Source organism: Pecten maximus, chromosome 14 (assembly GCF_902652985.1).
Source record: "Pecten maximus chromosome 14, xPecMax1.1, whole genome shotgun sequence".
NCBI classification, from domain to species: domain Eukaryota; kingdom Metazoa; phylum Mollusca; class Bivalvia; order Pectinida; family Pectinidae; genus Pecten; species Pecten maximus.
The window spans coordinates 36296181-36426193 of record NC_047028.1 but is presented as its reverse complement, the minus strand read 5'-3'; the positions used below and the strand labels follow the sequence as shown (position 1 = coordinate 36426193).

The 130013-nt window shown below is 37.0% G+C and overlaps 5 protein-coding genes and 1 long non-coding RNA gene across 6 annotated transcripts; 1 reads left to right on the top strand and 5 right to left on the bottom strand.

The window, feature by feature from the left end:
* Window positions 1-19553: 19553 nt before the first annotated feature.
* On the bottom strand, window positions 19554-28732 carry LOC117342508. Its single transcript, XM_033904684.1, has 4 exons — window positions 28614-28732; window positions 25425-25504; window positions 22530-22629; window positions 19554-21708 (listed from the first exon to the last, which is right to left on the bottom strand). The coding sequence occupies exon 4, from the start codon at window positions 21351-21353 to the stop codon at window positions 20634-20636; it is 720 nt and encodes a 239-aa protein (XP_033760575.1). The 5' UTR covers window positions 21354-21708; window positions 22530-22629; window positions 25425-25504; window positions 28614-28732; the 3' UTR covers window positions 19554-20633.
* Window positions 28733-32515: 3783 nt separating this feature from the next.
* On the top strand, window positions 32516-87650 carry LOC117342506 (sodium/hydrogen exchanger 7-like). Its single transcript, XM_033904682.1, is given in 20 exon segments — window positions 32516-32802; window positions 34269-34492; window positions 35312-35389; window positions 38440-38516; window positions 39424-39518; window positions 40757-40862; window positions 42761-42896; window positions 44090-44195; window positions 45215-45303; window positions 45411-45524; window positions 46517-46628; window positions 47100-47253; window positions 47669-47720; window positions 48337-48411; window positions 57314-57370; window positions 69074-69162; window positions 71642-71711; window positions 71713-71751; window positions 72453-72584; window positions 79353-87650. Coding segments are annotated over 20 exon segments (2079 nt in total). The 5' UTR covers window positions 32516-32633; the 3' UTR covers window positions 79458-87650.
* Window positions 62480-64936, bottom strand: LOC117342507. The gene has a single exon (XM_033904683.1). The coding sequence runs from the start codon at window positions 64496-64498 to the stop codon at window positions 63059-63061; it is 1440 nt and encodes a 479-aa protein (XP_033760574.1). The 5' UTR covers window positions 64499-64936; the 3' UTR covers window positions 62480-63058.
* A 3122-nt stretch (window positions 87651-90772) lies between the features above and the next one.
* Window positions 90773-94991, bottom strand: LOC117342913. Its single transcript, XR_004535925.1, has 2 exons — window positions 94806-94991; window positions 90773-92737 (listed from the first exon to the last, which is right to left on the bottom strand). It is a non-coding gene; the product is annotated as an uncharacterized LOC117342913 (long non-coding RNA).
* Window positions 94992-97329: 2338 nt separating this feature from the next.
* LOC117342869 lies at window positions 97330-99406 on the bottom strand. Its single transcript, XM_033905156.1, has 5 exons — window positions 98893-99406; window positions 98633-98729; window positions 98233-98368; window positions 97781-98073; window positions 97330-97656 (listed from the first exon to the last, which is right to left on the bottom strand). The coding sequence occupies exons 1-4, from the start codon at window positions 98973-98975 to the stop codon at window positions 97781-97783; spliced, it is 609 nt and encodes a 202-aa protein (XP_033761047.1). The 5' UTR covers window positions 98976-99406; the 3' UTR covers window positions 97330-97656.
* Window positions 99407-105276: 5870 nt separating this feature from the next.
* On the bottom strand, window positions 105277-113555 carry LOC117342502 (trimethyllysine dioxygenase, mitochondrial-like). The gene is made up of 6 exons (XM_033904676.1): window positions 113327-113555; window positions 112214-112653; window positions 111210-111430; window positions 110083-110261; window positions 107793-108017; window positions 105277-105575 (listed from the first exon to the last, which is right to left on the bottom strand). The coding sequence occupies exons 2-6, from the start codon at window positions 112638-112640 to the stop codon at window positions 105302-105304; spliced, it is 1326 nt and encodes a 441-aa protein (XP_033760567.1). The 5' UTR covers window positions 112641-112653; window positions 113327-113555; the 3' UTR covers window positions 105277-105301.
* Window positions 113556-130013: the final 16458 nt, after the last annotated feature.

Genomic DNA, 130013 nt, shown 5'->3' with positions numbered 1-130013 from the left:
TCAGTTGATGATGTGAAGGTTTCTGATCAGCTAGATCAGACACAACGACGTCAGATAAGAGACATTCTTAGTAACTACTCTGATGTACTAACTGATGTTCCGGGGAAAACAACATTAGTCGAGCATGAAATCAGGCTTACCACTGACGATCCAGTTAGAGTGAAAGGTCGAGTTCTTCCTTTCCATATGAAAGAAACCATTCGCAGGGAGATGGATCAGATGTTAACTATGGGGGTAATCGAACCTTCGGAATCTCCATATGCGGCTCCAGTAGTCATCGTCAAAAAGAAGGATGGATCGAATCGCTTCTGCATCGATTATCGTCAAATCAACAGAGTCACCGTATTCGATGCTGAACCTATGCCTAATGCCGATGACATCTTTTCACGATTGGCTGGTCATAGGTATTTTTCGCGTTTGGATCTGAGCAAGGGGTATTGGCAGGTGCCAATGGCGAAGACATCCAAGCCAAAGACAGCCTTCACTACACCAGTTGGATTGTTCCAATTCACTGTGATGCCTTTCGGCTTGGTAAATGCCCCTGCAACTTTCTGTCGCCTGATGAGAAAGCTTCTCTATGGAATGTCAAATATAGAGAGTTTCATTGACGATATCCTCATATATACACAAACTTGGGAGCACCACGAGCAAATTCTTCGCGAACTGTTCGACCGTCTACGGAAATCTGGCATCACTGCAAAGCCGTCAAAGTGTGCACTTGGATATCAAAGCCTGGGTTGTCTGGGTCACGTGGTCGGAGACCAGCGGTTGTTACCGAATCCAGACAAGGTTAAGGCGATTCTCGAAGCACCACGACCAGAAACCAAATCACAAGTTCGATCATTCATCGGGTTATCTGGATTCTATCGCAAGTTCATCGCAAACTTTGCTGCTATCTCGGTTCCGTTAACAGACCTTACAAAGAAAGGCCAACCCAACAAGGTGATCTGGAAAGAGCCCCAAGAAGAAGCCTTCACGACTTTGAAAAAGATGCTGTCTTCAAGCCCAATCCTTAAGCTTGCTGATCTCGAAGCCGATTTCACTCTTAGAACAGACGCTTCGGATACGGGAATCGGTGCCGTCCTTCTACAGGAGGAATCTGGTGTCCTACTTCCTGTTGCGTATGCAAGCAGAAAGCTAAAGGGAGCAGAGAAAGCTTATTCTGTTGTCGAGAAGGAATGCTTGGCGGTCATCTGGGGAATTTCAAAATTCGAGCGATATCTTTACGGACGCGAATTCATCATCGAAACTGACCACCAGCCGTTGGTTTATTTGAATAAACTGAAAGGAACTAACTCACGGCTGATGCGGTGGGCATTGCTTATGCAGCCATATAGGTTTCGGATACGCGCTATTCGCGGGAAGGACAATGTTGGTGCAGACTGTCTCAGTCGTTTGTAAGAAACCTAAGATTTCGCATGTGTGCTCAAGTGACATATGTAATTTCGTCAAGCGTGGACAAAGACTCTAGCCATCAAACTGACTATGCTATGTATGTGTTGAAATGAAATTCTCAAAATGTCATTCTTCTAGTGGGGGCGTGTGTTACATATCATGGTACTTTACTTTGTTTGTATTTCGCGCTCAAAGACTTGTACGTGAACCGGATGTGTGACCGGATATAGGAAAAAGGACATTCCAGAACGTGCGGTGTAAACACGTCAACATGCAGATGTAGCGGCACAACACCGCGGCTACTTACTCATTTATTGGACATAAATACGCAAACTACAGCTTGCGGTGAGTACCGTACATACAAACCCAATTGTATATATTGTTTATAACTGTTGTTGACATGCTGTGTAGATAAACAGCAAGGTATTATAGTTGTCTATTTATAGATACCCACCCGGTATGTTGCACGGGTGTATACAGGTGTGCTTAGCGTATTGTATATTTATTAATAGGGTATTATACGACATGTACAGTTATATAGATGATATTTTAGAGATATACCAAGCATATACCATTATATACATATTAGTTAATGTCTACATAGTCTGAATTACGGGTGGTCATTGTTATATGCACACGTGTAACGTGAGTGCATGTCAGTGTAGTAAATATTAAGGCGTCGTGTGTCATACTTTCAGTAATTTAGGGTGTAGTCATTTTATTGCATATATGTATTATATCAGTCAATATAACGGTTGTTAATAGGTTAGGTTAGTTGGGCCATAATTATTTAGTAGTATATTTGTATTATATTTTAGTTTAACCCATTGGTGAGGATAGACCATAATGTGGTGTGGATGATCCTGGAAGGATCATGGTCAGAACAGAGTCCTGACAGGGACATATGCCAGACTGATGTGTGGTGGAGCGAGGTGGCCTGGGTACTGTGGTTGCGACTCACAGCCAGAACCTTGATAGACAGCCATGAGTGGTATTCTTTTCTGGCAATATAACAATTGTTCGTGATGAGGCTTGATGGTGCCGTCTTGTGGAGAGAACTGGGTTCTTGTTGACACTCCATGGTGGAAATCTGCCCACCAGTGTAGACTATTTAGGTGACCTCATAGACAGTGATGGAAATCTGCCCATTCCTTGAGTGAACCATTTATTTGTGATATATGTTCTTATTAAATGTGTGAAAGTGAGTGTGGATGTGCAGTTGTTCATAGTGTATATTGTAATTAAATGTTGTAAATAATGTTAATACAGTGTGTTGTGTTTCTATCTCTGCACCAGATTGGACAATATGCTCATCCCGTTACAATTTTGGTGGCAGCGGTGGGATAGTGTGATTGTTTAATTCCGTGAAGGGTTTGTAATGCACACATTTGTTTACATTGTTGGTTGTATATTTTTCATAATTATTGTAACAAATATGTCTGCCTTTAGAGACCTGATATCATTAGGTAAGGAAATGGGTTTGTCAGGTTTACCGCTCGTTGAGTTTGTACGCGGGGAACAAGACAGAGAACGCGATGAACGTCAACTTCAACGTGAATCGACTAAACAAGAGGAAGATAGACGACGGCACGAGCGTGAACTCTAATCAGAGAAGGAAAAGATAGTTCTCCAACGAGAACTCGAGAAGGAGCGTGAAGAAAGGGCCGTAGAGGAACATCGTAGGAGAATTGAAATTCTCACTTTAGAAGGGAAGTTTAACACTAAGTCTGAGGGAGACAGTCATATTTCATCGATGCGTGGTCCTAAGCTTACTCCGTTTGATGAAGATAAGGACAACATGGACTCTTATCTACAACGGTATGAACGGTACGCGACAACGCAACGTTGGGACAAATCGCTTCATTGGGCTACTAACCTCAGTGTTCTTCTCAAGGGACGCGCCTTGGACGTGTTTTCGCGTTTACCGAGGGAACAATCGTTAGACTACGATATACTCAAAGCGGCGCTCCTCAAGCGATTTGATATGACTGAGGACGGTTTTAGGAAACGGTTCAGGACAGGTAGGCCAGAGTCTGGAGAGACATTTACATAGTTTGCAGTAAGACTGGAGAGTTATTTTGTTAGATGGCTTGAGATGGGTCATACTGATAAGAGCTTTGATGCACTTAAAGACTTGATGGTTAGGGATCAGTTTCTACAGGCTTGTGGTAACGAACTGACGCTTTTCTTAAAAGAGCGTATCCCTTCGTCGATTCAGGAAATGTCGAGATTGGCCGACCAATATGCCGAGGCCAGAGGTAACCCTACTAACTTAGTTCGTCCTAAGATTGGGAAAAGTTCATCGCAAGGAAATCCAAAGCGCGATCATTCGGATACTGCGAAAGAAACATCTAGTGCTAACTCAAGGGACAGTGTGAGGCAGTGCTACGTGTGCAAAAGTACTGAACATCTCGCGAACAAGTGTCCGAAAAAGGGGTCTAAGAATCGCGTGATGTCTGTTACGGGTAAACCAACCAAGAATGTATCTGTAGGTAGGAAACAGAGGAGGAAGGAGATCAAGCAGGAGGTTTCTGTTGATGTGGAGGTAGATGACGGGGAAAGTCGTTTACAAGATGGGACTCACATGAATGTATCTTGTAACGTCCCGGCTCCGACACCTTGTAAGATGCCAGTTGTGGAAGGCGTAGTTGGGAGTCAACGAGTTTCCGTCCTGAGAGACACTGGTTGTTCAGGTGTGGTGGTTAAAAGAAGTCTCGTGACTGAGGATCAGATGACTGGCGAGGTTCGTGCATGCACTCTTGCAGATGGCAGTTCTTTGAAAGTACCTACTGCCACAGTAGTTGTGGATACACCATATTATGTTGGACCTGTAGTTGCCTGGTGCATGGAAACCCCAGTCTACGACCTTATCCTTGGTAACATAGACGGTGCTAGAGCCCCAGATGAACCAGATTCAAGTTGGAATCAGAGGATGGCTGATATAGCAGTTGTTGAGACCAGAGCTCAGAGGACACTTAACGAACGACCTTATCGTACCCTCAAGGTACCAGCGGCTTTGAAGGAGGTTCAACCATCTGATATAGAAACAGCTCAACAGGAAGATGATAGTCTTGTCAAGATTAGAGACATGGTTTCACGTGATGAGGTAAAGGAAAGACGTGATGGTGGAAAATCGAGATTCTTCAAGCATCGCGGTCTGATATACAGAGAGTACCAAAGCCCAGCAGTAGCAAACGGGAGAACGTTTAAGCAACTCGTAGTTCCTACAAAGTATCGCGAGAATGTACTTCGCTTGGCTCATGAGTCAATGATGTCGGGTCATCTAGGAGCAAAACGGACTAGCGACCGAATCATGATGGAGTTCTTCTGGCCAGGGGTTAACGCCGACGTAACCAGGTTTTGTCGGTCTTGCGACGTCTGCCAGAGGACGTTCCCGAAAGGACGCGTATCGAAAGTTCCTCTAGGAACGATGCCCCTTATCGACATACCGTTTCAACGTGTCGCCATTGACATCATAGGACCTCTTCAACCAGCCACTGATCGCGGTAATAGATACATCTTAACCATTGTTGATTATGCGACGCGATATCCAGAGGCTATAGCTCTGAGGGGAATAGAGACTGAGCGAGTGGCTGAAGCGTTGGTTGATGTGTACAGTAGAGTGGGCATTCCGCGGGAAGTATTGACCGACCAGGGTAGCCAATTCACATCGGAACTTATGCGTGAAGTGAGTCGTCTTTTATCCATTCGACAGTTAACAACAACTCCGTATCACCCAATGTGCAACGGCCTTGTAGAACGTTTCAATGGTACCCTGAAACAGATGCTCAAAAGAATGTGTTCAGAAAGACCCAAAGACTGGGATAAGTACCTCAATGCTTTACTATTTTCCTACCGAGAGGTACCGCAAGAAAGTCTTGGATTTTCGCCTTTTGAACTGTTGTTTGGTAGAACTGTGCGCGGGCCGATGATGATTTTGCGCGAGCTTTGGACCAAGGACGTTCCTGATACCGATGTCAAGACTACATACCAGTATGTCGTCGATTTGAAAGAGAGACTTGAGGAAACTTGTAAACTAGCGCAAGAGCAGTTGAAATCTGCTAAGTCCCGACAGGCCAAGTATTACAACCGGAAGGCAAAGGATGTGATCATGGAACCAGGACAGAAGGTACTAATTCTTTTACCTACCAAACGCAACAAATTACTGATGCAATGGAGAGGGCCCTACACCATTGAGGAGAGAAGGGGAACAATGGATTATAGGGTGAATGTCGACGGGAAGGTCAAGACCTTACATGCGAACTTACTTCGTCGTTATGTGGAACGCGTGAACACGCAATCGTCAGCCGTGGTAACAGAACCTGGTGTTCTATCTGTAGTGTGCGCGTCAATCGTCACAGATGACACGGGAAGCGACAACGAGGATGTCTCTGAAAGACAGTTAGAGACGACACCCAGTCCAATCAGAAAGGAATCAGTTGATGATGTGAAGGTTTCTGATCAGCTAGATCAGACACAACGACGTCAGATAAGAGACATTCTTAGTAACTACTCTGATGTACTAACTGATGTTCCGGGGAAAACAACATTAGTCGAGCATGAAATCAGGCTTACCACTGACGATCCAGTTAGAGTGAAAGGTCGAGTTCTTCCTTTCCATATGAAAGAAACCATTCGCAGGGAGATGGATCAGATGTTAACTATGGGGGTAATCGAACCTTCGGAATCTCCATATGCGGCTCCAGTAGTCATCGTCAAAAAGAAGGATGGATCGAATCGCTTCTGCATCGATTATCGTCAAATCAACAGAGTCACCGTATTCGATGCTGAACCTATGCCTAATGCCGATGACATCTTTTCACGATTGGCTGGTCATAGGTATTTTTCGCGTTTGGATCTGAGCAAGGGGTATTGGCAGGTGCCAATGGCGAAGACATCCAAGCCAAAGACAGCCTTCACTACACCAGTTGGATTGTTCCAATTCACTGTGATGCCTTTCGGCTTGGTAAATGCCCCTGCAACTTTCTGTCGCCTGATGAGAAAGCTTCTCTATGGAATGTCAAATATAGAGAGTTTCATTGACGATATCCTCATATATACACAAACTTGGGAGCACCACGAGCAAATTCTTCGCGAACTGTTCGACCGTCTACGGAAATCTGGCATCACTGCAAAGCCGTCAAAGTGTGCACTTGGATATCAAAGCCTGGGTTGTCTGGGTCACGTGGTCGGAGACCAGCGGTTGTTACCGAATCCAGACAAGGTTAAGGCGATTCTCGAAGCACCACGACCAGAAACCAAATCACAAGTTCGATCATTCATCGGGTTATCTGGATTCTATCGCAAGTTCATCGCAAACTTTGCTGCTATCTCGGTTCCGTTAACAGACCTTACAAAGAAAGGCCAACCCAACAAGGTGATCTGGAAAGAGCCCCAAGAAGAAGCCTTCACGACTTTGAAAAAGATGCTGTCTTCAAGCCCAATCCTTAAGCTTGCTGATCTCGAAGCCGATTTCACTCTTAGAACAGACGCTTCGGATACGGGAATCGGTGCCGTCCTTCTACAGGAGGAATCTGGTGTCCTACTTCCTGTTGCGTATGCAAGCAGAAAGCTAAAGGGAGCAGAGAAAGCTTATTCTGTTGTCGAGAAGGAATGCTTGGCGGTCATCTGGGGAATTTCAAAATTCGAGCGATATCTTTACGGACGCGAATTCATCATCGAAACTGACCACCAGCCGTTGGTTTATTTGAATAAACTGAAAGGAACTAACTCACGGCTGATGCGGTGGGCATTGCTTATGCAGCCATATAGGTTTCGGATACGCGCTATTCGCGGGAAGGACAATGTTGGTGCAGACTGTCTCAGTCGTTTGTAAGAAACCTAAGATTTCGCATGTGTGCTCAAGTGACATATGTAATTTCGTCAAGCGTGGACAAAGACTCTAGCCATCAAACTGACTATGCTATGTATGTGTTGAAATGAAATTCTCAAAATGTCATTCTTCTAGTGGGGGCGTGTGTTACATATCATGGTACTTTACTTTGTTTGTATTTCGCGCTCAAAGACTTGTACGTGAACCGGATGTGTGACCGGATATAGGAAAAAGGACATTCCAGAACGTGCGGTGTAAACACGTCAACATGCAGATGTAGCGGCACAACACCGCGGCTACTTACTCATTTATTGGACATAAATACGCAAACTACAGCTTGCGGTGAGTACCGTACATACAAACCCAATTGTATATATTGTTTATAACTGTTGTTGACATGCTGTGTAGATAAACAGCAAGGTATTATAGTTGTCTATTTATAGATACCCACCCGGTATGTTGCACGGGTGTATACAGGTGTGCTTAGCGTATTGTATATTTATTAATAGGGTATTATACGACATGTACAGTTATATAGATGATATTTTAGAGATATACCAAGCATATACCATTATATACATATTAGTTAATGTCTACATAGTCTGAATTACGGGTGGTCATTGTTATATGCACACGTGTAACGTGAGTGCATGTCAGTGTAGTAAATATTAAGGCGTCGTGTGTCATACTTTCAGTAATTTAGGGTGTAGTCATTTTATTGCATATATGTATTATATCAGTCAATATAACGGTTGTTAATAGGTTAGGTTAGTTGGGCCATAATTATTTAGTAGTATATTTGTATTATATTTTAGTTTAACCCATTGGTGAGGATAGACCATAATGTGGTGTGGATGATCCTGGAAGGATCATGGTCAGAACAGAGTCCTGACAGGGACATATGCCAGACTGATGTGTGGTGGAGCGAGGTGGCCTGGGTACTGTGGTTGCGACTCACAGCCAGAACCTTGATAGACAGCCATGAGTGGTATTCTTTTCTGGCAATATAACAATTGTTCGTGATGAGGCTTGATGGTGCCGTCTTGTGGAGAGAACTGGGTTCTTGTTGACACTCCATGGTGGAAATCTGCCCACCAGTGTAGACTATTTAGGTGACCTCATAGACAGTGATGGAAATCTGCCCATTCCTTGAGTGAACCATTTATTTGTGATATATGTTCTTATTAAATGTGTGAAAGTGAGTGTGGATGTGCAGTTGTTCATAGTGTATATTGTAATTAAATGTTGTAAATAATGTTAATACAGTGTGTTGTGTTTCTATCTCTGCACCAGATTGGACAATATGCTCATCCCGTTACAATTTTGGTGGCAGCGGTGGGATAGTGTGATTGTTTAATTCCGTGAAGGGTTTGTAATGCACACATTTGTTTACATTGTTGGTTGTATATTTTTCATAATTATTGTAACAAATATGTCTGCCTTTAGAGACCTGATATCATTAGGTAAGGAAATGGGTTTGTCAGGTTTACCGCTCGTTGAGTTTGTACGCGGGGAACAAGACAGAGAACGCGATGAACGTCAACTTCAACGTGAATCGACTAAACAAGAGGAAGATAGACGACGGCACGAGCGTGAACTCTAATCAGAGAAGGAAAAGATAGTTCTCCAACGAGAACTCGAGAAGGAGCGTGAAGAAAGGGCCGTAGAGGAACATCGTAGGAGAATTGAAATTCTCACTTTAGAAGGGAAGTTTAACACTAAGTCTGAGGGAGACAGTCATATTTCATCGATGCGTGGTCCTAAGCTTACTCCGTTTGATGAAGATAAGGACAACATGGACTCTTATCTACAACGGTATGAACGGTACGCGACAACGCAACGTTGGGACAAATCGCTTCATTGGGCTACTAACCTCAGTGTTCTTCTCAAGGGACGCGCCTTGGACGTGTTTTCGCGTTTACCGAGGGAACAATCGTTAGACTACGATATACTCAAAGCGGCGCTCCTCAAGCGATTTGATATGACTGAGGACGGTTTTAGGAAACGGTTCAGGACAGGTAGGCCAGAGTCTGGAGAGACATTTACATAGTTTGCAGTAAGACTGGAGAGTTATTTTGTTAGATGGCTTGAGATGGGTCATACTGATAAGAGCTTTGATGCACTTAAAGACTTGATGGTTAGGGATCAGTTTCTACAGGCTTGTGGTAACGAACTGACGCTTTTCTTAAAAGAGCGTATCCCTTCGTCGATTCAGGAAATGTCGAGATTGGCCGACCAATATGCCGAGGCCAGAGGTAACCCTACTAACTTAGTTCGTCCTAAGATTGGGAAAAGTTCATCGCAAGGAAATCCAAAGCGCGATCATTCGGATACTGCGAAAGAAACATCTAGTGCTAACTCAAGGGACAGTGTGAGGCAGTGCTACGTGTGCAAAAGTACTGAACATCTCGCGAACAAGTGTCCGAAAAAGGGGTCTAAGAATCGCGTGATGTCTGTTACGGGTAAACCAACCAAGAATGTATCTGTAGGTAGGAAACAGAGGAGGAAGGAGATCAAGCAGGAGGTTTCTGTTGATGTGGAGGTAGATGACGGGGAAAGTCGTTTACAAGATGGGACTCACATGAATGTATCTTGTAACGTCCCGGCTCCGACACCTTGTAAGATGCCAGTTGTGGAAGGCGTAGTTGGGAGTCAACGAGTTTCCGTCCTGAGAGACACTGGTTGTTCAGGTGTGGTGGTTAAAAGAAGTCTCGTGACTGAGGATCAGATGACTGGCGAGGTTCGTGCATGCACTCTTGCAGATGGCAGTTCTTTGAAAGTACCTACTGCCACAGTAGTTGTGGATACACCATATTATGTTGGACCTGTAGTTGCCTGGTGCATGGAAACCCCAGTCTACGACCTTATCCTTGGTAACATAGACGGTGCTAGAGCCCCAGATGAACCAGATTCAAGTTGGAATCAGAGGATGGCTGATATAGCAGTTGTTGAGACCAGAGCTCAGAGGACACTTAACGAACGACCTTATCGTACCCTCAAGGTACCAGCGGCTTTGAAGGAGGTTCAACCATCTGATATAGAAACAGCTCAACAGGAAGATGATAGTCTTGTCAAGATTAGAGACATGGTTTCACGTGATGAGGTAAAGGAAAGACGTGATGGTGGAAAATCGAGATTCTTCAAGCATCGCGGTCTGATATACAGAGAGTACCAAAGCCCAGCAGTAGCAAACGGGAGAACGTTTAAGCAACTCGTAGTTCCTACAAAGTATCGCGAGAATGTACTTCGCTTGGCTCATGAGTCAATGATGTCGGGTCATCTAGGAGCAAAACGGACTAGCGACCGAATCATGATGGAGTTCTTCTGGCCAGGGGTTAACGCCGACGTAACCAGGTTTTGTCGGTCTTGCGACGTCTGCCAGAGGACGTTCCCGAAAGGACGCGTATCGAAAGTTCCTCTAGGAACGATGCCCCTTATCGACATACCGTTTCAACGTGTCGCCATTGACATCATAGGACCTCTTCAACCAGCCACTGATCGCGGTAATAGATACATCTTAACCATTGTTGATTATGCGACGCGATATCCAGAGGCTATAGCTCTGAGGGGAATAGAGACTGAGCGAGTGGCTGAAGCGTTGGTTGATGTGTACAGTAGAGTGGGCATTCCGCGGGAAGTATTGACCGACCAGGGTAGCCAATTCACATCGGAACTTATGCGTGAAGTGAGTCGTCTTTTATCCATTCGACAGTTAACAACAACTCCGTATCACCCAATGTGCAACGGCCTTGTAGAACGTTTCAATGGTACCCTGAAACAGATGCTCAAAAGAATGTGTTCAGAAAGACCCAAAGACTGGGATAAGTACCTCAATGCTTTACTATTTTCCTACCGAGAGGTACCGCAAGAAAGTCTTGGATTTTCGCCTTTTGAACTGTTGTTTGGTAGAACTGTGCGCGGGCCGATGATGATTTTGCGCGAGCTTTGGACCAAGGACGTTCCTGATACCGATGTCAAGACTACATACCAGTATGTCGTCGATTTGAAAGAGAGACTTGAGGAAACTTGTAAACTAGCGCAAGAGCAGTTGAAATCTGCTAAGTCCCGACAGGCCAAGTATTACAACCGGAAGGCAAAGGATGTGATCATGGAACCAGGACAGAAGGTACTAATTCTTTTACCTACCAAACGCAACAAATTACTGATGCAATGGAGAGGGCCCTACACCATTGAGGAGAGAAGGGGAACAATGGATTATAGGGTGAATGTCGACGGGAAGGTCAAGACCTTACATGCGAACTTACTTCGTCGTTATGTGGAACGCGTGAACACGCAATCGTCAGCCGTGGTAACAGAACCTGGTGTTCTATCTGTAGTGTGCGCGTCAATCGTCACAGATGACACGGGAAGCGACAACGAGGATGTCTCTGAAAGACAGTTAGAGACGACACCCAGTCCAATCAGAAAGGAATCAGTTGATGATGTGAAGGTTTCTGATCAGCTAGATCAGACACAACGACGTCAGATAAGAGACATTCTTAGTAACTACTCTGATGTACTAACTGATGTTCCGGGGAAAACAACATTAGTCGAGCATGAAATCAGGCTTACCACTGACGATCCAGTTAGAGTGAAAGGTCGAGTTCTTCCTTTCCATATGAAAGAAACCATTCGCAGGGAGATGGATCAGATGTTAACTATGGGGGTAATCGAACCTTCGGAATCTCCATATGCGGCTCCAGTAGTCATCGTCAAAAAGAAGGATGGATCGAATCGCTTCTGCATCGATTATCGTCAAATCAACAGAGTCACCGTATTCGATGCTGAACCTATGCCTAATGCCGATGACATCTTTTCACGATTGGCTGGTCATAGGTATTTTTCGCGTTTGGATCTGAGCAAGGGGTATTGGCAGGTGCCAATGGCGAAGACATCCAAGCCAAAGACAGCCTTCACTACACCAGTTGGATTGTTCCAATTCACTGTGATGCCTTTCGGCTTGGTAAATGCCCCTGCAACTTTCTGTCGCCTGATGAGAAAGCTTCTCTATGGAATGTCAAATATAGAGAGTTTCATTGACGATATCCTCATATATACACAAACTTGGGAGCACCACGAGCAAATTCTTCGCGAACTGTTCGACCGTCTACGGAAATCTGGCATCACTGCAAAGCCGTCAAAGTGTGCACTTGGATATCAAAGCCTGGGTTGTCTGGGTCACGTGGTCGGAGACCAGCGGTTGTTACCGAATCCAGACAAGGTTAAGGCGATTCTCGAAGCACCACGACCAGAAACCAAATCACAAGTTCGATCATTCATCGGGTTATCTGGATTCTATCGCAAGTTCATCGCAAACTTTGCTGCTATCTCGGTTCCGTTAACAGACCTTACAAAGAAAGGCCAACCCAACAAGGTGATCTGGAAAGAGCCCCAAGAAGAAGCCTTCACGACTTTGAAAAAGATGCTGTCTTCAAGCCCAATCCTTAAGCTTGCTGATCTCGAAGCCGATTTCACTCTTAGAACAGACGCTTCGGATACGGGAATCGGTGCCGTCCTTCTACAGGAGGAATCTGGTGTCCTACTTCCTGTTGCGTATGCAAGCAGAAAGCTAAAGGGAGCAGAGAAAGCTTATTCTGTTGTCGAGAAGGAATGCTTGGCGGTCATCTGGGGAATTTCAAAATTCGAGCGATATCTTTACGGACGCGAATTCATCATCGAAACTGACCACCAGCCGTTGGTTTATTTGAATAAACTGAAAGGAACTAACTCACGGCTGATGCGGTGGGCATTGCTTATGCAGCCATATAGGTTTCGGATACGCGCTATTCGCGGGAAGGACAATGTTGGTGCAGACTGTCTCAGTCGTTTGTAAGAAACCTAAGATTTCGCATGTGTGCTCAAGTGACATATGTAATATCGTCAAGCGTGGACAAAGACTCTAGCTATCAAACTGACTATGCTATGTATGTGTTGAAATGAAATTCTCAAAATTTCATTCTTCTAGTGGGGGCGTGTGTTACATACCATGGTACTTTACTTTGTTTGTATTTCGCGCTCAAAGACTTGTACGTGAACCGGATGTGTGACCGGATATAGGAAAAAGGACATTCCAGAACGTGCGGTGTAAACACGTCAACATGCAGATGTAGCGGCACAACACCGGGGCTACTTACTCATTTATGGGACATAAATACGCAAACTACAGCTTGCGGTGAGTACCGTACATACAAACCCAACTGTATATATTGTTTATAACTGTTGTTGACATGCTGTGTAGATAAACAGCAAGGTATTATAGTTGTCTATTTATAGATACCCACCCGGTATGTTGCACGGGTGTATACAGGTGTGCTTAGCGTATTGTATATTTATTAATAGGGTATTATACGACATGTACAGTTATATAGATGATATTTTAGAGATATACCAAGCATATACCATTATATACATATTAGTTAATGTCTACATAGTCTGAATTACGGGTGGTCATTGTTATATGCACACGTGTAACGTGAGTGCATGTCAGTGTAGTAAATATTAAGGCGTCGTGTGTCATACTTTCAGTAATTTAGGGTGTAGTCATTTTATTGCATATATGTATTATATCAGTCAATATAACGGTTGTTAATAGGTTAGGTTAGTTGGGCCATAATTATTTAGTAGTATATTTGTATTATATTTTAGTTTAACCCATTGGTGAGGATAGACCATAATGTGGTGTGGATGATCCTGGAAGGATCATGGTCAGAACAGAGTCCTGACAGGGACATATGCCAGACTGATGTGTGGTGGAGCGAGGTGGCCTGGGTACTGTGGTTGCGACTCACAGCCAGAACCTTGATAGACAGCCATGAGTGGTATTCTTTTCTGGCAATATAACAATTGTTCGTGATGAGGCTTGATGGTGCCGTCTTGTGGAGAGAACTGGGTTCTTGTTGACACTCCATGGTGGAAATCTGCCCACCAGTGTAGACTATTTAGGTGACCTCATAGACAGTGATGGAAATCTGCCCATTCCTTGAGTGAACCATTTATTTGTGATATATGTTCTTATTAAATGTGTGAAAGTGAGTGTGGATGTGCAGTTGTTCATAGTGTATATTGTAATTAAATGTTGTAAATAATGTTAATACAGTGTGTTGTGTTTCTATCTCTGCACCAGATTGGACAATATGCTCATCCCGTTACAGTGATAGATATTTGGTTGAGTCTCAATACACCGATATTCAACAGCAATGGGATCAGATATTTGGGTTAAGCACGAACATACGAATAGTCTATAGGGGTGGGACAGATATCTGTGTTCATAACGAATATACGGACAATCCGCACGAGTGGGGTCAGATATCGGAGCTAATCATGACCACATGAGAGTTCACAGGGCTAGAACAGACATCTGGGCTAGTCAAGAACATACGAACAGTCCACAGGGGTGGAGTAGATATCGGGGCTAGTCAAGAACATACCAACAGTCCACAGGGGTGGAGTAGATATCGGGGCTAGTCAAGAACATACGAACAGTCCACGGGGGTGGAGTAGATATCGGGGCTAGTGACGAACATACAAACAATCCACGGGGGTGGAGTAGATATCGGGGCTAGTCAAGAACATACGAACAGTTCACAGGGGTGGAGTAGATATCGGGGCTAGTGACGAACATACAAACAATCCACGGGGGTGGAGTAGATATCGGGGCTAGTCAAGAACATACGAACAGTTCACAGGGGTGGAGTAGATATCGGAGCTAGTCAAGGACATGCGGACAGTTCACAGGGGTGGAGTAGATATCGGGGCTAGTCAAGAACATACGAACAGTCCACAGGGGTGGAGTAGATATCGGGGCTAGTCAAGAACATACCAACAGTCCACAGGGGTGGGGTAGATATCGGGGCTAGTCAAGAACATACCAACAGTCCACAGGGGTGGAGTAGATATCGGGGCTAGTCAAGAACATACCAACAGTCCACAGGGGTGGGGTAGATATCGGGGCTAGTCAAGAACATACAAACAATCCACAGGGGTGGAGTAGATATGGGGGCTAGTCAAGAACATACGAACAGTCCACAGGGTTGGAGTAGATATCGGGGCTAGTCAAGGACATACCAACAGTCCACAGGGGTGGAGTAGATATCGGGGCTAGTCAAGAACATACCAACAGTCCACAGGGGTGGAGTAGATATCGGGGCTAGTCAAGAACATACCAACAGTCCACAGGGGTGGAGTAGATATCGGGTCTAGTCAAGAACATACGAACAGTCCACAGGGGTGGAGTAGATATCGGGGCTAGTCAAGAACATACGAACAGTCCACAGGGGTGGAGTAGATATCGGGGCTAGTCAAGAACATACGAACAGTCCACAGGGGTGGAGTAGATATCGGGGCTAGTCAAGAACATACCAACAGTCCACAGGGGTGGAGTAGATATCGGGGCTAGATACCTCGTTTAATCACGAACATACCGACAGTCCACATTGGTTAGGTCAGAATTTAGGGCTAGTCACAACATATGGACAATCCACCCGGGTGTGGCAGATATCTGGAATAGTCTCGAACATACAGGTAGTCCAAAGGGGCGAGGTAGATATTTTTGCTAGTCATGAACATACAGGCACTCCAAACTGGGAGGTCAGATAATATGGCTAAACTCGACAAGAGAAGTTATTCTGTGGAATTTTAAGAGCAGTTCATAATCCTTATGTAATTTTCACACTATTTCATACCGCGGAATATCTTATTACTGACAAACCAACAAGCCTCGTCTGAGATTAATCGACATCTTCCACCTGTAGGTAACAAATTAAGGTTTAATGAAGACTTAATGACGGATCAACAATTAAACCATCATTAACTGTGGGGATTTCCTCTTCCCATAATGCAACATGCGTAAACATCCCGGAGACAAGTAAACATCCAAGATTGCAAAGATGGCAAGAGGGGAAAAAATACTAAGACATCTTGCGACCATATATATATATGTTCGTGATTTTTTTCTGTAAATCAATGATAATATGTTCGTGTGATGTTTTAATGATACAAGCTTAAATAGACATAAAAATAGCTTATGTAAGCTTTAGTTATTTTACAAACATAACAAACAGGTTATATAACATTTATATTAAGCACCCTTGTTGGTCCGGATGAAATCAGGGAGGTGTCTTATGTGGGAGGAGACCGGAGTATACGGGGGAAAGTACGTAGTCGGGAAGGGCAAGTAGCCCTATCTACCTTTTCATGTCCGATCGGGGAATCGAACACTGGTCGGCCTAGTAGAAACACGAGTGCGATATCCACTATGTTACCCGACCACCCTAGAATACGATTATTCTGTTTAGATATAATTTAGTATCTTAATGATTTCCATTTTTACAAAATGATATCGTAAGCTTGACTCTTTGACAGGATTTTTTTTTTTTTTTAAATTGTTGCGTTCAGTGTTACGAGAGATTATGTTTGGTCTGTATATACCTTCATTGTCACATATTGCCTGAACGTAACTGATGGAATGGTATCCTTTCCGATTGACAAAAGTCGGCTCGTTCTGAGTCGGAGCCTGAATACGAATCTGTGTTCCAGAAAAAAAAGTACATGGATATACTAGCTCGTGGTTGTAGTTTCTAAATGCCATAATCTTAATTATCCTGCTAAATGTGAAAACTGCATGGGAAGATATTCGAAAGAGCGCATGTCCTAACGTGATGATACATTCGCTATTGTGTTGCTACACTTTGTAAATGTACCTTTCTGTTTTGGATTGATTTTAATATATTTTTATTGCCATTAACCAAAGCAAAAAGGACTGGGCACAAGTCATAACAACAGAATTAAAGCCCTTTCCCAAATAATTAAGAAGGTTCAACATTTGGCAAAAAAAGAGTGTGAAAGTCATCAATTAAATAGTTTTTGTAACATTGTTTTCCGAAGATTTAAAAGGTAAGGAAGTACAGGAAAATTTGTGTTTATACATTATCGAGAATGTTTTCGTAGATCCCAGATATAAATTCACATAATTATTACAATTTTTAGAAATGTATGTGAATTGTGACAACGTTACAAATCAACACGGCTGTTTTTCATTTGTAGTACATCATGGTCTTGTTCAATGTCTGGAGAAACGTATTGAATGTTTTATCCGCAGAGAGAATGACATTTCACATATTCATACAGGTTTTCACGTTTACAATATTAAAACAGTGTCATAATGACTTAAAATTAATAATACGTTTTTTTATCGGGAGGCGTCTATACCATGCACGTATAATTCCATGCGTCACATAAATGTATCTTATTTTTAAGTATATATGTACGTGTATATGTATTTGTTTTCTTCAAATTATCAAACATTCCATGTATGCATATAACAATTTATTTGTTTTAATGTCTAATGGAAATGTTCATGGTGGGGCCATGTAGCTATTATAACTAGTTATAGCAAGGACGGAAGAGAGGCGGTTTTGCACTTTGAAATATGCGGGGTATAATTGTTGAAACGATACCCATGACGTTTTGATGATCCATACCTGTCCTATAAAGACGAAAACCAAATAACACACGAAACAGTATTCTGTTATACCTATTCACCATACTGAAGTACCAAAGCTAATTCATATTCGTGTCTCTTACATCTACATCGATCTGCATCAATGTCACATCATAATTATTTTCCATTAAATAAAAGTAATGAAAGGAAACACATATATTCCCTTACTATATAAGTAAAACAGAGTGACCACTTTGGTGATGTTACTTATATTTTACTCCTATTTATAGCTCTCTCCTGTAACTTCATAAGTCAGGCATAGCTCTCTACAGTTAATCTCTTACTACATATATGTAAATCTATGGTTAAAAACGATCTTTTCTGGACAAAACCGGTATCTCGCTCAGACTTGGTTTTCGGTATAATCATCTGATATGGGGGAAATATTTATGGGATAGCTGACTGTGCCGTCTTCTAAGTACATCAAACATAATATTCATCGCCATTTTCGGTAATGATGGTTTAATGATGCCCCCAAGCATCTTTAAATATCGGTGATTTAATCAAGCTTTAATGAACCGCTAATCATTGAATAGCGTTAATGAAAGTTTGTGCAGCGTCATATGTTTGCAAATGACGTCATGCCATTTACTAAAGGTTTAATGAAGGTTTAATTCATCATTATCTTTTAATGAACGTTCGAACAACTGGCCCCAGAAGTTAATAGAATTTTTAAACCATAGCTCTGAGATTGATATTTCGTCAAAATACCGTATTGTAGTAGACTTACGTTGTCGTCGGATGTCAAGGAGATGAAAGAATATTACAGTAGCGATGAGACGTTTTTTGGTTTAGTATTTCAAAAATATTTTTTGGAGCATTTCTACGTAAGTTGCTGCATTAGTAGCCCGAGTTTCCTCTGGCCCTGGCACCATGTCTGGTGTAGGCCATGGTGTCAGGGCCAGATGAAGCTCGGGCTACTACATTAGTAACATGCTATTCGGGATTTTTGCTTGAAGAACGTTTTTAAGTGATAACGCCGAATTTTTAAAAAACCAAACCGAAGGTATAAGCTTAAATATCTTGGTTAATATTTTATATTCCTATGACACAGACATACCAGGTATGACATCAAAGAAGGTTTTAAATGTTTTAAAACGACTAGTACTGTCACACTCATCACTCAATAACTGATATCAGTACAACATGTAGTATTTGTTGGCCCACCGCTTTGTTATGTTAGATATTTAAGATTTCCATAATTAAGGGAAAGTCTTTATTGATAGGATATATGTTGGAAGAATATTACGCCTAATATATTGTCGTCAGTCTGACATGGCGTTTGAGTTATAGTCGCTTTAATGTCGGAATGTTATGATACATATTACACGTCATATCAGAGACCTATATACTATATTAGTAAATAGGTCTCTGGTCATATATAACCCCTACATGAATTCATGTATCTCATATACTGTCAACTCGGGCTACCGAATTCCTGTATCTCATATACTGTCAACTCGGGCTACCGAATTCCTGTATCTCATATACTGTCAGTTCGGGCTACCGAATTCCTGTATCTCATATACTGTCAACTCGGGCTACCGAATTCCTGTATCTCATATACTGTCAACTCAGACTACCGAATTCCTGTATCTTATATACTGTCAACTCGGACTACCGAATTCCTGTATCTAATATACAAAAAAATGTACTGTCAGCTCGGTCTACAGAATTCCTTAATCTAATATACTGTCAACTCGGGCTACCGAAACCCTGTATCTCATACTGTCAACTCAGGCTACCGAATTCCTTTTATCTCATATAGTGTCGATTCTCGCTGACTTTTCTGTATATTAACTGAAATAATATAAAACAACTATTCGGTATCAATTCAAGAAACATTTATTACATAAACACCGTAAAAACCATACATTGGACACACGTTACATACAGTGGAAATGGTGATACTATGATGACGTCACGTGACGTGTATGTTCAATTTTTAAAAAACTTTTTCTCTTTGGCAATTAAATTAAACTCGAAGTATTTGTATGTAATGAAATGGGACGAGTCATTTGAGAAGGTAGGGGGAGTCAGGCTATACACATAAAACAGATGCAGGGATGTTGATTTCAGATTTCGTTACAGTAGTTGAAATGTATCACAGTGACGTGGTTATAATCCAGCGGTCTGTGTGTATTGATAAAATTATATTTACAGTACATTTAACGGTAAATAACATTAATTACATGCCTTACATAATGTGTACATACATGTTGAGAAATATATAATGATATAACAATGTAAAGTTCATGTTGTTTAAGTCCACTGATATAAACTGTCTGTATCCTCACTCAAGGTTGAGTCACTCAGTCACTATAATACTTGAGGAGTTTGAGTCCCCGCCCTCCTGTATCTAACACTAAGTATGACCACAACACATCACCCTTCTGTATACCTACTGGTCCCTGGTATCCTTTGTTTGTGTGAAGTGTTTTTATGTACTTCCCTGCTCCACTTATCAGTTCTATTGTTTTCCTTGTCATGTCAGCAATAACAATATTACCCTTACTGTCATATACAACTGTACGAGGACCAAACTTGTCTGGTGTGACCGACCCCTGTACCTGTATCCCCTCCCCCCGGGCCTGTATCCCTTCCCCCCGGTAGTTGACCAGGGGCTGGAGTGTTGAGTTGTACACAATGATACGTTTATAATCCACTACTACAGCTATATTACCTGTAACACCACATTGTGTTATTTTTGACGGTACTACCCCCTCCACAATGTCTGTATGTAACACCTGACCGTCCACTGTATACACCCTCACCTTGTACCCCTGTCTACCCCATGTACCCACCACTACCCGACCCTCCCTGGTCGCACACAGACTGTATGGGGCATCCTCTGTAGTGAATCTTGTGACTGGTGTAGATGGTGTAGTTACTTCACAGATAGTGTTATCACCATAACAACAGAACCACAGACGACCTGTGGTAGGGGTCCAGACTGATGTCCTGTATGTTACTGCTGTGTTGTATCGTCTGTATGACCTGACCTTGGTTGTCGATGAGATTTACTGTGTTGGACCAGTCACACAGCCACGCACGTCCATCAGATGTAGGACAGACCGATGTGATGTTACCCGGGTATGGGAACTGGGACATGACGGTTGGACGGTCACGAAGTTTGTACCGGACTTCTCCAGTGGACGCTTGACCAGCCTCTGTAGACTGTTTTGGTCGGACTACTGGACGTTGGTCGGAGTGACCACTAGTTGCCGATCCTGCCTGGAGATGGTCAGTAGTAAGTTTTAGGTTCCCAAGGGCCTGTTTTAGGTGACTTAGTCTGTCTATACCCGGAGTAAACTGTGCCATGTCTATGTTAGGTGTCGGTGGGATGTCTGGATCCATTTCCCGGATTTCTGTTACCGAGTCGTACACGAGTACACTGGTTCCTGTCTGGAGAGTCTGTTTATACTCTGATGAGAGTTCCCTCAAAGTTTTCAGTCTACTCTCCAGGTCTGTGATGTGGGTCTGTATCAGGTCCATGGCCGCCACCTCCATATTGTCACAAAGTGTGATATAATCCTCAGTGATTTTGTCTAACTCTAACTTACATTTTTCATTATTGTCAATGATATTTTTGCGAAGTTTATCGTACAAAGGTTTACATGCAGTCATTTTTGTTCGAGATGAAATGATTTCTTGGTTTAGTTTTGGAATATTTACATTTTCTGTCTCATTGACAAAGTCCTGGAGTATTTGATTGTGTCGTGTTTTGATGTCAGATATCTCCAGAAAACTGTCTATATGTTGTTTGTGGAGGGAATAGAACACTTTGTACAGATTAACATTTTACAGTCCTGACATAAAAATACGACATCATTTTGTTTGTGGACCTCACACTTTTGCTGTCCTTTTGGTCTAAAATGATACTGTGCTTTGATAATTGATTGGCCGGATTTTGAAGCCATGACTGTTAGTAATTTAACGTGACAAGATGGAGGTCGGCGACACTCTGGATCCTCGTGTGTATCTGTATAACAATTAAAATGATGCAATAATTAACACACATCTACATTGATATAGGTATATTTATATATAGGATTCCTAAAAAGTTCAAAACGTCAGCAGATAGTTCACACACACACATTTGGCGGGGAAAATATTGTCAGTTCTGAAGTAAGTCAGACGTAGTTAAGGTATTAACACCGTCATGATTTAAACCGATACAGGCCCAAAGTACCCTTTGTATCTGTTATTGAACTTAATAGTCACAGTCCAGTTTTTCATGCTTAAGTTTGTTTCAAACATCCCGGACAAGATTCCATTCATATTACATGAAATGGATGTTAATGAAATACATTTGTATACATATATATTGCCCAATATTTTGGCATTTTACAATTCTTTTGCGTCATACATGTAAATTGACCAAACCCACACCCAAAATACGTTGGATCACACCCACACATGACATATTGAACAAAATTTTGTCAACTTTCTGGAATAATCCAGTATGACAAGAAAAACAATGACAGATAACTCATATATAAAAGTAAACTTCTAATCACATAGATAATTGAGATAAGGGAACCTCTTGTGCAGTTGTACAGTCAAGACAGTTTACCATAAGTGATCTGATTATCACTGCCTCCCGTACGGTGCCCAGTGAGGTGGTCGCCAGCTACTACAGCGACGTACCGCTTTTAAAATGACCCTTTCTGTTCACGTGATGATAAACCCAGCAATTTATCAAACTTATAAAAGTATTTATACAAGGATAGTTGAATGAAATGGGAGCTTGAGCCAGAAATATATATTAAATTATTTTTTTTAAAATTGCTGTATACTCACCGACTACTGCAAGTCCAATTTATCGTAAGATATTTGATGTGCTCTGTACTCAAGCTTTCTGTTGAAGAATGTTGTCCTCTGAGAGACAGGGAGGTACTGCCTGGCGGATTAAAAAGTATGTACAATTAACATATTTATTTGGCTTAAAGACATCATATATATAACGGGCATATACTGCCATGAATCAGATAGAGCTTTGTGTAATAACACTACTGTGATGTGTGTAATAACACCAGTGTGATGGGTGTAATAACACCAGTGTGATGTGTGTAATAACACCAGTGTGATGTGGGTATTAACACCAGTGTGATGGGTGTAATAACACCAGTGTGATGTGTGTAATAACACCAGTGTGATGTGGGTATTAACACCAGCGTGATGTGTGTAATAACACCAGCGTGATGTGTGTAATAACATCAGTTTGATGTATGTAATAACATCAGTGTGATGTGTGTAATACCATCAGTGTGATGTGTGTAATAACACCAGTGTGGTGTGTGTAATAACACCAGCGTGATGTGTGTAATAACATCAGTTTGATGTATGTAATACCATCAGTGTGATGTGTGTAATACCATCAGTGTGATGTGTGTAATAACACCAGTGTGTTGTTTGTAATAACACCAGTGTGATGTGTGTAATAACACCAGTATGATGTATGTAATAACATCAGTATGTTGTGTATAATAACACCAGTGTGATGTGTGTAATAACACCAGTATGATGTATGTAATAACACTAGTGTGATGTGTGTAATGACACCAGTATGATATATGTAATAACGTCAGTATGCTGTGTGTAATAACACCAGTGTGGTGTGTGTAATAACACCAGTGAGAGGCAATAACACCAATGTGATGTGTGTGGTGACACTCTTGTGATGTGTGTAATAACACCAGTGTGCTGTGTGTGATAACACCAGTGTGATGTGTGTAATAGCGCATGTGTAATAACACCAGTGCGATGTGTGTAATAACACCAGTGCTGATGTGTGTAAAACACTAGTATGATGTGTGTAATAACACCAGTGTGACGTGTGTAATAACACCAGTGTGATGTATGACATGAGAATTTAATTTATACTCATATTATCAGTTCTGTGATAAACATAATCTTACACCCGCGGTTATGTCGTGTGAAATTTATCAAACTCGTAAAATGATTACATTTATTAAACTCATATTATACATTCTGTATTACATAGTTACTGATGTAAGATCCTCTTATATAGTCAACGAGTCAGCAATGCTTCGACTTCAAAAACAATCGCAACGAGGCAAAATATAAATGTTACATGTACCATGACGTGAATCTCTCTCCTTCAACCTCGATATTTGCTGCGCTAACAGAATTGTAATTTCATTTCAATTTAAAAACCTCCTCCATCAGGAGCCTGGGCTCTAATCAGAGACCCACTTTATCATTGACCTTTAAACCCAAATGACCTTGAACTTAAATGTTGTGAGAAGCTGCGATAGCTCACTCCGTAAGAGTGTCAGATACGTAACCTAAAGTGAAGATCCGAGGTGTGTGGTTCGATACCTCGTGACGGTTTGTGTTTCTCAGAAAGCTAGGAAACAAGACAGTCTGTGCTGGCGTCATTTAGCAAAACACTGTCATAATTGCTCTGGATGTAATGCGACAGGACTGTGTATGTCGTTCACTGAGGTAGCCACTAACTACTACAAGTCTCAAAATGACCCTACTGCTGACGAAGTGATTAACCAAACAAAGAAACTTTAATCCAGTGTGACTTAGATATTTGGTTATTTGACTAAACCTTTAATTCAGACTCATGTCGCCTTGACCTTTGCTCAGATGTCCTTTTGTTTAATTCTAACCAACGTTGCTTCATTATGTCACAACTTAATATTCCTTAGTGAAAAACTACAGAATTTGACCTTGTCCTTTGACCCAATGATCTTGACGTTTGGTCAGTTGATTCCTTAACTGATTGTGAATAGCTTTGTTTCATCAAGTTATCAGTAAAAAAATCACCTTAATTCTTTGTAGGTGATGACCTTGATCTTTGACCTTGACTTTTCATATCAGTGTGTATATTTTTGTGAATTGAACACTTTGTGTGCAACTGAGTGACAACAAATACCAAAGTTATCACCAGGAACAAAATATAGAGACGACGAACGGACGGACGGACGGACGGACGGACAAAGTGATTACCATAGGACACTCGTACAATAAAATACAGGTTTGTGACTGTAAAATGGTAACTTCGTGATCTTAAAACGTATGTTCTTCACAGTATATTCTTAATTTCAGGTTTAACGTAAAATAGATTAACTACGGAGTCTAGTATAATATTAATTTTTAGATCAGTTATCTTCGTACACTCCACACTCCTAGGATACAGGTTTGTTACAGAGTGTGGAGAGAGGTAACAACTAAGATTTATTTCCCTTGAACTATTACACTGAAGTACCTTGTATTCCAATGCTCTCCGCTAAGGGGCGCTAATTACCATCAACACCGACAAATACAACTATCGTATTAACATCTACGACAAATATGTGACTGGATAGATAATCTTTTCCACGGATCAACGTTCTAAGAATGCGTGGATTTAATGTTCGTTCATTTAGTTTCCAATGAGCTCGTGGGTGATTATAAACAGTATCTAATTCCGTTTAACTTAAGAGCAATCCGGGTGACCTTGGCAGACATAAAAGTGTATCTGAACAATAAACCTTAACACAGAGGTACATTTTTGTTCATAACTATACATATATACGGTATGTACTTGTTAACAGCTTACCAGTAGATGTGGATACGGTCTAGAAGGTTATATAAATGACAAAGCGTTACCTATAAGCTGCGAAGGAACGGAGTAAATTAAAAATTCAGAGGACAAATGGTTCTTCACAATTTTGTACTCACCGGTTAGTGCGATATGGTTGTCTTCTCGCGACGAAACTGATGCAGTAGTTTCAAGCTCAGGTCAACACTCAGCGTGCTCACTGCAAAGAAGAAATACAATTTGATTGACAGGAGGCTAAAATCAATTAATGCAACATACTTAACGCGGTTTGTTTAAAAATAGAATAGTTAGATTACTGTACGAACGTGTATCGTGGTACATTTTAATTGTTAAATATGTACTATACGGTCAGGGACGTGTATCATGGTACACTTTAATTGTTAAATATGTACCGTGCGGACATGTATCGTTATACACTTTCACTGTTAAATATCTACCATACGGACGTTATACACTTTAACGGTTAAATATGTACTGTATGAACGTGTATCGTGGTACAATTTACCTGTTAAATATGTACACGTACTGTACTAAGTTACCAACGTGTGTCATGATACACTTTAACGGTTAAATATGTACTGTATGAACGTGTATCGTGGTACAATTTACCTGTTAAATATGTACTGTATGGACGTGTATCGTGGTATAATTTACCTGTTAAATATGTACTGTACTAGCGTGTTTCATGATACACTTTAACTGTTATACTGTATGAACGTGTATCGTGGTACACTTTAACTGTTAAATATGTACTGTACGGACGTGTATCGTGGTACACTTAAACTGTTAAATATGTACTGTACGGTTAGGGACGTGTATCGTGGTACACTTTAACTGTCAAATATGTACTATACGAACGTGTATCGTGGTACACTTTAACTGTTAAATATGTTCTGTACGGACGTGTATCATGGTACACTTTTACTGTTGAATATGTACTATATGGACATGTATCGTGATACACTTTCACTTTTTGGGATTCCATCTATTTCAAAGATATATCATTGTAACTTAAAACTTATCTCTTGACGCCCAGCAATGTTATACATGTACATGTATATGATCATAGGGTTGGGGATCTCAATGTCTTCTAAGATAGAAACTAAGACCCTGAAGAATTTGCCATGTTTCCAAGGCCCTGTCCCTCGTGCGGGCCTCTTAGGGGCCAGACTAAACGTTTACAAAAATTGATTTACCTTAACCCAAAGATGCTTCAGACCAAAACATACAGATATAAAATAAAGTATACGAACGAAAGAAAACGAATTTCAGAGAATCTGTTATGCTTCCCCCATTACGCCCTACCCCTCAGGCCTCCAGTGCATCAGCTGTCGTTTCATTTATACAATTCTGAATCCCCACCACATTCGGACGCCTCTAGTAGATATGACAGATATCTAGTATCAAACAGGAAGTCGTTCAAAGTGATATATGGCAAATGTACTCCTTTTTTTTTTTTGGATCGTCCCATGGCATGGGCCCTCCAGATCAGCCCCTTCATTTGTACAAATTTGAATTTCCACCACCTAAGAATGCTTTACGCTAAATATGGCTGATATTCATCATTTAATGTCAGAGATCAAGTCCCTAAAAACCCTATGGCCAAATTACCCCTTTTTGACCTCACACATTGGGCCCCTAGGGATCAGCCCCTTCATTTGCACAAATTTGCGAAATATGACTGTTATTCATCACTTAATGTCAGAGATCAAGTCCCTAAAAACCCTATGGCCAAATTACCCCTTTTTGACCTCGCACCTTGGGCCCCTAGGGGTCAGCCCCTTCATTTGCACAATTTTTAATTTCCATCACCGAAGGATAATTACATTCAAAGTTGGTTAAATTCTCATCGGTGGTTATGAAGCATAAGTTGTTTTAGTGAATTGTTGACGGGCGACGTGTTCCCTGAGAGTGAAAAGTCGCTAGTTCGAGCCCTAGCGCTGGCAGGGCATTTTTTTATTACTCCTTTATAATTTTTTTTATATTTCCTACATACGTTTACATGAAGTATTGAACAAGTTATGATATAAAGTAATCAGGAAATACAGGTATTGGTATGCCGATGTTATGGCTACTAGGTATTTAATCTGCCGTGATCAGGGCATATATTGCAATACACAGATAATACGTAAGACGCAGAGAAATAAAACCATACAATTTACATTTCTCATCTTACTATCCGTGATAATGATTATATACATATATTGTGATAGTACATATCGATTGGTTGTGAATTCGAGTCAAGTCCCTGTGAGACGTTAAAGGGTATTTGTGGGGTTGTACCTTTGAGATGGACCCTCAGTAGACGTTTCTGTAATGATATAAGCCAGCTGACCATTGTAAGCTAAAACACTGGGGTTTCTTGAGTAAGCAAATTGACAATATTCTGATTTCCAATCCTCGTTCAGGAATGACAATATTTCCCCCGATATGCATTTTTCGTAAAAGAATGCTACTGTAGATGTCTACACTACAGTACTGACAAGATACCCCATTTCTTAAGTACGTATTTTCTGACGATATTCATTAGCAAACAATCGCCACAATGCAGTTTTACTAAGATCGCATGAAATCAGAACCCTTCGGACAACCTTATACTTTACCACAACTGTAATCCTCTCTTTCGGGCCATTTTTGATAGGATGTCTGATCGTCTGTCCCTGTCGGCCATCATGTTGACTAGCAGACGACAGTAAAGAAAGAGTTATGCCCCTTAGACCAGAAGGTGTTACCTAAATTTATCCCTGCCTAAAAAGTTCCGGTCTCAATAATGGAAGTGCATATGTGTGCAAATAAATATGCAAGTCACTCTTAATTTGGAATGTGAGTGTACTTAAGAATTATGCTAGGTATTCCCATTTGGCATAATTTAGACTTTTTTTTTAAATCCATTTCTCTGTCTTGTGAATGAGAATCTTTTTCCTTTTTAGGTTCTGGCTTTAACTATAATGGGTTTTAACGGATGCAAAGAAACAAAAAAAAAGAACTATTTAGGAGACAATTCATTTCCGATTGATCTGTAATTTAACACTATTCGATACCATTGTATCTCCCTTATTGTTATATTGCGACATTCGGGGATTCGAAAACTCCAAACTGATAGAGAGAATGCATTTTTAAAAATGTAATTTATACAACGCATTCTATCGGCCCTTCTTGCATGTCGTTAGTTTGAAGTACATGTGTATATTATCATACCTGACAGGTATTTGTAGTATTAGGTAATTTATTACAGTAGTAATACATATACCATATTTGTACCTACGACCTCATGATACAGGCGAACGAAATGCTGAGTAAAATCTTACCTGTTTTGTCAGACGTTTAATAAATGTCTTGGTAGGTTAACTTGTGGGCGTAGTTCGTGGTAAATGTTTCAGCTAGCGTCTTGTCTGATGAAACGCCCCGTCTGTTGTGCAGTGCATACGTATACCCGTTACCTTATCTACCTGGTCACGTGAATGACTCATATCTCTTCCTGTTGTTTGATTGGATAATACTTGTCATGCTGTCTGCTGAGGTTACCAACGCGTCGATAAAGGTTCAAGGTTTTTTGATTTACTAAATTCAATACAGCACAGGCATACGTAGGGTAGGCTATACAATTACATTACACATGGTCCATAATCACGTACAATATACAAGATGTCGGAGGATCATTCCTTTATCACACTTAACATTATAATTTGTGTTTTACTGACCCACACTGGCTTTTCTTTTAGCAGTTGCATGAAATAACAACATGTTGTGTTTGTAGAAATAGCATTACCGTAACCAACATGTTGTGTTTGTAGAAATAGCATTATCAGTAACCAACATGTTGTGTTTGTAGAAATTGCATTACCGCAACCAACATGTTGTTTTGTAGAAATAGCATTACCGCAACCAACATGTTGTTTGTAGAAATAACATTACTGCCACCAACATGTTGTTTTGTAGAAATAGCATTACCGCAACCAACATGTTGTTTGTAGAAATAACATTACTGCCACCAACATGTTGTTTGTATAAAATACCATTACCGTCACCAACATACTGTTTTGTAGAAATAACATTACCGTCACCAACTTGTTGTGTTTGTAAAAATAGCATTACCGCAACCAACATGTTGATTGTAGAAATAACATTACCGTCACTAACATGTTGGTTTTGTAGAAACAGGTTTTGCTGGTGAGGTACCGCGTTAGGTAAAAAGAAACTGAATACAGTTGTAATGTAACCATTGAAAATGTATACTGTACCCGTAATGGACCCCAGGTTACCTTGCACTTATTCCACCTATGCATTGCCCGCTATTAGCAAATACAATGGGAAAACTTATTTCCTCTAAAAAAACCTAGAGCAATTTCTTGAACTAGCAATATTATACCTGAGTACTGATTACAAATTTGTGCCTGAAACTTCTCTTAAATCTGTTAAATAAAAAGACATTTGCATTAAACTGATAACAGTGGACATAATCACTTTGTTGAATTAAGCATGGTACTGCATGTCAATTCAATGAAGCATATCACTGCATTTGTTGTTTGATCAAACATGGAATTGGAACGACACAACAATAGGACAGAAATTACATATGTACCTAGACCAATGATAAATGAAGGTAGTTTTTGTCAAGAATGTGATTAATTATTTGGTTTCTTTTATTTTTCTGGCATTGATAAACCATGCTTCAGAGTTAAGGGATCAACTTGCCTACTTGATCTGAAATATTTGAGGAATGTGAAGAAAAAAATAACTTGATGACATAATCTCTCTGAGAGATCTTGTTTAACATTTCTAAATTCTAATAAAGCATTCCAAATCATATTAAAAATATCTTATTTATCTTCATTTAAAGACTGAACTGTTTAGTTTTGTTTTGCCGCGGTGGCTGCGTGGTTAAGGTGTCTCGACACTTTATCACTAGCCCTCCACCTCTGGGCTGTGAGTTCGAAACCTACGTGGGGCAGTCGCCAGGTACTGACTGTAAGCTGGTGGTTTTTCTCTGGGTACTCTTGCTTTCTTCCACCTCCAAAACCTGGCACCTCCTTAAATAACCCTTGCTGTTAATAGGACGTTAAACAAAACAGACCAAAGTTTTTCAAAGATGTGTATTACCATGTACTCTGTATCATATGGTGGTAAATTTATGAAACCCATAAAAAACGTATTAACTTCATTACAAAAAACAATTCAATCTTTGTAATTATAAGAAAAAGGTTTTCTGGAAGATCTGTGAGTAATCCAAAGCCTACTATGAGAGTCTCAAGCATTGCGATTTTGATGACTTAATCAAGCATATTTTAATCATTGATGCAGCTTCTTGTATGCTTGAGCACATTTTTATATTTTTTTGTATCAAATTCTAGATCATGTATGAAATTAAACATACCACATACAGAGAAGGCTGCACTTAATTCAATTCAAATTAATATGAAGATTGCTCATCGCTCAAAACTAATATTTTCTGTCTCTAATAACACGTGCACTAGCACTTATATTACTTGTCTCTTTGTAACACGAGCATTGAATTTCTGTCCTACATGTAGTGACACATTAGCAAAAATAAAATGGTTAAAACTAGATTTTAGTCATTCTAAGTTTTTATTATGATTTTTTTCTAATTATACATTATCTGTATATTTCCGGATAAAAAATGTGCACTTGTAATGTCGAAATCAGTCTTGCATAACTTCCCTCACATTAACTGTTCATTTGATGGTAAAATTCTAACCAAGCATTAAACATTAAATATTTTCATATTTTTTTTTCATGTTTTGTATGTGAAAATTTATCTCTTTCAACAAAATTATTAAAAAGTCATAATAAAAAAAAAAACCCCAACATTATAGTGGGTTTCGATATAAAACAATATTAACAAGGGAATGAAACCTACTTGCTTTTAAACATTTTCAAAGCCAGCTGAATATATTTTCCTTTAATGTTGTTAAATTTTGAGAATACTAAATATGTTCCGTCTCAAGCTGTCGCGTCCGTCATGCTGAATGTGTAAAATGCGTTGCTATGGAAACATTTTGCATTTTTTATCTTCTTATTAACATATATTTAACTTGTGTTTAGCAACCAAATAAAACCACTTTCACCACTGAATTTTAAATTCTAAATTTCTGTGGTTTCCTGACCAAAAAGTGGACCATTACCTGAGAGTGACCCATATATATACATGTATATATAAAAAAAAAAAAACATTGACACGTGAACCTACTATCTACCCTCCCTGACGTGGTCTGTTGTTTCACAGGGTGAGTTTGCAGCATCAAAATATAAAATTGAAATTGTATTTTTAGTATTCATGTACATGAGTATCTTTGTAAATGTCATATGTTAACCCATAGAAAAATATAATTCCGTACCTGCTAGACTACCTGTTTTGAGACTTTTTAAAAAGTTTCTACATATTCTATAGCTGTAAACTAAACAACCAGTTTCGTTTATTATGAAGAGCTGATGGTCCCTTGTAAATAAAAAGTTTCATTTTCAAACAACAACAAAAAACAAACAAACAACAACAACACAAGTAAAGCCATAGCTGCTCTCGCAAACACCCTGGTGTTTGTTTATTGGAAGCAGAGACCTATATACTATAGTATATAGGTCTCTGCTGGAAGTGTGGTCATGGTCCTTCAATTTTTATTACATGTATCAATATTCTCTTTCCGGTTTAAAAATGTAGTCTTTCATTCCTCGAACCATTCGTCTCAGTAACAATTTGTTATCATTTGTCGTACAGAGTTCTGACATAACATCATTTAACTAGGAACTCGCATACAAACGTTAAAATCATCGACATTTTTATCGTAGGACCAGGCATACAGTAGGATCGGCGAAAAAAAACTTTTAATTCACGCTCTCATCGACGATGCGCCTCTATTTAATCTTCTATACACAAAAGGAAATGGACTATTGGTGTTAACGATATCGATCAATGAGTTGATGAGCTGCGCTCTCCAGAGTCTATGCCTATTATTACAAATTCTAATTGAACACTCGCGTAAACCTCTACGCAACGAATGGGTTAACTTGCTTAGTTTCGAACTAAAATGTCACAACACATTTGTGGTCCTTTAGGTTGAATATCGTAAGGGGTGTAAACCTTTTCTTCATTATTACCTCAGTACGCTTAACAAAACTGTTAATTGTTAAATTACACAGAAACCGTGGAATGATCTATAAAATACGAAACTTACAGATATAATTTGTATGGGGAGTTTCCAACATGGCGGCCTGAGCCCAATGTCAACATGACGTGTATTAATGTTTTTGCAATGCTAGCTTGTTAGTTAATCGCTTCGGTATTTGACGCAGCAGGAACCTTTCCAACAAAGATGTCGGTTGCATTGGAGGAGGAGGAGCAGGTGCTCACCGTGCACAAGACTGATAGCGCCACTATTTTAATCCTGCTTGGGATCCTTCTGTTGACCATCTTAACAATCTGGCTCTTCAAACATCGTCGGCTACGCTTCGTGCACGAATCAGGCCTGTCCATGATCTACGGTAACTGCCCATCACCTGGTAGACTGTGTAGATTTGTTAGTCAAGTCGTCGTCCTATGCTGTTAACCAGATCTCGTATCGCGCCGGTACTTGACAACTGTTTGCATTGATTGGTCGCTACATTACCAAATACATTAAGTACCGGCCATATCTTTACCTGAAATATTAATATTACATAAAGGCGGAAAAGATCTACTTTCATTTCCCATACCTATTTATGTTTTTAAATATATAACCATAGCAAGGCATATGGCGTGTAAAATGACACTAATTACATACACGCACGTGACAATGAGTCATAGCTAATGTAAAGGGATTCTTCGTGCACATGTATGTTTTTAGTATTTCTTCCCAAAACCGTTAGGTTTTACTTCATGATCTATTGCATATTCGTCTGAAGTAAAAGTTTAATACACAGCTGCAATTATTATGACCAGTGCAATTCATAGCATTAATGTACCACAATACCGATGTAATTCACAACATTAATGTACCACAATACCATGGCCAGCGTAATTCAAAACATTAATGTACATGTACCTCGATACCGGTGTAATTCAAACATTAATGTACACCACAATACCAGTGTAATTTACAACATTAATGTACACCACAATACCAGTGTAATTCAAAACATGAATGTACAATGTACATGTACCTCGATACCGGGGTAATTCAAACATTAATGTACACCACAATACCAGTGTAATTTACAACATTAATGTACCGCAATACCAGTGTAATTCAAAACATTAATGTACAATGTACATGTACCTCGATACCGGGGTAATTCAAACATTAATGTACACCACAATACCAGTGTAATTCATAACATTAATGTACCACAATACCAGTGTAATTCAAGACATTGATATGTACACCACAATTCCGGTGTAATTCAAAACATAAGTGTACCACAATACCAGTGTAATTCATAATATCAATATAACACAACACTAGTTTAATTTACGAATAACAGGTTTTATTTGTACATGTACATAGTGTACTATGTGATACATGTCACACAGCTGCCTTCTAAGCTTTAAGACAGCTATAGGGGAATTTCTAAAGTTTTAATACCTCATGGATCAGTTAGTCGAGCTCACAGCTGACTGGCAAGATTAGGGTCGTAGGCTTGATCCCCATTGGAGGCACTGTCCTCTGTACATGTGATGTTAAAATATGGATACAATAAATTACCTTGTATCATGTGGTGAGAGTTTTGATGATGCTTCTCACTTGTTAGCAGGTCTTCTAGCTCAAAAGTTTGTAAATTAATTTTCCCAAAATGAATAATTAACCACTATTTTTAGATTAAAGGAAATATTACTATATTTTTTCCTATTTTAGCTGGCACATGCTTAAATATTCATTGATGCTAAATATTTGTGTTTCATCCGAAGAGCAAAGGAGTACATTTATTGATTAATTAATTGTGTTAATCAATATTCCGTGTTTGTGTTTTAGGAATGATCGTTGGCATGGTAATCCGTTACGGGAGTTCAGCAAGTACAGAGACCCCAGAAGTTATGCTTACAGGAAATCAGACGTTTTATGCATTTCAGCCACCCTCATCTCTGATCCTAAACTTGGGCTCGGAAGAAAATGCAACAGATAAACCACACTCTCTCAAGTACAACCTCTGGGGAATGGTCAATGAAAATGACCAAATGGCCCCCATTGTTAGGGCGGTAAATATATTTAAAAAGTATTTAAGGCCATATGCCATTTGATAAAAGCGACATTAGCTAATGTAATATTACTTAAATTAGACAAAGTCTTTTATAGTGAGATCACAATTGATGATGATGTGATCATTTTCTTTAATATGCAAAGTATTCTCAATAACCAAAAGGTCAGTGGCATCCTACAGTGTATGAAAGTATATACATGATGTAATGAAATTTCCTTAGACAATTAGTCTACAGAAAATTGAAATCCTATAACCCCAGCCATTTTGTAAACACACGTTGTTGAAAGTAGCATAACTATGTCACGAAAACACTGTGTCTTCCAGTTCATACTCAAATGTTGAAGCTAATAATGCACTGTTTTCGGTAAAAACATATCTTTATAGTGTAGGCTCTGATTTCATATGATAATCAAACTTTTCCTAGCCATCCGGGCCAACACATAGAAATTTTACATAGACTGACTAGATTTTCTATAGCATTGGACCATCAGACGACCTTTACTTTCGAACACTGTCACTGATCCTAGGATGTAGAAAAAAGGATGTTTGTTCAAATAAATGGCCTTGACCTCGATCCTTTCATTGTAACACCTGGGTTAAATGTTTTAGAACCTTTCAACAAATTCATCTTGACAAATATTAGTCCCTGAGTTTGGTCTCCAAATCAGTGTTTTTTATCTGCAGGGATTTGGAAATTCCCGAACCCCTTGTGTTAACAAATTTGTAATTTCCCTGTGCCTTTGATAAAATGTCTATCTCTTATCAAAACTTTAGTAATGCCCACCACACATTAAATTTGTATTTTACATTTTTGTAGGTCACATTTGATCCGGAATTCTTTTTCAACATTATGCTGCCTTTCATTATCTTTGAAGCAGGATACAGTATGAAACGGGTAAGTATTGTTAAAATTTGATTGTCTGTATCTGTATTTAGAAGTTAAAGCTTGCAAAAGCAATGTCCATCTGGGTTTCTCAGCTTTAGTCCCAACATTGACTAGTTTCGACACTAAGGCATGTCATTGTCTGGTTCTGATGAAGACACGCCTCAATGTCTAAACTAGTCAACATTTGATTTTAAGTCAAGAAACCTGGCTAGGCATTGGTTTGGTCATCTTTTACTTCTGATTACGCAACTTTATGGCTGGATTCTTGTATTCCTTGTGGACTGCGGCTACGGGGCATCACAGATCTGCACTGAAACTACCTTCACAGATGTTGGATCTACCATTCCATGTGTATCTAGATCTGCATAATTTTGTTAAAAAAATTTAATGCTCTTGAAAAAGCTGAAGTCTGTTGCTTTAATTTTTATATAATAGGCCTCCATTTTTAGCCCACCATCATCAGATGGTGGGCTATTCAAATCGCCCTGCGTCCGTGGTCCGTGGTCCGTCCGTCCGTCCCTCCGTCCGTAAACAATTCTTGTTATCGCTATTTCTGAGAAAGTGCTGATGGGATCTTTCTCAAATTTCATATGTAGGTTCCCCTTGGTGCCTAGTTGTGCATATTGCATTTTGGGACCGATCGGAAAACAACATGGCCGACAGGCAGCCATCTTGGATTTTGACAATTGAAGTTTGTTATCTCTATTTCTGAGAAAGTATTGAAGGGATCTTTCTCAAATTTCATATGTAGGTTCCACTTGGTGCCTAGTTGTGCATATTGCATTTTGGGACAATCGGAAAACAACATGGCCGACAGGCAGCCATCTTGGATTTTGTCAATTGAAGTTTGTTATCTCTATTTCTGAGAAAGTATTGAAGGAATCTTTCTCAAATTTCATATGTAGGTTCCCCTTGGTGCCTAGTTATGCATATTGCATTTTGGGACCGATCAGAAAACAACATGGCCGACAGGCAGCCATCTTGGATTTTGACAATTGAAGTTTGTTATCTCTATTTCTGAGAAAGTATTGAAGGGATCTTTCTCAAATTTCATATGTAGGTTCCTCTTGGTGCCTAGATATGCATATTGCATTTTGTGACCGATCAGAAAACAACATGGCCGACAGGCAGCCATCTTGGATTTTGACAATTGGAGTTTGTTATCGCTATTTCTGTGGAAGTACTGAAGGGATCTTTCTCAAATTTCATATGTAGGTTCCCTTTGGTGCCTAGTTATGCATATTTCATTTTGGGACCAATCGGAAAACAACATGGCCGACAGGCAGCCATCTTGGATTTTGACAATTGGAGATTGTTAACGCTATTTCTGAGGAAGTACTGAAGGGATCTTTCTCAAATTTTATATGTAGCTTCCCTTTGGTGCCTAGTTATGCATATTGCATTTTGGGACCAATCGGAAAACAAAATGGCCAACAGGCAGCCATCTTGGATTTTGACAATTGAAGTTTGTTATCGCTATTTCTGTGAAAGTACTGAAGGGATCTTTTTCAAATTTCATATGCAGGTTCCTCTTTGTGCCTGGTTATGCATATTGAATTTTGAGACTAATCAGAAAACAACATGGCTGACAGGCAGCCATCTTGGATTCTGACAATTAAAGTTTGTTATCGCTATTTCTGTGAAAGCAATGAAGGGATCTTTCTGAAATTTCATATGTAGGTTCCCCTTAGTGCCTAGTTATGCATATTGCATTTTGAGACTAATCGGAAAACAACATGGCCAACAGGCAGCCATCTTGGATTTTGACAATTGAAATTTGTTATCGCTTTTTCTGTGAAAGAACTGAAGGGATCTTTCTCAAATTTCATATGTAGGTTCCCCTTGATGCCTACTTATGCATATTGCATTTTGAGACCAATAGGAAAACAACATTGCTGACAGGCAGCCATCTTGGATTTTGACAATTGAAGTTTGTTATCGCTATTTCTCAGAAAGTAATGAAGGGATCTTTCTGAAATTTCATATGCAGGTTCCCCTCAGTGCCTAGTTATGCATATTGCATTTTGAGACTAATCAGAAAACAACATGGCCGACAGGCAGCCATTTCGGATTTTGACAATTGAAGTTTGTTATCGCTATTTCTGTGAAAGTACTGAAGGGATCTTTTTCAAATTTCATATGTAGGTTCCCCTCAGTGCCTAGTTTTGCATATTGGGACCAATACGAAAACAACATGGCCGACAGACAGCCATTATAGCTAAATCTTAAATTCTGTATATAGGTTCCCCTTGTTTGAAAAGTACTAGAGGGCTGTTTCTGAATTTACACAGATAAGTAAGACTTAGAGGAAGGGAAAAGTAGGGAAAAGATCAATCTGACATGGAACCTATAAAGATCATTCAATGGTGGGCGCCAAGATCCCTCTGGGATCTCGTTTCCTAATGTATTGAAACCATAAACCTGGTCACAAAACTTAAATACATAATTTGGCTCACAACGTATTTGTCAGGAAAACTACTAGCAGTACATTACTGTATATCCTGAGGAAACAGGAAGTATTTTTTTTTTATACCAATCAGGAAAGTCATCTTAGTTCTTTGATATAAAATAAACAATGTAAATTAAACAATGTAAATTGAAAAACAAAGATGACTTTGGTATAATGTAAATATAGATACTCCTGATGCTGAAATGTTAGTTTTATGTGAATTTATTTAGATATATTTAAAGTTTATATTAATTAATCAATAATTAATCTGTTAATAGTTACTTTAAATAATTTTTATATATATAGGATGTAAAAGACCATATAATCAAATTAATATGAGTGTACATATTTCTTATGATATTGTTAATTGTATAGGTTTATTTAATTAAAAGCTAATTAGTATGTAAACTATATAATAAATATAAACAATATTATATAATATAATAGTAGAGAGTTAAATGAAAAACTCACAACATGGAAATATCCTTGTGAAAACAATTCTTAATATGCAACATATATAACTAAATTAAATGTTATGGATAATTGAATGATTTTACGATCAAAATTTTAGTACTTATGTATATTAATGGTAATTATTTCTATATTTCAGAGGCATTTTTTCCGAAACTTTGGAGCCATTATTGCATATGCCTTCATAGGAACAACAATATCCTGTTGTGTGGTAGGGTAAGTATACACGACTCTGTGTTGATACATTATAAGGAATTTGTTTGAATGCGTCAGTAAGAGGGAAAAACCTAGTTTCAGATCAACACCTGGAACGTCAACTCTAGCTAGCCAATTGAACTTGTGATTGACCTAGGAATCATTTTTGAGGGGGCCATTGGCCCACAATTTTCCTGAATAACCCACATAATTCAGAAAAATCTTTTAGATTTCTATTCATGGCCCATAAATTCTTTTACAGATAATTCTTTTTCTTGAAAAAGACCCATCCATTTGGTAACCCAAAATATGTAATCCCTGTTTCTATCCCTATTTTCGTTATAAATTTGCTGCAAAATTGAAATGAGATGAAAACCATATTAATCTGTCAATAAACCTCCTTTTTCATTTTTGCAGAATCAATTTCTAAATAGGAAGCTAAAAGTTGTTCATGAATAAACCCATGACCAAGTTTGAATGCTAAACTTTCACACTAGAAGAAGGGGCTAAACTTTATTTAATAAGTCTCAATTCAATCTAAATGTTCATATATCATACATATAAACTGTATTTTTAAAGGTATAATTTAACAGTTTGACTTGAGATCCATACTTATTTGTATTAATTTGAACTATTGTGTGCAAGATGACCGAAAATATATATAATATACAACAATGTATAACATGCCGACAATGGCAGGTTTAGTCTATGATCACGCGAGTGAGGTACGTAAATACGTCCGTGTACAAGCTTCACCAGGTGTAGACTACGCCAATAGTGGTCACGCACGGCCGAACATAAACTCTAGGACGAGTTGACATAACCACCTTCGCTTAGAGAAGTCAGCTCGTCAAAAATCTTAAAAATGCATCAACTTCAAAAATGCATCAACCTTTATTCTAATTGACCCGATTCCTTTTACTTACAGGGGGATTATGTACGGATTGACAAGGCTGATGGATATTACTTTTAGTTTGAATGATTGTTTTTTCTTTGGAGCGATAATCTCGGCTACGGATCCAGGTTTGTATATTTCGGTTTCACACTAAACATGTTATATATTTGTTCAATACTTGCTTACTGTAGACTTGTGTACTACTCTTATCCTTCCCTGTATGTGTACAATAACACATACAACATTCAGCTTTTGAATCTCCCAAATTGTTACTATACCCTGAAACTTTCAAACCTTATGATCACATCAGACTGTATATACCATGCAGTAAGGTCAAAGGTCACTCAGCTGTAGTGGCTGCGGTGGCCGAGTGGTTAAGGTGTCCCAACACTTTATCACTAGCCCTCCAAAGTGGATCTATTTCTTATAAATTTAGTTAAAAGTAAAATGTTAATAAATCACCATTTAAAAAACAAATAAAAATAAATTCCAATTACCGTATTATGCTAGCATTTCGTATTTGCATTATTTGGTATTTTGTGCTTGTATTCTGAATGATCAATAATAATATAAAGGTAAGTGTCAAAGGTCAAAGGTTAACTGTAAGCCTGTTTATATTTTCCTTCATGGGTTTGTATGTCAGAATTTCTAGTTATAGACAAGTCAGGAAAATTAAGGGATAAAAGTCCAGATAGTTACGTGCACTAACCGGTAACAAGTACAATATTGGAACCAGAGAAACAAATAAGCTTTCTACTTAAATGCACAAAAAAACAACTGGCTTCTCAAAATTCTTCATATATTGTACAAAAAGTTTTCTTGAACAGACTAGACAACAACCGTAGACAGATCTTCTACAGCTTTAATGGTTGACATGTTTAAGTATGCTGAAACATGTAAACAATTAAACCTATTACAGATCTACCTACTGATTTTGTCTGGTTTTTCGTTACTTATTGTAAACACTTCATGGACCGGACTGATGTACTGTAAACGTGGAAATTTATGCGAAGGGGGAAATTTACGTTAATTATGCGGAGTCCTTTTGATCTCAAAAATTTGCCCCACACACATATTATTTTGATATCAATTTGCCTAATCTCCAACTACAAATGAATGGATTGGTCGCAAAAAATTACCCCTACGTTTACACATCGAAGTCCTGAGATTAACCCCCATGTGAAAATAACCATTTTTTACATTGTTTTAATTTTAATTTATGCAAGGGAGACTACCACACCTACAGAACTGCCTATACCAGATGTTAGATCTCATTTTCTTTGTTATTTGTTTAATAAATCAGATTAGTAGGATCTTAACTTTAATTACCTGAGAATTTATGCTAAATCTTTTCCATTACACACAGTGACTGTGCTAGCCATCTTTAGTGATCTGAAGGTGGATGTGGACTTGTTCGCCTTTGTGTTTGGGGAGAGTGTTCTCAACGATGCGGTGGCTATTGTCTTGTCAGAGTAAGTAACCATATGCTACAATGTATTAGGAATATTAATCTTTAATGATTTTCAATGCTTTCTTAAGAAGGTCTTATCTTCAGGTGTCTATTTATATCATGATGGTAAAAAGTAGCAGGGCTCAAAATGGATATTTTTACCAGGTGGCCTATTTGGCTACCAAGTCATAAAATCTAGGCGCCAATTGGAAAAGTTTGGCTTTTTGGCCAAGTTGTCTTAAATGGAAAAAAAGAATAATATAACATCTCTCTGTAACTTTTTCGATTGTAAACATCATTTTAGAATTGACTACAATCTTGAGAAAACTAACAATATCGCACATTTACACAATTGTTTTTAGAGGCCATAGGCGCCTTATAGGTCAATGACTGGTCACCAATGGTGAATTTAAGGCGCCATGGCCACTGAAATAGGTGCCACTTTGAGCCCTGAGTAGTGTGATTTTCATTCAATTTGGAGTCTGTATTTCATGGAGGTATATTCCTGTTGCAATCTGAGCGTTTGAAAAAAAGCCTATATATATTGATTTCTCACATGAAGCATGTTTTTTATCCAAAACGTGAGTTAGACATACAATGTTTGCGAAAAGTCAGATAGACTTGTCAAGGATAATTTATAAGCTTGAAATTTAGCTGTCAGTGTATCTAAAATTTCTTTTGAAATGAAGTTTAAGGGAATTAATCAAAATCATTCTTTAATCATTTTGAATTTCTTCTGAAATTAAGTTTAAGGGAATTAATCAAACATTCTTTTATCATTTTGAATTTCTTTTGAAATTAAGTTTAAGGGAATTAATCAAAGCCATTATTTAATAATTTTGAATTTCTTCTGAAATTAAGTTTAAGGGAATTAATCAAACATTCTTTAATCACTTTGATCTAGATCTCTGCAATACATGAACTTCGGGTAATGTCGTGTTGGTCTTCCACAACCTTGTATGTAAAGCAGTTTTATCCAACAAAGAGCTTGGGATAAGGCCGTTGTGCATTTATTGTATTGCTGTGTATCATCACTTGATTATAAATTTGCTGTCCAATATATTTCATTTCACTGGTTTGCTGTCTTTCATCACATTATTTTCACATATCTATCAACTGGGGATGTCATTAACATATTGTACCCATTAATTGATGATGTCACACTAAATTATGTACCCATAAATTGATGATGTCATGCTAAAAGGTAAAATGTATACCCTTTAATTGATGATGTCACACTAAAATATATACCCATAAATTGATGATGTCACGCTAAAAGGTAAAATGTATACCCATTAATTGATGATGTCACACTAAAAGATCTACAAATCAATTGATGATGTCAATAATAAATTTACCCATTAATTGATGATGTCACTAAAAGATTCCAATATTTTGATATAATCAATTATCAGAGATACAACTGGTTAAACTTTTAATGGATGTTAATTCATGTTTTCATTTTTGATATTATTTCTTTCCATTTGATATTAGATAATAGTTTGGGATTTATTTACTAAAAATTAACAGATGTTTCTTCCTAATCAACACAGACCAATATTTTGAATTTTAATCAGTTTCAATAATTTTGTTTTTGAAATGGCAACCTTCATGTATATGCTGGATGTTGAAAATAGTATAAATCTGAAAAATTAAGAATAAAATTATAATTTCCTATTGATAATATGGTCCATTTTTATGAAGTATTGAAATAATACAGAAATATGTATGTTATGATTGAGTGCTACAAAACTCGATAATCACTGTAAAAAATTAAAATGTTAATTAATTTTGAAATATATCTTTTTTGCATTTAATGATTTTCAGACATGGATACATATTGGTCAGCAATACTGTTGAGGTAGACCCTTAATCTATAATAAACTTTTATACAACATGTTTTTTTTCTGTATTTCCCAGATCTGTGGAGACATATGGACAGTATGCCAGCACCGGTTTTAGTGCCAATGCTTTTTTCAAATCCCTAGGGAGCTTTATGGGAATATTTGCTGGAGCGTTTGCCATTGGTTCTTTTATAGGTTGTCTCACGGCTGTCATATCCTTTATATCTAATTTATGATACGGCAATTCATAGCGAAAACGTTAAACTGAAAAAAACCCATCTACAGACAATTCAAGCTAAGGGAGGCATAGATCTCATTTAATCTCTATGGTAATTGTGCGGAGGTGAGAAAGTGCAACGAGAAAGAAATGTCATTTATAGACGGATGACAACATTATACAATTAATGACTCTACGTCAGGTTGATACAAGGATTTATCAACACGTGCACGAGAAAAGTGATTTACTCTGAGGCTGATGTAGATATATTAGTTTTCAAGGGTTAATAAATCATTGTATTAACCTAATATAAAGTCAATAATTGTTTATCAAATTATTATCATAATGTACAGCCTACACCATAAAAGTGGTTTACGACAATTATGTTATGCCAGATTTAGTTTTCTGTACCAACTACATACTAATCAGTGGTACTAATATGTTATGTGCTTGTGTCGGCAGATTAGATCACTTCCTTCCTTGTTTCAAACTTCATCCTCATACAAAACATGTATGACCCTCGCAGTTAGGAGGAAGTTAACCCCTTCAGACAACAAACATACGTCATTGTCAGGAAACTCATCTCCATAGATTGGTGTCTATATGAATTTGAATACCATAAACATTTAATGTGTTTTCCACACATCAACTGGACACTTCAATTCACAGCTGTCGGCCATTTGCATTGTACATGTATATTGCTTGTGATACTACAAAAAATATTTACAATACTAGAATTGATGACACAGAAATGTTCTGTTGCTAATTATAGAACCTGATGGACAGACTTGCAGTAGAATAACAGATCAATTTTGACGGCCATTATCAAAGTTGACATTTGCATTTGATGTCTAGGTCTATTTTAAAATGAAGTGGTAAAACTGTCTTATATGAAATAACACACAAACCATATTTGACCTAATAAGCACATTTTGCTGTTACAAAAACAAGAGGGGTGTGCTTGATAAAACCATGTACACAGTGACAGGGAAACGTTCTCATGCAAAATCTGGGTTGAAAAAATAACACATTTTTATCAGTTTGTTTATTTTTATGTAGTGAAAACAATCATAACTGTTTGGTGCATTTATTGGGTCGAATGCAGTATAACAGTTTCTCATGTCCAGACTTGTCTGTATTTATGTGTGTTATGATCTGAGTCTGATTTTGCTCTTTAACTCCATTCACATTACTAAATTCACGAAGATCCGGGACTTCCCGTTGTTGGAGACAGCCCTTTTCTTCCTCATGTCATACAGTACATTCCAGGCTGCTGAGGCTGCAGGACTCACAGGTAAGTTCACAGCAGTCCTGTTCTCTGGAATCACGCAGGCCCATTATACCTTTTACTCTTACTATACATGTATTAGGAATTGTAGCAGTCCTGTTCTTTAGAATCGCACAGGCCCACTATACCTTTTTTGTTACTATATTGGGAATCGTAGCTGTCCAGTTTTGTGGAATCAAGCAGGTCCATCAAATATTTTGCTGTAACTATATATTAGGGATGTAATGTAGTGGTCCTATTCTATTTAACTGCACCGGCCCATTATGCCTTTTGCTTTTACTATATTAGGAATCATAGCAGTCCTGTTCTGTGGAATCACACAGGCCCATTATACCTTTTACTGTTACTATATTAGGAATCATAGCAGTCCTGTTCTGTGGAATCACACAGGCCCATTATACCTTTTACTGTTACTATATTAGGAATCATAGCAGTCCTGTTCTGTGGAATCACACAGGCCCATTATACCTTTTGCTATTACTATTTTAGGAATTGTAGCGGTCCTGTTCTGTGGAATCACACAGGCCCATTATACCTTTTACTGTTACTATATTAGGAATCATAGCAGTCCTGTTCTGTGGAATCACACAGGCCCATTATACCTTTTACTGTTACCATATTAGGAATCATAGCAGTCCTGTTCTGTTGAATCACACAGGCCCATTATACCTTTTACTGTTACTATATTAGGAATCATAGCAGTCCTGTTCTGTGGAATCACACAGGCCCATTATACCTTTTACTGTTACTATATTAGGAATCATAGCAGTCCTGTTCTGTTGAATCACACAGGCCCATTATACCTTTTGCTATTACTATTTTAGGAGTTGTAGCGGTCCTGTTCTGTGGAATCACACAGGCCCATTATACCTTTTACTGTTACTATATTAGGAATCATAGCAGTCCTGTTCTGTGGAATCACACAGGCCCATTATACCTTTTACTGTTTCTATATTAGGAATCATAGCAGTCCTGTTCTGTGGAATCACACAGGCCCATTATACCTTTTGCTATTACTATTTTAGGAATTGTAGCGGTCCTGTTCTGTGGAATCACGCAGGCCCATTATACCTTTAACAACTTATCTGTGGAGTCAAAACAGAGAACAAAACAGGTAAGATTTATACAATTTGACAAATAAATATGTCAAGCTAATATTCAGACTGGTACTTAATATGTGTGATGTTTTCATGTAATATGTTTTAATTTCTAATTTTTCAGTTATTTGAGCTGACAAACTTCCTGGCAGAAAACTTTGTTTTTCTCTATGTGGGCGTGTCTATATTCACATTCCACGCCCAGAAGTGGCACGCAGGCTTCATCCTCTCAACATTCGTATCCTTGACAACAGTATTATACACAGTAGCAGTTTGTGCTATGTCGGCACAAAATAAATCTGTAAATAATTTTTGTCATAATTTGAATTGCATTAATTTTGTAATTTGAAATTAACATGAAAAGTCAGTAAGAAAAATTCTCTTCATTGAATACATATATGTAGTTAAGTTTTTTATTATTTGATAGAGAAAATGCCTGTACATTTCTAATTTACAGAAAAGTAATACTTAAAAATAAGATTCAATAATATATTGTTGGTCATCCATACTGAACATAAATCAGTTTCCATGCAATATTTAAATTTGTTCCCTTTGGCCAAACAGAATATGTCTGCAATTGTGTGTCTCTTAATGTTGAATCTGCATGAGTAATTACTTAGGACTTTGAAGTCAGAAGGAGAAAGTTGAATGTTGCCTATGATAAATATACATAGAAAAACAGTTTTCATACAACAAATTGTGCTCCCTAGGGTGATTAGACCTGTTTGGCTACAAAGGCTATACATGTATATATAAGGGGCTGCGGTGGCCGAGTGGTTAAGGTGTCCCGACACTTTAACACTAGCCCTCCACTTCTGGGTTGCAAGTTCGAAACCTATGTGGGGCAGTTGCCAGGTACTGACCGTAGGCTGGTGGTTTTTCTCCGGGTACTCCAGCTTTCCTCCACCTCCAAAACCTGGCATGTCCTTAAATGACCCTGGCTGTTAATAGGAAGTTAAATAAAAACAAACCAACATGTATATCAAATTCTGTCAAATGCATGTGAAGTGAATGTATATAGGGACTGTTATTATATAGCTTTTAGAAAGTTTATGTTCCAAGACATAATAAATGAAATAGCAATTGAAGTTGTCAAATATATATTTGAATGGATAAAGATTTATTAACAAAACTGTTTCTAGCTGTCCAATGGAATTTTTGGCCAATATCCAAAATTAATTCGTACTAAGGATTTAAAAAGTTATTATTTGACCTTAACATATTGACCAGCTTGCTATCATTGTAGCGAGGTTCTGTAATATCTATCCATTGTCACTATTGCTCAATCTTGGCCGTCGGAAAAAAATCAAAAGTTCCTTCATGAATATGATGATGTTTTCCGGTAAGTAAGAAAAATGTACATGTGTATGGAAGTTAAAAAATTCAGTTGATGTAAGAAATGTTAATTAATTGATTTATGATTGATAAATGGAGAATGTGATGTTGTTCTCTTGAAATACAAATATTTCTCTTTCTTGTAAGATTGATAAAGTAATTTTGTATTCTTATTAGTGTGGATTAGTTTGGGATGGCACCTTTTGTCTTGTCTCATTTGGGGGGGGGGGGGGGGGGGGGGGGGGGGGGGAAGAACATTTTCAGAGGTCTACTACTAGACAGCAAATTTTGGAAATTTGGCTAAATTAATTTTGAAATAAAGAATAAGTGTATCTATCAGATTTGTTGTAAGTGCTAAGTAACTCTAAAATTAAAAAAGAAATTCTTGAGTATATACGTGCAATGAACATTTCTTTTTATATTTGATAAACACACATTTTTACGATTGTTATAATGGTGACAACTCTTCTCTGTCCAGGTTTACGAGGGGCCATAGCATTTGCTCTCTCCATCCGGAACACTTCGTCTGAAGCTAGGAGACTGATGGTGTCCTCCACCATGATGGTTGTCCTGGTTACCGTCATTATCTGTGGCGGGTTTACCACACCTATGCTGCAGTGGCTGCAAATAAGGTGAGGCTGACACATATATTATTTCTGATCTCTTCAGATTAATTGGGTAAGGCAAAAGAAAAAAATGTGTGGTTCTGGTCACAGCAGATTACTTGGGTAGGCCAAAGATAAAAATGTGTGGTTTTGGTCACAGCAGATTACATGTGTAAGGCCAAAGATAAAAATGTGTGGTTTTGGTCACAGCAGATTACTTGGGTAGGCCAAAGAAAACAAAATGTATGGTTCCGGTCACAGCAGATTACTTGGGTAGGCCAAAGATAAAAATGTGTGGTTTTGGTCACAGCAGATTACTTGGGTAGGCCAAAGAAAATGTGTGGTTCTGGTCACAGCAGATCATGATCAGTTAAGGCCAACACAAGTTACATATCGCCATCTTTTATTTGATATTTTAAGTTATAAAAGTTTTTGTTTTCAGGGTCGGAGTTGAAGAGGACCAGGAAACCACCGACGGTTCCAGCATTAGAACAGTAAGTTAACAACATTATCATAAAACAATATCGCACTTCATCGTTAAAGTCATTAAATGATAAGCGGTGACGTTTCAATAAATAATCAGTTTGAAGCAAATGTTATTTATATTTATATTAATCACATATAGTCTCGGACATCACTTCGAGCACTGTTCAATGTTTTACTTACAATATATATCAACTGCAGTCTGAGTTGGAATGAAAAATAATGATCAGATCAATCATGTGGCGAAAGCAAAAACAAAATAATGAATAAATAGGAATTGAAATAGAATTTATGGGAGAGAAAAATTGAGTTGATAGAGATTTAAAGCAATTATCAATCCTACCAGATACTAGTAAAGTCTAAAGAGAGTTTGTTTTCCTAGTTTTCAATACGGATATAAGTACATTATATACATATCTGTACCATTATAATATAGTATATAGCATATAGACAAAAAGCGAAATTTCATTGTCATGTATGTGTGTGTACATAAATTCAGTGAAAATTTGAAGTAGCGATTTTGAGCAAGTCCGAGTGTGTTGTATAAGACATTCGGTAAGGCCATCGTCATGGCAACGTCCTGTTGATAATGCTGTGATTGAAATGATTGACATTCGTCTGTAATAGGCTTCGTCCCGCCAACGTCAGTACAGCTCTATGGAGAGTCCTGTAGCAGAGACGCCCACCTTCTCAAACGATCTGGTGCGTCAAGGTGTTGTGGGTTCTGCATGGGTGTTTATGTACATAGGGCCGCCAGCAAATTAAATGCTAGACAAAATATAGGTCAAGTCAAGTCAAGTTATTTTTAAACGAACAATAATGTTCGTTTATTAGAATCCAGAGTAGAATGCTGTGTATTTGGTGACTTTTTCGCCATGCACCACCTACTTTCGTTTTCAATCCAATATGGCTGACTTCAAAACGTTCGCTTCAAACCACAGACCTAGCGTTGTATATATTATACGTCGTTACATACATATAACAGTTAACACAAGCCGAGGGCTTTTATAACTGGCAACAAATGTATAGGAAAAGTCAACTTGAATGTCTTGCTGATTTTTAGCCCACCATCATCAGATGGTGGGCTATTCAAATCGCCCTGCGTCCGTGGTCCGTCGTCCGTCCGTCCGTCCCTCCGTCCGTCCGTAAACAATTCTTGTTATCGCTAATCCTTAGAAAGTAATGAAGGGATCTTTCTCAAATTTCATATGTGGGTTTCCCTTGGTGCCTAGTTATGCATATTGCATTTTGAGACCAATCGGAAAACAACATGGCCGACATGCAGCCATCTTGGATTTTGACAATTGAAGTTTGTCATCGCTATTTCTGAGAAAGTCCTGAAGGGATCTTTCTCAAATTTCATATGTAGGTTCCCCTTGGTCATAAGTTATACATATTGCATTTTGGGACTGATTGGAAAACAAAATGGCCAACCGGCAGCCATCTTGGATTTTGACAATTGAAGTTTGTTATCGCTATTTCTGAGAAAGTACTGAAGGGATCTTTCTCAAATTTCATATGTAGGTTCCCCTTGGTGCCTAGTTATGCATATTGCATTTTGAGACCAATCGGAAAACAACATGGCCGACAGGCAGCCATCTTGGATTTTGATAATTGAAGTTTGTTATCGCTATTTCTGAGAAAGTACTGAAGGGATCTTTCTCAAATTTCATATGTAGGTTTCCCTTGGTGCCTAGTTATGCATATTGCATTTTGAGACCAATCGGAAAACAACATGGCCGACAGGCAGCCATCTTGGATTTTGACAATTGAAGTTTGTTATCGCTATTTCTGAGAAAGTACTGAAGGGATCTTTCTCAAATTTCATATGTAGATTCCCCTTGGTGCCTTGTTATGCATATTGCATTTTGAGACCAATCGGAAAATAACATGGCCGACAGGCAGCCATCTTGGATTTTGACAATTGAAGTTTGTTATCGCTATTTCTGAGAAAGTACTGAAGGGATCTTTCTCAAATTTCATATGTAGGTTCCCCTTTGTGCCTAGTTATGCAAATTGCATTTTGAGACCTATCGGAAAACAACATGGCTAACAGGCAGCCATCTTGGATTTTGACAATTGAAGTTTGTTATCGCTATTTCTCAGAAAGTACTGAAGGGATCTTTCTCAAACATTTTTGCAAGTTCCCCTTGGTCTGTAGTTCTGCATATTGCATCTAATTCTTGGGACCAATAGGAAAACAACATGGCCGACAGGCAGCCATCTTTGATTTTGACAATTGAAATTTGTTATCGCTATTTATCAGAAATTGCTGAAGGGATCTTTGTGAAATTTCATTTGTAGGTTGCCCTTTGTGCCTAGTTATGCATATTGGATTTTGAGACCAGTCAGAAAACAACCTGCCCGACAGGCAGCCATCTTGTATTTGGACAATTGAAGTTTGTTATCGCTATTTTAATGATGGGATCTTTCTCAAATTTCATATGTAGGTTCCCCTTGGTCCCTGGTGTTGCATTTTGGGACCAATCCGAAAACAACAGGCAGCCATTATCGCTAAATCTTAAATTTTATATATAGGTTCCCCTTGTTTGAAAAGTACTAGAGGGCTGTTTCTGAATTTACACAGATTAGTAAGACTTAGAGGAAGGGAAAAGTAGAGAAAAGATCAATCTGACATGGAACCTATAAAGATCATTCAATGGTGGGCGCCAAGATCCCTCTGGGATCTCTTGTTATATGTATATTTTTAGCCCACCATCATCAGATGGTGGGCTATTCAAATCGCCCTGCGTCCGTGGTCCGTCGTCCGTCCGTCCCTCCATCCGTCCCTCCGTCCCTCCGTCCGTAAACAATTCTTGTTATCGCTATTTCTCAGAAAGTGCTGAAGGGATCTTTCTCAAATTTCATATATAGGTTCCCCTTGGTTCCTAGTTATGCATATTGCATTTTGAGACCGATCGGAAAACAACATGGCCGACAGGCAGCCATCTTGGATTTTGACAAGTGAAGTTTGTTATCGCTATTTCTCAGAAAGCACCAAAGGGATCTTTCTCAAATTTCACATGTATGTTCCTCTTGGTGCCTAGTTATGCATATTGCATTTTGAGACCAATCGGAAAACAACATGGCCGACAGGCAGCCATCTTGGATTTTGACAATTGAAGTTTGTTATCGCTATTTCTCAGAAAGTATTGAAGGGATCTTTCTCAAATTTCCTATGTAGGTTTCCCTAGTTGCCTAGTTATGCATATTGCATTTTGAGACCAATCGGAAAACAACATGGCCGACAGGCAGTCATCTTGGATTTTGACAATTGAAGTTTGTTATCGCTATTTCTCAGAAAATACTGAAGGGATCTTTCTCAAATTTCATTTGTAGGTTCCTCTTGGTTTCTTATTATGCATATTGCATTTTGGGACCGATCAGAAAACAACATGGCCGAGAGGCAGCCATCTTTGATTTTGACTATTGAAGTTTGTTATCGCTATTTCTCAGAAATTGCTGAAAGGATCTTCCTCAAATTTCATATGTAGGTTCCCCTTGGTTCCTGGTATTGCATTTTTGGACCAATCTGAAAACAACATGGCCGGCAGACAGCCATTAATGCTAAATCTTAAATTTGTAATATAGTTTCCCTTTGTTTGAAAAGTACCAGAGGGCTATTAGTAAGACTTAGAGGAAGGGAAAAGTATAGAAAAGATCAATCTGACATGGAACCTATAAAGATCATTCAATGGTGGGCGCCAAGATCCCTCTGGGATCTCTTGTTTTTTTACGTCAGAGGTCAAGGTCAAGGTTGTTGATTTTTTTTTTACATCAGAGGTCAAGGTCAATTTTGCTTTAATTTACGTAAACATATATAACTGTCTTAGGATCAGAGTTCATGGGATCAGAGGTCATCAACAATTGTATTACTGTGGACTCTATCCGATCCGGATCTTTGTCTAAACTGGACTCTATCCAATCCGGATCTTTGTCTAAACCAGACTCTATCCAATCCAGATCCTTGTCTAAACCAGACTCTATCCAATCCGGATCTTTGTCTAAACCAGACTCTATCCAATCCGGATCTTTGTCTAAACCAGACTCTATCTAATCCAGATCTTTGTCTAAACCGAACTCTATCCAATCCAGATCCTTGTCTCGGGTCAAAGAATTTTGTCCTGTAAAATTCCTTCTGTCAGTATCTGTAGTACATGTAGTTTAATTCTGTCTAATCCGAACTCTGTTTAAACCAGACTCTGTCTAATCCGAACTCTGTTTAAACCAGACTCTGTCTAATCCGAACTCTGTTTAAACTAGAATTTGTCTTTCTGTAATCTGGTCCTTTTTCAAAGTCCTTCTCCTTCTTTACGGGAGTAAATTTCGGGTCCAGTGTAAATCAGTGGCTTTGGTGGGCCCAATAAAATAAAACTGTTAATTGTCGATGCTGTCCCAGTTAACAAAATAGTGATGAATGTATAGCAAGGTTAAATTAGATTTAAAAAAAGCATTTATTCCTATTTTGCATTATAAAATAAGCATCATTTCACAAATACAAATAAATGTGATATCATGATTTGTGTGAAGACATTAACCATATATCTATCACAATTACATAATAATTATATTTTACATGTAACGATATAAAAGTAGACTCTCCACAAACAAGCTAAATTATAAAGTCCCATGAAGTCTGATTTAGACAGAATCCACTGCAATATGAACCACAGGGGCTTGGCATAATTTTATAAATGATAGTCCATATGGACACTGTAATACATAATATATATATGGACTATCATTTATAAAACCATGCAAAGGCCCTGTGATATGAACCATGAAATTACATAAAAAATCTTTTCATCAGATCTAAGTTAAGGTCACTTTGAAACTTTCTAGAAATTTGTTAGAGGGATACAAATATTAGAGACATTCTGTGGTTTGAAAGGGTCGGGTATGTTAAGGAAATTTTCCCGATAAAGAGTTTCGTGATACCCTCGGTATATATTGGAAGCTGGCGGCCCTGACTAGCATGTTTTTCGTAGTTCTCGGATGTTGCTGTATGTCTTTCTGGCATTAGGATGTTGTAGCATGTTGTTGGCTGGTGTTGTACAAAATATTCCTAGAATTTGTTGATTTTTTTATTTCTTTTTTCTAGATTAATACGATATTTCATAAAGAATATTCAGTATTTGAATTGTGTTGTGATAGAAAAATCATTAGGTTTCTGTTCTCCATGTATAAAAAACGTATTGATAATTATTATTTTTTTTAGGGGAGGAAATGCTTTTTTCATTAGTATGAGAGAAAATGCTTATCATAATGAATTTCATGGCCCGTGAATTTGGGGTGAAAACGATAGATTCTTCACCAACTAAACAAGATATCTTTTGTCTAATCGTCTTTGTTAGGTACCTGGACTGAAATGATTTAAGGTATAATTCAGCTGATACCTGACTATTCGCCTTCTCCAGGTCCCAGAACAAGTTTTGTTTCATCTATGCAAAGAATTTTACAAAAAGGTTTTATTATTTTTTGTGTGTGTTAACTGATCAAAACGCTTGAGTGGAATATGATTTAGCTGGAGAGAGCTTAAGCAAACAATTGGGGAAACTTTGAATATAAACCACACATTTAAGAATTATCATCTTATCTCATAGCTGTCGTCACATCCACTTAAACACTATGATGTCATTGTCCACTTAAACACTATGATGTCATTGTCCACTTAAACACTATGATGTCATTGTCCACTTAAACACTATGATGTCATTGATATTGCAGATCATGTACATTTTTTAGAAATCAGAAATCATGATTGTGTTTGCATGTATATTTTACTTTCCAGTTTAGCTTACCAAAGTGCTCATGCCTTCCCAAGGGGCTGTGCAGATTGTGTTCTTCTCGAAAGGCAACAGATTCAATGTATCCCAACTCACACAGCACCTCTCTAGAGTAAAGTAGATATTGCAAAAAAAAAACTATGGAAATTTGCTTCAGTCTGAAATCTATGATAATGGATTCCGATACACTTTTTTTAGAGATTTTTTAAAGGTTCTGAAGCAAAATATCTACTTCACATGTACAGTGAAACCTGACTTCACCAACACTAAATGGGGCCTGGTCAATTTTGTCTGATATTATGATATGTCGGTTTAGACAGTGTTGGCAGTAAAACTATGGTCGTATGTTACAGGTGGTCGGTAAAGTCAGTGGTCTGTAAAGGCAGTGGTCGGTAAAGTCAGGTTTCATTGTACAATATAAAGATCCCATTTGCCACGCACACACCTGACTGCTGACCTGTGGTCAGTATTACTGCTGACCTGTGGTTAGTATTAAATATTTATCCCCGGAACGTCATAAACATTACACCACTACCAATGACCTGTGTCTCTAGTTGCTAGATACACACACAATTCACCTATGCTGCAGTCTCACTCCCATATATAGAAGCTTATCATATTTCTGCTTAGGACAAAGAAATCAGAAAAAAAAATTTTTGTTCAGTCAGGTTTTTAATAGACTCGAAAGTGAAATATTTTGGGACAATCCCATTGTCTTTTGATATGAAAATGAATGAAGTTTGTTATATGATTTCTAACCATTATGATAATAATGTCGCTGCCTATTAAAATGTCATACAATCTGTAAAAAAATAAAAAAACCAGGACGGATTCCTGGGAACTCCAGGTAGAATCCACATGGAATCTTAAGAGATTTATACCGGAGAAAATGTAATTTATATTATGTCTTAGATGATCTTTAGGCCCCAAAAAAATATTGTTGTTTCCAGCCGTTTCCATTTTGGACTACTGACCTGAATTTGTTGTGCCTCGGTAATTTTAAACTTTTAAGGATACAATGTTGAGGTCATATTCCTCTTCTTTCGATAATCCTTTTATGAAGGTGTTAAAAAGTTAACGTTTATCTGTCATGATATTTTTTCAAACTTTACACTGGAAACACACATATATTTTTGTCTTGCCTGATGATCCTAACCGTTTACTAGATGTATAATATCGGCTTCATCTGTATATGTATATTGATCAGTTTAATGCTTTGTAAAATATACAAGGTAATTTAGCAAGTCACAGTCTTAGCAGGAATTGGTCAGGTGTTTGTACGGTCCGATATTTAGTAAAGATTCTCATGATGATGATGATGATGATGATGATGATGATGCCAGTTTGGAAACCTGTAAATAAATCTATCTAAACACAGGAGATATTTTCCTAATTCTTTTTATTTTTCCAAAAGGACAGGTACACATTCCTTGCAAAATCCCTGCCCGGGGCAGTGCAGCTTAAAATAATGTGGGTTATAAACATACATGCATACTGATGCATTAAATTCAAATTTATGTCACTTTTATATCACCGATTATCCTGAGAAATTAAATTGAGAGATTGTTAACTGTAAAATCTATCTATCACAAGTCTGTTAAAATCATGATCTAAAAGGAGCTTGATTCCAATGGCAGATTAAAGGAAATTAACACAAGCACTCGGATATTCTGTAACTATAATTTCACGGAATGTGTGATAAATATATATCGACAGTAAGAATACTTTAGGGATGTTTAAAGTTTTCTTTAAATTTGATCATAATCAAATGAAGTATAATTATTATGCAAATTCAACAGGTGATGTAAAATTGATTTTGTACCCAAAAAAACTGTAATTCGTTGGTATTACCTTGACATCTAAGAATTAAAATCAAACAAAAGTACATTTGTATGGACTCATTCAAATTTTTTTTTTTTTTTTTTTTTTTTTTTCATTTTTCATTTTTTTTTTAACCGATCTTATAGTAAGTAACGTACGTTTTGATGAGTTTTTCACGAAGGTGTTTCCTGTTCTCAGTTAGGCACATCGGAATTGACAGATTTTCTTGTAAGTTATTTTTTTCACTACCACAGATACAATTTTTTTATGTGTTGGCACACAGTTGTAGACTCGCTTGCTTTTAGAAGATAGATTTCAGGGTTATATTAAATGTGTTGGTAGCAGCTTCTTCATTAATCATATATAATTATTGTAAGTATGAAATGTGTGAAAATTTTCCTTTCCTTTCTGCCCAATTGTTTTAGAAGAGTATTTAAGATATATATATTCTGAATTGATTCTATTGGTAATTATAATTACTCTCAACATTTTAACATCAGAAATTATCAGGGGCCTATTGCTTTGTGATGCTGAGGCTGGACACAAATTCTCTTAACACTGAGGATGCCTCAGTATCAGAAATCGATTGTCAGAGATCTATTGTTAGAAATATAATTCTCAGAAATGTCAATATAAGTCTTGCTATATATTCTCAGGAAATTTTAGTCAGTAATCAATTAATGACAACTATAAAATTTCTATAATGTAAATAAGGATCTGTCTGGTAGGAAACCCTGGATGCTCAATTTATTAATCTGCAGTCATTTAATTTTAAAATTATAGGCAGTGCCTGCCAAAGATCAAACCAATTAAAGGCACTTGATAAATGATTGAAAGCACTAATTTGGAAAAAAAAAATTACCAACAGTTTTCATCTCTACATTTAGAGTCAAAATTTTGGTTTTTGATATCAGTTTTGTTCCATCTATAATGAAATTAAGGAAACTGCTGGTAAAAACAAACTGGTATTGAATAGTTAGTGCAACAAAGATGATTTTATATTGATATATAGCATAGTTAAAATGGTACACCATTTATTATAGAGAACAAACTGCAGTATACAATGATGTCAATTCACAATATATATATATATATGGTGAAGGCTCGTTTCCCATTTCATATTTCTTCTTTTAAAAAGTTGTTTATGAAGGTGATTTGTGTATCTGATGCAATTTTTCCATAGGTCTATAATCATGCTTGATAATGGGTTCAGAGTGATGAAATCAACAATTGTATTGTTAAGCTATTGGAGTGATGAAACTTATAGCATTTATGGGTTGGTTAAACCTATTGAAGTTATTGGGATGATGAAACCTATTGCAGTTATGGGGGTGATGAAACCTATTGCAGTTATGGGGGTGATGAAACCTATTGCAGTTATGGGGTTAATGAAACCTATTGCAGTTATTGGGGTAATGAAACCAAAAGAAGTTGTGGGGTGAAGGAACTGTTAGAAGTTACATGGGGTTGATGAAAGCTATTGCAGTTCTGAGGTTGATGAAAGCTATTGCAGTTATGGGGTTGATGAAAGCTATTGCAGTTATGGGGTTGATGAAAGCTATTGCAGTTATGGGGTTAATGAAACCTTTTGCAGTTATGGGGTTGATGAAAGCTATTGCAGTTTTGAGGTTGATGAAAACTAGCTATTGCAGTTATGGGGTTAATGAAACCTATTGCAGTTTTGAGGTTGATGAAAGCTATTGCAGTTCATGGGTTAATGAAACATGTTGCAGTTATGGGGTTAATGAAAGCTATTGCAGTAATGGGGCTGATGAAAACGATAGAAATTACATGGGGTTGATGAAAGCTATTGCAGTTATGTGGTTGATGTAACTCGTTTCAGTTGTAGGGATGATACAGGTTACAGCATTTATTGGAGACATGATGACAAGCTGCCTTTCCTAATTACAATATCAAGATTCACTCTGTAGTGATTCAAGTGGATGAATGTTCTTAGTGATGGTTTATAAAGTTATGAACTTTGTATCTCTCAACAGGAGGAATACTTAGATGAAAGTAGCATGCCAGAACAGCCAGAATCCCCCCTACTGGAGGTAGTGTTTATTTTACAGTCCCCTCTACTGCGACATCTTTTTTATCATTTCTCAAGAATAAAGCACTCTGTTGTTGACAAAATTTTCCAAACTGTATCCCATATAAACAGAGGAAAACAAAATTATTATCAAAAATTAATTTGTATTATAAATTTCTATTGTGTCCAGTATGACTTGATAGAAAAAAGTTGTTTATGATATTTGAATGATTTGTTTGTTTCCCGTTTCATTTTTTTAACCCACCATCATCACATCAGGTGGGCTATTCAAATCGCTCTGCGTCCGTGGTCTGTCATATGTCCGTCCGTCCGTAAACAATCCTTATTATTGCTACTCCTCAGAAAGCACTAAAGAGATCTTTCTAAAATTTCATATGTAAGCTCTCCTTGGTTCCTAGCTGTGCATTTTGGGTTTTGGGAACGATCGGAAAACAACATGGCCGATTGAGGTAGCCATCTTGGATTTTAACAGTTGAAATTTGTTGCTGATAGTTCTCAAAACGTACTGAAGGGATTTTTATCTTTCATATGTATGTTCCCTTTGTCCCTAGTTGAGCATATTGCATTTTGGGACTGATCAAAGAACAACATGGCCAACAGGCGGCCATCTTGGATTTAGACAATTGAAGTTTGTTACCTTTTGTTCTAAAATTTCATATGTAACTTCCCCTTCATCCCTAGTTATGCATATTCCTGTAAAGGAAGTATCTAACAACAACATGGCCAGCAGGAAGCCATCTTGGATTTTGACAATTGAAACTTAGTTAAGAATTTCTTAAAGTACCATTATGGGTCTTTCTCAAATTTAAACGTAGATGTTCCCATTGGTCTCCAGTTGTGCATGCAAGTCTGATTGAAAGAACTAAATTGATGACAAAGAGTATGGCCATCTTGGATTTTGACAATTGCAGGTTGCTCCTGCTATATAGTGTTATATAAAATTATTAAATGTTTTGATGGAAGAGTAAAAGAAAGGAAAAGAAGAGAAAAGATCCGTCTTTCATTTGAATTGACTGTATCATTCAGTGGTGGGCGCCAAGATCCCTCTGGGATCTCTCATTTTATCCTTCATCCTGTACTCCATTTGTAGATAATACAGAAATTTAATGAGAAATTATCAGATATATTATTTTTGAGAAAATGTAGAAAAAGGCCGTTGTCTTTTGGAGGAGTTGTGGACATTGAGTTTTTTTTTCCTCCAGGAGATATAGTACCTAATCTTCCCTTGTATAAGGGAGATATAGACAGTTTTGACGATAACCCACTTTGCTGTGCCCTAATTCTTTTAACAGTTTGAGGAGTTGTAGCCTGGATATGCAAATGAGTTTTACCTGTATATATGTCACCTGTACTTCGGAGCATGTCCTTGCATGAGCAAGCATCTTCCATGTACAAGCTTGAAGTCATATCTAATACTGATGAAGTCCACGACTTTCTACACCACTGCTAGTGGAGAGTATCACACCAAATGCTTGCCCTATATTCCGATTTAGTCATTGCGTCCATTTTCCCTCTACCGATACATCATATTAGTGTACTTATTTACATGAACTCATTTAATTCAATATCATGCACAAGAAATATAAACGTCAAATTTCATGTTTGGAGTCGCCTCCCGGACCTTAATAGATAATAATTTTTTGCAACATTGGTTTTTAAACTTTGCACTTTAAGTTTTTTTTTTTATTTATCCATGTATCTATTAGTGGGAAAAGGGGGCTGGGGCATTTAATGATATTTCATTTTCTATGGTATGTCCTTGATTCGGCGGGAGTTTGCTTCTTTCTATACTTTAAAAAAAGAGAGAGAAACATTTTTTAAAAGAGGCGCCGCTGTCATGGTAAATCTCATCTGTCTCCTCTTTCTTATCAACAGATTGGACAAATATATTTTCAAAGCTTTTGATAACATTTCTTGGTATGTGTAATAATTTTTTTTTTTTTGTTTTTTTTTGTTAAATATGTAACAGTTATTTAGTCATGAGTTATACAAATAAGTTTATTTTGGGGACCAACTGTTTCTGAATATTGAGATTTTCCTGGACATTTTTCAATTTTTTTTTTTTTTTTTTGTATTAAACTGTCTAATAATAATGACAGGGAGCTCGAGGGTACATCTAGCTATATATAGTAATCATAATTGTTCTGAGTCGACAGACCTTGAAGAATGCTCAGGTAAGATCTCAACAATGCTGTTTGCTGTTTTCATGAGATATAAAATACTCTTTCATTATTTTTTAAACTATTAGGTGAAATTTGACTAATTGTTCTCGTTCGGCCTGAGCTGTGAATATCAATACATGTACTCATATCTACCGGTATATAGCTTTTGACCCTTTCACCCCTACTGACCATATTGGACCTAAACTTATGAAAGAATGGCAGAGTCCACTTAAGTTTCTTAGGGTTAAAAGGGTTAAGGCATAAATATTGTCCTGTACCAACTGTTATATGATGAAGGGTATCTGTGAGCACGTGCTTCATCTTTATATAAATGTGTACAATGTATTGTCAGTTTTCTATTGTTGTCAGTATTTGCTGAGAAAACAAAGAATTATTGCATGTGTGTACAACTCAAGATACTAAAAAGATTACTAAAAGATCTGTATAGCTACTAACAAATATGTATTTATCTATTCATATACATAAATAGGTACTAAAACTTGTTTTTATTTTCAGTATTCTTATACAGACTAGGCAAAAAATTATAATAGCTATTAATATATGTATAGTTTTTGTCTCACCTGAAATATCATCCGGAATTCATGGTCCAGTGATTTCTGGAATGAGGGATGCTGGGAATGTGTAGACTTATAATTACTTATCAGGAATTATAATTGTGTTGTGGTATGGGCCCACCCTTCTGATCATCTGAGTTTTAATTGTTTGCTGTATTTTTGGGTTAAAAACCTTTGATTCTGAGAAAATTGATATAGAATCTTTATTTACAGATTACTTTATAAATAAATTGGAATGAATTCTATGATATCAGATTATTTTCCTCTTACTTTTCAGCAAGAGTGACTTTTTGGGGGTAAAATTTGCTTTTCAATGCATCAATATTTAAACATATCATAAATGTATGCAGAGTCTTCCATACTATATATGGGGGGTTTTTAGTGAATTTTGGAGTTTATTACAAACTTTCATTGACAAAGCTTGACAGACGAAGTTTATAATTAGGCGTTATTCTTGTTGAAGTAATTAAGGAACTTTTTTTGTTTCAAATAAGGTGCCAAGCTGCCTGGTTTTTTACTTGCTTGTAGACATTTTATTTACTTCATTGACTGTTACAGTAATATTTATCATTGACATATCACAACTGAAATTATTTTGTCTCCAACTGGGATCAAAACATACAAAACCAAATATATGAATTAATACACCCGTATACACAAACTCCCAAATCTACCAGATTGAATCGTATGATGGAATGAAATTGGAGAGGGAATTGGATGATATATGGCATTGTTTATGAGACGAAAAGTCTGTGTAATACTCTCATCCAATCAAACCAGCTGTCACATTTACATGATGACATTAAACGATACAAACCCCTGGTCAGTTTGGTCGTATACATGATCGACACAGGAACAAAGTACAAAAGGACTATACTTCTATGAAAGTCCGTGTTTGTACAAAACATATTTTAAAAGACTTTATTCATATTGATTTCAAAAATAGCGAAGTTGGGGACAACAAAACTTCAGCGTCAATAGAGTTTTTTTGAGGCTCGATTTACTTTACTAACCCATGTAGTTAATTTACTGAAGCAACAAACCCTGAAATATTAACAAAGAGTTTTTTGACAGTGACCTTTGACCTTCATTTGGACCTGCCGACCTTGATCATCACCCCTTACCTACTTTTAAAATAAGTTAAACTTTGTGCACAGTGTGTTGTACAAGACATGACTTTCATATTTGACGTGTGTGCTCCTTGTGACAACCCCTTTCCATTCGGTACTACATTTTCAGATCTACTAACCTTGGGGGGGGGGGGGGGGGAACCACCAACCTACGGTCAGTACCAGGCAAGTGGGGTTTCGAACTCGCAACCAAGAAGTGGAGGGCTAGTGATAAAGTGTCGGGACACACTTAACCACCCTGCCACCGCTGCCCCTGGTCATCATGGAGTTGCTGTGCAGAATGACTGTGGTATTCTGTCTAATTCTGTGTGAATTTAAGAATTAAAAAACATGTAACTCTATGCTATAGATTAACGGTGAGCCCTGTGGTCTGTATGATATATATACGCTGGACATTACTGGTAATTTTGGCCACCACAGATTCTCTGTGTCTATTTCTATTTCTCTATTTCAAAGATCTACAGTCGTTGACACCTAGCGATCAGATGCTACAGTGACTGTGCCCAAAGTGTTATTGTCATGGTAAAAATTGACTCCATAATTTTCAATGTCGGGTTGCCTTTGGCACCTGCCGTTATAGTCGTGGTGGATAAATTTTGTTAGTCACACATTTGTTTCCGGCTAACAACTTCTCTTTTCTGTAATACAAATGATATTCATCCGCAGCCTAATATAGTTCCTATTTTAACAGCAATTATTGACACGATTTAACTGATGGTTCCCATGTTTACTGCAATTATTTAAAATGAAATATGAATGTTTGGTGTTCTAGACTATTTTAGAGTATAAATATTTAACATTTTCCTCGTCAGTATATGCAATTTTGTTGGCGTAAGATTACGTAGATCTATCTCAATCCTGCCTTGAAAATGAAAGCAAAAAAAATCAGTTTGATCGTCGTGGAAATTTATATGCGTCCCCAGATAAACTATCCACATGTCTTAGACTCATACGTTCATCCTGAGTGCATATGCAGGAATATTTCATATAAGCCTAAAACCGACCGTGTTTACATAGTCAAATGTTAAAATTCTATAAATAGCTTTGCAGCCAAACATTCCATTGGATAACTTCAGCTGTCATGTGACTAATCACGTGATCATCACTAATCGGCCAAAATGGCGGTTATGTCTAATATAACTAAACCAGAGACCGTTCGCAGTTTCATATTTATTTGTATGTCGCTAGAATACGCAAGAAATATCAACAGGAATTGAAGGCAAGTTGTAACAAACTACACTGCCGTTTTTCATTAGGATTTTATTAAATAAGATCATAATCATCTACATGTGTATATACATGTATGTCTCGTCGGACAGCGCGACTGCAATTTTCTATCGAAGTTAAAATTGCTGCATTCTCGATGTTACTAGGGGTCATATAATAGATGTTTGCTAGGCCTAATTAACATCTTATAATATAAATATAAAAAAACTTAGGCTGTATACATACATCTTAGATTTTTTCTCTGGTTGTAACTGTTAATAGACCAATTTGTCCTTCAGTTGATTTTTTTTTTTTCAAAATTTACAAGCATCTTTACTGATTCAGAAGTATATCAATAATCTTCCACAAACATTAAAGAAATAGGTCAGGGAAAGAACTACTAACTGTATACTCAGCTATTGGAAAGTTGTCCGCAGTTAAATATGTTATACAGTATATACATGTAATCTTGAATATTATACAGTATAGAATAGAAAAGAACAGATTAAGACATGATACAAATGTAGCTGTCTGACTATAAAATCTAATTTTAGATTTCTTATTTTATGACCTCAGACCCTGACATTTCTCAGGGCTTATGGCCCTTTGACTCTCATTAGTGTGTGTATGGTAGTAGTTTTACATTTTTCGAGAACGCTGCCCATAACACGTCCTCCCAGTCTACACCTACAGCTGATGTCCCGTTTGTGTCTGTGTGTATGACCTTGAGGAACTTACAACCTCCACTGAGGAGGAGGACCCTGCAGTTATCCCTGTCTCCTATGATGAGGTTCCCCACACTATCAAACACCACACCCCAGGGGTTAAATGGTTCACCTCCTGTTTGTGGTTGGTCGGATGAGCTTGGGATGTCACCTCTGAATACAGACAGTTCTTGGAAAGCAGTATTTATAACAGAAACATGCTGGTTTCCATCACCGCCGTCCTTGTCACTGCTGAAATCAATCACTGCGACATTGTGCGTGACAGGACACTCTGCGATCCTGTGCGGTGTGCACACTACCGGCTTTCCAGTCCCTTCAGCAGATGGAATGGACACCATTTCGCCTTTTGTCGTGAATATGGAGATTCGTCTGGCCATCCCCACAATGACATGGTCACTGGCTGTAACACATATACACCTGGGTCTCTCCTTGGTTCTGAATCTCTGCGTTAGGTGTCCGGACACGAGCTCCAGGATGTTGTTGTCTGTGTCACAGACCCACAGTCTGTGTGTTCTGGGTGACAGGATGATGTCCGAGACCACAGACCTGTGTTTCACCCTCTGTATAACTCGGCCTTTCCTGTCAAGGAGAGTTAATGTTCTATTGTACTCGCTGGTCCAAACCCTACCATCATCGGTTGGACATATTGAATCAATTCCACATAGAGAGTTCCACTCCTCTACCTCCTTGAACATAACTTTCCCTAAGGCCAGTTCTAGTTGATGCTGAGGATTCATGTTTGGAATGAAGCTGGCAGTACCAAGAAAAGGTTTCACAGGGAGACTGGATGGAGAAGCGATGTCATGAGACAAATCATAAATTTGTATGTGAGAACTGCGTTGAAGTGCCGTCTTACATTCCTGTACTTTTCGTTTGAGTTGCTCATTGTACATTTCCAGCTTCTGCTTATACATCTGAATTATCCTGGCGTTGTCCTCTTTCATTTTCTGATAAAGAGAGAGCGTCTTCCCTGTTAGTTTCTCAAGGTCTTGCTTTAATTTCTCCGTTTGCAACTTCAACTGACATGACAGGTCCTCGAATATATTGTCGTTGTCTTGGAGGAGTTTATCAGTAGAGGTTATGTATCTCCTGATTTGTACCAGTTCATTTTTTTCTGTTCTGTCAATAAAGTTTTGAATGTATGGTTTCTTTTTAGTAGAAATGAGGCTGAGTTCACAGATACGATGTCCATTGTGAGTTGTCGACACACATGTGGGGCAGATTACTTCATCGCATTGCTCACAATAAAAATCCAGTTGTTTCTCGCTATGCTGAATGCAGTTTGTCTGACCTCTCATACGCAAAGCCATTTGACTAACTGTTGTTCCCATTATGATGAAACACTGATTTTTGTTACTGAGTCCTACTTGTGTTATTATGAAATCAAAGAGTTTATTTTATGTCACAGAATGAAATCTCTATTCTCCTGTCCCGAAGTTGGATTCACAATAAGTAATTTAGATAAAAACATAAGAAAATAACTACTGGTACCTCATGATCACTGATGTCACAGGGTCACAGGTCACAGGGTCACAGGTCACAGGGTCACAGGTCTCAGGGTCACTGTGATGATCCAAATTGTCCATATCCCCCACATAAGAATGTAGATTTACATTATCCATATTACTTAAACCTCCAACCTTGGACATTCATATATAGTCATGTTAACTTCATTCTAGATCTATTTCTTTCTGGCGGACAAATTATATCGATAAATCCAGATTTGATCAGAATTTAAGATCTCCTTCCCATGTACAGAGTCCGAACAAGAGTATACATTCCTTGTTATCGGTAACTAATGTAAACAAATTAAATGTCACGGGTTATAAATATCATGCATATACGCGGGACCGGCCACGAAAGAGTTAACGCAGTTTAAATATCCGACAGTTGAAGTCAGTATGAATGGCCAGCTATATGTGTAGACCTTTTCATGGAATATGTACAATATATATATTGCACTGTATACAATTTTTATTGATTTTTCTCAGCACATACATTACATAACATACAGTCCTGCTGTAAGACAACTTTGCTACCTTGTATATAATCCTGTTATCTTGATAAGGTTTGTTTCTTTACGTAATTAACATCAAATCTTTGGATGATCTACAAAATACAAATTTCATGTGAAAACCACTTTGATATTGAAATTCATTAAACTGTATTCCTGAACATCCAGACTTAAATTTAAAGCCCAATATGACTGCCTGATCCAGTAGTGCCAACAGATGTGTGTATATGTACATTGTTTTTAAAATGTTAGTTACAATTTTACCGTATACAACCATACCTATGTGCCCCTTTGGGAATATGACTATAGGCTGTAATTAATATCCCGGTAATCAATTCAAGGCCAACATAAAAGATAATTCTGGTTGGAACCTGGCATGTGTAGTCTGATAACCTATACCACTATGTCGAGAAAAAAAAACTGGTTTAAAGGGAACAGACACAGTCTTTATTGAGGTTATATATTTAGGGTATAACCAAAGTATAACAAATTCAATAAAAATCAATTTTATTGACAGTAAAGATATATATTTGGGATGTGAATACCTTTTTTTGAAGTGGAAAATGTAGTGTCGCTCAGAGCTATTTTAATATGCTGTAATTACAATCATTGCTGGTGTTTTAAAAAGTACCCCAAATGTGCCTCATTAAGGCACATTGCATTATGGGTGCAGAATCGGGCTGTCTGTTTCCATTTGACTGTTTTGGCTTTTTGCATAATATTCAAAGTTCTGTAAGTTTTATTGTACTTTTTTCAATTCGGATCCTTGAAGAGTGTCTGTTGTAGTGGTGTAATGATTCACCGATACATCAATGTATTGGATCACAGAGTAGTGCATCGATGCAGTCTATCCTTGATTTGTAACGCGATACTTGAACATTTGAAGTTAGCTTACATTTGTAGTAAACAACATGACTGACAAGGCCATTTATAAGCCACTTATAAAGCTGTCCGTTGCAGATCTTTCAAATCCGAATTATCTAAATTTGAGAACGCCTTGTGGGAAATGGACAAACCTTATGCTTTTTGTAATAAATATAGAAAATTAGTGAAAAGGAGTGTAGAGCAAACGCCGGTGAGTATATAAGTGGCTGGAGTACTTGGTTCCTGGGTCCCTGAGCTGAATATCTGGAGATATGCAGGGTGATTGAAGTAAGGTATATTGCAAAGTAGGAAGAGTCAATCACAACACTCAAAAGAGACCTCAATGGTTCATTTTTATTGGTCTACTGGTTTCGCCTTTTTCAGGCTTCATCTTCTTCCTGATGAAGCCGGAAAAAGGCGAAACCGGTAGACCTTTGACTGTTGTGATTGACTCTTCCTACTTTGAAATATAGAAAAAGACGCAAATATAACGCAAATACCACGAACACAAACAAAACATGACCAACTGAATGATGGAATACCAGATATCTGAAAGGTCATCAACTTCTCATATATTGTGATACGAATCGTATCGTTATCCCCGTATCACACTACGAATCGTATCATGACCCTCCTTGCGATACACAGCTCTAGTCTGTTGTCAATCAGGATCTGGAGAAAAAATATTGTTGAAATTATATGTAAAGCCAAATGAGACCTTCAGGCCCTTAGGTCTTAAGTTAGCGTGCCAGGATCAAAATGTTCATCCATAATGGAGTCATTTTTTCATTGATGTTGTAATCATGTTATAGCTATTAATTTTCTGCCTTTGACCATGCCAGATATAAACCGCTATTTGATTGATATTTAACTGGCGTTTGATTGATATTTAATTGCCTTTTGATTGATATTCAATTGCCGTTTGATTGCTATTTAATTGCCTTTTAATTGATATGGTTAACTTCTATATTTACTAATCTGCATATTTTGTTGTCATTAATCAACTAACATAATCTGATTTCTGTAATAATTCTATCCTTTAAACTGCATGATTATAAATAGATACCAAAGCATGTCTAATTATAACAGTATATAATATTTAATTGATGTATATCATTCAATTAGACGATCTTTAATTATTATTTTCACATCATGAATTATTGTTTCAGTGTACATTTTAAACTACTACCTCATAACTTAAAGATTCGTTGCATGCACATGTTAACTCATTAGTATCAGATAACGTTTAGTATCAGATAACGTTTAGTATCATGGTTAAAATATAACTTTAATGTGATCTTATCCCTCCCTCTACTAACGCTTGGATTAAGACCAATATTCAGTTTTTTCAGGAATTTATTTTTATTTTATTGATTTTAATTTTTTTTTTTCAATACCTAAAGACTAGAACTGATTTTTAAAACTTGATTCAATCAGACTGATCTGACACTTGAACCAGTTTGACCAAACACTGACAGTACTTGACCATTCTGTAGGACTTTTGAGTGACATGACTTTATATTGGACTAAAGACCCTAATTGCTCAAACTTCTGTAAGATCTGATAACTTGATGACCCCTGTCAAACTCATCTGTTATTCCATTGCAGGACTTAACTGCCAATTCATCAGAATTTTTTTTAACAATCTAGCAACAGCTAAGGTTATAGTAAGGCAAGGGAGACAATTCCAAGTAAACTATTGTATAATAAGAGGATTTGACAGAGACTAGGTATTGAAGCAGATCATTTGGTCCTTCCTATAATCAATGCTTATATCATACTTCATTATCTGTAATAAGCCCACCTACTTAACATCCTAATGGTCTTTAGATTTCTAATCTGCTTCCCTGACAAGGTGTAATCCAGGGAAAATGTACAATGACACCCATGAGGTCATAGAAGGGGGGAAATTTGTACAATAACACCCAAGAGGTCGTATAAGGGGAGACAACTGTACAATAACACACAAGAGGTCATATAAGGGGAGATAACTGAACAATAATACCCAAGAGATCATAAAAGGGGAGACAACTGTAAAATGATACCGGAGAGGTCATAAAAGGGGAGACAACTGTATAATAACACAAGAGGTTATAGAAGGGGGAGACAACTGTATAATGACACTGGAAAGGTCATAAAAGGGGAGACAACTGTACAATAACACCCGAGACGTCATAAAAAGGGAGACAACTGTACAATAGAGGTCATAGAAAGGGTAGACAACTGTACAATAATACCCGAGAGGTCATAAAAGGGGAGACAGCTGTATAATAACACCCAAAAAGTCATTAAAGGGGAGACAACTGTATAATATAAATAGAGGTCATAGAAGGGGAGACAACTGAACAATAACACCCAAGAGGTCATAAAAGGGGAGACAACTGAATAATATTAATAGAGGTCATTAGAAGTGTAGACAACTGCACACTAACACCCGGGAGGTCATAAAAGGGAAGACAACTGTATAATAACACCCAAAAGTTCGTAAAAGGGGAGACAACTGTATAATATTAATAGAGGTCATAGAAGGGGAGACAACTGAACAATAACACCCAAGAGGTCATAAAAAGGGAGATAACTATAATAACACCCAAAATGGCATAAAAGGGGAGACAACTGTACAATAGAGGTCATAAAAGGGTAGACAACTGCACAATAACACCCGGGAGGTCATAAAAGGGGAGACAACTGTATAATAACACCCAAAAGTTCGTAAAAGGGGAGATAACTGTATAATATTAATATAGATCATAGAAGGGGAGACAACTGAACAATAACACCCAAGAGGTCATAAAAAGGGAGATAACTATAATAACACCCAAAATGGCATAAAAGGGGAGACAAGTGTACAATAGAGGTCATAAAAGGGAAGGCAACTGTACAATAACACCCAAGAGTTTATAGAAGGAGAGACAATAACACACAGGAGGTCATATAAGGGGAGACAACTGTACAATAGTGGTCATAGAAGGGGAGACAACTGTAGACACGTTATTTATTATTATGTATTACACTTTGTGTTGTCCAGGGTGGATCTACAGTCGAGATCACTCAGCTCAGAAAACCACGTGACGCCAAAGCCTGGTTAGTGGCTCAGTGGCATAGCTTTGATGTCAGGTGAGTCTACCAGCTGATTCATCATGTTTGCCAGTTATTAGTCCCCTGCCGTTTGAAAAACGGGGGGGACTATATGTTTACCCTCTGTCCGTCTGTCTGTCTGTTACGCAATAGTTGTCCGGACAACTCCTCCTAAAGTACTTCTACGATCATTAACGAAACTTGGTATACATGATCAGTATAACATGTAGTTGTGCATCCCATATTTGTATTTTTTCGAAAAACCATTTTTCAAAAAAAAAAGGGGGAAATGAATAGGTGCACTTCTAGCTCAGGCAGGGGACTTTGTATTGCTGTTGCAATACTATCCATCCTTGTTTTTTAGGTCATCTGACCCGAAGGGTCAGGATGACCTATAGTCATCATGCTTCGTCCGTCGTCGTGCGCCGTGCGTCGTGCGTCGTGCGCCGTGCGTAAACTTTTCACATTTCAATCTTCTTCTCAAGTTCCACCAGTGGGATTAAGCTGAAACTTGCCTGAAATGATCCTGAGATGGTCCTGACCAAGTGTTGTTATTTTTCGGGTCAGTCCGAAATCCAAGATGGCCGCCATAGCCGCCATTTTGAAAACACATTTTAAACTTCTTCTCAAGTTCCACCAGTGCTGTTGGGCTGAAACTTGCCAGAAATGATCCTGAGATGATCCCGACCAAGTGTTTTTATTTTTCGGGTCGGTCCAAAATCCAAGATGGCCGCCATAGCCGCCATCTTGAAAAACACATTTTAAACTTCTTCTCAAGTTCCACCAGTGCTTTTGAGCTGAAACTTGCCTGAAATGATCCTGAGATGATCCCGACCAAGTGTTGTTATTTTTCGGGTCGGTCCGAAATCCAAGATGGCCGCCATAGCCGCCATCTTGAAAAACACATTTTAAACTTCTTCTCAAGTTCCACCAGTGCTATTGAGCTGAAACTTGCCTGAAATGATCCTGATATGATCCCGACCAAGTGTTGTTATTTTTCGGGTCGGTCCGAAATCCAAGATGGCCGCCATAGCCGCCATCTTGAAAAACACATTTTAAACTTCTTCTCAAGTTCCACCAGTGCTATTGAGCTGAAACTGGCCTGAAAGGATCCTGATATGATCCCGACCAAGTGTTGTTATTTTTCGGGTCGGTCCGAAATCCAAGATGGCCGCCATAGCCGCCATCTTGAAAAACACATTTTAAACTTCTTCTCAAGTTCCACCAGTGCTGTTGGGCTGAAACTTGCCAGAAATGATCCTGAGATGATCCCGACCAGGTGTTGTTATTTTTCGGGTCGGTCCGAAATCCAAGATGGCTGCCATCTTGAAAAACACATTTTAAACTTCTTCTCGAGTTCCACCAGTGCTATTGAGCTGAAACTTGCCTGAAATGATCCTGATATGATCCCGACCAAGTGTTGTTATTTTTCGGGGCGGTCCGAAATCCAAGATGGCCGCCATAGCTGCCATTTTGAAAACACATTTTAAACTTCTTCTCAGGTTTCAACAGTGCTATTGAGCTGAAACTTGCCTGAAATGATCCTGATATGATCGTGACCAAGTGTTGTTATTTTTCGGGTCGGTCTGAAATCCAAGATGGCCCCCATAGCCGCCATTTTGAAAACACATTTTAAACTTCTTCTCCGGCTCCACCAGTGCTATTGAGCAGAAAATTGCCTGAAATGATCCTGATATGATCCCGACCAAGTGATGTTATTTTTCGGGTCGGTCCGAAATCCAAGATGGCCACCATAACCACCATCTTCAAAAACACATTTTAAACTTCTTCTCAAATTCCACCAGTGCTGTTGGGCTGAAACTTGCCTGAAATGTTCCTGAGATGATCCCGACCAAGTGTTGTTATTTTTTAGATTGGTCTGAAATGCAAGATGGCCGCCATATCCGCCATCTTAAAAAACACATTTTAAACTTCTTCTCCAGTTCCACTGGTGCCATTGAGCTCGAAATTGGTGAGGATGTTAAGGAAGGAGTGCCAACAAAGTGTTGTTATTTTTTCGGCCATGTAAAAACTTTGGCATGGCAGCAATGGCGGCCATTTTGTAACATGATTGCGCAATCATGGTTTTCCTGAACAACACCTATTTCAAACTTCTTCTCAAATTCCACCGGTTAATTCAGCTCTAACTTACCAGAAATGATCCTTAGATGGTCCAGACCAAGTGTTATTATTTATTGGGTCGGTCAGATATCCAAGATGGCCACCATGGCCAACAGTGCCACTATATACTTGCTACAGAGAATGCATACTACAATAATATAAGGGTTTTAATTTAGAGTCAGATGACCGTTAAGGCCCCTGGGCCTCTTGTTTCATGGAAACTTCATTAAGCTCCATCACAAATTTAATTGTTAATGAGTATTCATAATATTACATGAGACCAATGAAAATTTAGTTTAATCACTATCTTGAAGCATTTTGGTATTTCAGTAATACAAAATTAATGATGTTTTATTGACTGATTAAATACTAAAATGAATAATGGATTGTTTTACAGATTTATGAAGCCATTTCTGACACACTGTCGCCCCACATTAATGGAAACATCACCAGCCTGTTGTATGCCATTTGGCACGTCTTCTTACCACAGACGAGCAGCTACAGGGGGTAACGTTTTACTTCAATATTGATGTATCAGTTGGTATGAAGGGTCATATAGACCATCAGCCCACTTTATGATTAACAAGTTTGAAAATCTGGTACTGATCAACCTAATCTGAACCCGAATTGACCTAATTTGTGGATTTAACTATTCTGAATCAGATTGACCAAATCTGAAAATGGATTTACCTATTCTGAACCGAATTACCAAATCCATGATCTGAACCGATTTACCAAATCCCTAATCTGAACCGATTTACCAAATCCCTAATCTTAACCGATTTACCAAATCCCTAATTTGAACCAATTTACAAAATCTGAACCAGATCTACCAAATCTGATTAAGATTTACCTAATCTGAACCGATTCACCGAATCTGAACTGGTTTACTTGCTGTCAAAAACAGGATAAATGTATTATCTTCAATACCATTTCATATGTCCTCAGTTTTAGGAGGAAAGCTGTTTTAAGATAATTTCTTAAGGATTTTGATCAAATCCTTATGGAAAAATTACAAATTACATTGCATTTGTTACGGTTACTTAACAGATTTAAAAAAGTACAGAATTTTTCATTTTGGTATGGAAAACTGAAAGCTGTTGATTCAGACAATGTTAGAAGAAGCAATAGATTAATTGTAGAATGTTGTAGTAGATTAAAGATACATTTTGTTTAACATAAGTGCTGATGTTTGTTTCCTGTTACAGAGCGACCCGTCCAAGGATGCAGACTCCGATATAGATATGATTATAGACCACCGGGAACTCTCCATTGGGGAAGATTCAATTAGTACTGTTTCTCAGACACAACCTTACACCAGTACGGAGCCGGTATCACAGGTATAAGTCACATTGTGTCACCTAGTCACATACACTATAAATAGGTCACATCACAGTCACAGTCACTCTAAATAGGTCACATCACAAACACAGTCACTCTAAATAGGTCACACCACAGACACAACCTTACTCCAGTACAGAGCCGGTATCATAGGTACTAGTCACAATATGTCATCTAGTCACATACAGTCACTATAAATTAGTCACACCACAGACACAACCTTACACCAGTACAGAGCCGGTATCATAGGGTACTAGTCACAATATGTCATCTAGTCACATACAGTCACTATAAATTAGTCACACCACAGACACAACCTTACACCAGTACAGAGCCGGTATCATAGGTACTAGTCACAATATGTCATCTAGTCACATACAGTCACTATAAATAGGTCACATCACAGTCACAGTCACTCTAAATAGGTCACACCATAGACACAACATTACACCAGTACAGAGCCGGTATCATAGGTACTAGGCACATTGTATCATCTAGTCACATACAGTCACTATAAATTAGTCATGTAACAGACACAACCTTACACCAGTACAGAGCCGGTATCATAGGTACTAGTCACAATATGTCATCTAGTCACATACAGTCACTATAAATAGGTCACATCACAGTCACAGTCACTCTAAATAGGTCACACCACAGACACAACCTTACACCAGTACAGAGCCGGTATCATAGGTACTAGTCACAATATGTCATCTAGTCACATACAGTCACTATAAATTAGTCACACCACAGACACAACCTTACTCCAGTACGGAGCCGGTATCATAGGTACTAGTCACAATATGTCATCTAGTCACATACAGTCACTATAAATTAGTCACACCACAGACACAACCTTACTCCAGTACGGAGCCGGTATCATAGGTACTAGTCACATTGTGTCATTTAGTCACATCTGGGGACATCACCTTTCTGTCCCACTGAGTCCAAGTCACATATCCCTGTCCCTATACAACATGAAGTCACTATTGATCACAAATCCTCATTTCTAGATAAATGTACTGACCATGTTGTAAATGCTGCCTGTATTGGTGACATGTAAACAGTTTACTAAATAATTATACACTGTACCTACAGTTTACTAAGTAATTATACACTGTACCTACAGTTTACTAAGTAATTATACACTGTACCTACAGTTTCAAGGTATCATGAAATTGGTTAGCTACTGGACCTGATGCTCAGTCACTTGGAAATCAAAATTAACAAGCATGAGTGTAATATTTCTCCGTATAGCTTACATATCTAACCATCAGATAATATTATTGTAAAGTCTGAGCTTACTGCCATTTTCTATATTTGCAAATACAATTTAATAATTTGCTTTATTTCGCTTGAAATTTGATTTTTTTTTTTCGTTTGGAGGTGGATGTGTGGGTTCATTCCCAACCCCAAGTCTCCCTAGATGACCCTCCCCTGACCCCTTGACCTCATGACCTCCAACCTTACAATCTTTATCACCTGTGACAATCACCTGTCGACTGTAAGTGTGTAGAGTAGGTACCAAAAAACCTGTGTCTTAGTTCCAAAGCTATTAGTGTATGTCCCACACTGCCAGTGTGTACAATGTCCCAGAGCTATCTGTGTATGTCCCACACTGCCAGTGTGTACAATGTCCCAGAGCTGTCTGTGTATGTCCCACAGTCCCAGTGTGTACAATGTCCCAGAGCTGTGTGTGTATGTCCCACAATCCCAGTGTGTACAATGTCCCAGAGCTGTGTGTGTATGTCCCACAGTCCCAGTGTGTACAATGTCCCAGAGCTGTGTGTGTATGTCCCACAGTCCCAGTGTGTACAATGTCCCAGAGCTATCTGTGTATGTCCCACACTGCCAGTGTGTACAATGTCCCAGAGCTATCTGTGTATGTCCCACACTGCCAGTGTGTACAATGTCCCAGAGCTGTCTGTGTATGTCCCACAGTCCCAGTGTGTACAATGTCCCAGAGCTGTGTGTGTATGTCCCACAGTCCCAGTGTGTACAATGTCCCAGAGCTGTGTGTGTATGTCCCACAGTCTCGGTGTGTACGATGTCCCAGAGCTTTCTATGTATGTCCCACAATCCCAGTGTGTACAATGTCCCAGAGCTATCTGTGTATGTCCCACAGTCCCAGTGTGTACAATGTCCCAGAGCTGTGTGTGTATGTCCCACAGTCCCAGTGTGTACAATGTCCCAGAGCTATCTGTGTATGTCCCACAGTCCCAGTGTGTACAATGTCCCAGAGCTATCTGTGTATGTCCCACAGTCCCAGTGTGTACAATGTCCCAGAGCTGTGTGTGTATGTCCCACAGTCCCAGTGTGTACGATGTCCCAAAGCTGTGTGTGTATGTCCCACAATCCCAGTGTGTACGATGTCCCAAAGCTGTGTGTGTATGTCCCACAGTCCCAGTGTGTACAATGTCCCAGAGCTATCTGTGTATGTCCCACAGTCCCAGTGTGTACAATGTCCCAGAGCTGTGTGTGTATGTCCCACAGTCCCAGTGTGTACAATGTCCCAGAGCTATCTGTGTATGTCCCACAGTCCCAGTGTGTACAATGTCCCAGAGCTATCTGTGTATGTCCCACACTGCCAGTGTGTACAATGTCCCAGAGCTGTGTGTGTATGTCCCACAGTCCCAGTGTGTACGATGTCCCAGAGCTGTGTGTGTATGTCCCACAGTCCCAGTGTGTACAATGTCCCAGAGCTATCTGTGTATGTCCCACACTGCCAGTGTGTACAATGTCCCAAAGCTGTGTGTGTATGTCCCACAGTCCCAGTGTGTACACTGTCCCAGAGCTGTGTGTGTATGTCCCACAGTCTCGGTGTGTACGATGTCCCAGAGCTTTCTATGTATGTCCCACAATCCCAGTGTGTACAATGTCCCAGAGCTATCTGTGTATGTCCCACAGTCCCAGTGTGTACAATGTCCCAGAGCTATCTGTGTATGTCCCACAGTCCCAGTGTGTACGATGTCCCAGAGCTTTCTATGTATGTCCCACAGTCCCAGTGTGTACAATGTCCCAGAGCTATCTGTGTATGTCCCACAGTCCCAGTGTGTACAATGTCCCAGAGCTATCTGTGTATGTCCCACAGTCCCAGTGTGTACGATGTCCCAGAGCTTTCTATGTATGTCCCACAGTCCCAGTGTGTACAATGACCCAGAGCTGTGTGTGTATGTCCCACAGTCCCAGTGTGTACAATGTCCCAGAGCTATCTGTGTATGTCCCACAGTCCCAGTGTGTACAATGACCCAGAGCTGTGTGTGTATGTCCCACAGTCCCAGTGTGTACAATGTCCCAGAGCTGTGTGTGTATGTCCCACAATCCCAGTGTGTACAATGTCCCAGAGCTGTGTGTGTATGTCCCACAGTCCCAGTTTATACTTTAGAGCTAGCGTGTATATGTCTCGTAAATCAATTCCTCCATTCTCCCAATTTTCAAATTTTGAAATCTCACGACCCTTGAAGACTGGTCTCTGTTAATATGTCAGTTTTATCCTTACATTGTCTTGGTATCCTCGCTAGTAAATGTCTCTCCGCATTCTCTAGGTGATGGCTATTGTTAATTAAAACATTAATATCAATTAATGCTTTGTTTTACCTTCACTTGTTCGTTAACAACTGTCGTATGCGACTCAAATTTTATATTAAATATATTGAAAGTCATGCATTTAAAAAAATATATTGTTTGACCTTTCTGATAATATATACGTACCTCAAAAGAAAATTAAACTGAGTAATAAATAAGCAGGTCAGAAAATATTTATAATATACATGTACATGTACTCTTCTTCAAGACTAAAACGCACAGCTGCAATATCTTGAAATTATTTAGAACAACTCACAATCTCAAAAAAAAGGGAGTCAGAGTTTTGTAGACATGTATGACTGTCTACATCAATCATTGATAATAGATTAGTTTTACCTACGACTAAGTTTTACCCTGTTGTGTCTGTAGAGCTTGGAATTACACGTCGCTAATGAAACTGAGGGCTGAGATCATGTCAGCCTAACACCAGACAAGGTAAACATGGCGGCCGGGGACTTCAAAATTAACCTGATGGCCGAGGACGTTTTATTTATTTGTTGGTGTTTGGTGGTTTTGTTTGAAAATTGACCGATAGCTAGTATTGTTTGTTTTTGTTTGCTTTTGTTGGTGTTTTTTGTCTCATTTTTAATTGATTAATTACAGTTTATTTTCTTTCTTTTTCACCCCCCTAATGTATAACGACTCTAGACTTTTTATTTCCTCTGGGCTTGGTTTTGCAATAACTTGATGAGTATACATATGTACCGTTTTTTAAGCCTTTTCAGATCAAATATTCTTTAGGAAATATGAATACAATCTAGTCAGCATATTTTCTGCGTTTTACAACTTCCATTAAAAGTTCTTTATGAAATTCAATGTCTTTAATATCATTTTTCTAAGCAAAGCTAACTGGTAGATTTACTACCAAACGGCTTTGTGATTCATTTGATGAATACGTTCCATCAAATTGCACCGTCGATCTACAGGCATAAGACCGATACATTCTCATGGACTGGTTTTTTTGGAATTATGTCTAAATATATCAAAAATATATACATAGTACTTACGTACGTGTAACATATTACGCTGATGTCTCTGTCAAATTTGGTTTTATTCAAGGAGAATTTGCAGTAAGATGTTTTATCGATAATTGAAAAAAATAATTAATGTATGATTAGATTTTTACTCGGTTTAATTAGCAGTAAGATGTTTTATCAATAATTGAAAAAAAAATTTAATGTATGATAGATTTTTACTCTGTTATTGGAAACACGTATACAGACCAATATTATAGACCTCTGACATGCTTACAGTCGATCCATGTCTGTTGATCTTGAGTCTACAACATGTCTTACTTTTAATCCAATTAAAGTTTTGTTTCGCAATATCACAGAATTGCTAAAAGTGATATGGCATGAGAAGGTGTATATTCAGACTTGTCAAAGTTTGCAATCCTTGGACAGACAACAAGTTTTCGTCTTTTAAGTCTCCATAACTTCTCAAGATCATATTACTCTGTATAGTTACTAAAATTTATTTTTCTGTCTAACCGCAGTTCTTCAGTTTGATTTTTTCTAATTTTAATCTTTTTAATTTTTTATTTAAAGTACATAATTTAATTTTTCAGACAAAGATATGGGTTTATTTATTGAAATTCAGGGCCATCACAGACTTCAGGTTTTCCTAAAAGTGACAATTTTGCTGTCAGTATAAAATTGCATATTTTACAAAATCTGTTTGAAAACATACACACATGATTTAAAAAGTTTTAAATGCAAAATCATATAAATTTACAAAAATTCTAAATTAAAATGACAGTACCTCCATTTCTGGAGTTTTTATCATCACGACGCTGGATCTTTTCTATGATAGCAATCTACACCAAGTTTTCATGTTGTTACCAATGTCTGCTTGCTGTTTTGTGGAAATCTCCAGATGGTGGTAGGCATTTCAACTACAATGGATTTCGGGAATTTATACTCAGAAATCTCTAAACAATTGTTTAAATTACATATTTAACATATTTACTGCAGCACAAGTGTTGAATGATACTACCAACAATGGATAAATTCATAAACAGTAACATTAATTCAGAGGTAAGGTTTTATGTTTTAAAGTTCTAAATTTTTTGAAAAATGCACATTATTATTCATGTTTGATTTTAAATGAAAAATGATTATCTCCCCTTAAATAAAAGTATAATTATCTCCCCTTAAAAAGTTTTTTTTGGTAATGTTCTTTCTAGCATATTGTAGATATTTATAAAATTTCAAATGTTGATATGAAATGGACAAAAAGATTTTCAAAACCTTATAGGAAAGTAACATAATTCTGCTCAGAAATTAAGATATTTTACATTGTGTTAAAAAATTACTGGCAACTAAGTTAAGAATACATGATATTGTATAAACTACATGTAAATAGCATTATCAAAGCATCTGTAATATAATTTAGGGAGCGTTTTGGTACAGAATCTATAGATACATTTTACTGTTACTTAAAGAAGAAATTTTAGCATATTTGTCTTTTAATCTTTTATCATCAACCGATAACTTAGGAAGAGTTTTGGTACAAAATCTATAGATATATTTTACTGTACGTTACTTAAAGAAGAAATTTTAGCAGCTTTATCTTTTAATCTTTTTTTTACGACAACTGATACTAGTTATATAGTACACTGTAGTCCAGTCTTTTCTATCATCTGCTGTGCTCAATCCTTCCCTTTGATGGCTCTTGGTGCTGCTGTGTATTGCTATAGCTTGTTATTTCAGAGCTGAACCATCTCACTATCACTCTGGCTAAAGGATTTTACATCCATATTTGTGAAAACTTTCAAAAACGAATTTACTGTAAAGATAAACACCTTTCAACATAGAATTTTTCGGAATCTGCTTTTCTGCATTATCTTTAAGATGGAAGTAGTGTAAAGTTAAACATATTTATATACTGTATACTAATGGAATTATCTCATCAACACAGGAAAAAAAAAAATAAAATAAAAATAATAAGAAAAAATTCTAATTATCTTAATAATTTCATTACAAATTTATATTAGGGACATGGAATGATACGTAACTTAAAAAAAAACTAGTATATAATTATGTTTCCATATGAATCACATAGTCTGATTAACAATGATATCATTTTAGGAGAAGACAGATTTTTAATTGTTGGAAAGCTATGGCCATAATTTGTTTGATAAATTACAAGTTATTTACTCTTATTGACATGTTTTCCAGGGCTACAGGGATGATAGTGCGTCGGGTGACCTTGGTATGGGACAGAGGGAGGACCACCTTAACATAAGGGTCAACTTACCAGGGCCGCAGGGGCACAGAGTCTGACCTTTAATATTGCAGATCAGAAACATTTAGAGGAAATAGCCTTCAAAACTGGGGTCACCTGGTGTGTGACCTTTTGATTCATGATTGTGATATTGTAAGCTGGTGTCAGTGGTATGTGTGATTATGATATGAACTGCTTTAGTGAGGAAAAGAAGAAAAACATCAAATTTTGAAGACACACTCATAATATGTGACCAATATAGCTTTGATTGTGACCTAAAAGGCTCAGGTCAGAGTGACCCTTTGACCTTGATTGTGACCTTGGAATTTGGGGCCAGTGTGACCCTTTTACCTTTAACAACATTAGTGAAAAGCTTGGACCACAATGTGTGTGACATTTGAACTTTTAATGTAAGAATGGAACCTGGGGCCAAAGTGACCCTTTGACCCTGAATGTGACCTTTGAACCTGGGGCCAGTGTGACCCCTTTGACTTATGATTTTGAGATTGGATGCTGCGAACAAAAAAAATGTTTGAACTTTGACCTGTGAATGTACATGTAAGAGTGTGCGTTGGGGCCACACTATAACCCTTTGACTTAAGATTTTGGTGCTTGGGTCACTGTATTTGTGACCTTTGACATTGAAAGCTGATGCTATATTGGTGTGTGTGACCTTTAACCTTTGATTTTGAACTTGGAAGATGACTCGGAAGACAAGATACTGTCAAGTTAATCAGTGTTGATAAAATGTTTGAATTCTATAGCTTATATGTCATAACATGTCCTGACTGTTTGCTTGTGTCAGGAATCACAAAGCATTGATGTCTAAGCAGGGCAGTGCGGATACTTTCCGTGCAACCCTTGGATCTTTCATGTGACCTTTGAACTCCATGAGGTCACTTTGTATGAACCACAGCCAAGGAGCAGGTGACCTTTGACCTCCAGTGTGAATTTCGGTATGCTGTAAAAATGATGTAATGTAAATGATTTGGGGCCATGGGTCTTAAATGATGATATTTTACAATAATCAAAGATTATGATGTGAAAGCTGTAACAGTGTATATAATTATATTTATGTATACACATTTTGTGTGAGCTTAATATGCTTATGAGCATCATGATATTACCCATATATGTGCGAGCATTTCTTTCATAATGATGAAATTTACCTCCTTTTTCACCATTGTTATCAGTGAAATCTGAAGGTTCTTACGGTCTCTTCAAGCTTTTCTCAGAATAGAAATATTTTCATTTCCTAGAATCACACTTTACCATTTGTCTACATGAAGTCAAAACAATGGAGTCAAAAATCAATGGCCCCTGTTTTGGAAGTCCTTAATATCACACAGTTTCACCTGAAGCAGCTTTCCACACTTTTTTCTTCCATGTACACGTATAGGTATTTATTAGTTGACATTAAAAGGATTAGATTTTATTAACACATAATTATGTATAACACTCCTAAATGAATTGTTCAAACAATGAAGTTTTAACATATTCGAATAAGTATTTTATATAAAATTTAGACTCTTTAAGTTTGCTTTCATTTTAAAGCTGGAATTCTAAAATTTATGTCTTTCCACTTTCAAATTATTGAAAATATATTCAATTACATTTTATTTTTAAACGTTGATCATGACAATTATTCAACTTAAATTTGCAAATTTAATAAAAATGAAAATTATTATGATTTGAATAACTTCTATATAATCAAAAAGTCTGTAGTATACATATTAGATACATGCATTGTGTTTGTAAATGTACGTGGATCCTGAGATCTGAATGTTGTGCCAAGTCCCTGAGGCCAAGTATAATAATTATTCTACATCCCTAATGAGGGGTTCAATGCATCTCTTTAAATCCACTACAGTCAGATTGACATTTATAATTGTAATATCGTATCAACCCAGTAGTATGTATAGGCCTGAAGATTTTTAATTGTATTGATTCAGAAACAAATATTGTTTAAAACTGAAAAACTCTGGAAACAAAATATATCAAAATACGTTATAACTGGTTTTAACCAGTAATAATTTTGCTTTTTAAGTAAAACAATATTGTATGAAATGTGAATAGGTAACATGGCCAAAATAATATTGTAAACCTGAATTAATCATAAAACATTAATGAAAGTAAAACTGTTTTGTGAAGTCCACTAACTGTGTAAAAAAAAAAAAAATTAAATGGTGAAAAGAAAATGTACAAAATGTATAATCATGCCATTTTCGTAACCAACATTAACAGACTTTTTTATGCGAACATTAAAGTTTGTGTATTTTAATTATTGACATTTTTCATACCCAACATTAACACGGACCATTTTGAATTATTTTCATTTTTCCCAACCAACATTAATATTAGGGACAATTTTGAATTATTGTCATTTTTCGTAACCAACACTAACACAGACTATTTTAAATTATTGTCATTTTTCATAACTAACATTAACACGAATGATTTTAAGTTATTGTCATTTTTGAGAGTTTTGTGTAGTTTCAGACCATGTTTATCCAAGGGAGGTAATAACGACTCAGATTTTCCTCCGTCAAATTCTGAATTTAATGACATTGTTCTCAAAAACAATATCAGTTCCTTTTGTACATGTATCTAACCAATTTGAAGATAACAATATTATGTTTGTGTGAAACAATTTAGAGTTGATGGGTTTTTTTATCAATAAAGTGATAAATTAAGTTTTTTGTCAATTTATCTACAATATTGTGATAAATATTTCTGTGAGTGGCAAAGGAATGTATATGTTTTAATTTGTTGGCTAAAGGTGTATTTATATGTAGAATATTATATTTGATTATCTATCTACAGACTAACATGAGAAAACCTGTGTAGTTACAGCCATCCTCTCAAATTCTCAACACAATGTTATCAAAAATAATAATTATAATGAAATGTTAAAGTATTTTTCAGTTGTTACAATTATTATTTTCATTATTATGTTTTCAGAATTTTAAAAAGCTAAGTAATACTTAACAGGACATTCAGATGGTGTGCCCATATTTATCATTGATGACAAGTCTGCTATTTGTAGATGAATTTGTCCATATTGGACTATTTGACAAGCCGTAGGTCTACAAAGCAGAAAATTTCTCCATTAAAAACACTGCCAACAATCTTAAGACCTTATTAGTCTTAAAAATCATTTTAAATTTGAATAAAATTGAATTGAAAATGCAATGTAAATTCAGGACATACATTGTATACTAGCAGTGTATTAACATAGTAATTAATGTGTTTGAAAAGTGTGTTGCTTACACTTTTGTCTGCCGAAAACTTTTCAAACTGGAGATGGGTTTATACTTTTGTCGGTTGAAAACCTTTCAAACTGGATGTGTGAAACTCAAATTTGAGTTGTGTTGTTTATAAGAAAAAGTTTTTGGATTATTTCTTGTTGTATTCAGATATATATATATACATATATAGCATAATACCTTATGTCTATCTTATATTTGTTTCTTAATATGTTGAATTTGCTTATATCTTCATTATGTTTAGAATGGCATACACTTGGGTGTATATTTCTGTTGGAGTTTGACATAAATGAAGATAAATACAGGTTGAAAGTTAGCAGATATATAGGAATAATACCGACTGCCTTGTTTTTGTATAATATTTATTTTAACAAATTCTGCATACTTTTTGAATACCCAAAGAAAATATCTCTTAAAAAAAGCAATAATATTATTATATTTATAGCTTTTAAAATTAGGTTTTAAATATTCATCTTTTTTTTCTAAATTGAAGGTCACAATGTCATATATTCTGCATATACAGTGTTTTGTGTGATGTCATCAAAGCAACTGAAAAGAATGAAAATGTTAGTAGCGAATACCTTTAGTTTCCCTATAGATGAATTTGTGTTCTGTATAGAAATTCGGAAGGTTATTTTGTATTTTGATTTAAATGTGATATCATACTGCACATTCCGTGGCGAGTGTGTAAGAGTTGTTTTTCAGAAGTGATAATTCCTCTGTTTAAATTGATTGACCTATCCTTCATAAACATTTAATACACTACCGTCTAGAGAACACAAAACTAATGCCTAAGTATGAAAATCGTATTGTTAAATCTTTGGATTAAGGGGGGGAAGGAGAGTGAATGTGATTCAAATTTGATATTGATATCTGAAAATATGTCCTGCAAATTTATAAATCAATCATTTAATTTGATATTATTTATGGTGCAATGTAAAAAAAAAAAGTCATCTTTTTTAAGGATACTAGATGCATTTAAACTGTATTTGGCATAATTGTCAAATGATTGTTTATTTATCAAACTATTTAAATAATGCAATGGAAAAAGTGCTACAACTTGAACTTGTTTAGTGGTGTTGTGGGAAAATATTTAAGATATGTGAAAAAATATTTAAAGATATGTGGGGAAATATTTAAAGATATGTGGGGAAATATTTAAAGATATCTAAGATATTGAGTATTAATGTCGACAAAACTTTGTAGGTGCAAAGCTAAGAAGAAACACAACAGAAATCTTAATTCAAAATAGATAGCATTACAATAAAAGTTTGTTTGTAGTTCTTTGGGCTTCAATGAATGTATTGTGATGCTTTTCTCTCTCAAAGGAAAATTTGGCCTGATACATGTATATATATATATATATAGCATAAAAGAAAAAGTAATCTGTCCTTGCAAAGGTGAATGTATAAAAAATAGCAAAAAAACAAGACTTTGTCGCTAGGCCTCTCTGCCCTCTCAGGCCTGAAGAAGCCCGAGAGGGCAGAAAGGCCTAGCGACAAAGTCCTGTTTTTTTGTTATTTTTATATATATATATATACTTATTTTTATGTATATATATAACTAAACAACAAACTTTCTAGTGCTTTCACAGCTCTTGCTGCTCTTCAGGAAAGGTTGTTTTTTTATATATATATCTACATGTACACAAACTCTTTTCTCGATATTTATATATATATATCTTAAAGTTTTGGACCAGAAAAGCTCCAACTAACATAGAACCAATAACGGCCCTACCATACTGGGTTCCAAGATACCTCTGGATTCCCCGATTAGTTAAACTATGTCAACATTATGTGCAGAGGCAAAAATGTTTGATAAGCTTAACATGTTTAAAATATTTAAACGTCGAACCACTAAACATTGAGGAGACTGGGGACAGATTTCTTTCTGTATAGATTTTAAAAAATCTGAAATTTCTACAAAGTTTCATTAGAATACGTTTTGCATGTGATTAAATGTTTTTCACATTTGCGCATACATAGAGTACATGTATAGTTATAAAATTACCATGGTTACTGAAATATAGATAACTCATTCCTATGTTTTGTACAAGTTGTATGTAAGAACATGGAAAGTGTAATATGCTTTTTATTTGTGTATGCATGTGTCTGTGTGTCAGGCTTTTTCACCTCAATAATGCCCATTGTTTTGTTTGTGTCGAAAACAAGGTCTGTCAAATCTTTTTAAGCTCCCCGTATATTCCTAGTCAGGGACATTTAAATGACCTTGCTAAGACGAGTTCAAACTTTATAGACCGTGTAAAGTAAAGTGTTTTGACATTTTGTCATCAAGTTTTGTTGAATATTCTATTCCATAATCAATGACCCTAATTTTTACGCGGTAGCTGACATTGTCAAAAGAAAATATATATTATCAGAAGTTAATCTAGGATTTGGGGAAACTACCCATTATGAAATGGGAAATAAATGGCTGCAGTGTCTTGAATTATTCTTTAAATTTTAACATTTTACAGCTTTTCTTTGCTATAATGTTTACACATTTCATCAAAATTTGAGAGATTTCCCCTGTTTTGGAGTATTTCCCCAGTTTTATGTGAATTTTTCTCGATGGGGAATTAGTTTTTGTTCAAAGGGGAAAACACCATCAGTGGAGAATACTACCTAATTTCAGTAGTTAAATCAGTCTAGATTAACTGATGATAATATAGCTTAAAACCACATCAACCTCTTTTCCTTTGCATTATTATCCAGAGAACAATTTGAGATTAAACCCTCACTTCAATACGGGTCATAAAGACTATATATCAAAAATTGAATCTATGGAATGTTACCCCGATGAAACTAAAAAAAATGACATCAACGCTTATAATTAATTTTTGAAAATGATTTTCTAATTTAAAACATGTTTTATGTACAATTTTACTGGTTTTAAATGGGATTCTTTTTTCAAAGCAATACGCAACGTCAATTGTCGTATTATGACGTCACATTTTTCGCGCCATTCTCGGAATTTCTTTCATAGAAGAATGAAAAGAATTTTTCGACCTATCACATTTGAGTATTTACCATGAAAAAAAAAAAAAATGATTATTTGGTTATGTGGCAGAGATACCGACATTTAAACTTACAGAACATTGGTACCTCAAATCATGCTGTTTTGATTTTGTTTTCATACTATCTGATATGCCTTCTTCAAAATACTTGTAAATACTAAAAAAGCTTTTTGACTCCATATTGTTTTACATTAAGGGGTAATAAAAACGTTCAATGTTAAAAGTGCTACTTGATTTTTGCCTGGTGGTTTAGGGAGCGGGATATAGCAAAGCGTAAAAAGTTGTTTCCATGGAACATGAACTACATTGCACAGGAACTTGTCACAAATTTCCCAACCCATGTTCCATATATACATGTATGTATTAACAGTATCTAGTACATATATTGACCATGGGTTGGAAATCGAGCCAAATCCCTGTGTTATGCATGTAATATAAATGTGGTTGTATTTTTTCTGATACTCTCTGATGATATCATGATCTATATTGGATGTCCTCACAGCCTATACATGTACGGAATACTTACATTATATCTCTTTGTTTGTTATTTTGACTTTCGTTTTTTTAGTCTCATTACATGTACTCAGAAAGACTCTACAGAGAAATTTGGAGACATTTCCGTCATATACGAGATATTTTACACTTTTCAACTCACAAGATTTTTATGCTGATATTGTTTCATGAAATTATACATCTCAAAACAAACAGTTATTCAGTTTTGTTCAGAGAACCCCGTGAATGTAGTTAGAGAAATGTATGGGACCGAAACGCACGATAAAATCACTTATTGTCCCGGTAGTGAAAAAAACACTCCAAACTTTCTGTATGATTTCTCTAAGTATGGTTTTATAATCACTGAGTTTAATCATCATTTTATAGTGTGTTTGCCTTCTCTTAGAATGTTAAGAGGAATGACAGTGTGGAAGTTTTGTCCTTGGAAGTTTGGTGTGGTTATGATATCTTAATAATATACATAAAATACCTAGTTTTCATTCGCAGACCTTCCATATGCATTAATTTGGTATATGATGTTCATTGCAGTATTTAACTTCCATAAAGTTGTACTTATTTTCTCAATATGTTAAAAACAATAGTTTTCAAAAATGTTTTTTGCAGATTTTACATGTAGAGTGTTATTCGTATTATATTGAATTTTTCCTGGAAAGATTTATAAACAAATTGAGAAAATTTAATGGTCAATTGCAAAATGGAAACAGCCATAATTTCCTAGTCTTAGGAACGGAATATATTTAGTTTAGCTCCATTAGATTAAGTAGAATTCAAAATAAGTAACGATTAACAACATCGGATAATGTTAAGTCGAAGAACTTGACAGTGGTGCTTAGGACCCAAATTGTGAAAATCTAGTATGGAAGTTTCGGACAAAAACTTCAAATATGGCACCGATTCCCTACTTTCGGAAACTGCTCTGTGAAAGTAACAGAGAAGAGAGGTGTTGACACATTTTCTTAGAACATTATCCTTACTTTTGCTTTGCTGATTTCCCATAAATCCAAAAGTTTTGACAGATTTTGTCTCCAACATTTTATTCAATTGAAAAAAAATGTGTCACCGCGATATACTAACACTATTATTCATTTTCTACAAATTTTAATCTTATTTAAAAAAGTGGTGTTTTTTTGTGTTTTTTTTTTTTTGTAATTTTGCATACCGATTTCTTTGCCGGTAGACGTTGTTCATTATGTTCGCGAGTACGTGTAGTAATATTGCCTTCATATATGACTTATAAATCCTTATATACAGCAAACCCGAACTCCGTTACCATGGCCTATTGCATGCGACTCCAGACTAATACACCAAGGCTGAATTACCTCCCCTTGAGTATAATGATACCAGGTATTTCACTCTTTCCTCTCACACATACTGTAGAACGCGTGTTCACTGGATTTGTCCTCTATTTATACCTGTGTTGAAATACTGAATTGCTAATAAATGGATGAACAAATGAGCATTTTAATGTCATTTTATTATTTTTAACAAAATATAAATATAATCTTATCAATGACTGACGATGAGATGTGGTTATCTGTGTTAAAAGGAAATCCGGTGGCTAATTATAACAAATACACACAAGTTGGGGAGCGTTTTGATTGGTTTGTTTCACCTCTCAATCGCTGATTCTATTTCTCACACTATGGGGTTGTTTTTATTAACGATGTTCCTCCTTGTGCGCACATCACCCGGTGATGACGTAACACATGACGATGTCTATGAGCATGTTGGGACTAAGAATATTGTTTAGAGCGATGATGACAGTATTTGGCAGTGACAGAATTGCCGTACATAAGAGTGATATTGGCGGTTTTGGATGTCGTCTGCTGTACAAAGATCGATGATGTCTGCTGAACAAGCCGATGATGAAAGTTTTGGCGGTAAAAGGATGTCGTCTGCTGAACAAGGCGACGATGAAAGTTTTGGCGGTAAAAGGATGTCGTCTGCTTGCATTTTTAGGGCGTGTACTTCGCGGTAAGGATGACGGCTATGCAGAAAAAGACAACTGGGAAAGCGAACAGGAAAGCTGCCTTGAACTTTTCTTTGGTGGTCAATGGGACAATGTCGTGTAGCTTTCTGACGTGTGATCCATACAATCCTCCCTGGTCTTGGTCGACAGCCACGGAGTCTCGAACGCTGTCTCTGGACACTGTGAAGACTGTCTGTGTCATATTCTGAAACAGAGAGATTTGTGCTAAAATTCTCACTTATCAATCATTGCAAGTATCAACAGAAATAACTACATTACTGTACCTGCGTTTGAAATTAGCATCTATGTCTGAACGTGAAACATTGACGTGTTGTGTAAAGCGCCTTCGTAGGCGAACACCTAACGAAAACAGCTGCTGAATGTATTCATTATGTTTGCTGAAATTAATGGCAATTTTCTCCATTAATGACTCCAGGATGTTACTTAAGGTAACGTAAATGTAAATTCATATCTTTAGATGAAGAAATAATAGATAACCGTAACTAAAAATCACTTCATATGGAGAAATCTTTTTGTGGAACCCGTACTGGTACATCAATCTACACGGTTAGTCAACATCTATTAATTTCCCACCATTTACAAGGTTACAACCGACCTTGAGGACTGATTGTCCACCCTCTACAAGGTTAAAACCGACCTTGAGGACTGATAGTCCACCCTCTACAAGGTTACAACCGACCTTGAGGACTGATAGTCCACCATCTACAAGGTTACAACCGACCTTGAGGACTGATAGTCCACCATCTACAAGGTTACAACCGACCTTGAGGACTGATAGTCCACCCTCTACAAGGTTACAACCGACCTTGAGGACTGATAGTCCACCCTCTACAAGGTTACAACCGACCTTGAGGACTGATAGTCCACCCTCTACAAGGTTACAACCGACCTTGAGGACTGATAGTCCACCCTCTACAAGGTTACAACCGACCTTGAGGACTGATAGTCCACCATCTACAAGGTTACAACCGACCTTGAGGACTGATAGTCCACCCTCTACAAGGTTACAACCGACCTTGAGGACTGATAGTCCAGCAGCTACAAGTTAAGGCTACTGCCAAGTACTGCCAAGCGCTGTCTTATGGTGAGCATCCCACTTCCTGTTTACTACAGTGACACAACCTCAAACGGTTGTTGATCTTACGGTGGACTAAGTCCTACTTCCTGTTTACTAGAGTGACACAACCTCGGACGGATGTTGGTCTTAGATAGATCAAGTCCTACCTTCTGTTTATTGGAGAGTGACTACTTTTTTGGACATTTTGCTTTGTTTCTTTCGAATTAAAATATAGTAATTGGCATTTCTCCTTAAATACATAAAAGATGAGTATAAATTAGGTAAACAAAATTTACATTGTGATGTGCCTGTGTTTATCTTATTGTATCAAAAGTATGTTCACACGCAGTGGACATATATTGTCATTATGTATCCATATAGGTACAGTTTATATACAAAAATGACGAACATTTTAAGGTGCTTCAGTACACTTGTGCCGAGTAAGATTAGTGTTTATTTTGTTGTTTTGTTTAACGACCTTATAAACAACCAGGGTCATTTAAGGACGTGCCTAGATTTGGAGGTGGAGTACCCGTAGAAAAACCACCGACCTACGGTCAGTACCTGGCAACTGCCCCACGTAGGTTTCGAACTCGCAACCCAGAGGTGGAGGGCTAGTGATCTGAGAAATAACCAAACGGTTCGTGATCAATGATGAACCCCTCCACAAATGTTTTGGTGTGGTATATGTGTTAAGAGATAGTTACAGAAACATTGAATAAAGAAATGTTTCAATATGAAGTTTTAGCATTCTGTTATTACATTTGATGATATTGAAATATTTTTGTGATACAGCAGTATCAAAGTTTATGCTGGCGTACTGTTGGGAGAACAAGTGTCGCGATACACCTTAATGGTATGTAGATGTTATTCTCAAAAATAAATAAGTTACGTGACAGTGAATTTGTAAACTTACTGAACAACATGTACAGGTGACACTCTCCCGTATACAATCCCTCCTGGCCTTACAGTATTTTACAATACATATGCATTGTATACAAACTCCAGATGTACAATATACAGTTCTGTATGTATAATGTAAATAGATGTAATATGTATTTAACAATCACTCACCTCAGGTCTGGTCGTCGCCATTTTGATTTAGGAAAAGTTTAACAGATTTGTTTACCTGTACAGGTGTGACAGGTACATGTAGAAAACGTCACGCTCTATTTACTCAAATTTAGAGTGAAATACAGAAATACCGAAGCCTGCGACAGTCGTAAGGCCAGCTAGGGGCTTACTGAAATACGTGGTCACGGTAGAGTAAGCACAGCGTATTGTTGACATTTTCTAGATTCTAGTAAATTATACCTTAAACCTAAATACCCTGATAAATGGGAAACTACGACGAAAAAAAGTTCCTGGCGAGTGCCTCGACAGGAATCGAACCCGAATTCTTGGTGTAACGACCCGAAAGGCGTTCATTCATTGTACGTTAATTAACGGAAAGGCTCATCGAAAATGTGTCTTATTTTTGAATTGTTTCGATTTCTGTTATAAAACGATAAACATACGGAGAAACAATCATGTGAAAATATTTCAATATTTTATCTATGATAAGTAGATACGTAATGTTAATTAATTGATTAACAAAATCTCAATATCGATATATAGACGATATTAAGCATGGTGTAGAAATTATGTCGCTGATTCTTAAAAAGAAACGAAATCAGTCTTTCTACAGGAATGTCTCGTGAACAGCAATATATCTTGCTGTGACGTCATCAATTTCTAAACGTCACATGAATTTTTAAGTTTCCAATGTTAATATTTCACTGTAAATGTCTGTTCTGCTGGTATAAATATACAATTGTGTAGCAAAATTTTGTTTAGTTAAGATATAAATGAATGTTATGTGAATCCTCGTTATGGAATCTCATCATGAAGAGTTTTGTTTCATTCTCTTTACAAACATAGTTAATCAACATTACAATACATATATATATACAATAATGATGTTCACAGCTGATGAAATAGATACATTTATAAGGATGGGAATTTATTCTCGAACAGAATTAATCTTATACTTGTCTCAATTAATGAACGCACGCGCCTTTATAGCGGTTTGTATCCACGCATAACAAAAAGGAAAAATGTCTGCCCGTCCTTAGATACGACACTACCATAACAGGGGAATGTCTCGGAAACGATTTTTGGAAATCTGGACATGTATTATTTTTTTTTAATCTCAATTAAATGCTTTTTAACTTGGACTGTCAGCTTAAGGATTGGCATTTGATAACATATATTCTTGAACAGAAATAATCTTATAAATAAAACTTTCTTTTACTGGTAAATCTATTACATTCTTACAAATAGTGAAATTCGTCTCCAACCTTTACATCATTACAATATGTACAAACTCTATCTTCTCTTACAAATTTACTCCACCTTCCTGCTTTATGTTAAGTTGTTCTAATTTTACAAAATGTAATCCGGTTTCTGTAATCTAGCTGTTCACGATAATTTTCAAATTCTAAGGTTTCCTTAAATATCCTCTAACACACAGACTTAGATGAATTAAAAACATTGCTTTTCTACTTTTGAATGTAACTGGTCTTTCAAAATCTGTTTGCAGTATTGCCAAGAGAAAAAAAAACTGACGGTGATCGTTTCTGTTTCAAAGATATATTTCCCAGACATGGATGACTACTGATGACACTCATTAAGTGGTGATCGCATATTTTCTAAAATAAAAGCAACCCTGGTATAATTTAAAACTACACCCAGGGTTTATATACAACGTTTGTTAATCAATTGCCTTAATATCAAAGTCCCGGATGTAGAATTCTGTCTCTTTACTATCATCTCGTCAGAATTAGTTTATCCACTATACAACAAATTACGTCCAAAGACGAAGCTATGTACATGTCTCTGCAAAGGACAGAATATGGCACCTCAGCCATAACCGGAAATGACGTCACATGTTGTAGACGGAACTCAGAACTACAGCCTGGGTGTAGAATTCTGTCTCTTTACTGTCATCTCATCAGAATTAGTTTATCCACTATACAACAAATTACGTCCAAAGACGAAGCTATGTACATGTCTCTGCAAAGGACAGAATATGGCATCTCACAGCCTTAACCGGAAATGACGTCACATGTTGTAGACGGAACTCAGAACTACAGCCTGGGTGTAGAATTCTGTCTCTTTACTGTCATCTCATCAGAATAAGTTTATCCACTATACAACAAATTACATCCAAAGACGAAGCTATGTACATGTCTCTGCAAAGGACAGAATATGGCATCTCACAGCCTAAACCGGAAATGACGTCACATGTTGTAGACGGAACTCAGAACTACAGCTACAATGAATGAGGCGCTGATAAATACGAGAAGAGAAATAAAGCGAATCTTCTCGTGGAAGGTGAGCGGTTTTTCGGGACTTTCGAATGTGTTCGTAGCTGTTAAACTGATATCCATACTGTTTTTAGTGTGAAGCGACATTGCAATTCCACTTTGATCATTGTTGCTTCCGGTTGACGGTACCTACAAAATTGAAACGAATCTCTGTTATTTCCTATTCAACAATAGAAGAAAAGTTATCGAATCAGAAGACAGTTAACAATATGTGCTTAAAAGTGTATTAGTGCATATTATGGTATGCAAGCGTTACTTAGGCAAATGTGTATGTTAAAAATGGTCGGGTTGCATAGTTGTATCACACTTGCCTTTCATAAAGACAGTCGGGGTTCGATTTCCCAATCGGACGTGAAAAGATATGGGGTCAAATGCCCCACCACTTAGATTTTCTCAGGGTTCTCCGGTTTCCTCGCACAGAAAGACACCTCACGCGCCTCTTTCCGGGCCAACAAGAATAATAATTACTATAAGTTTATACAACTTGATTCACAATTGTTTACATAAAGTTTACATAATGTCTTTTAAGAAAGTCATATTGGTGCAGCGTATATTCTAGTGACAAGCATTTGGACCAACCATCTCGAGTAACAGAACCAACCGGTATCAAATATGGACACTTAATGGCCTATCAAGTATTTGGTCCCTCAATTCTACATGTTTCCTTATATCTCTGTATGTCCTCTTTTTCAGAGTTTGCCGACCTTATAACCGCACATATCTGATTAATCGGAGAGATTTAAAAGAAAATGTGATACTAGTATTACATACAACTGTATTTATTTAAAATAAAATCATTATGAATTTAATCTCGCTATCTGTTTAATAAAAACAAAAACAACAAACAAAAAAACACACATTTTGTTTTCAGATTTAAAGATCAGCTCACGTAAAACACGAAGGAATAGTTTAAGGAACTTGAAACCAAACCGTTATTCTAACTCAAACCGATGTCACGAGGGCAAACTGTAGAGTCAGACCAGGCGTTCCTGTGTGGTAAGAGTTGTCTTATTCCCCAAAGCCGCCCGCGTGTAAATCATCTAGAATAAGCCACACACCACAAGAAGAATCAAACTTTATGTGATATGTTTGATTCACTAATTAGGTGATCCTGTAAATCCTAAATTACAGACAGGAGCAAACTTTTACGTGTTGTTGTTGTTGTTGTTGTTGTTGTTGTTGTCTTTTTGAACTTCCACGATGACATTTGCTATGATGTTCACCAAGCGACTGTATAATTCAACGAATTTAACGTGTTGTTGTTGTTGTTGTTGTTGTTGTTGTTGTTGTTGTTGTTGTTGTTTTCTTTTTTAACTTCCATGATGACATTTGTTATGGTGTCCTCTAAACGACTGTATAATTTAACGGTGTGGTTCATTATTTTTATCACTAAAAGCTTCACAACTCCAGAACAAGAGTATGTTATTTATAAGGGAATTTTTCAGAGGACTAGATAAAAATACAAACGAGGCCAGAGGTTATTTCTGGAATGGGACAGAAAGACTTATGTTTTCGTCGCCAGGGATGACGAATCACCTCCATGAACCATTTGACGGATTGGACATTTACCTAACCCTGTAGATAAACCCTACAGTACCGTTGTGTATCGTTAGTATTTGTTTTTGTTATGTTTGTTTTGATTTGTGTGAATAATTAAGTTACAGGTAACGACAGACCATCCCGCCCCGTCAAATTACAGGGGTTTGGCGTGAATTCCCACGGTCCCTGCATGTGTAACGATACATATTATACTACAATATACATGTATTTCACCGTATGTTGAGAATTATGCTAATTCCTATAATCCGAATGTTCTGAAGTTTTATTGACCTTTTAAAAATCTTATTTGGGTTAGTCGGCCCAAACATCAGAAACCTTCGGATCATCAAGTCCCTGTAATCCAAATTCAACCCCGCTCGATTTCAATTTATGTCTGTCCCGAGACCTTACAAAACCCGTGCGATGCGACATAACATTCGAATTTACCCATCATTTCAACCAACCTCTTCTCATCAGAAATAGGCGATGGCATAGTTTATCATTGTTATTTATAAAATGGCTTTTGAATCCACCACTGCCACATGTGAACATAATACGTTTGATATCTTTGTTCAAAGTTTGCAGAATCCTGTCAAATGTTATAATCAATTAAATCAGTAAACATAAAAAAAACCCTGATTTTTCATGTTTTACTTACATTTTTAACTGTTGTGTCCGCCATGTCTCGGCAGCCTTTACCGACAAATTAGTCGTAACAATAGTTCGTCCCTCACCTGCTGCTCGCGCGCGTCTGTTGTATAAGTAATTTGTATCTATATGCTAGTTATACCTGTCGTTGCCTGCTTTTGTATGGATCACAGGTATATGTACGGATTACTACTTGCGTGCAAATGTCACCGCAGTTCGGAATATATTACAGGCGACGAATCCTCCTGACGTATTTAATGTACTTTGACAGGCGTGTAGCTTTAAAGCTCACGTCAAAATAAATATCACCAACATAAACAATATATAGCAGACTATATTGGCTGGCGAAACAGGACATTCATATGAAATCAAGAGGGGGGATGGGGGGGGGGGGGGGGGTAAGTGTGCGACAATGTCACCATGTTGAAAATTACTGTCTGTACTGTACTGTACTGTAGAATGGTCAGTTTTATTTTTGTTACAAAAGAAATAAGGTCAAAGGTCATGTCGCGATTCGAAACCGGAACCAATACAGGTCAAAGGTCAGATTGAGATTCGAAGCCGGGACCATGGTTCATTCCCACTCAGCCAACATGTTGTTTTTGTTATATAAACATTACCTGAGTTTACCTGTGGAAAATGTAGGTATAGTCTGTTTCAGTATAGGTATACATGGGACTCGAAAGTGACTAACAATAAAAGTGAAGAAAATATCCTTTAAAATTGAAATATACATTTATATGTACGCATTAATAATGATGTCGAGGAAATGATTGGAAAGATCCCAACCTTTAGTGGCTGCAAAGATCATACAGTATCAAGCTGGAGGCAAACCATGCACAAAGAAGAGGAAATATCGCCAACTGGAATCGAGACTCCAGACTCTCAAGATGAGACTACGGAATAACACGATGGATGTGACAGCATATGCTGATGCAGCTTCACATCTTATCCACTTGGAGTAATAAATCCAGGATAATGACAATTATATGCCCGTGTATCATATACTTGTGTTTCCTGACATTAACATTCAGTTTCATTATAAGGACCTAAGTGATTATGATATACCTACAGAAATTGAACTTTTTTATTCTAAACATTATATATACAAGTGTTATTTAACATTCAATTTCATAAGTGACTTGAACTTGCAAGGATTATGAGTAGCGTATACTCGTGTTAAAGGAAATGACAATTATATAGACTAGTGTTTCTTTGTAATGATAAGATTTAAATATTTATTGCGTGAATACTTTTGTATGTGAAGACTAGATAAACGAGAACCACCGATAAATCATATTCAGTGATTAAACAGTGACTTTGGTGATATTATGAACTTTCTCCGTGATTTCTAGGATTATAATGATTTGTGCTTTATTATTCAGTAAGTTTAATGATTATACATGATTTGTTTTACTTGAACTATTAAAATTTCATTTAAAGTGTTTTGTTTTTAATCGTTTTCTGTTAAGTACATTATATATACCTGTTATATATCACAATGAAACAGGTAGCATTGACTTAAACTTATTGATGATGTGTCCTCTCAATGTAAAGGTTAAATTGAACAAATGTATTTTATGTTATATTTAATAATTATGAAAAAGTGTGAATTTATGAAATGGAAGGATATAGAAAAAAAAAGGAATTATTTTCACTAATTTATGAAAATTTGAGTTATCCTATTTTGATATTTTTAAAATTGTATAAAGTATTTGTGATATATATTTAGTATACAATATATACCAACTGTTAACAGCTTGCAGCACAGGTAATACAGGTAACACAGGTAACCTACTTCTCCAAAACAGGCTATAACTTACCTGTAATTAGTGCCTATTGTTCTCTATTGTTCCTACCCCCAATGTTAAAATAGGATATGTTGGCTGAGTGGGAAGACACCGGGACCATTATAGGTCAAAGGTTGGGTCGAGTTTCGAAACTAGAACCATGAATTTTGAAATTAATAAATACATAGAAGAACCAGGAAGATTGATGGCGAGACAAGAGGACGTGACCATTACGTATCAGAGGTTAGAGGTCAATATTTGTCGGTTTTTCAATTTTTGAAATTGTTGATCAACATATTTATCGATTGCACAAGTGAATTAAATGATAAATGGTTTCATTTGGATATTCAAATGCACAAATAGGAGAGTTTGTTAGATTACCGTTAAAGAGTTACGTCATCGTTTAAAGAGTTGCATTTATGTCAGAGTTTGGTTTGTAAATTATTCAACTTCCGGTCACCGATTACCATGGTAATATTGCGATCGGGTACTTTTAAATGTGTACGATGCTTAATTAAATCACGGTTAAATTACTTTTAAAAAAATCCAAGCACAGCATTATACTTGACTCTATAGTAGTGCTTCTGTTACTTTTAAAGAAAATTCTGTCCAATTTTGAATTGTTTGAATGTCTCAGTAATAAAGTGCAGTTTTATAATAGATACTTCTAGATACTTCTTCTGTGTTGGAAGACAAGAACGCATGCAGGTAGACACTTTAAGATTAGATTTTTTTTTTTTTTTTTTTTCGAGATTAATTATTTTTGAACTTAGCAATATATGCTGTAGCCAACACCCCGACAATCCGATTAATCAACACAACTCTTTAATAGCAAATAACAACATATCTTTAATTAGTAATGCCACAAGCATATGATACATTTCATCATCAGATACCTACACAGAGGTAGACCGACCAATGTGCGAACATGAAAACAATATCAAAAGTTATCGCCGGTTAAGATCGATTCTATCGGAACTGATCTTGAAATCAACAACAAATCCAAAACACGCCATTATCATCGATGACGTCACTCCTGGAAATTCCACCTTGTGGTTCTTCTCAACCAATCTGTAACAAAAATGAATAAATCTGTTTAATCATCATCATCATCATCATCAACAACAACAACAACAACAACAACAACAACAACAACAACAACAACAACAACAACATCATCATCACTCATACATACCTAGCGAGGGACGGGATACCAGTAGTTGATTTGCCTCTGGATACACAATGGGAAAAGAACCATATGTTTCTCCTCGAATTCATGACAGAATTTCCTCTGCCAGTACAGGTCATCCTGGGGGAGTTCCTTTGTAAGCACCGCAGACAGCTCTAGCCCATAGTTAAACAGCATCATTGCGTTTGACCGCTGCTTGAAATTGGCGTTGTCCTTTTTACGGGAGCCGGAGGGCTTCCAGAGTGATCTCCTCTTCACCTGACATGGAGCTGTTCCGCAGTGGGGACAGAGGGAAGGACCTGTACAAGTATATAATATAAAGTCAATCCGTATCTTAGAAATACAAAATGAATGTACAAGGGTTCTGCCCACCAACAATCGAACCAACGCGAATACTATGAGAGACATTTGAAATATATCATAAGATGGAGAATAGTACTGTTATGAATATTACTTACGAGTTCTCCATTCCTGGAACATGGAAACCATGGCTGTCCATCTCTCTCTGGTGTTGTTTCTAATCGTTGGCGCATAACCCAGCAGTATGGTTATAAGGATGCCGAGGAGGTTACAAAATACCTCACTTCCAATTCGCTAAAAACAATTAATTAATGATTATCGATTAGCATCAATATATATTTGCTTAACTTTCGTTTAATTTCATTTAAATAATCAAATTTGAACCACACAGACTAAAAATGTTTCGATAGACTCACGTTAAAAGTAAAGAAGAGGTTTGGTAAACATACAGTTCACGTTGGAGAAACGGATCCGGAAATAACGAAATCTTTCTTAAAGTATAGCATTGTTGAACTGTACTTACTATTATTATATATAATAAAATTGCGCAATACTTACCCATATAAGATCGGCTCGCGCTGGACACATTCTTTCAATTTCTCTCGCAGTGAAGTAATAAAACATTCTTTTGGCAAATCCTGGTTCGGGCTCCACACTACACGAATAAATATATAAAGTTCAGATGGATTTGTTTTTCAAACTTAAGCAGCGTGTTCAGAAATTCACAAATTCAGAAATGCCATTGGTATTTCAATATGCCGTAAAGGGCCTGTGTAATAATCGTAAGACAAAAAAAGGGAGAAACAGTCCAAACTTACCACGTAAAGTCCCGATAAGCAGCAGGACCTTGCTGCAATGCGCTAAGCATTACCACAAGTACCAAGAATAACTTGATATCCATCGTGGTAGGCAAGATTTAACATAAAATGTTAATATTAGCGGAGAGACTGATCATCTCCATCTTTACCGGTTGCTAAACAGCTCAGCAACAAGTACGTGACGTCACAAATGGGTTTATATGTGTTGCCTATCATGACGTCATGCCATTGTCCTCCCTGTAAGCAACCCATCGGAAACAAGCCATTTTCATTCGGCTCACCTCGGCAGATTCCCATACCCTACAGTTAGAAGTAGGGTACCGGAATCTGCCGAGTTGAGCCGAATGAAGCCATTTTAACTAAGTATCTATAACTTTGAGCGGTAAATTTCAATGATTTTCTTTCTAGCCAGTATGTAGCTTCCTTATATTCTAATTTATATTGACATATAATTATGTATTTTTTGGGTTACAAGGAAAACACATGTTAAAGAAACCTAGCCTAGCTATTGACAAAAAAAAAAAAAAAAAATCGCCTAAAAGAATTGAAGGCTCCACAATCTTATATTCGACATATAAGTCATTTGAAGTTTGAATATGTTAAAAAAGAATATAATCAAATTTTCCCGACATATGGTGGCACTAAATACGTCTGTGTCGATCTAGTGAGACGCTTTAATTTTGAGGATACCGCGAACTCGGCTTGAGGATGACTCAACGTTGCTTTGCCCGGCCGGTGTTGCTAGGTCCAGATATAGGGAACTTTGGTACATCTATTTCAATAATAGGCGTTAGGCGGGCCTCAGACCACAATTTCCCTCCTTGTTCTACCAAAGAAAAATCGAAATTTAAATATTTCAGAATTTTGCAAAAAATCTGGTTTTCACATCACGTTGTAGAACTATTCAAGCTGAACCTACAGTGAGCTGGAAAGTACCTCATGACCTGCATTTAAGAAAGATATTTATATATAAGTGTAACCACGCAACTACATTGTGGGAAAATCCGGAAAATCACAAAATATTACAACTCAAGCCTTATAACTCCCCCGTGTCCTGCCACACAAACAAACATGGAAATGGTGTCAAAACAAAATTCTATCACTATATTAAATATTGCCCCATAAATCTATGGTAAAATTATGCCCATATCTGTAACAGCTAAGTCAGGAAAAAATATTTAGCAACAGTCCTGAAATTTCCATATGTACTGCATTCGGAAGTATAATTGTAGTCAGAGGCCTGTATAATGGCAGAGTGAAACAAGGGGAAGTAATTCTGATAGATCAGAAAACATTGTACTAGATAGTGGAGGTAGAATTGTTTCCAGTTGACAAATAGACAATAACTCCATAGATAGAAGAATACTGATAATTTTATTTTTAAATCAAATACTGTATAAAATAAATCTGACAATTCATACAAATTAAATTATTATACAAATCACAAACTTCATATACAAATGTATTAATACTGATTTTTAATCATATGGCAGATAAAAAATTAAAATTTATTTTTAATCATGTGGGATAAAACATCCCTGTTATCACAAAATTACGACTAGATATATATAAATACTGGTTCATATGAGGAAAGTTATGTTTTCACATTCAATACAAGAATCACAGAGATTAAACAAATTGTATACAAATCTAAATAGAAATCATTGCTATGATGTGGTTAATCAGGAAATGATCAATTTTAATTTGGCAAGTTTTTGTAATTAAGTAAATTCTGACTTAAGAAATATTCTTAATTAAATTAAATTCTGACTAAAAACATATTCTAAAAAAAATTAAATTCTAAATAAAATTAAATTCTGACTTAAAATTTATTCTAAATAACAATTCAATTCTAACACAAAATATTCTAAATAATATCAAATTCTGACTAAAAACATTCTAAAAACGAAAAAACAAAATCTTTAATTAGAATATTTTCTAAATAACAGTTACATTCTGACTTGAAGTATATTCTAAATAACTATTAAATTCGAACTTAAAAATATTCTAAATAAAATTATATTCTGACTTAAAATATTTTCTAAATAACAATTTAATTCTGACTTGAAATATTTTCTCAATAACGAATAAATTCTTAAAACATTTTCACAATAAATTCTGATTTAAAAAATTCCAAATGCTGCATAGAAACAAATTAATTCTCAATCTATTTTCTTACATTGTACTGTAAATCCTATATTTTTCAAAACCAGTTGTAATTGCACTCTAAAATAGCTATTTACAACATTTGAATTCTTAGAAGAACAACAACTGCCTTGTATTAACATTTTAGAATCAGTTTTCTCCAGATAAGTGACCCGATATCAGCGATCATGATTGCATGATTGTCCTGACCGAAGACAATATTAATTTACAGTATTTTTCAGTAAAAAATATAGGAAATACAATAAATCAATAATACATGTACTAAATACCCTGTAAATCTTTGGAGTCTGGCTATTATTCCAGTGCTTAGCATTGTACTTGTGAAATATCATGAAAATGAAAAAGCATAAAATGATCAACATTAGGTGAACTATGTTTTACTAAACGGCACTTAAAAATATTCCACTTATTAGATATTCTTGTCTGAAAATTTGTCCGAAAAATTCCATACATAAAACAAAAAAAACTTTGTTTAATTTTGAATCAAGCATTTTGATTGTTCAATTTTATAAAGTGATTTCAGTTACGTGTTTTCATTGGTGTTTTGCCTCCAAAAACAGAACGTTGTTTTCTGCAAGTAAAAAATAACTAAACTTATGACTTCTCACCATAGTGAAAAATTATTAAATAGCAGTTTTTATGATTTGATATTTCTCTATATGTAATAAATTGTAATCTTTGGTTTCATTGGATAAGACAAAAATGAATTTAATGAAAACAATGTTTCTAAAAGACTTTAAATCTAGACTGGCCACTAGCCCTATATTATTTGAAAATCATTGCACAGCTGATTTATGAAACTAGATTATCTCCCCTAGTTGGAAACTTGGAATCCGACATATCTCAGAAACCGAAATTATAATTATAATTTGAATATTCTAGAGACCAAAATTATAAAGCTCAATTTCATTTATAATTTAAATATTCTAGAGACCAAAATTATAAAGCTGAATTTCATTTACAATTTGAATATTCTAGACACCAAAATTATAAAATTCAATTTTATTTAGAAATTGAATAATCTAGATACTAAAATTACAAAGCTCAATTTTATTTATAATTTGAATATTCTAGACACCAAAATTATAAAGCTTAATTTTATTTACAATTTGAATAATCTAGGAACGGGGCAAGTCTAGCTCGAATTAGATAACTTACAACAGGCACTTTTTCCATAGTACTTAATTCATTAAACCAACAAAGGGTAACAGGGTAGTTATAAAAGGAACAGTGTATTGAATTGGTCAAATATACACACAACCACAAACAATACTTGGAATGGTAAACTGACAACATCACAAAACTAAATAATGCTGATGCAGTTGCTAAAGGACGAGATATTTTGGCAAGACTGTCATTGATTAATCAAAAACAATTTCGGAGACAACCTGCCAACCATCTTACAATTGGTTACCTTACCTTATCATATTCATACACATATTTTATACACAAATAAGCCCATGTCTGGCAATATGCCCATGTCTGACAATAAGCCCATGTCTGACAATAAGCCCATGTCTGACAATACGCCCATGTCTGACAATAAGCCCATGTCTGACAATAAGCCCATGTCTGACAATACGCCCATGTCTGACAATAAGCCCATGTCTGACAATACGCCCATGTCTGACAATACGCCCATGTCTGACAATAAGCCCATGTCTTGTGATAAGCCCATGCATGGTAATAAGCCTATGTCTCCCAACAAGGGCCCAATGGGCCCAAATCGCTCACCTGCAATGCAGTGATCTTTTCATATATGGATCCTGCAGTTATTTGAAAACATGCTACAGGACCAATATAATGTCTCTCTGCACTTTGGCTTTTCACTAAAAGTCATTTAAAGATTTAAGCATACTTGATCGACGTGACCTTGAATGAAGGTCAAGGTCATTCATTTGAACAAACTTGGTAGCCCTTCACCCCAGCATGCTACAGACCCAATATCAACTCCCTGGGACTCTTGGTTATTGAGAAGAAGTTGTTTAAAGATTTTAGCCTTTTTGACCCCTGTGACCTTGAATGAAGGTCAAGGTCATTCATTTGAACAAAATTGGTAGCCCTTTACCCCAGCATGCTACAGACCCAATATCAACTCTCTGGGACTCTTGGTTATTGAGAAGAAGTCGTTTAAAGATTTTAGCCTTTTTGACTCCTGTGACCTTGAATGAAAGTCAAGGTCATTCATTTGAACAAACTTGGTAGCCCTTCACCCCAGCATGCTACAGGCCAAATATTAGGTCTCTGGGACTCTTGGTTATTGAGAAGAAGTCGTTTAAAGATTTTAGCCTTTTTGACTCCTGTGACCTTGAATGAAAGTCAAGGTCATTCATTTGAACAAACTTGGTAGCTCTTTACCCCAGCATGCTACAGGCCAAATATTAGGTCTCTGGGACTGTTGGTTATCGAGAAGAAGTCGTTTAAAGATTTTAGCCTTTTTGGCCCCTGTGACCTTGAATGAAGGTCAAGGCCATTCATTTGAACAAACTAGGTAGCCCTTCATCCCAGCATGCTACAGACCCAATATCAACTCCCTGGGACTGTTGGTTATTGAGAAGAAGTCGTTTGAAGATTTTAGCCTTTTTGACCCCTGTGACCTTGAATGAAGGTCAAGGTCATTCATTTGAACAAAATTGGTAGCCCTTTACCGCAGCATGCTACAGACCCAATATCAACTCCCTGAGACTCTTGGTTATTGAGAAGAAGTCGTTTAAAGATTTTAGCCTTTTTGACTCCTGTGACCTTGAATGAAAGTCAAGGTCATTCATTTGAACAAACTTGGGAGCCCTTCACCCCAGCATGCTACAGGCCAAATATTAGGCCTCTGGGACTCTTGGTTATTGAGAAGAAGTCGTTTAAAGATTTTAGCCTTTTTGACTCCTGTGACCTTGAATGACGGTCAAGGTCATTCATTTGAACAAACTTGGTAGCCCTTCACCCGAGCATGCTACAGACCCAATATCAACTCCCTGGGACTCTTGGCTATTTAGAAGAAGTCGTCTAATTTTTTTTTAGCCTTTTTGACTCCTGTGACCTTGAATGAAAGTCAAGGTCATTCATTTGAACAAACTTGGTAGCCCTTTACCCCAGCATGCTACAGACCCAATATCAACTCCCTGGGACTGTTGGTTGTTGAGAAGAAGTCGTTTGAAGATTTTAGCCTTTTTGACTCCTGTGACCTTGAATGAAGGTCAAGGTCATTCATTTGAACAAACTTGGTAGCCCTTCACCCCAGCATGCTACAGGCCCAATATTAGGTCTCTAGGCCTTTTGGTTATTGAGAAGAAGTTGCTTGAATGGAAAGTTGACGCCGGCCGGACGGCCGGACGGACGACGGACGCCGCGCCACGGCATAAGCTCACTTGCCCTTCGGGCAGGTGAGCTAATAATACAGCAACCTCATGCAAGATGATAAGTCTGTGTCTTGTAATAAGTCAACGTCTTGTAATAAGCCCATATTGCATGTCTGGTGATGAGCCCTTGTCTCGCAATAAGTCCATGTATACAGTAACCTCATGCCAGACAATAAGCCCATGGCTTGTAATAAGTAATAACCCCATGCCTGGTAATTAGCCTCTGTATGGCATTCAGCCAACGTCGGGCAATAAACATTTGTATGACAGTACTAGTAAGTCCATGCCTAGTGATAACCCCATATTCAGGCGCAGATCCAGGAATTTGAAAAAAGGGGGGGGGGGGGGGGGGGGGGCAGTAATTTAGTGGTAATGGGAGCGTTTTTTGGGCGAGAGGTCTAGGGCCAATATATTTCATACTGAATCAAATCAATTGTCGGGTAATTTCTGTAGTCTTCCTATAAAGATGTTTTATCAGTCTACACAGTACGGTATGTAATCGTGGATGTCCCTAATGTATACAAATGTATATAAAGCTAAAATATTACGCCATGTGTACAAGATTTATCACCTAGTTAGAACACATATGTTAAATACGATTTCTCTGTTAATACACGAAATATAAATATAGATTTTGCCCAAGAAAAGTAATTAATTTCATTTGGCCTTGGTGGGGGGGGGGGGGGGGAGGGCTTTTAATACACATATTTCTGCTGAGTGTCAGATTTGAAATATTGACCCTTAGGTTGAGATTTTTGGACATCAAAACCTTAGCGGAGCCTCAAATTGGATATTAAAAAATCTGACTCCTTTAATTACGTTTTATGAATTTCGTATCATACCCTCACCGGTTTTCGTATCCTACCCTCACAGGTTTTCGTATCGTACTCTCACAGATTCATCAATCCCATTAACCTAGCCCTGCTAGTCCAGTCGTCGCGTGGGAGGTAGCAACCGCTGACCAACCGGCGACCCGTGAAAGAGGCTCGCCCATGCATAGCACGCCAATTGTCCACAAACAGAACCATACCGCCCTTCAGTTTGACCCACAATTCATTGTCTTGGTTACGAACTTCTTTAGTGAGGTTTTCGTAAGCTCGGTAAAATGCTTGTTGTTGATCTGGAGGTAAGGTGTACATTGGTGATCGATCGTAAGGATTGTACCTGTAAATAAAAATACAGATTACCTTATTTGGTAATGGGAGAAATTTACACACCTGAGTTATTTGGTCATTACTCAACAAATATTATAATTGGCCTATAATACCTTAAATGTTATAGCATATAGCCGCTTATTTTAGCGGGGATGATTTTTTCGCTATTTAGCGGGCCATTGACGTGGTTGCGAAAATCTGATTTATGAAATAACAGCATTTGAAATTAAAGGTGGTCCGATGGCCCAAGGCTATAGAAAACCTGGTCGTTCTTTGTAAAATTTCTTGGCTATGAAAAGTTTGAGTCCTGATGACATACATTATGATTCATGTAAACAACATCCCTATATTTTCAAACCATCATATGAAATCATATTTTACTATCGAAGTGTTTTTACTGAGAACAGCACGTTAATGGCTTCAAACATTTGAGTGAGTATAAACTGGATGATACAAGCGGTTCCATGACACAATTACTTATGCTATTTTAAACAATATGTGCTTACAGATGGGTCTATGGAAAAATGACATGGGACTATAGGATTTCAATATTCTGTACACCAATTGTCTAAGGAATTTTCATATATACTTTCATACACTGAAATAATGATTATGACACAGATACATATATCAATTGCGAAATAAACTCTGATCAAAACTGTCAGCATACTATGCAGTTATTAGCCAACTTAGAATATTTGATTCCCATAAGTAGTTAGTTGTTAAGGCTAACTAAAGCATAGGGATCAGTTCACAGATGGACAAAATTATACAAACCTTAAAAAAACATAAACATGTTAAATGCTTTGTTATTTGACAGTGTGAGCAGTATTAGTGAAATTCAGATATCCTCTTAGTGCCAGGTCGTGAAATTTAGATATCCTCTTAGTGCCAGGTCGTGAAATTTAGATATCCTCTTATAGCGAGATCATGAAATTTAGATATCCTCTCATAGTGAGATCAAGAAATTTAGATATCATCTGAAAGCGAGATTGTAAAATTTAGATATCATCTTATAGCGAGATTGTGAAATTTAGATATCCTCTTAGTGCGAGATTGTGAAATTTAGATATCCTTTTTCTAGAGATCGTGAAATTTAGATATCCTCTTAGTGCGAGATTGTGAAATTTAGATATCCTTTTTCTAGAGATCGTGAAATTTAGATATCCTCTTATAGCGAGATTGTGAAATTTAGATATCCTCTTAGTGCGAGATTGTGAAATTTAGATATCATCTGAAAGAGAGATCGTAAAATTTAGATATACTCTCATAGCGAGATCATGAAATTTAGATATCATCTGAAAGAGAGATTGTAAAATTTAGATATCCTCTCATAGCGAGATCATGAAATTTAGATATCATCTTATAGCAAGATTGTGAAATTTAGATATCTTCTTAGTGCGAGATCGTGAAATTTAGATATCCTCTCATAGCGAGATCATGAAATTTAGATATCATCTTATAGCGAGATTGTGAAATTTAGATATCCTCTTAGTGCGAGATCGTAAAATTTAGATATCCTCTCATAGGAGATCATGAAATTTAGATATCATCTTATAGCGAGATTGTGAAATTTAGATATCCTCTTAGTGCGAGATTGTGAAATTTAGATATCCTCTTAGTGCGAGATCGTGAAATTTAGATATCTTCTGAAAGCGAGATCGTGAAATTTAGATATCCTCTTAGTGCGAGATCGTGAAATTTAGATATCATCTGAAAGCGAGATCGTGAAATTTAGATATCATCTTATAGCGAGATCGTGAAATTTAGATATCCTCTCATAGCGAGATCATGAAATTTAGATATCATCTTATAGCGAGATCGTGAAATTTAGATATCATCTTATAGCGAGATCGTGAAATTTAGATATCATCTTATAGCAAGATTGCAAAATTTGAATTCGTTAAATTCAATTGTTTCATTTTATATGAAAATTATGAAAAATTTGACCTGAAAAAATAACCACCTGTACAGTATAGTAATGTTTAAGTGAATAATATGTAATTGAGAAGTGTCTTTTGTTAGTAAGAAATTAATGTTGTATGTTTTAAATGTAAACAAAATGGTGGACAATGACACTTGGGGCCATGGTCTTGATTCCATTACTCCTGTTACAGTTGCAAAATTAAAACTTCAGTTTTTTGTCAGTCTTTAATAATAATTATGCATGATGTCTATTTATAGAAACTATTTCTCATGTAAGCTTGACCGATACATATATACTGACCTTATCTGTAAGAACTGACCAGTGGTCGGGTGGACAGAGAGGACCGTACCAAGACTACGTAAACGTAGCTTCTCTTCGTAATACTCATGTGGAACCACAGTCTTTGTTAAAAGATCAAAGTCCTCTGGATGTTTGGATCTCAGTTGCTCTGCACAATATTGTCCGTCCACCAGGAGAGTCTGACCCCCCTCTCCATCATGTTCCAGGACGTGGAAAACCTGGATTCTACAAAACAAAAAAACAACTGGTTTAGAAAATTTATCGCTGCCTTCTCACGGATATTTTTATTCATTGTAAATGATACAATAATTCCCTTTTGCCAACATGGACTTATAAGAGGTATTATCATGCAAAAGTCTCGAGAGAGATAATACAGATTAATTTTTTATCTTATAAAGATTGCAATATCCAATGTCCACTTTTTCTGCTAGCTCTGTTAAAACACTGAGTCTTAATGATAATTTTTTGACTATTTGGTATTTATCACGTAACTGACCAGTTCATTTCATACTGCAATAATTTCATAAATGTTGAACAATACATTTGTAATGACACTATTGTGATGTCATATATAATTTATGACATCATAATAACTATATGATGTCACACAATTATCTGTTGATAAAAAGATACCTTCTGAGTGAAAATTCACCGGTCTGATTTCAGAAATTGATTGTGATTTCATAATCATAATATGGACAATGACGTGATGTATGGTAAATACACATAATTAATTCTCCATTGTTTGTACGCAGAATGTGGCTTTCTGATTGGTTGGGATTTTTTTTAGAAAATTGTACATAAAACATGTTTTAAATTAGGAAATCATTTTCAAAAATTAATTATAAGCGTTGATGTCTATTGTTTTTAAGTTTCATAGGGGTATGAAAAAAATTTGTTTCCAAACTTCTGTAAGAATTTGCTATGCAAATTCATACAGTTTTTAAACAAATTTTTTTTCATACCCCAATGAAACTTAAAAACAATCGACATCAACGCTTATAATTAATTTTTGAAAAAATTGACATCAATACTTAATTGTAAATAGATCAACAAAAATAGTTGGCTGCTTAACTTACCCACTGGGGCTGGTGACTTACCCACTGGTGACTTACCCACTGGGGCTGGTGACTTACCCACTGGTGACTTACCCACTGGTGACTTACCCACTTGGGCTGGTGACTTACCCACTGGGGCTGGTGACCTACTCACTGGGGCTGGTGACTTACCCACTGGGGCTGGTGACTAACCCACTGGGGCTGGTGACTTACCCACTGGTGACTTACCCACTGGTGACTTACCCCCTGGGGCTGGTGACTTACCCCCTGGGGCTGGTGACTTACCCACTGGGGCTGGTGACTTACCCCCTGGGGCTGGTGACTTACCCCCCTGGGGCTGGTGACTTACCCCCCTGGGGCTGGTGACTTACCCACTGGGGCTGGTGACTTACCCACTGGTGACTTACCCACTGGGGCTGGTGACTTACCCACTGGTGACTTACCCACTGGGGCTGGTGACTTATCCACTGGGGCTGGTGACTTACCCACTGGGGCTGGTGACTTACCCACTGGTGACTTACCCACTGGTGACTTACCCACTGGGGCTGGTGACTTACCCACTGGGGCTGGTGACTTACCCACTGGGGCTGGTGACTTACCCACTGGGGCTGGTGACTTACCAACTGGGGCTGGTGACTTACCCACTGGTGACTTACCCACTGGTGACTTACCCACTGGTGACTTACCCACTGGGGCTGGTGACTTACCCACTAGGACTGGTGACTTACCCCCTGGGGCTGGTGACTTACCCACTGGGGCTGGTGACTTACCCCCTGGGGCTGGTGACTTACCCACTGGGGCTGATGACCTACCCACTGGGGCTGGTGACTTACCCACTGGTGACTTACCCACTGGTGACCTACCCACTGGTGACTTACCCACTCGGGCTGGTGACTTACCCACTGGTGACTTACCCACTGGTGACTTACCCACTGGGGCTGATGACCTACCCACTGGGGCTGGTGACTTACCCACTGGTGACTTACCCACTGGGGCTGGTGACTTACCCACTGGGGCTGGTGACTTACCCACTGGGGCTGGTGACTTACCCACTGGTGACTTACCCACTAGGACTGGTGACTTACCCACTGAGGCTGGTGACTTACCCACTGGGGCTGGTGACCTACCCACTAGGACTGGTGACCTACCCACTGGGGCTGGTGACTTACCCACTGGGGCTGGTGACCTACCCACTGGGGCTGGTGACCTACCCCCTGGGGCCGGTGACTTACCCACTGGGGCTGGTGAAGTATGTGTTGTCCGTGTGAGCCCCTAGATAGAGGTCGCTGTAGGCGGTGTCCCCCCTTTCATTATTGGATGTAAATGTCCAGTCAGGCCCAAACTGAGTCTCTTGTTTGAAGCATATTCTAGTGGCAACCTCCAGAGTCCCCATGTGGTGGACAGGTGGTGCCTGAAATTAGAGGGATATCTGGACTTACCATATTGTATTGATAAAAAGTTCACAATCTTTTTATCATGTTACAAACAAAATTTTGTTATCAAGCAAGCCAAAGTTAGAATCCATTTGTTTTCAAATAAGCAATACCTCTATCACTAGTTCTCAAAATTGAAACTCATATCATGTTGAAAAAGTGATCAATTTAATTTGGTATGATAATCATATCTGATTTATCAGAGTTATCTCCCCTACAACCATAAGCCAGATGGTATCAACACAAGCATTCCACTGTTTTTTTGATAAGGAACGCATACAAGCATTGTTTTCTCCATCACAGATGTGGGTTACATTACAATATCTATCCATACTTACAACCTTTTGTTAAATATATCACGCAGTAATAAATATTTCTATTTTCTGATATCCGAGTGTAATTATGGCAAGATTAGATTCAATTTTACCAAAAAAAAGATTTTTTTTATTTCATGGGACGGTATACGCACATCACTGACATTAAAGATCACATAGTTGGATCTGAAAAAAAATCTCACCCCAAGTAATATAATCATTAATCTTCATTCTAAAACAATTGGAAAACAATGTATCAACTTAAATTACTAATCGCTTGTTGGCCCGGATGTAAGTGCAAGAGGGGTCTTGCTGAGGTAGGAAACTGGAGTATCCGGGGAAAACCAATGGAGTAGAGCAGGTGACCCCATACCTTTGCACATCTGATTGAGGAATTGAACCCTGGCTGCCTAGGTGAAAGGCCAGTACATTTGTATGTTACCACTGTGCCATTCTACCATTTTAAATCAACTGTATAATTTTTTTTATTATGTTCTATTGGTAATAAAAGTACAATTCTGTAATTCAACTATAAAAAAAAAAAAATTTTCAAATACAGGATCTGTTTTCAGTTTTTCTCAAAAAAAAGACAAAAACAGAAATAATATTTACCTCTGTGACAATTGAAAAACCAAACTTGACAAGATTGTACAAATGTTTACGAAGTCCTTCGTCTGAGTCCATGTACTCCTGGAAATGAACAGTTGGAAGTCCAGCACTCTCGATAGTGTCCTTATCCCAGACCACTTTGTCTACCTGGTCGGTGTGTTGGCTGTGGTAGGCATTGTCCACCAACCAGTTAATGTCGTACGATGTCACATGTCCATCCGACCCTGTAAACAAACACCAACCAGTTAATGTCGTACGATGTCACATGTCCATCCGACCCTCTAAACAAACACCAACCAGTTAATGTTGTACGATGTCACATGTCCATCCGACCCTCTAAACAAACACCAACCAGTTAATGTCGTACGATGTCACACGTCCATCCGACCCTCTAAACAAACACCAACCAGTTAATGTCGTACGATGTCACATGTCCATCCGACCGTGTTACACTCAAACATAAGCCAAATGACAGACATTACTCAAAGTTTTACAACCTCAACGTGTATAAATTAAAATATGGAGGATTTCAAGATAGCCCTTTAGTTTGTTATAAAAGTTCAAAGTGCTCCGATTTTAAACAGATTCGTGACACCTTTTTCAAAGTTACATCTTTGAAATGTTTATTCGATACAATTTCTGCACCGCTTAAACTTCATTATTTACATGTTATGGGACTATACAATTAAATTTAATTTTCTTTGCAACTACTTAAAATTAGTGATTTCCAGATTTTTATCTTTTAATGTTTTGGTCTGAGCCGCATGGGTTTCTTTCTGTGAGTTTGAACGTACTTAATCTGGTATTGTTTGACCCTAAATGACTAAAATTGTCAATGGGCCGTAAAATAATACATTTACATACTCTTGGTGGTAATAAAGGTGTTACTTTCCTTATGTACTTTGCATAGAAGTTCTAAAATTTCAATTGTTGGCTGAAATTAGAATTTATATTTAATTTTGGGAAGATCTATTTTCTTTCCTTTAACATGTTTTAAATATACTTACATGTGATTCCGAGAACCAAACCATCAAACTCGACACTGGAAGGCAAGTCCTCGGAATGCAACTTCCGATTCTGTAGATTTCTCTGATTTGTGTCATGGTTATAGCACTCACTACAACGACAGTGATCTCGCAGCCACACAAACAAAAGGTCCATATCAAACTCGCCGTATTTTAAAGAGATCATGTCGCTGCTGACCTTGATATTGTTAGATCTACATCCTAGAACATAGACTTTATTTTCCTCGGAATATCGGTTTGTGGAGCTGATATGAAAGTTCCGTACATTTTTATGGATAACTGACGAAGGTGCTTGTGGCACCAATATTGCTCCATTAGAAGTTGAAGGAGTTTGTGTTTGAAATTTCCATCCTGACCAACCAGAACATCGCAGTACTGTCCTCCGTAAAGGAAATACAACTCTGTACATTGTTCTGGTGATTCTAAAACAAAAACATCACATCATTCAACAATATAGAACATATTGCAAATTTGACTTACTTTTTTACAAGTCATGTCCAGTTTTAACAGCAGGCAAACGATTTTAATAGTGTAATTTATTTTTTAAATGAATGCTTTATCTAAAAAAAATGAATTACCAGAATTTTCCTTTCAAATCTAAGTCTTAAATTAAAAAGTAGCTAGGTTTCTAGAACTCCTGTGCTTATGCCAAACACTAGCCCGAGTTTCCTCTGGCCTTGACAACATGTCAACCAGACACCATTGGTGTCAGGGCCAGAGAAAACTCGGGCTAGCGAAACACCTACATGTAATTAAGCTTATCGGACTGCCTCCAGGGCCCAGTTGTTCAAATGATTATTAGCTAATCACCTGATTAGTCAAAAATTTGTTTCTCGTTTCCTGCAAAACCCGTGAGGACATCTTTCTTTAAATTGACAGTTAGTAAAATTCTGAAAAATTGAAGGAGGTCAAAAACCGATGGAAGCCAGCTGTATGGTGACACGCTGAGAAATCAATGTAACACTGAAGTCTAATAATCTCATTGGTGACTCTTACAGTTGATCACATGAAGACATATCATTAATGCACGGTTATGTAATCAAATAACCATGACAACACGAATTCCAGGCAAAATTGAAAGATAAAAAGCCATACCCAGGAATGGGCGATCGTCCTCTTTTTACCACCGGATGTTTGTTTTCCTGTATAATAAACAAATCGAATATCCGGATTTCGCACGGAATATTATGATGGTATTTTTATCACTCGTATGCAAAATATGACTAATTACAGACACGTGTATATATCTGATATACACGTCTCTGCTAATTATTATAAACAATATTCTTTACGTATGAGACAAGTTGCATAATTACACGTACTGCAATAAGAAATATATTTCTTTCCATAAAAGATACGTGTATTACAGTCCGCAGTGCTCTACAGCTTGCACAAATGGGTCACGCACAGGCGTAATAAGCCTGATTAGGCATAACTATACATATACAGATATGGTTATATAGGTACAGTCATACATACAGGTACATTGTGTATGATCATGCATACAGGTACGGTCATGCATACAGGTATGGTTATAGATATTGTATAGTTTATATGGACATTAGTAATATTGACAGTTTGTTTTACCTTAAATATTACCAGATTTTTCACTTGTCGTTGAAATCACCCAAGGGTACCATTAATGTGTAATAATATCATACCTGAAATTCCTGTGATTAAGTGTTCAAAATATTTCATATTTCTTTAGATGTATACTGAATTATACAGGAATATAAAGTTTGCACGCGGATTAAAATCTGTCTAGGAGACTGTTTCTGGCGTCTACTGCCAAAACTGTGAGCAGAATTTTCGGAAATAATCGGAAACATACCAGGACGTGGGGTGATAACTATTTGTAACACACAGATAAACGTACAAAGCTCAAAATTCCCACCTTAATGTACAGTACTATACGTTAGGGCCCTAGGGTAGCTCAGTTAGGGTCCAAAGATAACTACATGTTAGGGCCCTAGGGTAGCTCAGTTAGGGTCCAAAGATAACTACATGTTAGGGCCCTAGGGTAGCTCAGTTAGGGTCCAGAGATAACTACATGTTAGGGCCCTAGGGTAGCTCAGTTAGGATCCAGAGATAACTACATGTTAGGGCCCTAGGGTAGCTCAGTTAGGGTCCAGAGATAACTACATGTTAGGGCCCTAGGGTTGCTCAGTTAGGGTCCAAAGATAACTACATGTTAGGGCCCTAGGGTAGCTCAGTTAGGGTCCAGAGATAACTACATGTTAGGGCCCTAGGGTAGCTCAGTTAGGGTCCAGAGATAACTACATGTTAGGGCCCTAGGGTAGCTCAGTTAGGGTCCAGAGATAACTACATGTTAGGGCCCTAGTGTAGCTCAGTTAGGGTCCAGAGATAACTACATGTTAGGGCCCTAGGGTAGCTCAGTTAGGGTCCAGAGATAACTACATGTTAGGGCCCTAGGGTAGCTCAGTTAGGGTCCAGAGATAACTACATGTTAGGGCCCTAGGGTAGCTCGGTTAGGGTCCAAAGATAACTACATGTTAGGGCCCTAGAGTAGCTCAGTTAGATAACTACATGTTAGGGCCCTAGGGTAGCTCAGTTAGGGTCCAAAGATAACTACATGTTAGGGCCCTAAGGGCGGCCCTATAGTTTACATGTACTAATTAGTTAGGATCCTTACATAGAGATAAATCTTCATATGTCTAAAATCAGTCACGTATTTCGAACGATTCTTATGCGAGTTACCTCCCTTGCACCGCATCGGATGATTTCAGCCTTTCCAGGTTATTGACCCCGTGGAGACGCCATGCAGAACATTCCCACACACACGGACCATAATTCATTCAGTCTGTTATTGTTAGACCAGTCATCACAGTCACATAAAGTATATTTCATCTGAAGAAAACGCCGACAAGCTGGCAACGGTTAAGTTAAAATTAAATAATTTAGACCATCATTTTCCTAACTGGTACAAAATATATAGAGTTTCAATAATTGCATTGGTGATATTGTACTTATAATTGGTTAGAATAATTATAACATTTCAATTAAAGTTTGTCGATAATTAACTTAACGATTAGAGGGACACTGTATTTCTGATTTAAACAAAATAGACATTCTTTGTCTTGATTGATAACCATAGTGTTTTATAATAATAATGGTCTTTATTTATACTTGATAACATGTTGAGCTTAAAAGCTCGTCTTACACATGGTCAAGATAAGTATAAGTATAAAAGAATAATATTATAACATTAAACAAGGCACATATGATATAAAATACAACATAATTTTGGAGCTGTCATTAAATGTAAAGGATAATAGTACAACTACGGCAAGATTACAGATTACGTCCATAAATAAGTTCTTAGCTGCTTTCTTAAAAGATAAAAGTGTTGAACAGTTTCTCACATTACTTGGTAAAAGTTTCCATGTATGAGCTCCTTGATATTTAAAAGACTTTTTGAAAGTATTTGTATGGTGAGAAGGTAAGTAAAAAACATTTGTGGTTGAGAATCTGGTAGACCTACAATGGACATCAGATATGCTAGTAAAACAATTTAAATTTTGTGGAGCTAGATGACTATATATAACAGACTGACTATATAAAATCCTTTTGCTAAAAGACAGCCATCTTAGTAATTTGAACATGTCATTAGACGGAGTTAAAAAGTCACAATATAAAAAAAATATGGCTGCTCTCTTCTGAAGGCGCTCCAACTTAACAATATTCTTTTTTAAACTGTTGCCCCAGACAGTAGCACAGTAGTCAATATGAGGATTGATAAAACAGTTAAAAAAACCGTAATACAGGAAGTCTGGCCGTTATTGTTTATTGTTGTCAAAACGTTGGGATAGGAGCTGTATTGACAGTCTTAGTAATTTTACATTTCTATCGGACAACAGGTCGCAGGCCTGCCAAGCTACTAACAGGCCCTGGCGAGCTCAATACCGCCACAGTGTCTGTCTCTAGTTCGGAAAACTCGGGTGTCGATTCTTGTTAGGTTGTATGAACAAATACTTTAACAGAATTTAGTTCTCTGAACCTGTGTGCCATCTGGTTTGAGATTCCGCGAAATATTGTAAAAAAAGGAGTAGATTTGTAAACTTGTAGCGAGACCAAGCACAGGTAAATACAAATGATCCGTCTAGAGTTTGGACGTCCCGAGTTTGAGTCCCGGTCTGGTTTCGTTGCGACCCCCTCCCCCCGCCTCCACCTGCTCCCCCCCCCCCCCCCCCCCCCCCCCCCCCCCCAGCCTCTTTAACATTGCTATGGAATATGGGTAGTCCAAAAGGCATGATTGCAATGATTGTATAATTGTTTCTATTTGACGTCTTTTGCGATTAAATAATCACACTTTCTGAAATAAAAAAAAAATATCCACTGCTTTGTATGTACAATTGTATATTTGAATGCTAAAACATTGTGGGACATTTGAGTGGAACATATATACATTGATAGGGGAAGGGAGAGAGAGAAAAGAAAGAAAGAAAAAGGTTTATTGCTATTCGAAAACAGTAGCTTACAGTATCTTCAAATCATGTGTCTTTCTTAAAGAGAAACGCTACAAATTGTATACGGTACTTGCACAGGCGTAAGATATAATAGGAGTAGGGGCTTATTTTTTTATATAAATACTATCTAGAAGCAGACGCCTGTGTTATATACATAGAATGTATGTACCTAGCAATAGCAGAAAAGGGTCGATAGTAAAGCAGAGATTTTAACCATAGAATATGCGATTAAATGTACTCGGTTACAAAATTGTTTCAAGTATTTACATTTTCGTAACGCTGATAATCAGCGGACAGACATTTTAAATGGAAAGACCCTTAAAAGGGTGGTTAGCTCCGGGTCACGGGGTTTATGGACACAGAGAGCATTGTTTAGCGAGATTCTGCAGTGTTTGTGAGTTGATTGCGGCAATTATTTTAATCCAATAATGTTGAAATAATGGAAACAAAAAACAAGCCTAATTCAGCAGTAGTTAGCGATATTTGTATCGTGTTCAAATTGAGAGTGAGCCGGTACGTTACAGTATAAATAGTTAACACAAGTAGTTAATTGCTAATTTGATAAAATGTTTAAAAATTGTGTAAATAAAAGAATAATACCTTGATAACATTATTATCGCTTTGTCGATACAGATACGACAATTACATGTGAGAAAATACTGTCTCGTTATCAAACTAGCAATTTAATTGTAAAACAAGTTCATTGTTCAACGGACATTTCAATATGAATTGAATCGATATCGAATCTGCGTCAGTTTATTCTGTGCCCCGAAGACAAACATAGCTCAATTGATACTAGTGTTCATTTCACTGAGTCTGGTTGTAGATTTCAAACGTATGCATGGCTAGCGGACATGTTAAATATCTCCCATTACAAATATACCTGTACATATATAATTCAACACATTGTTCAGGCCTGACTAAATAGCTGCTAATTTTGCAGACACATCGATGAATGTTTGATATGTATTTCAAAGACCAAATTATAATCAATTGTTTTTCATTTTAAACGTTGGCTTTGCTATGACGTAATCTCGCGCTTTGAAAACACACATTCTTTTATGATATACTTTTTTTTAGCATGTACCTAGCCATATTTTAATGATTTTTTTTCAAGAGTTGTTATATCTTTCATTTTCATTTGTACCTTCTTGTAACTTACGTCAGAATTATACATGTACACATACATTGACTTATTTCGTTTTCATAACATATATCTTTAATAAAGCTTATACTTGTCAGTGTTGTTTAGTCATTTTTCTGAAAAGGCCTGAAACAATAGACATCGGATTTCTCCATGCGGCCGTCAATCTGACACATAGCGTCACGTAGTTATTTAAAATGAATTAACAATTCTGACACTTTGTTGTGCGTGTTTGTAGTCTTCTTACAATATGTCAAACCTGTTAAATCGAATTAGAAATTAGATTTTTGGTTCTTTGAAGTCGTCCTGATATATCCGACAAAGTACACTTGTCCTTTTATTAGAAATGTTAAAACATTCTCTCCGAAGGTACATATCATGTTTATCTTTCGCCTTTATTCATTTGGATTAAACACTTTATTTTTGAAAGTATTTGTCAGATGTGTGCGATGTCCTTGTCAAAATCGATATATTCCGGCTGCTTAGTGGAACAAGGCCAAACATCGATGGTTGATAGATTAAAAAAATAAATAAATAAAATGTTAATTGTTTTATCTTTAAAGCCATGTGTACACTTAGGACTAGACATGAGACAATCTCACGATTGTATAATGTTATTAAAGAGAGTGACAGGAAAAGGTCAAGGCCACAGGTAAAGATAACCGGAAAGGGTTCAAGGTTACAAGAAAAAGATCACAGGAAAAGGTCAAGGCCACAGGAAAAGATAGCAGGAAAGGGTCAAGGTTACAAGAAAAAGGTCACAGGAAAAGGTCAAGGCCACAAGAAAAGATTACAGGAAAGGGTCAAGGTTACAAGAAAAAGGTCACAAGAAAAGGTCGAGATCACAAGAAAAATTCACAGGAAGGGGTCAAGATCACAGGAAAAGGTCAAGGTCACAGGAAATGATCACATAAAACAAGACAATTTAGTCGCAGGTGGTTAAAATATGTAAGAAGGATTGGCCATCTTTTATTGAACCGAATTTAAAGAGTAATATCGAACAATACGAAAATTATTGATTTCCATTGTGATTTGACAGACACTTTAACATAAATATTTCTTTCACTTCGTTTGAAGGCTAATACGGTACGATAATGATGATGATGTCGACGACGACGACGATGATGATGATGATGATGATGGTGATGATGATGATGATGATGATGATGATGATGATGATGATGATGACGACGATGACAAACAAAACCTAGCAATAGGCGGAATAATGTTGTCATGGCTATAGTGGTTTTCGGGTTGGAATTATGGTTTCTTTATTATGTCGATATTCTTTGTTATTTTTTAATAGCCGCCTGTCGTTTATAAAACCCAAATATCTCTCATAGTCCCATACGCAAGCTAATATGGAGGTGACAGTAAAGTTCCGAGTAGTACTTCAACAGGATTCCGAATAGCCGGAAGTGTGTAATAAATGAACCAATTATCCGGAATTAACGATGTAGAATTTTAGCCATTGCTGAATAAACGTTATCAAGCAGGCTTCATGAATATTTGATCACAAACCAAATTACCCTGTACACGGATTTGGGAGCATTAGGGCTATTCAGCCACAGGAGAAATGGTCCGTTCTCATTCTAGTTTGATTGACTCCATTAAATGTTCGCTGATACAGATGGCCTGATAAAAGTTAAACTAATTACAAGAAGCATTCACTATGTATGGTTAGTGCACTCGCGGGGAGGAATCTTGTGATAGGGTCATGATAGATAATGTCATTCTACTGTTTTACTGAATCAATATTTTCGTGATTTCTTTTTTTCGCGAGTTTCACACACTGACAAATGGTACGATGTAGGCGCTCAAGAGTCTTATTAGATATCAATCGGGAACCGTCGGCACTTTCCTTAAACGAGAAAATCGTTGACGGAAAGTGCCGACGGTTCCCGAGTGATAGGATAAATCACTCAGTAATACCCTCCTCGATGCATCGTACACTAAACATGTACTTCAACCGATAATGCAAGAATTTGTGATCATTGTAATACCGTAAAAAATTGAAATATATATTAAATATATAAATTTTAGAAAGAAATCATCATACCATTTTGATTAAATAGCACAATGTACATGTAGAATTAGAATCTTGATAATTGTAAATGGCATATCTATTAGAGCGTAGGTTGTTTACTAGGTAGACTGGATTAGCAGCCTAAGTACCATTTCTCTCCGCTAGGCTGCGCTCATGAATACGTATTTTCGAAGCGAAGCCTAGCGGAGAGTAGAAAACCTACGGCAGATAAGCCGGTCTGGGTTCACTAAATTAAACATTGTCTCGTTGACCTAGACGCTTTAAATATCATTTTCATGTTCAGACAAAAGCGTCTGGTTGAACGAGATACAATGTACTTCAAACAGTTTCGTGACGTCAAATGACGTAAGTACATGTAATATTATGGAGGGAATTCTTGAAAGAATTCCGACTGATGAATGCACCACACAATTGTAGTTTCGTTCAAAAGCATATTAGTTATTATACTGTACGCAAAACACTAGTCACAGAATTTTGACATTTCTTTCGGGAGTTTTTCGAAGCCTCTATGACCACTTCAGATTCTTAGCATCACTGACGTGTCCTAGGAGGACAAACCAGTTGTATGTAGGATGTAGCCTCATTTTGGCCCTTTATCTTGTTACCCATATATCAAATTGATTTGAATGGTGTTAATTCTCTGTGTGTCCTTTGTACAATCCTTTGAAGGGAAACATGCTGCATGTACAATGAATATTTTTCATAGATGTTTTAAATGTGAATTTCTGTTTAAAGCGATTATGAGGCTACAAGATATGTTATATGTATATCAGTTAATTTAATGATCTTGGAAACAAATCAACTAACATAAATGAAGCCTTATTTATATTGCGGACAGTAAATTTGAATGTCACCTTATTGGGACATTAACTTTTGAATGTCGCCATATTGGGACGTGGACAATGAATGTCGCTTTATTGGGACACTGAGTTTAAATTTTGCTTTAATGGGACACGGAGTTTGAATACCGCTTCATAGGGAGACGGAGTTCGGATGTCATCTTATTGGGACATGAGGTTTTAATGTCACCTTACTGGGACCAGAGTTTGAATGTCATGTTATTGGGACATGGACGTTGGATGTTGCCTTATTAGGACAAGAACTTTGAATGTGACCTTATTAGGATATGAAGTTTGAATGTCGCCTTATTTGGACCTGAGTTTGAATGTCACCTTATTGGAACATGAGGTTTGAATATCACCTTATTGAGACACAGAGTTAAAATTCCGCCTTATTGGGACACGGAGTTTGAATGTCGCCTTATTGGGACACGGACTTTGAATTTCGTCTTATTGGGACACGGAGTTTGAATGTCGCCTTATTGGGACACGGACTTTGAATTTCGTCTTATTGGGACACGGGGTTTGAATATTGCCTAACTGGGAGACGACCTTATTATACTGTGATATTGGGACGCCGTTTTTGAATTTCGCCTTAAGATTTTTACAATGTATTATTGGGACACTGGGTTGGAATTCAACACCTGAAATTTGCTCTGTTAATTTTTAAACATCGAGTTTAAATGTCGCCTTATTAATTTGTGGACTCGCATTTCGCCTCGTTAACTTTGAGCACTGTACTTAAAGTTCAACATTTTTTTTTTTATTTGTGAACGTTTCACCGTATTAATACTATATTTATTTTTAATTTCAGCAATTCTCATATCCTGTGACGTCACGTGATTGCCTCGGTAGTGAAAAGTTAACCGCCTGAGTCGAAATTCTGCTGACTGAAAGATTTCGATTATATTTTCATGAATATGAGTTTTGTGATAAAAAGAATCTTATACTCGTGACATTATATACTATTGTTAAATATTGTGATGTGTAGCTCAAGACTCATGACATATTAAATTATCAACATATTTTACACAATCAATATTACATACGAAATTTCATTAAAGATTATATCTGTAAGTTTAAAGCAATGTGAAAATTAAATCACATAGTTGATATCTAATCTGATTAAATGATAGCGACTTCTAAGTCTCTGTCACAAGCTGAAAAGTCATGGCCTACACAATCATTGCCCTCTGACTTTTACACAAGATTGTTTCCCCAAGCAGCATGCCAGCTATTAGCCTCATTTTGATACTTGTCGTTATTTGTAAATGCGTGCTAATATCACGTTTTCACAATTAAATTATATCGATTCTATTAAAACGTTTATTCATAATGTACTTGGTGTTGTGGCCGTGTTTGTTCAGTAAGCGGTTGTTGTCGGCTGTGTCAACTGAATTTACTTGGTATCATCGCTGTATAAAAGGGGAGTGGTCGTTATTCGTTAATCCTACAAAAAACCCCGCTTAACTCAGAACGGTCGCACGCGCGGACAGTCCATGCCCCGACATTTGCGCTCCAGGTGTCCTGTGTAAAATAGCAGAAACGACCATACTTTTATTTTTTCATTGATTTTTTATAAGTTGTGATAGTTTTGTATTGAACGTGTTAGAAATTTGGCCATGAGAAAACGGAAAGTTCTTTGTAAATATTCCCCGTTAAAACGTTTGAAATGAGAAGTACAATTTTCCCAGCAATATCCGGAAGATTAAATCAAACAATTTGTTGGCATTTTGAAAAGCTTCCACTTTTTACCAAATCATGTATCGATTTGACTAACAATAGAATATAGACAATTAGATTAAAAGAACTTGTTTTCTAAAAACAGAACAAAAGATTTAAAGTACAATTTTGCCGATAAAGCCACAGTATAAAATTAATTTGACGCAAAATCAAGGTACATTGGTACCAGCACGTTGTTATAATTTACTAGTCCCACGATAAAATCAAAATCAATAAATATTGATATACTCTATACATTACCTGTTAAATGTTATGACATCATTTTATCTTCATATTCCCCTGTTTATTCCATGTCAGTGGTTTAAAAAAAAAATGAAATTAAGATTTGTTTTGAGAGTTTCACAACTTATTTATGCAGGGATGAGATATATTATTCTCTTACCCTGGACAGGGATATCCACAGTTTTACCGGGGTGAACTTTAATTATATCACCTTAGGGAAAAGACAAGCTACATGTGCTCTTAGCACATTCTCAATAATTGCATTTCGTCATGGCGACAATACAATGACGTCACGTCGACATTTCACTGAAGAATCTTCCCCCTCGGGTTGAGATTCCACTGTCTCTACCCTCCGAGGGGATGAAAGGCTATAATAATCCACGATCTCACACCGGTATGATATTGTCTTGCCTCCCCCTAGATTGAGGCAAGCTACGCCTGTTCTTTGAACTTTCTTAGCAATTGTTGCGGCAACAATACAATGACAAAATGGCAATAATAGAATATAACGTCATATCGACAATTCAATCACGTCACGTCAACATTGTCTTGCATTGATGTAACGGCAACACTAGATACATGCAAGGGTGAAAAGGGTAGGAGGAAAACAATCATTCACCCCCTTGGAAATGAGACGGAGATCTCAACCCTCGTGGACAGATTCTTAAGCTGCCAAACACTCGGCAAGTTCCCCCTCGGATTGAGATACCCTGTCTCACTCTCAATAGGGTGAAATATTCTATTTATCCCACACTAGGATTGAGACAAGCTACACGTGCTATTTGCATGGTCTCAACAATTGTATGACGTCGCGGCAACAATACAATGACGTCACGTCGACAATTCAATCACGTCACATCAACATTGTCTTATAGTGATATAACGTCAATGTAAGTTATGTACTGTGCTGTTTATGTTGATGAGAATAAACAATTGTCATTGTCATGGTATGCGCGAGGTAAGATTCTTAATCTGCCAAACACTTGGCAAGAATCGTGTTTGTCAACTTAAGAGTTTTATCCCGAGGGTGGAGATCCACCCATGAAAGATTGTATTAGTCTATAAATGTCTGAGAAAAACAATCACATCTAATGTATACTTAACAAATTAAATCTGTGACAATACCCTGTTGTGGTGTCGGTAACGTAACAATGTTTCCAAGCATCACTAAACAATATATTTGTCCGATATTGATAGTACAAAACAATAGTAATTGATGTCTATACTCAATTACTACAAGAGAAATTACCTATTTGAAAACAACATGAAATTGATTACTCTCTCGAAAAGTGATTGACATGAAATCATATTCCAAGAAATGATTCCTATAACTACCGGTACTTTTATTTCAATTCCAAATGACTGGACCTAACTAACATCATTTATTTTGGTTTGGGTATTTTACCCTGCGGAATATGGCGTTCAACAAAATGGGAACCGAAAGACTAAATTTGATGTCTTCCGCTATCATTGGTGGAAGTACATTTGCTTTTTGAAATCAAACATTTACCGTGCTAATTAGCACTTCAATTTCTAATTAACTAATATCTATCGATTATTATAAAAGTAATTACGACGAAAAAACTTTCAGAATAATCAAAATGCAATTTACAGTTGATTCGGAAAGTATTTTGTAATTTTGAAAACGTGTCGTTGATCCCCAGGGAAACAGACACACATATCTTCAGGTCACGTACATAGTCATCGCCTTCTCCTAGATATCGATTTCCATTTCAAATTACACCGATCTTCAATGAATGACTGAACATTAAAATCACTGTCTCTGTTGACAAAATCGCACATCAAAACGACATTCTATTTCAATAAAAAAAAAAAACGTTTTACTTACGTTGATATATGGTTTATCAGAAGTTAGTTAGTCTGATTTGCTTACATGAGTATAATCATTTTTTTTTTTTTTTTTGCAAACGGAATAATGCTATGGTACTATTGATGTTTTTTGTTATATTAATTATGCAACTTGACATCAAATTATTAAATAACTGATATCACGTGTTAATGTAAGTGATATCACGTGTTTATGTAAGTGATATCACGTGTTTATGTAACTGGTATCACGTGTTTATGTTTATTGATATCACGTGTTTATGTAACTGATATAACGTGTTTATCTAACTGATATCACGTGTTTATGTAACTGGTATCACGTGTTTATGTTAACTGATATCACGTGTTTATGTAACTGATATCACGTGTTTATCTTTACTGATATCACGTGGTTATGTTACTGATATCACGTGGTTATGTTTACTGATATCACGTGGTTATATTCACGGATATCACGTGGTTATGTTACTGATATCACGTGGTTATGTAACTTATATCACGTGTTTATGTAACTGATATCACGTGTTTATGTTTACTGATATCATGTGGTTATATTCACGGATATCACGTGGTTATGTGACTGATATCACGTGTGTATGTTAACTGATATCATATGTTTATGAAACTGATATCACATGTTTATGTTAACTGATATCACGTGTTTATGTTAACTGATATCACGTGTTTATGTTAACTGATATCACGTGTTTATGTAACTGATATCACGTGTTTATGTTAACTGATATCACGTGGTTATGTTAACTGATATCACGTGGTTATGTTTACTGATATCACGTGTTTATGTTACTGATATCACGTGGTTATGTTTACTGATATCACGTGTTTATGTAACTGATATCACGTGTTTATGTTAACTGATATCATGTGGTTATATTCACGGATATCACGTGGTTATGTGACTGATATCACGTGTGTATGTTAACTGATATCAGATGTTTAAGAAACTGATATCACGTGTTTATGTTAACTGATATCACGTGGTTATGTTAACTGATACCACGTGTTTATGTTAACTGATATCACGTGTTTATGTAACTGATATCACGTGTTTATGTTAACTGATATCACGTGGTTATGTTACTGATATCACGTGGTTATGTTTACTGATATCACGTGTTTATGTAAACTGATATCACTTGTTTATGTAAACTGATATCACGTGTTTATGTTAACTGATATCACGTGTTTATGTTAACTGATATCACGTGTTTATGTAACTGATATCACGTGTTATGTTACTGATATCACGTGTTTATGTAACTGATATCACGTGTTTATGTAACTGATATCACGTGTTGATGTTTACTGATATCACGTGTTTATGTTTACTGATATCACGTGTTTATGTTTACTGATATCACGTGTTTATGTTTACTGATATCACGTGTTTATGTTTACTGATATCACGTGTTTATGTAAACTGATATCACGTGTTGATGTAAACTGATATCACGTGTTTATGTTTACTGATATCACGTGTTTATGTTAACTGATATCACGTGTTTATGTTAACTGATATCACGTGTTTATGTTAACTGATATCACGTGTTTATGTAACTGATATCACGTGTTTATGTTACTGATATCACGTGTTTATGTTTACTGATATCACATGGTTATGTTACTGATATCACGTGTTTATGTAAACTGATATCACTTGTTTATGTAAATGATATCACGCGTTTGTGTAATTGATGTCACGTGATTTTGTTACTGATATCACGTGTTTATGTAACTGATATCACGTGATTATGTTACTGATATCACGTGATTATGTAACTGATATCACGTGTTTATGTTTACTGATATCACGTGTTTATGTTACTGATATCACGTGTTTATGTTTACTGATATTACGTGTTTATGTAACTGATATCACGTGTTTATATAACAGATATCACGTGTTGATGTTTACTGATATCACGTGGTTATGTTACTGATATCACGTGTTTATGTAACTGATATTACGTGTTTATGTAACTGATATCACGTGTTTATGTAACTGATATCATGTGGTTATGTAACTGATATCACGTGTTTATATAACTGATATCAAGTGGTTATGTAACTGATATCACGTGTTTATGTTACTGATATCACGTGTTTATGTTAACTGATATCACGTGTTTATGTAACTGATATTACGTGTTTATGTTAACTGATATCACGTGGTTATATAACTGATATCACGTGTTTATGTAACTGATATCACGTGGTTATGTTTACTGATATCACGTGGTTATATTCACGGATATCACGTGGTTATGTTACTGATATCACGTGGTTATGTAACTTATATCACGTATTTATGTAACTGATATCACGTGTTTATGTTTACTGATATAATGTGGTTATATTCACGGATATCACGTGGTTATGTGACTGATATCACGTGTTTATGTTAACTGATATCAGATGTTTATGAAACTGATATCACGTGTTTATGTTAACTGATATCACGTGTTTATGTAACTGATATCACGTGTTTATGTTAACTGATATCACGTGGTTATGTTAACTGATATCACGTGTTTATGTAACTGATATTACGTGTTTATGTAACTGATATCACGTGGTTATTTAAACTGATATCACGTGTTTATGTTAACTGATATCACGTGGTTATTTTAACTGATATCACGTGGTTATGTTTACTGATATCACGTGTTTATGTAAACTGATATCACTTGTTTATGTAAATGATATCACGTGGTTATGTTTACTGATATTACGTGGTTATGTAACTGATATCACGTGTTTATGTTACTGATATCACCTGTTTATGTTTACTGATATCACGTGGTTATGTTACTGATATTACGTGTTTATGTAACTGATATCACGTGTTCATGTTACTGATATCACCTGTTTATGTTTACTGATATCACGTGGTTATGTTACTGATATCACGTGGTTATGTTTACTGATATTACGTGGTTATGTAACTGATATCACGTGTTTATGTAACTGATATCACGTGTTTATGTTTACTGATATCACGTATTTATGTTACTGATATCACGTGTTTATGTTTGCTGATAACACGTGTTTATGTAACTGATATCACGTTTTTATATAACTGATATCACGTGTTTATGTTACTGATATCACGTGTTTATGTAACTGATATCACGTGTTTATATAACTGATATCACGTGGTTATGTAACTGATATCACGTGTTTATGTAACTGATATCACGTGTTTATGTAACTGATATCACGTGTTTATGTTAACTGATATCACGTGTTTATGTAACTGATATCACGTGTTTATGTTAACTGATATCACGTGTTTATGTAACTGATATCACGTGTTTATATAACTGATATCACGTGTTTATGTAACTGATATCACGTGGTTATTTAAACTGATATCACGTGGTTATGTTAAATGATATCATGTTGATGCTAAATCTAAAATAACTAGGTACGTAGTTGAAAATGATTGACCGTTCCAATCAAATATTAAATCTTTTTCGAAATTAGAAATATTACAAAATAAAAGGAATGTTTTCCGGGATGTATTTTATTATTCATATTAGATTTTAATCTAGACTGATGTATGCTATGCGGAATTATCTGCATGAAGAATAAATTAATACAATTTGAATTTTTTTGCATAAATTTGACCAGTGATATAATGTTTTTGATGAATGATTAATATTTGCAACCAATTGCGTTAGATCTCGGCATGGTTCTGAATATTATGAAACTTAATGTAGCTGACATAAAGTTACCGGAGCAGAAATTAAAACACAACCTACCCCCGGTTGACCAATGACCTTAGATGTTGATATGACGTTAAACAACAATAAACAATATGTTTGCTGGGTTTATCATCCCATGAACAGCCACGGCCATTTTGAGGCGGAATCTCCTTGTAGTAGTTGGTGACTACCTCACTGAACAACATACAGAGACGTGCAATCTAGAGTGGTAAGGGTAAAGTTTCTTGCCAAAGAATACGACCACGACGGCACAAATCTTCTATGTCAGTGCGGAGCGGCAGGCTACGTGTTTGATATATAAATGCGTTACATACAATGAATATATCTTCTGTGATATATCACGCTTATGAAATATGAAACAAATGAACTTATATGATATATACTATAATGAAGTACTTTTTAATCATTATATGTAACCGGTCATGCTGCTGAAATGTGGAGGGGCCGCGATGGCCGAGTGGTTAAGGTGTCCCGACACTTTAACACTAGCCCTCCACCTCTGGGTTGCGAGTTCGAAACCTACGTGGGGCAGTTGCCAGGTACTACTGACCGTAGGCCGGTGATTTTTCTCCGGGTACTCCGGCTTTTCTCCATCTCCTAAACCTGGCACGTCCTTAAATGACCCTGGTTGTTAATAGGACGTTAAACAAAAACAAACCAAACCAAACCTGAAATGTGGAGTAACTTATCAGGTTTAATGGGAAATTATATAAAACATAAGCGCGCGCAACAGGTCAATTTTAGTTGGAGAGAAGGCAGTGATATCTATTTATAGATATCCACATGTCAATCAGACTGTATATATGTGAAATATATACGTGTGTCTTTCGCAGTGCAAACGTAGATTGACTCGCAAGGAACTTTAGCTGTATGATAATAGACTGACGGAATTGCTGGTGATATAAAAAAAAAACGACTCCCCCCGGTAATAACCAAGTCCAATTTCATTAAGAAACAGGTATGGCCTCAAAGTAATCACGATCAGTTTTAAGATACCAATTTACTTCGCTAACAATTTACGACAAGATCAAAACAATATTTTAAACACACCCAGAACGAGGTTACCACGGGGCATGATGGGTGTATGAGATTCAAAGTACCAGGTGGCGCTAGGGGACCTACCCGTCCATGACGTCACTCGCTATATAATGTTGCTGTTTTGTGAAATGACACCCGCGGGAATTCAAAGTGTTTTGATTAATTGAATATCATAGAAATTAATTGTGACCTGTTAACTGATATACCCGGCCTGGAATGATTACTAGTGCGATGTATGCATTAGTACTGATTGCCTGAAAGTCAGCTGATGACGAACATTCACGCCTTCAATGATAAAAGAGTTCTTTCGAAAGCTACTTGAACATACAAAATGTGCGGCAACCACTCAGAATTCCATGACTCGCGCCGCGATTCGAAACACTTCGCCCCAAAAATTAACTCTTCGCCCCGAAAATAAACACCTCGCCTGAAAATAATAATTAATAAAATAAAACAAATAAATAAAAAAAAACAAACAAACAAACAAATAAACAAAAACCACACCCCTTGCCCAGATTAAACTACCTTTCATCAAAGACATCTTAAGCATATAGCCGAGGGTTTACGAATGGAACATGCAAAGCCACGTACCACACACAATATCGTCATCAATAGAAATGACGTCACTGGGTAAATGACTTTTCACTCGACCAATGTATGATTTA

What these genes read in the sequence shown, in the direction of transcription:
- LOC117342508 (XM_033904684.1), bottom strand. Translation starts at nt 21,353, where the DNA reads ATGACTGCATGTAAACCTTTGTACGATAAACTTCGCAAAAATATCATT.
- LOC117342507 (XM_033904683.1), bottom strand. Translation starts at nt 64,498, where the DNA reads ATGGGAACAACAGTTAGTCAAATGGCTTTGCGTATGAGAGGTCAGACA.
- LOC117342869 (XM_033905156.1), bottom strand. Translation starts at nt 98,975, where the DNA reads ATGGATATCAAGTTATTCTTGGTACTTGTGGTAATGCTTAGCGCATTG. An exon ending in CGCGAGCCGATCTTATATGG is followed by an intron (nt 98,369 to 98,632) that starts GTAAGTATTGCG and finishes AATTGTTTTTAG; the next exon opens with CGAATTGGAAGTGAGGTATT. An exon ending in GTTCCAGGAATGGAGAACTC is followed by an intron (nt 98,074 to 98,232) that starts GTAAGTAATATT and finishes ATACTTGTACAG; the next exon opens with GTCCTTCCCTCTGTCCCCAC.
- LOC117342502 (XM_033904676.1), bottom strand. Translation starts at nt 112,640, where the DNA reads ATGTACAGAGTTGTATTTCCTTTACGGAGGACAGTACTGCGATGTTCT. An exon ending in TTTGGTTCTCGGAATCACAT is followed by an intron (nt 111,431 to 112,213) that starts GTAAGTATATTT and finishes GTTTGTTTACAG; the next exon opens with GGTCGGATGGACATGTGACA. An exon ending in TACTTCACCAGCCCCAGTGG is followed by an intron (nt 108,018 to 110,082) that starts GTAAGTCACCGG and finishes TTTGTTTTGTAG; the next exon opens with AATCCAGGTTTTCCACGTCC.